This window comes from Anomaloglossus baeobatrachus, chromosome 5 (assembly GCF_048569485.1).
Source record: "Anomaloglossus baeobatrachus isolate aAnoBae1 chromosome 5, aAnoBae1.hap1, whole genome shotgun sequence".
NCBI classification, from domain to species: domain Eukaryota; kingdom Metazoa; phylum Chordata; class Amphibia; order Anura; family Aromobatidae; genus Anomaloglossus; species Anomaloglossus baeobatrachus.
In genome coordinates this window covers 450,547,803-450,682,713 of record NC_134357.1, presented here as the reverse complement: position 1 = coordinate 450,682,713, position 134,911 = coordinate 450,547,803, and the positions used below count along the sequence as shown (strand labels likewise).

General features: G+C 49.2%; 3 protein-coding genes and 1 long non-coding RNA gene across 9 annotated transcripts; 2 read left to right on the top strand and 2 right to left on the bottom strand.

Annotated features, from left to right (window-relative positions):
* The first annotated feature begins 12,725 nt into the window (after window positions 1-12,725).
* On the top strand, window positions 12,726-15,951 carry COX4I2 (cytochrome c oxidase subunit 4I2). Its single transcript, XM_075350540.1, has 5 exons — window positions 12,726-12,834; window positions 13,568-13,664; window positions 15,030-15,188; window positions 15,515-15,646; window positions 15,721-15,951. The coding sequence occupies exons 2-5, from the start codon at window positions 13,568-13,570 to the stop codon at window positions 15,855-15,857; spliced, it is 525 nt and encodes a 174-aa protein (XP_075206655.1). The 5' UTR covers window positions 12,726-12,834; the 3' UTR covers window positions 15,858-15,951.
* Window positions 15,952-33,454: 17,503 nt separating this feature from the next.
* Window positions 33,455-42,047, bottom strand: BCL2L1 (BCL2 like 1). 2 transcript variants are annotated; one of them, XM_075350538.1, is made up of 3 exons: window positions 41,896-42,047; window positions 36,922-37,605; window positions 33,455-33,837 (listed from the first exon to the last, which is right to left on the bottom strand). In XM_075350538.1, exons 2-3 carry the CDS (start codon window positions 37,426-37,428, stop codon window positions 33,700-33,702), a joined length of 645 nt encoding a protein of 214 aa, XP_075206653.1. In that variant the 5' UTR covers window positions 37,429-37,605; window positions 41,896-42,047; the 3' UTR covers window positions 33,455-33,699. The 2 variants fall into 2 exon arrangements, with proteins under 2 accessions (XP_075206653.1, XP_075206654.1); XM_075350539.1 differs by lacking the exon at window positions 41,896-42,047 and adding an exon at window positions 41,768-41,889.
* On the top strand, window positions 40,959-126,101 carry TPX2 (TPX2 microtubule nucleation factor). Of its 5 annotated transcripts, none has more exons than XM_075350535.1 (17): window positions 40,959-41,017; window positions 89,515-89,672; window positions 96,450-96,536; window positions 97,807-97,879; window positions 110,667-110,783; window positions 110,866-110,976; window positions 111,172-111,305; window positions 111,425-111,582; window positions 112,038-112,215; window positions 112,292-112,430; window positions 122,229-122,445; window positions 122,536-122,634; window positions 124,031-124,204; window positions 124,294-124,440; window positions 124,688-124,799; window positions 125,240-125,427; window positions 125,725-126,101. In XM_075350535.1, the coding sequence occupies exons 2-17, from the start codon at window positions 89,567-89,569 to the stop codon at window positions 125,833-125,835; spliced, it is 2,151 nt and encodes a 716-aa protein (XP_075206650.1). In that variant the 5' UTR covers window positions 40,959-41,017; window positions 89,515-89,566; the 3' UTR covers window positions 125,836-126,101. The 5 variants fall into 5 exon arrangements, with proteins under 5 accessions (XP_075206650.1, XP_075206649.1, XP_075206651.1 ...); XM_075350534.1 differs by lacking the exon at window positions 40,959-41,017 and adding an exon at window positions 47,200-47,290; XM_075350536.1 differs by lacking the exon at window positions 40,959-41,017 and adding an exon at window positions 78,957-79,035 and having other exon boundaries at window positions 125,261-125,427.
* Window positions 69,920-78,717, bottom strand: LOC142310303 (uncharacterized). Its single transcript, XR_012754121.1, has 3 exons — window positions 78,569-78,717; window positions 72,514-72,569; window positions 69,920-71,718 (listed from the first exon to the last, which is right to left on the bottom strand). It is a non-coding gene; the product is annotated as an uncharacterized LOC142310303 (long non-coding RNA).
* Window positions 126,102-134,911: the final 8,810 nt, after the last annotated feature.

Sequence of the window (134,911 nt, the reverse complement as noted above, 5' to 3'; positions counted from 1 at the left end):
AAAGTCCTCGGTAAACCAAACGGCTGGATGGACGGGTCCCGCAGCCGGCTGCAGTGTCTCTCCCCGGACAGGTGATGGCGGCTGTCTTTCCCTGCACCTTTGTGTACTTGTTTGATTACGGTGGATCCCCAACGGTAGTCGTCTCCCCGGTGTATGGATGCCGGAGGAGCCCGTTTGCCTGCAGGCGCTGGCCCTTGGGTCTCTAGCCTTAGGTGGTAGCTGTATACCCTCACGGTGTGGGCGGTTGCCTTCTAACGGGTCTTTGGCTGTTAAGAAACCCCTGGGGTTCCTGTCACACTCGGATTTGACTGTTGATGGCGACTCCAAGCCTAGCCGGGGTCCGATGGCCCTGCCTGTGTGTGCTGGCTTCTCTTCGCTCCCCGGTCGGTACCGGCGGGCCAACGCCCGACCCCGGTCCTACGGTTCCGCATTGATTCACCACTCCTGCAGACGGCCACCACCGTCTGCCAACCTTGTCAGTGCCTGGGCCACAAACTCAGACACTCTCCACTTCACTCCTCTCACTTCAACCTCCTGAACTTCACTGTCACTTTTCCCGCCTCCAGGCCTGTGAACTCCTCGGTGGGTGGGGCCAACTGCTTGGCTCCGCCCTACCTGGTGTGGACATCAGACCCTGGAGGGAGGCAACAAGGATTTTTGTTTAGCTAATGTTACTGTCTAGTGGGGGTGGGGGTGTATGTGTGTTACCTGTGATGAACTGGCTAGTCCAGGGCGCCACATTTACATCTATGAACTGTCTGTGCATCCAGGATATATGCCTACCAGGAGCCCATACATTCTGACGTCCTCGGTAAACCCTTAACGACAAGGCCAGTTTTAGGGTCTGTGTGCACTAGGAAAATTTGTTTCTTAAGCAAAATACGCACCCTCTGACAGAATTCCGCACCTGCGGCAAAAAAAACGCACCAAAACCGCACCCAAAATCCGCATGCGGTTTTAGTATAGATTTTCCGCAGTAGTGTCCCTGCGGTTTTTAACCATTTATCAATGGCAAAACTGCAGGTGCATGCGGAAAAGTGACATGCTACTACTTTTTGTTGCAGAAATTCTGCAGCAAAACCTGTAGGGAAAAAAAAGTGTGAGCACAGCATTTTGGATTTCCCATAGACTTTGCTGGGGAAGGCTTGCGTGAACCTTATGAACAAAAACCGCACCTTTTCTGCAGCAAAAACCACGGCAAATCTGCGGCAAACGCAGTGTGCGCACAAGACCTTAGCATTTTTTTTTTCTTCCCATAACTTTTTTTTTATTTTTCTTTCCACATAGACCTATGAGAGCTTGATTTTTGGGGGAATGAGTTGTACTATTGAATGACACCATTCATTTTACTATTTAGTGTACTGGAAGACGAGGATGTGGAAAAATTGTGAAAAAAAACCCCAAACATGATTCTGAATTTTTTTTTTTTGGGGGGGGGGATGAATTGTTTTTACGGTGTACATTTTGTGAAAAATATAAATATTCTGCTCATCAATATGACTATGGCAATACCAAACTTCCTAATTATTTTATTTTTTTCATCACTAAATAATGAAAAAGCTGAACTTTGAAGAAAAAAAAAAAATGGGGGGGTTGGAGGTTTGTGTCATATTTTTGGTAGATGTAGCGGTGTGATGGCTTTTATGCTTCTTTAATTATTTTTCATATTTTTTTAAACAATTATTTTTATTTATTTTTTTTACTGCTCTAATAGTCCCCTTAGAGACTATAATCTGATCACATATGCTATATACAGCAGTGTCACAGTATGTACCACATCACTGCTGCATATAATGAATATCAGTCTCCTTTGGCGCCTGGCCAAAGTCAGGTTTCAAAGGAGTGCTGCTATAACAGGTACGGAAGTCTTCAGCAGACCTCCGGTTGTCAAAAGAATCCATCCACAACCCGCTATGACATAACAGGAGCGCCAATGTCTGCTTGAAATGGCGCAACCGCATGTTAAATGCCATTGTCAGAGTTTGACAGCGGGATTTAAAAGGGCTTTCCCATGACAAAGTGAATTTCAATCTTGATTTTAATTAATAGATTAAATAATAATAATAATAATAATAAAAAATGTATTAAATTACCGTATACAATTGGATGTCTTTAAGAAAAAAATGTTCCTGTGCTGAGATCTAATATATGTGCCCCTGCTATGTACTGTGTAATGGCCGTGTCTGACCATACCACATCTCCTAGGCAGGGGAGGAAGTAAGCGTATAAAGACATTACAACACGGGATCTCATCTGAATCTTTCTTTGAGGTAAAACATTTCCCTGCCTGTTTTAAAAATATTTAACCTCATAGAATAATATACAATCCCATGTTGTGCTATCTGTATAGTATTTTTTTACTTCCTCCCCTGCCCAGGAGATGTGGGATGATCAGACCATGTCCCTGTACAGTCAGACCCGGCCATTATACAGTACATAGCAGGGGCACATATATAAGATTACCTCAGCACAGGAACTTTTTTTTTTTTTTTTTAATGCATCCAATTGTATAAATTAACAATTTATTATTATTATTTATTATTATTATTTATTATTACTAATAATATCTATTGATTAAAATCAACCTTAAAATGACCATTGTTTGTGGGAAAACCCCTGACCATCTCCCGGTCAGCCCTTCCAATGGTGACATCATGGTCATTATGATGTACTCTGTGGGACTTCAGGACCTTTGGTGACATCACGGTCACATGACTGATCACATAATGATGATGTCACCAAAGTTCCTCAAGCAGTCTCCACATTGGGGGCTACATTGATTATTCTGTTATCAGTGTAGCTCCTGCTCCAGATGCTGGGGGGGCCTCCAAGTGCCAATGGCCAGTCCAAGCATTGAGATGCGATCCTCTGACAAGTCATCCTGCCGTGTAAGGCTGTGTCCGCACTTTGCGTTTTCACCTGCTTTTCACCTGCTTTTCTGCAGCGTTTTCATGCCAAAATACATGCGTTTTGATTTTCCTGCAAAGTCTATGGGAAATGGGGATTTCTTGTGCGCACTTTACTGTTCAAAACGCTGCGTTTAATTTGCATAATTTTGGGCAAAAACCATGCGTTCAAAGAAGCAGCATGTCAATTGTTTTTGCCATTTGGGCTGCGTTTTGCTAACATTGAAGTCAATGAGAAGTTGTAAAAAGCAAGAAACAACAAAATTCCAGCGTTTTACCTTCTTTTTAGGTGCAGAAAACGTGCGTTTTGGACTATATAAACGCATGCGTTTCTGACATAAAAATAATGGAATGATATGTCCCTTTACACACACACATAGTTCGACAAATTAACGAAAAATAATAATTTATTGGAATTATAGCGATAAATAGTATAAAACCGCTATAACTATATTAAATATAACTATTTTCGTTATGATTTAAAGGGAACCAAACATCAGGATTTTCATGTATAAGGTGCAGCCAGTGCAGTACTGGCACTATCAGGCACAGGCTGTACATACCATTAGTGATACAAGTAAAATATATCTTTGTACCGTGTGGAGCACAGCTGATCTTACCCTGATTAGCTGCAGCAGACGTCTCCTACGATATCGTCTGCTGCAGCTGATCGGTAAGATCAGCTGTTTTCCAGTCCTGTTGTGACCGTGCGCGCTCCCGCAGTCACAACAGATCTGAAGAAGCGAGGGCGCATGCGCCACCCTCTCATGCACCATAATACTGTGGGCTTCAGAATCAGAAACACGGCGCCAGAGATGAGCGCTGTGCACAGGCGCTAAATCAGACGCTGTGTAAATGAAGATTAGAAATTTACATACGGCCAGAGGGAGGGAGGACCGGGGGGCGGTGGGTTACACGTGCATAACCCGCCTGGACATTAGCAGAGAGGTGCACACGTCAATCAAAAAGTGCATGAATTTTCAAACTTTATAAAGTTGAATTTCACAGCCTAAACACCCGAGCTGCCCACTAATGGTATGTACAGCCTGTGCCTGATAGTGCCAGTACTGCACTGGCTGCACCTTATATAGGAAAATGCTGATGTTTGGTTCCTTTTAAAAAATTATATTTTTTTCATTTTTTCCCCTTTTTTCATAGTGTTTGTATGTCAAAACTTTATTTAGTAGTGTCTTTGTAATCAAAACGCATCTGACTTTAAGCAATTGAAACGCAGGTATAAAGAGCTAAAAACGCGGCTAAAACGCACGCGTATTTACCGTGAATTTGTGGTCAAAGTCAACTTTGGCAAAAGCAATTTCTGTCAGAGGATGCGTTTAGAACTGCAACTACGACGACGCAAAGTGCGGACACAGCCTAACCCTGGCCTTAGGCCCATTTAAATATCTGGGTTTTTTTTCCCACACACAGTACTCACACCTCCAATAGTGGATAGGGTCACTCCAGACCGAGTGGTCTCGGCAAAATAGCAGAGATGTCCAATTTTGATAGGCGTGTTGGATCAAAATCGGCAATGCAAGCCCATGTGTCCTTGAAAAAACAAAACAAAACCCCGTACATGTCATCCAAGTGCGGTCTGATTTTTCATAGACTGTTAGATGGGAAAATAGACTTTTTTTTTTTTTTTATTTAGGACAAAAGCTGATGACACTGCCACCAAACTTTCACATTTGGATGAAATTCTGACAGAAAAAAATCAGTCTGTTTTTGTTGCGTGAAACAAAAACGTATGTTTGAATGAGGCCATGTATAGATTTGTGAATATGGTTGTGGCAAAATAATTAGTAGAAGTAATATGAACACTATAATTCTTTTTTTTTTTTTGTTTTCATTCTTTGCATTTTTTATATATATATTTTTGGGGTTTATTCGGTTTTCTATTTAATTCCTTTATGCCTCATGGTTCATACAAATGGTAAATCGCTTTAGAAATTATTGTAACTTTAGAAGTTTTCTAGTATTCCGCATGTGAACGTGACGAGTATTTTTGCATTGTTCCTTGTATCCACAGATTTATGGATTTATGGTAACAGGTTTTATCTTTTGCTATTGTTGGGCTTTAAAAGAGTGTACACATAGCATCATTTATATGCCAGCGCCGCCAAGTTTTCCCAGGCATTGCAACCTCAGGCTTTGAAATATAGAGAAAGATGCTAAGAATGAGCATCCCACACTATTATTATTATCATTATTATTATTATTATTATTATTATTATTTATTTTTTTTCAGCGTTTCCAAACCCAGATGATATGAAAACAGGTTACATAAGACAGAACATGTTCACAGCAAAGTTGTTTTGATACTGTTGTGCTTTATGTGCTTTCAGGGCTTTTTTTCCACGTGCGCATAGCTTCTGATGCGAGAGAATTGGAAGCGATATGCTAATGACCCTCTGCTGCGGGTATCAGCCGAGAGTCATGCAACTGTGATGCGATCTTGCAATCGTATCACAACCATGGAGAAAGGGTTTACGCTGCGCATTAGCCAATTTGGCTGATGCGCGGCGTTAACCCCTTCTCTACTCCATTTTGTATGTTCATCCACGTGGGGCTGCAGCAGACGCCATTATCTCATGCGTATTAGTGGTTGTGACTTTCACAATTGATTCAGGTGAGTGTATATTCCTGATATACTACTGTACCGCCCCGCGGGCTCGGCTGCGACCGCCGAGCCGCTCGGATCCGTGCTCGAACTGCGGGTGGTGGCTCGGGCCTCTCACTGACCCGGGGGTCACGTCGCTCTGCAAGGGGGTTGGCGCTACACGTGGGGATGTGAGTGTTTGGTTTGGGATGATAGTTCGTGACGCCACCCACGGGTTGTGGTGATTATGGACACCACCACTGCAGTGAATGTATGGGGCTCCCGGGAGCGATGTAATGGCGCAGCTAGGTGTTGACCCCTCCGTGGGCAGGGGGTGTTGGTCCCGGGGCCCGGTAGGCGAGGGCCGGGGTGCAGGGTGAAGTGTTGCGGTGCGGTGCCTGATGGCACTGGTGTACTCACTCTGACACAAGACACTGGAGTCTCTGGTAAACCAAACGGAGTGATGAACGGGGCCCACAGCCGGCTGCAGCTTTTTCCAGACTAGGTTGATGATTTCCGCCTTTGTCCTGCACCTTTTGTGTGTAAAATGTTTTGACTCCTATGCCTCGACACCGATAGTCCGCTCCCCGACTTGTGTATGCCGGAGGAGCCCATTTGCCCGCAGACGCTGGCCCTTTGGGTCTCTATGCCTTGGCGGTGGCTTTACCCTGTATGGTTGGACTGTTGTCTTCTAAAGGGACTTGTGTGGGGTAGGTCCTTAAGTCCAGCCCGCAATCAGTTGATTCGACTCGGCCCTGTCGGTTCAGTGCTTTGTACGAGGTCTGAGTATCCTGCCTGGTGCTCCGGTATCCAGTTAGCTCCCCGGTTCGGTACCGGCGGGCCACTACCCTGTCCCGGTCCCTTACGGTTCCACCGGTCGTATTCCCGGGCTCTTGCAGGCGGCCACCACCGTCTGCCTCCTTGCCAATGGTGTCTGGGCTCCGACAGCCACCGGGTAGTCTCTTATCAGGGCACGGACACAGGACTGCCCATGACCTTGACTGCTCTCGACTTGCACTTGAACTAGTGTGTGTCAGACAAACTGTTTTCCCGCCTCCAGGCATGTCAACTCCTCGGTGGGCGGAGCCAACCGTCTGGCTCCGTCCCCCTGGTGTGGACATCAAACCTGGAGGGTGGTGACAAGGTTTTTAGGTTGACTGGTGTTACCTAATCGCGAGGGGGGGGGTGTGTTTGTGTGTTTTTCTATGACTACCTGGGACGACCTGGATAGTTCAGGGCGTCACACTACACTTGTCCATCTGGTATTACACTATCAGCGCTCCTTATTTTTAGATTTACTCGGAGAAGATGGAGGGAGCACTTTCTCCACATCTCCTCCGCTGTATGTCTCTGCGTATATCGCACTGCAGTCTCATAACATGCAACTGCAGTGCGATGTTTCACACGCTCCCATAGGCTTGTATGGGGGTGCGTGAGCCAAACTCACTGCAAAACGCAGCATGCTGCGATTGCACCAAGAGCTTGATTCGTGTCAAGAAATAAAAGGAAAGAGGGCACTGCCTCGTTGATTAACACTGGTTAGAGTGCAATCCGATGTTTTATCAGATTGCACTTGTACATGAAAATCGCAAGTGGAAACGAGCCTTTAGGCAGATTCTAGTCCAAATAAAAGACATCATGTGCACATAACATAAAGGTATGTTCACACTGAGGCTGTTGTTTTTTTACTTTTTAACAGAATTTCTCTAAATTCTTTAAAAAAAAAAAAAAAAGAAAAAAGAAACTTGTGTGGCGCCCTGGACAAGCCAGGACGTCACAGGTACTGCAACAACACACTCCAGACCCCGGTTAGGCTCACCAGTCACACACAAATCCTTGTTGCCTCCCTCCAGGGGCTGATGTCCACATCAGGTGGGGTGGAGCCAGGCTGTTGGCCCCACCCACTGAGGAGTTCACAGTCCTGGAGGCGGGAAAGGAAGTCAGATGAGTTAGGGAGAGTGAAGGAGCAGGAGTGAAGTGGCAAGTGAGGAGCAGTCTGACCGTGTCCGGGTACGTGGCCCGGGCACATACAGCAAGGTTGGCAGACGGTGGTGGCCGTCTGCAGGAGAGGCCGATTGACGCGGAACCGTAGGACCGGGGTCGGGCGGTGGCCCGCCGGTACCGAACCGGGGAGCGAAGAGAAGCCAGCACCATTCGGCAGGGCCTACGGACCCCGACCAGGCTTGGAGTCTCCGTTAAAGCGGTCAAATCCGTTAGCGACGGGAACCTCCGGGGTTTCCCAGCAGCAAAGACCCGATTGAAGGCAACCGTCCGAACCGTGAAGGGAAATACAGTCACCGCAAAGGCTACAATTCCCAGGGCCAGAGCCTGCGGGCAAAAGGAGCTCCTCCGGTGCCTATCAAAGCTGGGGAGCGGGTTACCGGTGGGAAGCCATTGGGGCCGAAAACACACTACAGGTGCAGGGAAAGGCAGTCACTGCCAACCTACCGGGAGTGACCACTGCGGCCGGCTGCGGGACCCGTCCATCCAGCCATTTGTTTCACCAGAGACTCCGTGTACGTTACTGGCTGAGTGAGTACCACCGTGCCGTCGGGCACCGCGCTGCCCCCACGACCCTGCACCTCACCAAACCCTGCCATCCACATTCCAGTCACCTCACCGGGCCCCGGGACCACCCAAAACCCCCTACCCACAGAGGGGAGAGAAACATCTCGGCTGCTCCCTGTCATCGCTCCCGGGATCCCCGTCCAGAGCAGCGGTGGTGTCCCAACCTCACCACAAACCGTGGGTGGCGTCACGAACCGACTTCCCCAACCCCAAAAACTATCCCCTTTCACTCACTGGTGAGGAGTGCCGCTCGAGTCCCCGGATCCGGCCCACCGCTCGAGCCACCGAGCAGCGAGCAGCAGGCTGCAGCAAGCGCCGGACACGAGCGCCAGCGAGAGCGCAGCAGCGACTGCTCCCTCCCCGCCCGCGACAACTTGGCGTCACGAACAGGATCTTACCGTTCTACCGCCTGGTAGAAGTGCGCCTTGTGTCCCGCCGGAGGTGTCCGGCTGAAAAATCTCAGAATCCGCGATCTTGGGCGCGAAAAGTTCCCCGCTCGAGCGTCTTCCCGAGCAGTGGAGGCGCGAAAGCCGAAGCTCCGCCCCTGAAGAGGAGGTGCTGAGAAGAAACCAAGGGGGGCGGATGGCGTCCGGCCGCATGTAGACCGCGGCTATAAAAGCAGGGACGCCAGGACTCTGCGGCCATATTTGGGTTCCTGGAAAATACGGCTACCAACATGACCGCCCCATCCAGCTACGCGGAGACTACGGAGCCAGTGCCCGGAACAGCGGCATGGCTCCGGGCTCGAACAGCGGGGATCTGCTTGCGCTACCGGAATCAGATATGTCTTCTGATGGGACAGTGGACCTCGAGGTGGAAAAGGTAGCGGTGGTCGCCCGGGTGTACGGGATGAAGGCCATGATGGAGGAGCTGGTGAGTGACCCACGCCCCTGTGTCCCTGAGGGACCGGCCGCTGCGGCTGAGGGACCCGGTCTGCCCCTGGACCCCATACTGCCTCCGTCGTCCCTGCCCGCGTGCCCCGCCGCTGCTGGTCCGTCTGGCTTGCGCCCCCTCGTAGCGATAGCCGAAAGAGTGGCGAGCCCGGAGACTGCGGCAGCTGGCGGCAACCCGCCTGGCGCAAAAACGGATGATAGTGACTCCGGTCCTGACACGGATCTGTCTCGGAGGAAGAGGTAGTTGTTGGCTTGCACGCCATGGAGGCCACCTATATTCCAAGGAGCGGAAACAACGGATATCGGGCGGCCCTTCCCCGCCGCGCCTGTCATGCGCTGGAGGGATTGATAACCGTGTTTTTCCACCCGGAACCGGAGGAGGAGCAAGAGAGCGAGCAGTGAGTCAGCGGTCCCCCGCTGTGCAAGTTGTCCCCATTGGGACCACCAGTACCGTTAAATGAATGAGTAAATGAATGAATGAATCAACTGAAGTTCACCTGATTAGCAACCGTGATTGAACCGGCCGTTGCCGGCAAGTTGTCCCTGAAGGGACCCTTTGCACCACTGGCGTAAGGAACTACTTACGGACATGCCCGAGAACTTGCAGGGCAACCACAAACTTGTGGCATGTAAATAATTCCTGGCCTTTATTCCGTGGCTGCCTCCAGAGAGGCTGTTTTGGAGGATGGGCCTGGAGGAAAGGGATGGCCCAGGCCCGCCACTACCGTAACCGGTGGCGATCCTCTGGGGGTCAGGGGTCCCCCATGGACGTGGGTCCCCTGAAAGAGACCGTACCCGCTCGGGCAGCCTGGTGATGGACTGGGGTCAAGGGGTGCTGCCCACTTCTTAGGGGCAGCATCAGGGCCAGGTTGTTTGGGTGGGAGAGAGCGGAAGCCGTATGTTTTGATAAAAATGACTACCGTTAGCAACGTTTAAGAATCGTGCCTCCCGTAAGGGAAGATTGATAAAAATGCTTATGTTTTACCTGTTTCTACATCTTTTTACAGTTACAAAATAAAACCGGTGATGGACGGGCAGCCCGCGGACGGTCTGCATTTAACCAAGGGGGAATGTGGCGCCCTGGACAAGCCAGGACGTCACAGGTACTGCAACAACACACCCCACACCCCGGTTAGGCACACCAGTCACACACCAATCCTTGTTGCCTCCCTCCAGGGGCTGATGTCCACACCAGGTGGGGTGGAGCCAGGCGGTTGGCCCCACCCACTGAGGAGTTCACAGTCCTGGAGGCGGGAAAGGAAGTCAGATGAGTTAGGGAGAGTGAAGGAGCAGGAGTGAAGTGGCAAGTGAGGAGCAGTCTGACCGTGTCCGGGTACGTGGCCCGGGCACATGCAGCAAGGTTGGCAGACGGTGGTGGCCGTCTGCAGGAGAGGCCGATTGACGCGGAACCGTAGGACCGGGTGGCCCGCCGGTACCGAACCGGGAAGCGAAGAGAAGCCAGCACCATTCGGCAGGGCCTACGGACCCCAACCAGGCTTTGGGTCACCATTAAAGCGGTCAAATCCGTTAGCGACGGAACCTCCGGGGTTTCCCAGCAGCAAAGACCCAATTTGAAGGCAACCGCTCAAACCGTGAAGGGAAATACAGTCACCGCCAAGGCTACAATTCCCAGGGCCAGAGCCTGCGGACAAAAGGAGCACCTCCGGCGCCTATCAAAGCTGGGGAGCGGGTTACCGGTGGGAAGCCATCGGGGCCGAAAACACACTACAGGTGCAGGGAAAGGCAGTCACCGCCAACCTACCGGGAGTGACCACTGCAGCCGGCTGTGGGACCCATCCATCCAGCCGTTTGTTTCACCAGAGACTCCGTGTACGTTACTGGCTGAGTGAGTACCACTGTGCCGTCGGGCACCGCGCTCCCCCCGCGACCCTGCACCTCACCAAACTTTACCATCCACATTCCAGTCACCTCACCGGGCCCCGGGACCACTCAAAACCCCCTACCCACGGAGGGGAGAGAAACATCTCGGCTGCTCCGTCATCGCTCCCGGGATCCCCGTCCAGAGCAGCGGTGGTGTCCCAACCTCACCACAAACCGTGGGTGGCGTCACGAACCGACTTCCCCAACCCCAAAAACTATCCCCTTTCACTCACGGGCGAGGAGCGCCGCTCGAGTCCCCGGATCCGGCCCACCGCTCGAGCCACCGAGCAGCAAGCAGCAGGCTGCAGCAGCGCCGGACCCGAGCACCAGCGAGAGCGCAGCAGCGACTGCTCCCTCCCCGCCCGCGACACTTTCAACTCCTCAAAAACTTGGAGTTTACACTCAGTGGCTATGTGCACGCGGAAACAGCGTTTCGGGGTTTAAAGAATATTCACCCAGTGTTTGCTTCACAAATTTATAAAATAAAAACAAAAAACAGCCCACAAGTGTGTCTGTATATATAATGTATACATAATCTTGTGGTTCTAATATTAACTCTTTTGCTCCAAATGAATCAAAATGGCGCACACAGTTCATGAAATTTGCGCATAACCCTATCATGGTCTTTTTTTTCTTTTTGTATTGAACTGTTTTTGCTACCTTTTTTAGTTGGAAAAGTAGCATGTTTCAATACATCAAAATAGTTGTCGTACCTAAATTCAGTCCCAGGGTGACTAGAGCAGGATTGCTTCAAATGTTGTGACTTTAAAAAAAAAAAGAGTCAAACTTGCCAAATATGTGTAAAGCATCCTAGAAAAGACAGATTTAAAAAAATAAATAAAATAACTAAACCACAAAGGACAGCTTGAAGAAAGGATTCAATTTCTGGTATGTATGTATGTATGTGTATGTATATATATATATATATATATATATATATATATATATATATATATATATATATATATATATATATATATATATATATATATATATATATATATATATATATATATATATATATATATATATATATATATATATATATATATATATATATATATATATATATATATATATATATATATATATATATATATATATATATATATACACACACACACATACATACATCTCTTTTGTATTAATAAATCTTGAAAGTTGAAGTTTGACACCTTAAGGCCACGTGCACATGTTGAGTATTTTGTGAGGGTTTTTTTTTTACCTCCATATTTGTAGCCAAACCAGCAGTGGGTGATAAATACAGAAGTGGCGCTCATATTTCTATTATACTCATCTAAAATGGTGACTATATACTTGGTGTGCACATAAACTTAATTTCCATTGTATAGGCTAGATCGTACTTTGTAGGATACTGTAGAATTATAGGTACGTATGCGTTGTCCTTATGTTCTGACATTAAAGGGGATTTTTTTTTTTTTATGGGTCTTGTGTTCCACTTTTGGTACTACTAACTTTGAGGATGCTTTGTAGAGATGGGACGTTACACATTCACACCAATCTTCTGTAAAGGGGCAGAATCGGATCTGTCCCCTTCCTAGGACCCTTATATTATAGGGTCAGCTGTTATGGCACATAGGAACTTGCTGATCCATTACACTGGTAAAAATAAACTGGTGACAGGGCCTCTTTAAAAACCCTTATATAAAGGCCAGAGGAGGAAACAGACGGGGGAAGGGGGTTAACAGTAGGGTCTTTCATGGCTGGTGGTAAAATGAAAGGCGGAAGGACTTAAAATGAGAGGAGGAGATGAGAAGGTGGTGACAATGAGTACCCCTCCTTTTCTGATTTCTTGCCACAATCTGGTGGGGAGGGGCGGTGGATTAAGGCGTCCTTTGCTCTTTTTCCCAGAATGCACTGCTCCTGGCTTTTTCTCAAAATCTTTGTTTGGCTGTAATCCCAGACCTTGTCCCTCAGTCTCCCTCCATATTACAGAGTCTGCAGCTCGGTTCCTTTTCCCGTCACTGTGAGTACTGCAAAGGCCTGTGCTGCCATCTCCCAAAATGTGGGTGCTGCTTGTATATAGGGGGAGGGGGATAGAGATTTCAGTGTTATAGATTAAAGACTGGCTGCTGATGCCAGGGCAGTGAGGACATGGAGGCCCTGGCAGTTTAACAGCTATGCCAGTGCATGCAGTAACTTCTCACATTGTCGTCCCCCCAGGACCCCCAAATCCCTCTCAAATCTTGCGAAGTTGTAGATTGTATCAAAAAGCTGACAATCTTATTGTATCCACACACACAGACTCAGATGAGAAGTTTTGACCTTTGTCAGTTCACAGAGGTCAGAAGAATGCTCAACACAGGTGCCAGGGTGATCCCCACAGCAACAGTCGTTCCCCCCCACCCCACCCCAACGCAGAGGACACGTCCCTCGTTCCCCCAACGCAGAGGACACGTCCCTCGTTCCCCCAACGCAGAGGACACGTCCCTCGTTCCCCCAACGCAGAGGACACGTCCCTCGTTCCCCCAACGCAGAGGACACGTCCCTCGTTCCCCCAACGCAGAGGACACGTCCCTCGTTCCCCCAACGCAGAGGACACGTCCCTCGTTCCCCCAACGCAGAGGACACGTCCCTCGTTCCCCCAACGCAGAGGACACGGAGAGGGTTCCCCCAACGCAGAGGACACGGAGAGGGTTGGATGCCTAGAATGCATATATAATGGTGCAGGTACTGATGTTTGGTCATTTTCATTACAGATGTTATCGGTTCTGGCACAGAGGTCGCCACTTTTGGCTAAAATGAGGGTACTTGGAGCTCTCAGCGTGAGGGCGGCTCATGGCCATGGGGGCAGCGGTAAGTTCTGGGCATTAAATTATAAGACAGTGGTGAAGATGACCTGAAAAGCAAAGTAACAGGCCGTTAGTGGAGGCTCAGAACGAGCCACATATTAGTCCAGCTCCTCAAGGAGGGAATGTTTGTGAATGAGGCACGTAAGTCATATCCGGGGTGTAAGAACTGCTTGAATTGAGAGATTTTATTAATGTAGCTAGAAATGAAGCAGGCGACTCCTGTGGTTCCCATTGAATCGGGCACCGTTACAAAAATCTGTTAGAGATGGTATTAAAAAAAAAAAAAAAAAAAAAAGATTACAAATGTGAGGTGCCTGTAAACAGGTTATTATGCATAAGTGAGGCATGAGGTGATCCCATGTAATGCATGAATTGTATTAAGACTGAGGGGAGGATTTGTGAAGGGCCCAGAATGAGGCACCTGTAATGGGTTACCCAAATGAAAAGCGCAAAGAACGAGGCGCAAATCACCAATACCAAGTGTCGCCAACAACGGCCATGAGCTAGTGTGTGGGCCTCAGATCCTAAACCTTGAGATGAAGGCATGTAAAGGATTGTCAGGAGCGTCTTTACCAATGACTGCAGTTCCTCCATCAAAACCCCCTAAAAACACTGCAGACAAAGAATCGTGGGTTGACGATACCCAGATGGGGAAATCCTAGATCAATATTATATCTTTATAAGTAAACTTGAACAAGGTCACAGACTTCCCAGAGAGAAAACAGAAAGCGCTCGACATTTATAAGAAAATACCTATACTATAATACTGCCCTCTCTGTACAAGAATATAACTACTATAATACTGCTCACTAGGTACAAGAATATAACTACTATAATACTGCTCACTAGGTACAAGAATATAACGAACTACTATGATACTGCCTCCTATGTACAAGAGTATAACTACTATAATACTGTCCTCTCTGTACAAGAATATAACTACTATAATACTGCCCCTATGTACAAGAATATAACTACTATAATACTGCTCCTATTTACAAGAATATAACTACTATAATACTGCCCCATATGTACAGGAATATAACTACTATAATACTGCCCCTATGTACAAGAATATAACTACTATAATACTGCCCCTATGTACAAGAATAGAACTACTATAATACTGCCCCTATGTACAAGAATATACCTACCATAATACTGTTCCCTATGTACAACAATATACCTACCATAATACTGCTGTTATGTGCAAGAATATAACTACTAGAATATTGCTCTTATATACAAGAATAAAACGAATATACTGGCATCTATGAATAATAACTATTATAATACTGCCCCTATAAATGTACAAATATTGATGCAATTGTGTAATTAGTCTAATTGTGTTATTTCTTTCTATCCTTAGATGCAGTACCATATTACACAAAGCCGGCATATTTTGACCACCGAACTTTACCATTGCCTGATATTCCCTTCCAAGATAGTCTTAGCTCACAGGAGAAGGCCCTTCAGGAAAAGGAGAGAGGACCTTGGAAGCAGCTGAGTCTAGAAGACAAGATATCACGTAATGTACAGTGTGTACAGGATCAGGCGTCTACTGGTCTCCATTACTGGGTCTCTTGATTTGACTAGTATGGCCCAGTAATGGGAATCTCTGGGTGGAGATGTGGTTTACGCGATCTGTAGCTTTATAAATGGGCAGGGGTCCAGGCTCAGATATGCTGATTTGCTTCTATGGTATGAAGAGTTAACTGGTTGAATCTCCTTTTACCCGAAGATAAAAGATAATCGAGGTTTCTTTCGGCTTTCTATGATGGATACCTATTGGTGTGAAGTTCATCCTTACTGGGTGCATGTTTTAACCCTTTTCTTTCTTAATACCCCATGCAGTTTACCGCATCAAGTTTAACCTGACTTACGCGGAGTTGAATAAACCATCCAACGAGTGGAAAACGGTATTTGGTGCCATCTTCTTCTTCTTCGGAATAACAGGACTCATAGTGTGGTGGCAGAGATACCATGGTGAGGATAAGGGAGACTGGGCTTTGTAGGACCTGTTTGGAGTGGGACTGACACCATGTTTTCTGTCCGTGTAGTGTTCCCCCCTCTCCCACACACCCTGCAGGAGGACTGGATAGCCATGCAGATACGCAGAATGCTGGACATGCGCGTGGGGCCTATCGAAGGCTTCTCCTCCAAATGGGACTATGATAAGAACGACTGGAAGAAATAAGACAAGATCAGAGCACAAACCCTCAGTATACAACTAACTGCAGCGTGTCCATGTACTAGTTCACCCACAGTCTGCAAATAAACTCTGTCAATAACCGGGTGTGCATGTGCCTTCTGTCACTCCGTCCTATCCGGGTCAGATTCTATTCCACACTGACTCACAGCTGATAAACTACAACCAGCCCATGGCTGCTTGCCTTGAGTGCCATCAAGACAGTATACTTCAGAGTTGTATTTACTATTTTGCTGGTAGTCACTGTATACACATTTTTTTTTTTTTTATATATATATACATGTCTATTTGTACTGATCCTGAGTTATTTCCTGTATTATACTCCAGAGCTGCACTCACTATTCTGCTGCTGTAGTCACTGTGTACAGACATTACATATCCTGTACTGATCCTCAGTTGCATCTTGTATTATAATCCAGAGCTGCACTCACTATTCTGCTGGTGGAGTCACTGTGTACATACATTACATTACTTATCCTGTACTGATTCTGAGTTACATCCTCTATTATACTCCAGAGCTGCACTCACTATTCTGCAGGTGGAGTCACTGTGTACATACATTACATTACTATCCTGTACTGATCCTGAGTTACATTCTCTATTATACTCCAGAACTGCACTCACTATTCTGCTGGTGGAGTCACTGTGTACATACATTACGTGTATGCTACTAATCCCGGATTACAGCCTGTATTGTACTCCAGAGCTGCACTCACCATTCTGCTGGGGGAACCACTATGTCCATACAATACATTAGAAACAATTAAACAGCAGTTTAACAGGGTTTTCCGGGGAACATAAATCCTGGAATGTCCAAGTCTGCAAATAAATATAATGATACTCGCCAATTTCCACAGACCCTATTCTGCTGCTCACCCAGTACCCACTAGTCTGTTCCTCATGCTTTTGTCATTTACACGTTGGTAATGGCCGCTTAGCCAAAAACTGGCTGAGGTCAAATAGCCAGAGCAAGTTCTTTGCAAACATATAAAAAGGACTGCTGTCAGATTTCAGCTCTGAAGTTTACAGAAGAGCAACTGCAACTCTGGAGGGTCACACTATGTGCGCGCTCACACGAGCCGTATAGCTCACATGAGTATCGGATCGCATCACCCGATGCGGCTGGCTTCTCTCCTGACAGCAGTGGGTTGGCTGCATGTATTTCTATGCAGCTGATACGCTCCTTTCTAGAGTGTGCGGCCGTGCCGGGTGATGCCGATGTGAGACTCATGCGAGTCATACGCGTCGTGTGAGTGCACCCCATAACTGATGATCAGTACTTAAGAAAGGAGGACATTCACTTTAGTAGGGGTTGTCAATATGGTCAACTAATAATTTTATTTATTTTTTCTTATTGGAAGACTCCTCAATTGTGAAACCTCAATCACCTGTTATCTTCCGTGGATATAGCCGAGCGATCATTATCTCATTCACAGTGGAATTTCATGGATCCCAATGAAACATCCTGTACACTAAACATATAGACACCCCCATTTCTATTACCACTATAGGTCCTACCATCATTCTAGAGCAGGGGTGGGCAATTAATTTTCCCATGGGGCCGCATGAGAAATTGGGATTGGTTTAGAGGGCCGGACTAATATAATTACCTCAGTTCTACCCAATATACTACATTACTACACCCCCTCCATATACTACACCTGTCATAAACTACATCACTACACCCCTATATACTACACCTGTATTATACTACACCTGTAATATAGTACACCCCCATATAGTACACCTGTAATATACTACACCTCCATATAGGACACCTGTAATATGCTACATCACTACATCCCTATATACTACACCTGTAATATACTACACCCCCATATAGTACACCTGTAATATACTACACCTCCATATAGCACACCTGTAATATACTACACCTCCATATAGTACACCTGTAATATACTACACCTCCATATAGTACACCTGTAATATGCTACATCACTACATCTCTATATACTACACCTGTAATTTACTACACCCCATATACTACACCTGTAATATAGTACACCCCCATATAGTATACCTGTAATATACTACAACTCCATATAGCACACCTGTAATATACTACACCTCCATATAGTAAACCTGTAATATACTACACCTCCATATAGTAAACCTGTAATATACTACACCTCCATATAGTAAACCTGTAATATACTACACCTCCATATAGTACACCTGTAATATACTACACCTCCATATAGCACACCTGTAATATACTACACCTCCATATAGTAAACCTGTAATATACTACACCTCCATATAGTAAACCTGTAATATACTACACCTCCATATAGTACACCTGTAATATACTACACCTCCATATAGCACACCTGTAATATACTACACCACCATATAGTACACCTGTAATATACTACACCTCCATATAGCACACCTGTAATATACTACACCACCATATAGTACACCTGTAATATACTACACCACCATATAGTACACCTGTAATATACTACACCTCCATATAGTACACCTGTAATATACTACATCACTATACCCCCATATACTACACCACTATATACACCTCCATATAGTACACCTGTAATATATTACACCTCCATATAGCACACCTGTAATATACTACACCACCATATAGTACACCTGTAATATACTACACCTCCATATAGTACACCTGTAATATACTACATCACTATACCCCCATATACTACACCACTATATACAACACCTCCATATAGCACACCTGTAATATACTACATCACTATACCACAAATACTACACCACTATATAAACCGCCATATAGTACACCTGTAATATACTACACCTCCATATAGCACACCTGTGAAATAGTATACCTCCATATAGTACACCTTTAATATACTACACCTCCATATAGCACACCTGTAATATACTACACCTCCATATAGTACACCTGTAATATACTACACCTCCATATAGCACACCTGTAATATACTACACCTCCATATAGTACACCTGTAATATACTACTCCCCCATATATCACACACCCTGCTCCCCCATATCACACACACTACACCCCCATATGTCACATACCCTGCTCTCCATACAGCCTGCACCCCCATATCACACACACTACACCCCCATATCTCACAAACCCTGCTCCCCATACAGCCTGCATCCCCCAGATCACACACTACACCCCGATATGCCACACACCATGCCCACACATCTCACCCTGCCTGTACCCCAACTTACCCCTCTCAAACACTCTGCACCCATTCACATCCTTCTGTCAGTCTGCAGCCCTCATATGTCACTCACCCTGTAGCCCCCTTCCCCCTCTCATATCCCCTCTTTTCTTTTTACCAGTCATCATGTGTCCAAATCTCTTTTAGGATTCAGCATCTCTTGCTTTCTGCCCGGCGTCCTGTGTCTCCTCCCACACAGTCACATGGGCGTGACGTCATCGCAGGTCCTGCAGGATGGATTATTCCGTCTTCTGTGCAGGTCTCTCCTGCTCTGCTGCAGCTCAGACATGGCTGGTGGCCTCTCCAGGTCAGGGGCCCCTCTACTGACACTGGGCTCCCCTGACTCACAGGCCGGCCCCCTGACGGTCGCATTGTCGGCCACTACACTGCGGCACTTATTAATAGGGGCCCGGCAGCCGGCTCTGCAGAGCGGCTCCCCGGGCCCCTATAACCCTGCTGGCCCGATCGCAGTGGCGACCTCTGCGACCGCGGTCGTTACGCCCCTGACCCCATGTACTACACCACTATATACTACACCACCATATATACAACACCATATACTACACCTGTAAAACTACACCACTACACCCCCAGTATTAGTCACCAGTCCCGCCCTCCCCCATTGTCCCCTCCTCAGCTTATTAGTCACTACTTACCTATCCCTTGTTATCGTCCCCGTCCTCAGGCACCCTCCGTACAGGCCCCCCGCTGAGCTGCTCCTCTTATACGGGCCCTGGCTGTGCTGATGCTGTTCTGCGAGGGGCCCCCGCCGCTGCTTCTCTCTGTGAAGGCCCCCACTGTGCTGCTCCTTCTGCCGGGTGGGAACTTTTGAAATGACACACGCAGCGCAGTACTGATAACATCAGAGCGCGCGCGTGTGTCACTGACAAAGTGCCGGCAGGGAACAGAGCAGAGACTCCTGCGTTCCGCTGCCTGCACTTACTGTGCGGATCTGCAGGATTTCTCCCTGAAAGACAGGCGGGCCGGTCACAGAGAGTAGGCGGGTCGGATGTGGCCCGCGGGCCGCCCCTTGCCCAGGTCTGTTCTAGAGTAACCCTTTAATTTACCTCTTGCTGTGCCCTACAGCTTACCACCACACCCACAGCTTGTGATCTATTCTGGAGACAAATTGTATAATGCAATTTTCTAAAACTAGTGATGGGCGAACCTGGTCTGTAAAAGTCTGGATCTGCGTGGGCTCAAACTTGAGCGCCGGCCTGGGGTTCTCAGATCTGGCAAGTTGGGTAATTAATAAAATAAAGGAAGTAAGGGAAAAGCAGGAGCGTTATACTTACCAGTGTCCCGCACGGCTGTTTCCCCCACTCACTAGCACTCCCAGCTTCTCCGACTGCTTGAAATCAGACGCACCCCCACCCTGTGTTACAGAGTGTCTGACTGCAACCAATGACAGACGCTATGTGTGTCCCTATAGTGTAAAAATAAATTAAAAAATTGTCATAGGGTCCCTCATATTAGGATACCCAGCACATGTAAAGCATATGGCTAAAGGCTGCATCCCCCAGCTGTGCGCTTATCTTGGCTGTGTATCAACATAAGCAGAACCACAACGCCTTTTTTTTCTTCTTCTTAAATTATGTAAATCTAAAAAATCTGCATGCAGTCCCCCTGTTTTGCCAAATTTTTTAACACTAAGGTTCAGATATGACTTTAAAGAAGGCAATTAAGTAATTTATTATAAAGGTTAATATGAAATACAAACTTAAAGGAAAAGTATGATATTGCGTGCATCTTTCTATATTCCACATACAATTAAGTACAGTTAAATACTTACATCACCAAGGCGCTTTTGAACATCATCCGCCTGGAACATTAGTCAGAGAAGCATGACAGAGGACTCCTGGGACTCCTAACACTGACCGGATGTCTCACGGTGCAGGTACATGAGCTTCAGTCTTTGCTATATTTCATCTGATCTTAAATGGAGGCTTGTACAAATATTACAAGCCTTAAGGCCCAGTCACACACAACGACTTACCAGCGATCCCGACAACGATACGTCCTGATAAGGATCGCTGGTAAGTCGCTGGTGAGATGTCACACAGACCTTACCAACGAAGCAGTAACGATCAGCGACCTGTATAAAGATCTCGGCGTGCGTTGGGACAGTGTTAGGAGGTCGTTGGTAGGCGTCAAACATAGTGATGCGTCCTGCCCAGCAGGACATCGCCCTTGAAAAAAATGGCCCGGACCATTCGGCAAAGACTAGCGATAAAACAGCAGGGGCCTAATCGCTGGTAGGTGTCACACATAACGAGATCGCTGGTGAGATAGTTGCTGCGTCACAGAGACTGCGACTCAGCAGCAATCTCGTTGTGTGTGACGGGGCCTTTAACGTCAGTGTGTTGTATGTCTCAGTGACCCATGTCATCTGGTGGCCGGCCTTTGAACCAAGATAAGTTTGACATACACATCACAATCTCAGACAATGGGGCAATAAACCCACACAATTCAAATCTCCCTAAAGTACATTTCAGATATTTGAGCTAAGTAACTCACAAAGTTTCTGTTACAATGCATATATTGTCTGTGTATATAAGGGTACCGTCACACTTTAGCGACGCTCCAGCGATCCCACCAGCGATATGACCTGGCCAGGATTGCTGTTGCTTCGCTACATGGTCGCTGGTGAGCTGTCAATCAGGCAGATCTCACCAGTGACCAGCCCCCAGACAGCAGCGACGCGTGGAAGCGACGCTGCACTTGGTAACTAAGGTAAATATCGGGTAACCAAGTGCTTGGTTACCCGATATTTACCTTTGTTACCAGCACACACCGCTTAGCGCTGGCTCCCTGCACTCCTAGCCAGAGTATACATCAGGTTAATAAGCAAACCGCTGTGCTTATTTACCCGATCTGTACTCCAACTACGTGTGCTGGGAGCAAGGAGCCGGCACTGGCAGCGTGAGAGCGGCGGACGCTAGTAACCAAGGTAAATATCGGGTAACCAAGAAAGGGCTTCCCTTGGTTACCCGATATTTACCTTGGTTACAGCTTACCGCAGGCTGCCAGACGCCGGCTCCCTGCTCCATGCACATTCAGATCGTTGCTCTCTCGCTGTCACACACAGCGATGTGTGCTTCACAGCGGGAGTGCAACGTCAAAAAAATGAACCAGCACTGTGTGTAACGAGCAGTGATCTCACAGCAGGGGCCAGATCGCTGCTCAGTGTCACACAGAGCGAGATCGCTAATGAGGTCACTGCTGCTTCACAAAAACCGTGACTAAGCAGCTATCTCGCTATGTGAGAAGTACCCCTAAGGCCTAAAACACTTCCGCAAAAAAAACGTACGTGTCTTACGTTTTCGGGTCCGTGTTCCGTTTTTTTGGGGCATTTCTCTGGTACGTATGGCATCCGTGTGATGGCATATGCGAGCCGTGTGCACGTGTAAAATGTCCGTGTTTGTGTGTAAAATGCCCGTGTATGTGTACGTGAAATGTCCATGTGGAATGTCCGTTTGTGTGTTGCACAATGTCGTTGATACATGTTGGCTGACAGCAGACAGAGTTGCGCGATGAGAATGAACTCGGGTGAACTTCACCCAACTTCATTGTCATGCTGCGGCTCTGTCTGTGTGCCGCGTACTGATTAGCGGTTACCCGTGAAGGATTCACCAGTGACTGCTAATCCCCCGAGTGACTGAAGTGAGCAGCCCTCTCTCCTACTCACCGATCCCCGATTACCAGCGCGGCGAGGAACAGCTGTGCAGAGAATACGCGGCAACAATTACTTTGAATATGCCGGGCGCTCATTAATCAATCTCGTATTCCCTGCTTTCCCCGCCCACCGGCGCCTATGATTGGTTGCAGTCAGACACGCCCCCCACGCTGAGTGACAGCTGTCTCCCTGCACCCAATCACAGCAGCCGGTGGGCGTGTCTATACTGTGCAGTAAAATAAATAAATAATTAAAAAAACTGGCGTGCGGTCCCCCCAATTTTAATACCAACCAGATAAAGCCATACGGCTGAAGGCTGGTATTCTCAGGATGGGGAGCCCCACGTTATGGGGAGCCCCCCAGCCTAACAATATCAGTCAGCAGCCGCCCAGAATTGCCGCATACATTATATGCGACAGTTCTGGGACTGTACCCGGTTCTTCCCGATTTGCCCTGGTGCGTTGGCAAATCGGGGTAATAAGGAGTTATTGGCAGCCCATAGCTGCCAATAAGTCCTAAATTAATCATGTCAGGCGTCTCCCCGAGATACCTTCCATTATTAATCTGTAAATTACAGTAAATAAACACACACCCGAAAAATCCTTTATTAGAAAAAAAAACACTAACAAATTGCCTTGTTCACCAATTTTATAAACCCGAAAAAGCCCTCCATGTCCGGCGTAATCCAGGATGGTCCAGCGTCGCTTCCAGCTCTGCTGCATGAAGGTGACCGGAGCTGCAGAAGACACCGCCGCTCCTGTCAGCTCCACGCAGCTAATGAAGGGAATAGCGCGATCAGCTGAGCTGTCACTGAGGTTACTCGCGGCCAACGCTGAATACAGCTGATCGCGCTATTCCCTTCATTAGCTGCGTGGAGCTAACAGTGACACACTGACGGACCAGCAGGGACACAGGCGCGGGAGCGCCCAGACCACATTGCTTAAAGCGATTTTCTGATAAAGACCTCCCAGGTCGAAACGTCATTGTCGCTTATCCTCTTGCCTTCTACTGTCCCCCATCTTTATTTCTCGAATAAATCTCACTTACTGCATGAAAAATTATTGGAGAGTGCGGTGAACTTTATTATGCAACCAATCACAGGCGTCTGTGGGTGGGGAAAGCAGGGAATACGAGATTGATTAATGAGCGGCCGGCATATTCAAAGTAATTGTTGCCGCGTATTCTCTGCACAGCTGTTCCTCGCCGCGCTGGTGATCGTGGAGCGGTATGAGCCGGGGGAAGAAAAAAAACGAGCACCAATGTAAGTATGACTGAGAACAGCAGAAAAAAAGGTAAGTATACTGAATTTAATTTAAAAAATAAATAAATAAATAAATAAGATCGCTAGTGTAAAAACACACACACACACACACGAAACGTGCTGAACACGGACATACTCCGTGTGCGGTCCGTGCAGGCACAGACCCATAGACTAAAGCGGGTCCGTGCCTGCGTGCTGCCGGCCAAAAACGGACATGTCGTCCGTGTAGAAAAGCGCACACACGTACTTACCACAAGGTCACACGTTCCGTGTGATTTTACGTGTGTGTGCCATCTACCATTGAATAATATGGGTCTCCGTGTGTACGTGTCTCCGGTACGTGAAAAGACGTACCAAACACGTACAAAAAAAACGGATTTGTGTTGCGGGTCTAAAGCAAACACACAAGGATGCACAAGGTTTTTTGTAACAATGAGCGATTGTCTCTCTAAATCAACAATATGCTTTTAACTTAAAGGGAACCTGTCATCAGAAATTTGGCTTTCAACCTAAATGTTTCCCCCTCTGCAGCTCCTGGGCGGCATTCTAGTAAGGTTTCTATACTTTTTGTGCCCCCTTTTAAACCAAAATAAATACTTTATAAAGTTGTACCTTTTGGTATGAAAATCTTGTAAATTCTCCATGGGGGCGTGCCGTCTGGTGTCTGTTGCTGTCCCTTACGCCGTCCCCCCACGCTCCAAATCATCCCTCAGGACGCCGCCCACTGCGCCCGAGGTCCCGTGCACGCCAGGACACCTGGTGACGTGGTCGCAGGCACGAGAGTATGGGCGGCGCTGTGATTGCATCGCAAGTGCCCGCCCATACTCTCGTGGCCGCGCTCTCCCCTCTGTACGTAGTTCAGATCCTCTCCGCTTCTCCTGTGTTGGCCTGCTCCGCTCCTCCCATCTATTTCCTGCTGCAGGGTACGATGGGAAGGAGGTGACGTCTGGTCATTTGGCCGGCGCAGAACGCTGGAGGAAGAGGGGAAAGTGCGGTCTCGAGGTTATGGGCGGCACTTGCTGATGACACAGCACTGCTCATAACCTCGTGCCTGCGCAAAATGTCACCAGCGGTCACACGTGCACGCAGTGTACAGTCCCGCTACAGTCGCACAGCGCATGCGCAGGACCTCAGGCGCCCAGGGGTGGCGTCCTGAGGTTTGAAATTCAGCGTTCGGGGGAGCCGTAAATCGGCAGGAGGACAGTAACGGACAACGGGCAGCCCGCCCCCATGGATAATTTACGAACTTTACATACGAAAAGGTACAACTTTATAAAGTGTTTATTTTGGTATAAAAGGGGCCAGAAAAACTAGAGGAACCTTGCTAGAATGCAGCCCAGGAGCTGCAGAAGGGGAAACTTTTAGGTTTAAAGCAAAATTTCTGATGACAGGTTCCCTTTAACATAATGTATGGACTCAAAATAGCCATTTTTATATTTGCAATACACCCCCCCCTTCCCCCCCAAATTTGATACACAGCCATGATAAAGCAGACAGCTGGGGGTTAGTATTCTCAGGCTCAGGAGCACCCATGGGTATTGGGCCCTTTGCGGTTTTCTGCCAGCAGATGCAGGTCTGTGATCGCACCTGATGTGAGGTCACTGAGGTCAATGACATCACTTAAGGTTAGTTTACCTGCGGTCAAAGGTGGAGGATTGTGGGAACCTCCAACTATGACTTCAAATAAACTGAGTGACATCACCACTCATGCCTGCAGCTTTGGCTGGTTTCAGATGTCCGAGTTTAAACAGGTACAAGTCAAATGCATGGTTATGGTCACACGTGTGACACTTGTGTTTGCATACGTGTGGCACGTACCGGAGAAATAAGATTTTCTATATTCACCTGTATCCAGCGCTGTTTTCTTCGGCTCTGCTGTCTCCTGCTTCTGACTGCCACTCATTATATTCATTGATTATTCACTGCACTGAGGAGCTGAAAACCAGAGCATCGCGGGGACAGCACCCTGGAAGACAGCATCGCGGGGATAGGTGAGTCAAAGCAGTGTGTGCGCAGTGACGTTCAGGAGGTCATTGGAGTTCCCAATGAACTCTGATTACATCCTGATGATACCCCTGCGACACCCGCACTATGGCGGGTGTCAGGACGGTGACTTCACGGGTTCATCAGAATTCATTGGGAACTCTGATGACCTCCTGGACACTACACTGCACACACACTGCTTGCTTGCTTAATACTCACCTGTCACCGGCGATGCTGTCCTCTGGGATGCTGTCCCTGGCACTGTCCCTGCGATGCTCCGGCTTCCAGGTCTTCACTGTACACACACACTGCTGGATACTCACCTGTCCTCGGTGATGCTCTGGCTTTCAGCTCCTCAGTGCAGTGAATAATCAATGAATATAATGACCGGGGGTCAGATGTGGGAGGCAGCAGAGCCGAAAAAACTGGATACAGGTAAATATAGAAAATCTTTTTATTTAAAAGACCCGTGTTTTCTACGGTACGTGTCACACGGATCACACCAGTGTGCGATCCGTGTGACACCCGTGCTGCTGGAGAAAAAAATGGACATGTCTCCGTGTGTGCGTGCGGGGCCACGAGGGGGGTCACACGATCCATGTGAAAACACGGACGTGTGTGTAACTTTATAGAATAACATGGGTATGTGTGGCATCCGTGTTAAAAACGTATGTCACACGTATCTGAAACACTGATGTCTGAAACTGGCCTCAGTGTTTGCCTGAGGCCACAGTGTGAGGTCATGTTCTGCATCCGCGTGCTCTGCCTTTAGGTATGTATGTACACCGTGTGCAGAATTATTAGGCAAGTTTTATTTTAAAGGATTTTTTTTCATTATTGATCAACAACTATGTTCTCAATCAACCCAAAAGACTCAAATATCAAAGCTTAATATTTTTGGAAGTTGGAGTGTTGTTTTTTTTTTAGATTTGGCTCTTAGGAGGATATCTGTTTGTGCAGGTAACTATTACTGTGCAGAATTATTAGGCAACTTAATAAAAACCAAATATATTTCCATCTCACTTGTTTATTTTCACCAGGTAAACCAATATAACTGCACAAAATTTAGAAATAAACATTTCTGACATGCAAAAACAAAACCCCCAAAAAAGTGTCTAATATAGCCACCTTTCTTTATGATGACACTCAGCAGCTTGCTATCCATAGATTCTGTCAGTTGCTTGATCTGTTTACGATCAAAATTGCGTACAGCAGCCACCACAGCCTCCAGACACTGTTCCGAGAGGTGTACTGTTTAACCTCCCTGTAGATCTCACATTTTATGAGGGACCACAGGTTCTCTATGGGGTTCAGATCAGGTGAACAGGGGGCCATGTCATTATTTTTTCATCTTTTAGACCTTTACTGGCCAGCCACGCTGTGGAGTAGTTGGATGCATGTGATGGAACATTGTACTGCATGAAAATCATGTTTTTCTTGAATGATACCGATTTCTTCCTGTACTACTGCTTGAAGAAGTTGTCTTCCAGAAACCGATAGTAGGCCTGGGAGTTGAGCTTCACTCCATCCTCAACCCGAAAAGGTCCTGCAAGTTCATCTTTGATGATACCAGCCCATACCAGTACCCCACCTCCACCTTGCTGGCGTCTGAGTCGCAGTGGGTCTCTCTGCCCTTTATTGATCCAGCCTTTGGCCCATCCATTTGGCCCATCAAGAGTCACTCATTTTATCAGTCCATAAAACCTTTGAAAAATCAGTCCTAAGATATTTCTTGGCCCAGTCTTGACGTTTTATCTTATGTTTCCTGTTCAAAGGTGGTTGTTTTTCAGCCTTCCTTATCTTTGCCATCTCCCTGAGTATGGCACACATTGCACATTTGAAACTCCAGTAACGTTGCAGCTCTGAAATATGGCCAAACTGGTGGCAAATGGCAGCTTCACGGTTGATTTTCCTCAATTCATGGGGTTATTTTGCGCCATTTTTACCCAACACGCTTCTTGCGACCCTGTTGGCTATTTGCCATGAAACGCTTGATTGTTCGGTGATCACGCTTCAAAAGTTTGGCAATTTCAAGACTGCTGCATCGCTCTGCAAGACATTTTACATTTTTGGACTTTTCAGAGCCTGTTAAATCTCTCTTCTGACCCATTTTGCCAAAGGAAAGGAAGTTGCCTAATAATTAATCACACCTTATATAGGGTGTTTATGTCATTACACCACACCCCTCCTCATTACAGAGATGCACATCACCTGATTTACTTAATTGGTACTTGGCTCAAGCCTATACAGCTTGGAGTAGGACGTGTATAAAAAGTATCATGTGATCAAAATACTCATTTGCCTAATAATTCTGCACACAGTGTATGTATGTAGCAGAGGTGCAATCATTGTGGAACCTCATATGGAGCACAGCTGAACTGGGTGTTTTCAGGGAGAAAGTTTTTTTTTTTGGCATTTTATTTCAAATAAAGGATTATTATTTTATTTCTTTTCACTTACAGATTAGTAATGGGGAGGAGTCTCATAGACATCTACTATTACTAATTTGGGGCTTAGTGACAGCTGTGAGATGTCATTACCCCTTATCTCGACTGCCACCGCACCAGGGCAATCGGGATGATCTCGGTAAAGTTTCGGGATTCTCTCATGTAATGGATGCAACAATGCTTTGCAGCTGCATGCTGCTATTTGTAGGCTGGGGGGGGGGGGGGGTGTCAAAATTGGGGTAAGGGGGGGGGGGAATGGACCGCACGTTTTGTTTTTTTTATTGTGAACAAAAACAAAAAAATCTGCATGCTATCCCTCTTATTTTAATACACAGACAAGACAAGTGCAGGGCTGGGGGCTGCAGCAGTCTGCTTTATCTGTGCAGAGTATCATATGGGAGGACCCTATGCCTATTTATTTATTTTTACACTATAGAGACACACTCAGCATCTGTCATTGGTTGCAGTCAGACACACTGTCACACAGGGTGGGGGTGCATGCGCCTCTAACTGCAACCAATCAGATGCCGGGATTGCTGGTGGGTGAGGGAAGCAGTGCATATGCATGAAGAATAATGAGCGGCCCCGGAAGTAGCGTTACAGCCACATAGGAGACTCGGTAAGTATAACGCGTCTGCTCTAATCCACATATTCCTTCTACCACCATTTTAAAGCCCCGGGTTCTGATCCACATAGACTTATATGGAGACTGGCATCTGGGCAGATATGCGGGATCAATTACAGGCTGGAACTGAGTTTTGTTTCTTTTAAACCCGGTTGGACCTGTTGATCCCGAGTATCTGCGGGTTCGCCCATCACGAAAAGATGTTATTTGTGAAAATAAACAAAATGATCTAATAAAGCATAAATCTGGCATGACAGTAAGGACTCGGACAATAACTATACTAGAAAATAATAAAAAAAAAAAAATGTAGAAATTAAATAAAAAGTCAGACAGAAGTAATCTATTACAGAAAATGTATTTATTAATTTTTACAATGGAATCTAGTTTGTGAAAATATCCTTATTCATTTTATTCCAGTAGTGTCGTGTGAGCTGAATCACTAGCAGTAATAGGTGATCATTATGTGCAGACCAACCATCCCCCCGCACACACACGTAGCTGCAGAACTTGCAGCCACCACTAGAGGGAGCCTCCTGCTCACTGGTCATACACAGAACTCATAAAGGCACAGTATGCAGAAGGCTCCCCCTGCTGGCGCCGTAGGAAGCCAGAATGTTATCAATAACCTCTGTGCAGGGAATTTGGAGCTTTAATCCCTATAAAAACATATCGAGAAATGAATGTGCAGAAATGATTATACCTTATGACAAAAGGTGGATAGTCACTTAAAGCATGATTTTTGGCCTTGGATCTTAGGTCCTCTCTCATTATAGGGGTAATCCGGACTTATTTTTCTTGCTATGGGGCCTTACAGGGAGGAGAACTGCAGACAGGAGGGTCCCTTGGCTGCTTTAAGAAAGCAGAATTAGCAGAATTAATCACTGATACTACAACTGAATATATTATTGTGTATATATTATTTTCTGCATAACAGTCACACTTACATGGTTATACAATTTATTGTCTCCTGCAGTCGGGGTCTGCAGCTCTCACCACCAATACCCACATTTTTACAATTGTCTCCAACCTATTGCAAAACTACAACTCCCAGCATGTTCTGAGAGCCGCAGGATATATCTTCTTTGCGCTGTACTCACATTAGGCTCCATGTAGGGGTGATAAATGTACTTATAGACCCCCCACTAGCATATCAAATACCACTGCTATTACGTGTAAAATCCAAATTTATGATCCAATACCTTAAGATCCTGGTAAGAGATCGAATGTGGTGATCTGAGAGGTGATGGTAACCCCTTTTAGTGCAATATCATCCCAACAACACTCCTTATTATACCTGGATCTAATTACTTCACATTCCAGGGAAGGATGAGACCCCCAAACAGTTTTGCTCTCCCAGTTGCTAATATCTCCAAAGGCACTGCAGTGAGGGCACTGCCTTATAAGAAAGGATGATGGGGCCAGCCCGAGATGACCCTCACGATCCTGTGTCTGATGAGGGTTCTAACCCCCACAGTATGTACAGCCTCAAACTCCTAAGAATATACTGTATTTTTCATTTATAAGACACACCCCAAATTTAGAGAGAAGAAAAATAAAAAAATGGGGTCCGTCTTCTAATCCGGTGATGTCTTACTGGGTGGGGGGGGGGGGGGGGGCGGCAACGGTGGTGGAGCAGGGAGCGGGTGTCGGGTCACAGGAGGCAGGGGCGGTCGTGGAGCAGGGGCAGTTTGGCAGTGGTGGTGGTCACAGAAGCCAGGGGCGGTCGTGGAGCAGGGCGGTGCGGTGGGTGTCCCAGATGCTTGGCAGTAGTGTGAGGCAGAGAAAACATCCAGGAACTGTCAGCAGTTCTGGCTTCAAAAGATATGGTGCCCGGAGTCGGGACACAGAAGGCACGGGCGGTCGTGGAGCAGGGCGGTGCGGCAGTGGAGCGAGTCGTGGAGCAGGGCGGTGCGGCAGAGGAGCGGGACACAGGAGGCAGGGGTGGTCGTGGAGCAGGGCGGTGCAGCAGCTATGTTGGAGCGGAGGAGGGGGGGGGGGGGGGTGTCACAGGAGGCAGCGGCGGTTGTGGAACAGGGCTGTGCGGCGGGTGTCCCAGATGACTGGCGGTAGTGTGAGGCAGAGAAAACATCCAAGAACTGTCAGCGGTGCCGGCTTCAAAGATATGGTGCCCGGAATCGGGACACAGGAGGCAGGGGCGGTTGTGGAGCAGGGCGGTGCGGCAGTGGAGTGAGTCGTGGAGCAGGGCAGTGAGGCAGCAGAGCGGGACACAGGGGCGGTCGTGGAGCAGGGCGGTGCAGCAGCTGTGCTGGTGCGGGACACAGGAGGCAGGGGCGGTCGTGGAGCAGGGTGGTGTAGCAGCTGTGTTGAAGCGGGGGAAGGGTGGGTGTCATAGGAGGCAGCGGCGCTTGTGGAGCAGGGCAGTGCGGCAGGTGTCCCAGATGCTTGGCGGTAGTGTGAGGCAGAGAAAACATCCAGGAACTGTCAGCGGTGCCAGCTTCAAAGATATGGTGCGCGGAGTCGGAACGTGTGCAGAGTGAGTTATCAGCTGAATGACAAGCTGAGATGTCATCTGCGCACGCGCCACCTCTGGGCACCACTTTCCTTAAAGGGAACCTGTCAGCAGAAATGTCCCCTAAAACCTAACAGATTCCCCCTCTGCAGCTCCTGGGCTGCATTCTAGAAAGGTCCCTGTTATGATTGTGCCCACTTTCTGACCGAAAAAAAGTGTTTATAAAGTTGTACCTTTTTGGCTTCTGATTCTGTAAATCTGTCACGGGGGCGGGCTGCCTGATGGCCGTTATTCTGCCCCCTGGTCCTGTATGCCGCCCCCATCGCTGATTTCAATACTTCTGGACGCCGCCCACTGCTCCAGCCATCCCCGCGCATGCCCAGTGCCCATCTCTCGGGGATGAGCACTGTGCCCAGCGTCACCGCTGGTGACGTGCACGCAGGGTTAAGATTATGGGCGGTGCTGTGATGTTTATTCCTAAGCAACCGCCCATAATCGCGGGACCGCGCTTTCCCCCTCGGCCTGCTTCTGCTTCCTGCCTCGGGGCAAGATGGGAAGGAGGCGAAGTGAGGTCAGCAGCAGCGCGCTTGCGCAGAAAGAAGCAGACCGAGGGGGAAAGCGCGGTCCCGCGATTATGGGCGGTTGCTTAGGAATAAACATCACAGCACCGCCCATAATCTTAACCCTGCGTGCACGTCACCAGCGGTGACGCTGGGCACAGTGCTCATCCCCGAGAGATGGGCACTGGGCATGCGCGGGGATGGCTGGAGCAGTGGGCGGCGTCCAGAAGTATTGAAATCAGCGATGGGGGCGGCATACAGGACCAGGGGGCAGAATAACGGCCATCAGGCTGCCCGCCCCCGTGACAGATTTACAGAATCAGAAGCCAAAAAGGTACAACTTTATAAACACTTTTTTTCGGTCAGAAAGTGGGCACAATCATAACAGGGACCTTTATAGAATGCAGCCCAGGAGCTGCAGAGGGGGAATCTGTTAGGTTTTAGGGGACATTTCTGCTGACAGGTTCCCTTTAAGTCAGCTACTAGGACATCAATGGGCCGGAGGCGGCACGTGTGCAGATAAAATTATGAGCAGAGAGTGCCATTAATTTAAGTCCGCACCGCCGACGTCTTCAGGATGGTCCCTTCCTCACTGTCCGCTGCACAGAGCAGCACCTCTCTCGCACAGCCCCAGCAGCACACAGTCTGCAGCATCCCCCCTGCCTCCTATCACTATTGTCCACCACCCCCAATAAGCTACATTCAGATAGCAAATTTTTGGAGGAAAAGTGTGTGTCAATCCGAAAAATACGGTACTAATAGTTTGTCATTGGGTTCTATACCCCAAGGAGGATCAGGATGATCCTCCCGGACTGTAACAAGTGTAATGGGGGTGACCACTCAGAAATCCCCTTCTTTTAGATACATCCTAGAGTGGGATAGTCCCACTACCTGAAAACCCTTTTGTCATAAAGGACAATAAAGACCATGTAACATATGGTATCCCAATTTATTTTATGAAGAGAATACACTACTCCAACAGATTTCTGCAGAAATATCAGATGATCATTAGGGATTTCAGCAGTCAAAACCCCTTGCCATTAACTGGGTATCTGGCACTTAATACAAAGGACATCCCCTGTAATAGAGGGAGACACTGAGTCCTCTAGGGTGGGAGCAGCTCTCAAGCTAAAAGTGGACACATCCCTTCTGAAAGCTCCACATGATGTGGATAAGGTAGAAGCCCCCTTTAAAACCACAGTAAGGACCTTGTTATCACTTTTGTACTGGGATGGGGTATGTGACCCCCTGGGACTCGTGACTGAATTATGGATCAATCACACAGTAATGTCACAAATATCCAGGACAAGGACGAGGAAATGCAGCGACTTCCAGCACAACGGGTAAAGGAAAAACCTATTTATTCAGATACAGATCTGATCCACAAAACAGAGACTTAAAACAAGCTAACAAAGGGTTAAAAAAAAGGTTTGGAGTCGGCCCGCAGGGAATCCCAGGTATTTTTATTAGCTATTTTTTGCATCCTGGATGATGAAGGGGATAAGACATTCTTTGTCTGCATCAAGAGTGAAACCTTCTCCTCCCTTCCCTCCACCTTTCCGATTTATCTGGGTCCGGCGGGCGGAGGTCTATCTGCGGACCATGTAGGAAGCCAACAGGACGACTCCAGCCAGCGTCACTCCAGTGAGCAGCCACTTCCCGAAGCGTTCCTGGCTCTTTCTGGATTTGGCTGCGGCGTCGCTCCCATAAAGGCTGACAAATGCTTCCTGCGGGGAAGGAAAAGGAGGTTAATAAAACAGGAACGTCCAACACGGACATCAGAGGGACACAAGAGAAACCCATAAATCAGAACACTTCTGGATTATTCTGGATTACTGCTATACATGTGACCACCACCATGAAATTGTTCATTGACGGTCATCAACCTGCTTCTCCCCAGACCAAGTCAGCACAGTTACCCCCATCCTTCTCTTGTATTGATCTACCCACGTGAGCGAGCATCCATATTGCTTGCAGGTAAATCTCAGGCGTGGCCGTGGCCACCTCAAGGAACAAGCCCAGATCATGATGTTAAGAGGACAGGAGATGATTTCGTCACAAGCCACATAGTTTCTGGCCTTCTCTCCCTGTACAGGAATGTCTCGGGCATCAGCGAGATGTTTACATGCGGCCACAGAAGAATGAACTGTGATCTGCGGAGCAGCGGCTAAGTCCAGGCATGAATCCCAGATCTGTTCTCAGGAGTGTCCCCGGTAGGAGGTGAGGAGAACACAATGACATTCTTCACATTGCTCACCGACTAGTCATCATCATCAGTGAACTCAACCCTAGTAACAAGCCTGTAGCAAAGGTGAGCACCGACCCCGATGAGCTCACAGATGGGTGCACCTTTATGACTTTTAACATTATTTTACCTGTTGAGCAACTCTGCAAACAATTCACTTGTTTTGTTACAATGGGTCTTAATTGAGATGAGCAAAGTGAGTCACGATGCCCTGATCTGGGGTCCAGTCCAGTCCTCTCTGGCGTCCTGAGCACCTTGTGCACTTACAGTGCTCCAGTAAATCATGATGTCTTGGGTCTAGAGGGCCAGTGGGGCACAGAATTGCAGATTGGCTGCCATGGAGGAGCAGCCTGGCTCCAGACAAGGGCAGCGCGAATCGATTGCTCATCTGAGCGTGCAGAGTTTCACACCCCACTCATCAGATATTGATGGTTTATACCAAACACAGGTCATCAATAAAGAGTATTGGCTAACCTCTTTAAGCTGGCCATCTAATGTATATATAAGTCAACATCTGTCTCCAGTCTGAGCATGCATGTGCATAGGGGCATATCGAGATAGGTAGCCATCAGCCAGAGGAGCTGACACTTGTCCAATATGTGCCACCTGTGATCTGTTGAAGTGAAAATGTAGAAAAGTGAACTTCACTTTTCACACAGTCATACCTAAAGTACGTTTATGGGTACCTTCTTGACGTCAGTGTAGTGGTCTTCACACTACAGATATAGGATCCAGGAGGTCGGTCTCCCATGGCGTCAGGGGTCGTCTCCCATGGCGTCAGGGGTCGTCTCCCATGGCGTCAGGGGTCGTCTCCCATGGCGTCAGGGGTCGTCTCCCATGGCGTCACTACACTTAGGGAAGGTCTACATGGTGACATCCGCATGGCCTGTATATGAAGCTCCTGCACTGGTGGCTCAATGCCAAATGTCAGTACAAAATAGATTTTTCCTAGATTATCAGATGAGCAAATGCTGGGTAATACCAGGTTTGCACAGTGGTGCATATTTATGTATGTCCCCAATACATTTGGTTTTAGCTGGTGAGGAAAGATGGTGCATGGGATGGGGAGTTGTACTGAGGTTGCAATAGAGCATGTCACCGCAGACGGGGCTCAATGCTATACGGTATAAAGGATCCACAGGCTGCGGCGGGGAAGCACTGTTTAGAGCAGTAACAGGAACATACGTAGTGAATAGGACATCTGGAATTCCCCTCTTCCATCAAAATTTCCCCAAAAGGAATGAGGAACATGAATGAATTAAGTCGCTGGCACTGCTGTCAGTGAGTAGGGACTCTCCGCATTATGTCCTCTGCAGGCGGACTTTCTAAGTCAATACTCTGCAATGTATAAAGCCGCGGTAAGGAGAAGTCCCCTTGTCAGGTAACACTCGCTGAGCGGGACACCTAGGACTGATGAAGAGACCGTATGATTAAAAAAGGAGCTATAACTGTACAAAAGGGCACAATCCTGGAGACTTAGATAGGTGACAATCAATATGTGCAAATGTTGGGCGCCAACGATTTACCAAATCATTAAGCACCCATGCATTTCAAGGGAGGTGGAGGCTTGCATCAAAATGAAGGAAGAGGAAGAAATTATGAAGATCTGTTCAAATTAATTAAATGTCAATTTTTTTCACCCTCTATTAAAGGGAACCTGTCAGGTGCAATCTGCACCCAGGACCACGAGCAGTTCTGGGTGTATATTGCTATTCCCTACCTAACCGTCCCTGTATACACTAGCATAGATAAAGAGATCTTTAGAAAAGTATTTCTAAAGATCCTTTATGATATGCTAATGAGGCCAGCAACTAGTCGTAAGGACGTTAGTTCCTGTGCTCATTCTGCCCTCTTAGCATGGTAGCACACCCACAAGTGTATTCTAATATGCTATTCAATGCCCAGGATCATCATCAGCAGTGACACGAGTACCTGTGTCCGTTGCACTGCCTCAGACGCCGGGCATAGGGTCAGTGCGCATTGATCAGAAGTAACCGCACTTCCTGTCATGCGCACTACACCAGTTTGAAGGCGGGACGCGTACACCCGGCTTCATATTGCGCATGACCGGAAGTCTGGAGATCATGCACACTGAGATAAAATCCAGCGTCGGATGTGATGGGAGCAGAGAGGTGAGCACAACCATCCTCTGATGCTGTGCATTCATTAGCATGTTTGCACGCCCACAGGCATGTGCTTACAAGCTAAGGGGGCCGACTAGCCAAGGGAACTAACGTTCTTGAGACTAGTCGCTGGCCTCATTAACATATAATGAAGGATCTTTAGAAATACTTTTTCTAAAGATCTTTATCTATACTAGTGTATACAGGGACAGTTGGGCAGGGATTAGCAATATACACCTAGAACTGTTCGTGGTTCTGGGTGAATATTGGACCTGACAGGTTCCCTTTAACCATATTTATCCTTGGCCCATCCATACCCCATACCCACTTATTACCACTGCTAACCCACCCTAAACTGCTCAACCACTAGTCATACCTAGTGAAGCTCTGCTCACTCAGTCCTGTAACCCAAAGCCCACCCACCCCACATTCCCACTGCTCACCCAGCCTCCATTTCTTTGTATCCATGGTCCTAGAGCTGCATCCAGAAAGGTGGCCATCCATTCAATAATCCTAGGTATCAGACCTTCCATTTCCTTGTTTACACTTTCAAAGCACAGCGCCCCCCCAAAAGAGAAAAAAGCTACAATGCGTCCCCAGTTTATGCCGTCTCTGAACAGCTCGTGCACCACCTGCTCGAAGCTCTGATACGCAGTGTCCTGGGTGATGTGCAGCTGGCAGCTCAGGTCGCTGAATGCCCTGCGATACCTCAGCTCAAACTCATCCGAGGCATCCAGCAGCGTCTGCAGCACATCCTCAACCACGGTGCTCGGCAGGGCTGCAGCAGCTTGGGCACCGGCCTGGCCAGTGGGTGAGGACCCATTCCACAGTATTGCAGGCTCGGCATCACTGCAGCAGCTGAGGTTAAAGCCTTTCTGGGAAAGTTTTTTGCATATAAAGTTATGTACAAGATTCTTATTGCCTCCGTCCATCTTCAGGAGTGAGAACATATCATGTCCTGGGATAAAGAGGCCGCCGGTCAACACAGCACCACATGGAAGCAGAGACGGGCGTGAGGAGGAAGGAGACCTGGATCTAGAGTGGCCAGAGAAAGGACATGATGGTCACTTGGGCGTGATGGAAAGAAACCCGAATGGACTGGTGGCCGATGGGAAAATGGAGATCATCTGCAAAAGAAGGAAAAGAGTCAAAAACACGAATCTTGGCACAACAACCAACAGCTCACACAAAAAGCAGGGACCAATCAGCATCTCCGGTCTATACCAAAACTGATCTGATGTGACACTTTCTACCCATCAGACATGAGGATATAGCACATCTCCTATAATACTGCCCCTATGTTCAAAAATATAACTACTATAATACTGCTCCCCTATGTACAAGAATATAACTACTATAATACTGCTCCCCTATGTACAAGAATATAACTACTATAATACTGCCTCCTATATACAAGAGTATAACTACTATAATACTGCCCCTATGTACAAGAATATAACTACTATAATACTGCCCCCTATGTACAAAAATATAACTACTATAATACTGCTCCCTATGTACAAGAATATAACTACTATAATACTGCCTCCTATGTACAAGAATATAACTACTATAATACTGCCCCTATGTACAAGAATATAACTACTATAATACTGCTCCCTATGTACAAGAATATAACTACTATAATACTGCCCCTATGTACAAGAATATAACTACTATAATACTGCCCCCTATGTACAAAAATATAACTACTATAATACTGCCCCCTATGTACAATATAACTACTATAATACTGCTCCCCTATGTACAAGAATATAACTACTATAATACTGCTCCCCTATGTACAAGAATACAACTACTATAATACTGCCTCCTATATACAAGAGTATAACTACTATAATACTGCCCCTATGTACAAGAATATAACTACTATAATACTGCCTCCTATATACAAGAGTATAACTACTATAATACTGCCCCTATGTACAAGAATATAAGTACTATAATACTGCCCCCTATGTACAAAAATATAACTACTATAATACTGCTCCCTATGTACAAGAATATAACTACTATAATACTGCCTCCTATGTACAAGAATATAACTACTATAATACTGCCCCTATGTACAAGAATATAACTACTATAATACTGCTCCCTATGTACAAGAATATAACTACTATAATACTGCCCCTATGTACAAGAATATAACTACTATAATACTGCCCCCTATGTACAAAAATATAACTACTATAATACTGCCCCCTATGTACAAGAATATAACTACTATAATACTGCTCCCCTATGTACAAGAATATAACTACTATAATACTGCTCCCCTATGTACAAGAATATAACTACTATAATACTGCTCCCCTATGTACAAGAATATAACTACTATAATACTGCTCCCCTATGTACAAGAATATAACTACTATAATACTGCTCCCCTATGTAAAAGAATATAACTACTATAATACTGCTTACTATGTACAAGAATATAACTACTACAATACTGCTCCCCTATGTACAAGAATATAACTACTATAATACTGCTCCCCTATGTACAAGAATATAACTACTATAATACTGCCCCCTATATACAAGAGTATAACTACTATAATACTGCTCCCCTATGTACAAGAATATAACTACTATAATACTGCCTCCTATATACAAGAGAATAACTACTATAATACTGCCCCCTATGTACAAGAATATAACTACTATAATACTGCCCCTATGTACAAGAATATAAGTACTATAATACTGCCCCCTATGTACAAAAATATAACTACTATAATACTGCTCCCTATGTACAAGAATATAACTACTATAATAGTGCCTCCTATGTACAGGAATATAACTACTATAATACTGCTCCCTATGTACAAGAATATAACTACTATAATACTGCTCCCTATGTACAAGAATATAACTACTATAATACTGCCTCCTATGTACAAGAATATAACTACTATAATACTGCTCCCTATGTACAAGAATACAACTACTATAATACTGCTCCCCTATGTGCAAGAATATAACTACTATAATACTGCTCCCCTATGTACAAGAATATAACTACTATAATACTGCTTACTATGTACAAGAATATAACTACTATAATACTGCCCCCTATGTACAAGAATATAACTACTATAATACTGCCCCTATGTACAAGAATATAACTACTACAATACTGCTCCCCTATGTACAAGAATATAACTACTATAATACTGCTCCCCTATGTACAAGAATATAACTACTATAATACTGCTCCCCTATGTACAATAATATAACTACTATAATACTGCCCCCTATGTACAAGAATATAACTACTACAATACTGCTCCCCTATATACAAGAGTATAACTACTATAATACTGCTCCCCTATGTACAAGAATATAACTACTATAATACTGCCTCCTATATACAAGAGTATAACTACTATAATACTGCCCCTATGTACAAGAATATAACTACTATAATACTGCCCCCTATGTACAAGAATATAACTACTATAATACTGCCCCCTATGTACAAGAATATAACTACTATAATACTGCCCCTATGTACAAGAATATAAGTACTATAATACTGCCCCCTATGTACAAAAATATAACTACTATAATACTGCTCCCTATGTACAAGAATATAACTACTATAATACTGCCTCCTATGTACAGGAATATAACTACTATAATACTGCTCCCTATGTACAAGAATATAACTACTATAATACTGCTCCCTATGTACAAGAATATAACTACTATAATACTGCCTCCTATGTACAAGAATATAACTACTATAATACTGCTCCCTATGTACAAGAATATAATTACTATAAAACTACTATGTACAAGATTACAACTACTATAATTTCCAAATCTGAAAAAAAAAACTAAATGACAATCTCCCTCCATTACTTCTCTACTGAAGGTCACAGGTTAGGACACAATGATGCCAGTGATCAGTGCTGGGTGGTCTGAGAAATAGTCAGGCAATGGGCGTATCAGTAGGAGGGTGCTGAGTATATTTACGCCTCATTTAAAGGGAACCTGTCACCAGTTTTTGTGTGAACAAATACCACCACTTTCATTAGCGCTTGTGCTGCATTCCAAAAACCTGTATATTATCTCCTGACTGCCCTTGTATACCCTGAAAAATTTCTTCTGAATTGCTCCCTCGCCGTATGTAAATCCAGACGGTCCGGTCCGATGGGCATCATTGTTGCCACGACTCTCTCTGCCGCTAATCACCATCCTTCGGCTCTGAGTGATGTGGATGATGGGTGCTGAGTCATCCACATGGCCCTATGAAATCTCGTGCCTGCGCAGGAGCCTTGTCAGCGTGTGCACTTTGCTCTGCGCTGCTGCATGCACAGTGATGTTTTTTGCGCTGTCCGCAGCAGGCGCGAGATTTTGTACGCCCATTTGGATGACTCGGCACACATCATCCGCATCAATCAGTGACGGACAGAGATTAGCAGGAGAGGAGGGACAGACGCCGCAGTCAGGACGCCCCCACGGAGCGGACCACCTGGATTTACATACAGTGGGGGAGAAATTCAGGAGGTATTTATGAGGGCATACAGGGCAGTCAGGAGATCATTTACAGGCGCTGATGGGGGAGGCGGCGGTATTTATTCACACACTAAAATATTGGTGACAGGTTCCCTTTAAAAGGTACATTTTTCTGTAAAACTGGAGGGTTATTTTAGGACAAATTCCAGGAGAGTGATTCAGAGAGCGGACATCCTGTGATGATGGAAATACTGCAATACAGTGAGCGGGGCTGTAATAACAGTATTACACACCGGCAGAGCACATGATCAGGGGCTCCAGGTAGACATCAGTGGAGGACAGGAGCCACACATTGTCCAACCTCTACCACAAGCACCCATGAGTCAGCGCTGAAGTACAGGGCGCAGGAGGGGTCAGCAGGCATGCTGGGACTTATAGCTCCACACCTGCCAGCAGCTGATCTCAAGGAAGACCCCCCAAAGCATGGAAGGGGACTCCTGAACCCAATGGGGGCACTGGACACTTGGCTAATGAGGTAATGAAATATGGCCAGGGGGCTCTACCTTACCCCATAGACTACTATGGGACATTTAAAGGGGAACACTCCCTCCAGAGAAGAGTCTGCATCCTCTGGAATGAATGGCAGGGGATTATTTTGCAAGGTTTTCTGGGAATTTACACCAAGGATCCCCTGAGATAAATGCAGATTAAGGGGGTCATTCCCAATGGGGGCCCCACAATATGGGCTAGTCCACACCGGACGATACCATGCACTCCACAGGTAGGAAGGTTGGTACATACCGCACACAGCACAGCCTGGTGTAAGGCAGCGAACAGGAATAAACAGCTATAAATCTCTGACAGGACACACACCCATTCTAGATATGTACACGCCCCGGACACAGCGGAGGAGGGCCCCGGATACTCACACAGCAGGGGCCCCGCCGGGCTCTCCGTCTGCCACTCCGGGGACACCCAGCTCTCACCGTCCCCCTCAGCCCCCAGAGACGCTCCTGTCCACAGAAGCTCCGCCCCTTCCCCTAGTGACCGTGTACAGCCAATCAGGAGGCGCGGCTGTGAGAGGACCGTTGTCCTGGCAGCGCCCGAGAGCTATGTGCATGCGCAGTGTTAACGGACTACGTTTCCCGACATGCATTGCTTTCTGCGTGTAAGCATGATAATAAAAGGACTGCGTCATGCTTAGCGGCGGCCATTTTATCGTAGTCCGATATGAGTTACATTTCTTTTATTTAGCTGAAAGGACAGTTCCTTGAAACTACTGGTGATAGCCACAGATATATGAGACAATGCTGAGGATGTACAATAAAATTAAATTTTGAGGCCATGTGTAGCACCGCACAAATAGTTATACCTGACCTCTGACCAGAGCTCTAAAGAAATATATCAACTTTTACGGAACAAAAAAGAGGGCCAAAATATGTGGCAAATATTGACCACACCACACCCATATGTCTTTTCATTCTACCCTGACAGGAGGAGTTGTCAGAGGGGCGGTGGCAGTGAGGGACATTCAGCAGTCGCCGGAGACTAAAGGGAGTAGACCCAAATCCAGGACTGTCCCGCTGTATCTTGGACGGTTGGGACTAGAGATTGATTCACGGGCCTCCGGTGCAGTGTCCTGGTCAGTGGTCCCCGGCGGCTGGACGGAAACCGCGAAACTCTGACCTCCCGTCGTCCCCCCGCAATGTCATCTGTTCGTCCCACTCATCTATAGTTGGGACCTGGGGATTTATTTTTTCTTCATTCATTCATAGTCGCAGCAGCCAGTACGTTCTCATCTTTATGTAGCGGCACTATATGAGATGTTGCTTTTTTGTGACTGTAAGGCCATGGTCACACGTTGCATAAATCCTGTATTTTATGTCTTCTGCAGATGTCCACACCAAACTATGTAACTTCTGCAGATGTCCACACCAAACTATGTAACTTCTGCAGATGTCCACACCAAACTATGTAACTTCTGCAGATGTCCACACCAAACTATGTAACTTCTGCAGATGTCCACACCAAACTATGTAACTTCTGCAGATGTCCACACCAAACTATATACCAACCTCCTCTTGCATTTTGCTGCATTTTTTTTACCTTTACCCCATTATTTGATACGTTTTTGTTGCAGATGTGAAGCAGCGTTTTTCATGTGGTTTTTATAGTACAAAACAGCTTTGATTCTGCACATAAATGTTAACTTTGAGAGTCATCAGTGGTTGATACCTTTTGATGGCTGACTGAAAAGGTGGTCCAAGCTGTCAAGATTACTCAGGTTTCTTCATCAGGCTCAGTAGAGCACAAAACTGCGCAAATAGAACCACAATTGTGACACAAGCAGTTCTCTTTACCCCTGGGCTATGACGAAGAAAGTGTCCTAGAACAAAGTAAAGGCCGCCTCAGGGTGTTAGTGGCGTCTTGAAGAGGACAGGAGTAAAGAAGAAAGATGGTAACACACAGTGTGGTCTGGCCTTTGTGCTTGATTAAAGGATTTGGTCTGGGGTCTGTATTTATTTCGGGGTCCTGATCTGCGGTTTGTACTTGTTTTGAGCTCTGGTATCTGGTCTGAGGTCTGAATTTGTGTAGAGGTCTGGGGTCTGTATTTGTTTAGAGGTCTGGGGTCTGTATTTGTTTAAGGGTCTGGATTTCTTTAGTGGTCTGGGGTCTGGATTTCTTTAGGGGTCTGGATATCTTTAGGGGTCTGGCTTGGGGCCTGTTTTGTTTAGAGGTCTAGACTGGCTTGTCTTTGTTTAGGGGTCTGGTATTGGGGTCTCTTTTTGTTTACGAGTCAGTTTTGGGGTCAATATTTGTTTAGGTATCTGGTACATTATCTGAATTTGATTCTTTTTACGGGTGTGGTGTCTATCTTTGTAAGGGGTCTGGTCTGGCATCTGAATTTATTTAGGGGTCGGGTCAGGTATTTTTGTGCAGTACTATACGTGACCAAAAATAAAATTTTATTGTAAATTCCCAGCAACATTGCGTCATGTATATTTGTGACCATAGTTCCCAACTGTCCCGTATTCAGCGAGATTGTCCCTATTTGAGGGCACTGTCCTGACCCCTTTAGGGTTTTATTCCGACTTCCACTCATTCTCTCTGTGTGATGTCTTCTCAGCATCTTCATAGCTCTGTAGCTCCTCTTCCTCGAAGGCAGAGCCGGCATCTCTGCTTTGCACATATATTGATTAAAGGGATCCTATCAGGTAAAATAAACGCTATTAATCTTCTACCCGGCAGCCTCTGGCTTTCAGTCATCAAGGTGGCATCAGTGCGGTTTCCGTCAGCGCTCAGTACATAGTGAGCAGCGGGTGTAACCCTAACTCCAGCATTAGAGCCGGCTGTCAGTCAGTGCCAGGAGCCGCGGTTACAGCTGTTGCTCACTATGTACTGAGTGCTGACGGCAACCGTGCTGGTGCCACCCTGATGACTGAAAGCCGAAAGCTGCCAGGAAGGATATAGTTAATATCCTCCCGGCAGTGGGACTCTCTGTGCTGTCACCAGGCAGCTTCAGAATGCTATTAACCCATGGATTAACCCCACATCTGCACGATAATAGCGTTTTTTTACCTAACAGTTTCACTTTAAATAAACAAAGCTTTTTTCTTGTGATCTGGTTTCCCAGGAATCGAACCCAAGGCTGACACTGACTATAATGGGAGGATTTTTTTATACTTGAAGCTGCATTGCTGCCTCTGAACCCACAGATTATACCAATACATCTGTATATATTAATGCATTTCTATCTATTTGTATTCCAGTGGTAAACTATAACTCAGATTATTTTCTTTTTATATGGATTATCATCCTACAGGACCCATTGCCTTCTCCCTAAGCCTCCTGATGAACATTTGATGTGAAAGGAGAAATGCGTTACGGGACAGGAGTTGGGGCCCATTTACGTACTTGAAGAATAAGATTCAAAAATTACCTCCACCTGGTGATTTAACCAGCATTGACATTTTTCTAAAGTTGGTAAAGGAAGATATACAACGTGTTAAAGGTGGCATTACAGTGGATAACCTATCTGAGGGGGAAAGATCAGCTCTACAGACTCTTAAGGCTGCTTTACAAACAACGATATCGCTAGCGGTCTCGTTAGCGATGTGACACGCCCAGATTGTTGTTACGATTTGCCGAGATCGCCCATAGGATGTTTTGTAGCGGTCACACGTATACATCTCACAAACGACGCTACATCGTTCAGCGATATATTGTTTGACCAAGGCGGTTGTGTGGATGTTGTTCGTCGTTGGCAGGGTGTCAAACGTAGCAATATGTCTGCTGTGTTCCAAACGATCAACAATATTTTGAAACTGAACGACGTGTGAACAATCAACGATTTTCACCCTATTTGCGATCGTTCGGAGTCACACGTAGGTGTCACACGCAGCAACGTTGCTAACGACAGAAGTGCGTCACGAAAACCGTGACCCCGACGACATATCGTCAGATAAATCGTAGCGTGTAAAGCGGCCTTTACAACCAACCAAAATATAATCATAAACCCTCGGACAAGGGGGGGCAACCTGGTAGTCCTAGACCATGAAACATACAGAAATATGTGTTATTTCTTACTTAACGATCTGGGTACTTATGGGATTTTGAAAACAGACTCCACTGACATTTTTGTGGCGGAACTAAATGACATCTTGGCCAAAGCTTTGGAAAAACACCTTATCTCCAAAAGCGAATATGAATTTATGGCACCCATGAGACCTATGGTGGCAACTTTCTATATGCTCCCCAAGATTCATAAGGGTTACCCACCCCTACGGGGACGCACCATAGTTTATGGGGTAGGTTCCATTACACAAAATGTCAAGGTCTACATTGATAAAATCAATTTCAATCCTTTTGTTTTGACTCTTCCCTCATACATCCGCGATACGGCGGACCTATTGCTTAAGATCAAAGGGTTGACACTTGACAAGGGCATGTTCCTTGCATCCATCGACATGGAGGCTTTATACAGTTTGATACCCCATCAAAAAGGTATGGAAGCTGTACAGCATTTTTTGCGTTCACGGGCAGTACATTTCCAGCCCCATAACAAGTTTATATTGGACCTCCTAAATTTTGTCCTTGCACACAACTTCTTTGTTTTTGATGGTAAGTACTTTCACCAGCTCAGGGGCACTGCAATGGGGAGTTCTTGTGCCCCGTCATATGCTAATTTGTTCCTGGGCTGGTGGGAGGAAAGTACCATCTTCGCCAATGACTCCCCGTGGGGTTTCTCGTTGATCCACTTTTGAGGGAGATACATCGACAATATTTTTTTCTTTGTCGCTCTATTGGGAGACCCAGACAATTGGGTGTATAGGCTATGCCTCCGGAGGCAGCACAAAGTATTACACTCAAAAGTGTTAAGCCCCTCCCCTTCTGCCTATACACCCCCCGTGCTCCCACGGGCTCCTCAGTTTTTATGCTTTGTGCGAAGGAGGCAGACATGCACAGCACAGCTCCACAGATTGGTCAGCAGCAGCTGCTGACCATGTCGGATGGAAGAAAAGTGGGCCCATATAGGGCCCCCAGCATGCTCCCTTCTCACCCCACTCTTGTCGGCGGTGTTGTTAAGGTTGAGGTATCCATTGCGGGTACGGAGGCTGGAGCCCACATGCTGCTTTCCTTCCCCATCCCCCTCAGGGCTCTGGGTGAAGTGGGATCCTATCGGTCTCCAGGCACTGAGACCGTGCTTCATCCACAACTCCTGTGGAGACTGCTGGATAGGAGCCGGGTTCCGTTCAGGGACATGGCCCTGCATCTTGAAGGTACTCTGTATCCCTGTAGGGATCGTGCACGGCAACACCTCAGCTTTGCTGGGTGTGCTAGTGCACCGGGGACCGCGGCGCTGACCGGGTCTATATGTGCCATTACACACTCAGCGTCGCTGAGTGTGTTTATATGTAGGGGCTACCGCGCTAACCGCCGCTGCCATGTGAAACTGCGGCGCGGCTGGGACTTGTAGTTCGCCGGGGACTTCGGCGTCGGCCGCGCTTTTACAGCGGCGACGCTTATACTCGAGTCCCCGGCTTTCTTGCGGCCTAGCTTCCTTTTTCCCGCCCTCAGCCCTGACAGGCAGGGGAAGGGCGGGACGCTGCACGGAAGAGAGGACAAACGAGCAGCATGAGGGCTGGAGCATGCTTTGCATACTCCACTCCCCTCACTGTGCACTGTGTGAGACGCCCACGGCTCCCTCCTCTCGTCAGGACGCCGCAGCCATTCCTGTCAGCTCCTCCGACGCTGCAGAGAGGGATTAACCCTGGGAGACCCAGACACGGTCTCTGGTGGTCTCACAACCGCTTTAGGCGGCTGGTAAGCAGCACCTGTGGTATTAGCCCCATGGTGCTGTAGTGTATTGATACATTCTGTGTTATTACTATATACTTTACACTGTATGAGCACAGTTCATTATGGCTATTTACCCTTTTGTGTTAATCAGGGAAAACAATAGCATGGCGCCCACAAAGACAGGGGTGCCAAAAAACAGGATTATTATGCTGCCTGCGCCGCTTGTACGACCCAGCTGCCGGCAGGTCCCATTGACCCTCATTGTGTGCAATGTGTGGCCCCTGTGACTCTCTTCTTCAGCCAGAGCATCTGCTAAGAGGGGCCCAGGGGGAGACACCTGTTGACACGGTCCTTAGTGACGGGGATGGAGTTTGCAAACTCTCTGAGACTATGGCTGAGATACTAGAAGCCTTGCAGTCCAGGCCGGTATCTCAGCAAAGGGACTCTGTTGAATCTTTGTTCCCTGGCCCCCCTCAATCGGACCAACAATGTCCTCCCGGGATACATTCCAGGCTGAGGGTTCTGACTTAGACCCCAGCCCCAGACCGACTAAGCGGGCTCGCTTAGAATTTCCCTCGACATAATGTTGTTTAGGGTCTCAGCGGGGGGAATCTCCGGTTGATGATGCGGAGACAGCTGATCAGGATTCTGATCCTGAGGGCGCTCTCAATCGTAATACTCCAGACGGGGACGCCATAGTGAACGATCTCATTGCGTCCATCAATCAAATGCTGGATATTTCTCCCTCAGCTCCTCCGGCGGAGGAGTCAGATTATCAGCAGGAGTAATTCCGCTTCAGGTTCCCCAAGCGTACACCGAGTATGTTTCTAGACCATTCTGATTCCAGAGAGGCAGTCCAGAATCACCATGCTTGTCCGGATAAGCGTTTTTTCTTAGCGCCTTAAGGATACACGTCTTTTTCCACCTGACGTGCTTAAAGGTTGGACTCAGTGTCTCAGAGTGGACCCTCCAATCTCACAGACTGGCGGCTAGATCATTACTTGCAGTGGAAGATGGAGCCTCGCTCAAAGATGCCACTGACGGGCAGATGGAGCTCTGGTTGAAATCCATCTATGAAGCTATCGGAGCTTCTTTTGTCCCAGCATTCGCAGCCGTATGGGCGCTACAAGCTATCTCAGCAGGTCAAGCGCAAATTGAAGCAGCCACATGCACGGCCGCGCCACAAGTGGCATCCATTACCTCCCAAACCTCGGCAACGCTATTAGTGCTGTCCTGGACTCTACGAGCTGTACGGCGGTTGCGGCCGCCAATTCGGTGGTACTCCGCAGGGCCTTATGGCTACGGGAATGGAAGGCAGATTCTGCTTCCAAAAAAGCGCCTAACCAGTTTGCCAATTTGTGGCGACAGGTTGTTTGGCGAGCGCCTGGATGAAGTCATCAAACAATCCAAGGGAAAGGATACATCCTTACCCCAGTCCCAACCAAACATATCCCAACAGAGGAGAGGGCAGTCGAGGTTTCGCTCCTCTCGGGGCGCGGGCAGGTCCCAATTCTCCTCGTCTACAAGGTCTCAGAAAGACAAAGGAGCTCTGATGCATGGCGGTCTAAGTCACGTCCTAAACAGACCACCGGGGGCGCCGCTAACAAAGCGGCTCCCTCATGACTTTCGGCCTCCGCTAGTAGCATCCTCGGTCGGTGGCAGGCTCTCCCGCTTTTGCGACACCGGGCTGCCACAAATTAAAGACCGCTGGGTGAGAGTTATCCTGTCTCACGGTTACGAGATAGAGTTTACCTCTCGTTCCCCGACTCGATTCTTCAGGTCATCCCCGCCTCCCGAGCGAGCCGAGGCTCCTCTGCAGGCGCGGCGCACTCTGACGGCTGAAGGAGTGGTGATCCCTGTTCCTCTTCAGCAACAGAGCCACGGTTTTTACTCCAACTTGTTGGTGGTCTCAAAGAAGGACGGGTCTTTCCGCCCGGTCCTGGACCTGAAACTGCTCAACAGATGGGTAAAAACCAGGCGGTCCCGGATGGAATCCCTCCGCTCCGTCATCGCCTCAATGTCCCAAGGAGATTTCCTTGCATCAATCGATATCAAAAATACTTATCCCCATGTACCGATTGCTCCAGAGCACCAGCGCTTCTTGCGCTTCGCCATAGGACACGAATACCTGCAATTCGTGGCACTGCCGTTCGGCCTGGCAACAGCCCCACGGGTTTTTACCAAGGTTATGGCTACTGTAGTAGCGCTTCTTCACTCCCTGGGTCACTCGGTGATCCAGTATTTGGACGATCTGCTGATCAAGGCACCCTCTATAGAGGCATGCCAACGCAGCCTTGACGCTACCCTGGAGACTCTCCAGGGTTTCGGGTCATCAATTTTCCAAAGTCAAATCTGACACCGGCCCAATCGCTGACATATCTTGGCACGAAGTTTCATACTCTCAGCGATAGTGAAGCTTCCGCTGATCAAACAGCAGTCACTACGGAAAGGGGTACAATCTCTCCTTCAAGGCCAGTCACACCCCGTGAGGCGCCTCACGCACTTCCTGGGGAAGATGGTGACAGCAATGGAGGCAGTCCCTTTCGCGCAATTTCACCTGCGTCCCCTTCAATGGGACATCCTATGCAAATGGGACAGGAAGCCGACGTCCCTCGTCAGGACCGTCTCCCTCTCTCAGACGACCAAAGCTTCCCTTCGGTGGTGGCTTATTCCCACTTCATTAGCGAAGGGGAAATCTTTCCTACCCCCATCCTGGGAAGTAGTCACGACGGACGCGAGTCTGTCAGGGTGGGGAGCGGTTTTTCTCCACCACAGGGCTTAGGGTACGTGGACCCAGCAAGAGTCCTCGCTTCAGATCAATGTTCTGGAAATACGGGCAGGGTATCTTGCCCTGAAAGCTTTCCAGCAGTGGCTGGAAGGCAAGCAGATCAGAATTCAGTCAGACAATTCCACAGTGGTGGCATACATCAACCACCAAGGCGGCACACGCAGTCGGCAAGCCTCCCAGGAAGTCCGGCGGATTTTGATGTGGGTGGAAGCCACGGCCTCCACCATCTCTGCAGTTCACATTCCAGGCGTGGAAAACTGGGAAGCGGATTATCTCAGTCGCCAGGGCATGGACACAGGGGAATGGTCCCTTCACCCGGGCGTGTTTCAGGAGATCTGTTGCCGCTGGGGGGTGCCGGACGTCGACTTCATGGCGTCCCGGCACAACAACAAGGTACCGACGTTCATGGCACGGTCTCAAGATCCCAGAGCTCTGGCAGCAGACGCCTTAGTTCAGGATTGGTCGCAGTTTCAGCTCCCTTATGTGTTCCTCCGCTGGCACTGTTGCCCAGTGTGTTACGCAAGATCAGGGCCGACTGCCGCCGCGTCATCCTCGTCGCTCCAGACTGGCCGAGGAGGTCGTGGTACCCGGATCTGTGGCATCTCACGGTCGGCCAACCGTGGGCACTACCAGACCGACCAGACTTGTTATCTCAAGGGCCGTTTTTTCCATCTCAATTCTGTGGCCCTCAACCTGACTGTGTGGCCATTGAGTCCTGGATCCTAGCGTCTTCAGGATTATCTCAAGACGTCATTGCCACTATGAGACAGGCTAGGAAACCAACGTCCGCCAAGATCTACCACAGGACGTGGAAAATTTTCCTGTCGTGGTGCTCTGCTCAGGGTTCTTCTCCCTGGCACTTTGCCTTGCCCATTTTTTCTGTCCTTCCTTCAATCTGGACTGGAAAAGGGTTTGTCGCTCAACTCCCTTAAGGGACAAGTCTCAGCGCTCTCTGTGTTTTTTCCAGAAGCGCCTAGCCAGACTTCCACAGGTACGCACGTTCCTGCAGGGGGTTTGTCACATCGTTCCTTATTACAAGCTGACGTTAGAACCCTGGATTCTGAACAGGGTGCTGCTGGTTCTTTAGAAATCACCATTCGAGACAATGAGAGATATTTCTCTCTCTCACGCCTTTCGCAGAAAGGGTTTTTTCTAGTAGCAGTCACTTCACTTCGGAGAGTGTCCGAGCTAGCAGCGCTGTCATGCAGAGCCCCTTTCCTGGTTGTTCACCAGGACAAGGTGGTTCTGCGTCCGGTTCCGGACTTTCTCTCTAAGGTGGTATCCCCCTTTCATCTCAATCAGGATATCTCCTTACCTTCTTTTTGTCCTCATCCAGTTCACCAATGTGAAAAGGATTTGCACTTGTTAGATCTGGTGAGAGCACTCAGACTCTACATTTCTCGTACGGCGCCCCTGCGCCGCTCGGATGCACTCTTTGTCCTTGTCGCTGGCCAGCGTAAAGGGTCACAGGCTTCCAAATCAACCCTGGCTCGGTGGATCAAGGAGCCAATTCTCGAAGTCCACCGTTCGGCTGGGCTTCCGGTTCCCTCAGGGCTGAAGGCCCATTCTACCAGAGCCGTGGGTGCGTCCTGGGCTTTGAGACACCAGGATGCGGCTCAGCAGGTGTGTCAGGCGGCTACCTGGTCGAGCCTGCACACTTTCACGAAACACTATCAGTTGCATACCTATGCTTCGGCGGATGCCAGCCTAGGTAGACGAGTCCTTCAGGCGGCAATTGCGCACCTGTAGGAAGAGGCCGTTTTACGGCTCTCTTACGAGGTATTATTTTACCCACCCAGGGATTGCTTTTGGACATCCCAATTGTCTGGGTCTCCCAATAGAGCGACAAAGAAGAAGGGAATTTTGTTTACTTACCGTAAATTCCTTTTCTTCTAGCTCTAATTGGGAGACCCAGCACCCGCCCCTGTTTTTTTGTGTACACATGTCGTTCATGTTGAATGGTTTCAGTTCTCCGATATTCCTTCGGATCGATGTTACTTTAAACCAGTTTATAATTCTTTTTCCTCCTTCTTGCTTTTGCACCAAAACTGAGGAGCCCGTGGGAGCACGGGGGGTGTATAGGCAGAAGGGGAGGGGCTTAACACTTTTGAGTGTAATACTTTGTGCTGCCTCCGGAGGCATAGCCTATACACCCAATTGTCTGGGTCTCCCAATTAGAGCTAGAAGAAAAGGAATTTACGGTAAGTAAACAAAATTCCCTTCATTATTTGGTCGGGGAATAGGGAGGAATTCAAGGAGTTTGTGAGTTGTACCAATTCCAATCATCTGGGTCTTTCCTTTACCAGTGAGATACATAAGAATACTCTTTCATTTTTGGACATCTTTTCAATTGATGATTCTGGTCACCTTTCTTCCAAAACGTACAGGAAACCAACCTCTACTAATAGCCTCCTGAGGTGGGATACTTTACATCCTTCCCTCCTCAGGAGAGGCATACCCAAAGGACAATATTTACGCATAAGGCGTCACTGTTCTCGCGAACAAGACTTTTTTGTCCAAGCAAGGGATCTTAGGATTAGGTTCCGTCAGAGAGGATACCCGGGGTTGGTACTGCGCAGTGCCTTCAATAATACTTGGCACGCACTAGAGATTCCCTGTTACAATCTAAACCTGGAAACCACTATAGATATTCAAAAGGTGATATTACTAACAAAACCTGTTTTTTGGTCAGGTTTACAATCTAAACGAAAGGGGACCAATTAGGGTCATTGGTACCTTTGACTCAAAATCAGATCAGGTGCATAGCATCTTGCACAAACATTGGGGTATTCTCCTTGCGGATCCGGATCTTCAAGATGTCCTCACCACTCGCCCCTCTATTACTTATAGGAGGGGAGGCTCTCTGGGCGACCAACTCGTGCATAGTCACAAGACCTGTTCCAACAGGCACCTGGTTGGACAGGAAACCCTTTGGTTGTTATCATTGTGGTAGCAGTAAATATTGCAGTTGGATCACGGTGACAAAATCCTTATCCAGTGCTAGCACTGGTAGGTGTTTTGATATTAGGGATTTTGCCAAGTGCAAGAGTAATGGGGTTGTGTACATGCCGACATGCAGGTGTTCCCTTAACTATATGGGGAAAACAACCAGAGAGTTAAGGAGACGAGTTGGTGAGCATGTTGGCGATATTAGGCAAAAAAGAGATACACCTTTAGCCAGGCACATGTGGGAGAGCCATGGGGGTAATGAAAAATCCATTTCCTTTGTTGTTTTGGAGGTTGTTCGCCCCAATATTAGAGGGGGTGACATTGACAGGAGAAAACTACAAAAGGAATGTTAATGGATTTTTCGCTTAAAGTCCCAGACGCCACTTGGTCTCAATGAGAGGCTTTCCAACTGCCCTTTCTTGTAGCAATAGGATGTTTAGGAGCACCCTCTTTGATCTCTTTGTTTAACTTTTTCTGACTCAGTTTCTTCCACTTTTGTCTGTTGTTTAGTTTGGGTGCACTTAAATACAACAGTTTAAATTCCTCCAATATCGACCCGAAAATTTGGGGTCACGGATATATGACTCTGGAATTCTCCAGTGGGTCATGCGCCTTTATACCACAGTTTTTATCATGGCTTCATTGGGAAGTTTCATGGTCTTTATTGCTTAAAAACTCTCGCTGATGTATTAATAACTATGAAGAGTGCAGTTTTGAACTTTCCTTTTATGTCAGCCCTTGTTCCCCTTTTTTTGGAACAACTTGCATTGTCTATTTTGACAATTGTGGGGTAATATTTGTGTATTTTACCATATAGCATGGGAGGGTTCTTCCCTCTTTTTGTATATCTTTTAGTCTCCCCCCACTGCTTATTTGTTGCCGGTATCATATGTCCTGGTTTTACGCAAGCACTTTGGCATTTGTGTCTGGGCATTAGCATTTATTTTTATGCAGGCACGCATGCGCATATTTATCCGGGTTGTGCCAGTGAGGTTTTGACTAACATGAGTGCGGAGGTATCGTGGTTATTGCAGCTGCGCATGCGCGGTGATCTGCATCTGCGCACACGCGCTTTTTTATAATAGGCTGCTGTTTATCTGCCAGCCGCTTCAACAGTGCATCTCTATTTCGTCCGGCGCATGCGCTTGAACGGCCGCACTCAAGCTGTGATGTGTGGCGCGTGCGCGATAGAAACTTCTTCGCGCACACACACATCACAGAATCCCTCATCACTTTCCTCTCCATTTGACATACGCATAGAACTGCTGCTCACATTATGACCGCACATGCGCGGTAGCGATTATTCTCACGCATGCGCACTTTTGATATATGTCACTTTCGGTTTACTCTTGTGTTTGTTCTAGCCAGGCATGCGAGATTAACGGCCCCGTTACACGCAACGATATCGCCGGGGTCACGGATTCCGTGACGTACATCCGGCATCGTTAGCGACGTTGTTGCATGTGACAGCAAAGAACGAGCGTTAACGATGGAAAATACTCACCTTATCGTCCATCGTTGACACGGCGCTCCTTTACCAAAAATCGTTGATTGTTGAGCACACAGGTTGTTCGTCGCTCCCGAGGCAGCACACATCGCTCTGTGTGACACCTCGGGAGCGACGAAGTACAGCTTACCTGCGGCAGCCGGCAATACGGAAAGAGGTAGGCGGGATGTTACGTCCCGCTCAACTCCGCCCCTCCGCTTCTATTGGGCGGCCGCTTAGTGACGCCACTGTGAAGCCGCACGAACCTCCCCCTTAGCAAGGAGGCGGTTTGCTGGTAACAGCGACGTCGCTAGGCAGGTAAGTCCGTGTGACGGCTCCTAACGATATTGTGCGCCACGGGCAGCTTTTTGCCCATGACGCACAAACGACGGGGGCTGGTGCTTTCACCAGCGATATCGCTGCGTGTAACACCCCCTTTAGCCCTGGGGGCACTGTAGCCCCTGGCTCTCATAGGCTGACTGGCTCTGACCACTTCTTGGCACCATGATATAAATACTCCCTTGATTCATAAGAACGCTACTCACAGCCATTGATTATCATCCTACAGGACTCGTTGGCTTCTCCCTAAGCCTCCTGATGAACCTTTGATGGGACAGGAGAAATGCATTAAGGCCAGGTTGGGTTGGAGATCTGCATTTACAGGGAAGTGAACAATCTTTTTCCCAACATTATCTCATGTTTTTACCTTTCGCCATGAATATTGTGACTTTGAAAATTTGTTATTCAATTGTGCATTAGTTTCTGGAGTAATGGTATAAAAGTAGTAGCACCTTTTGTTTTCCTGCTGGCTGGAAGTGTTTTGATGATCATGACATACCTTTCCTGTGCATCAGCTTCATGAATCATCTAACACACTATTAAGGCTGCTTTACATGCAACGACATCGCTAACGAGATGTCATTGGGGTCACGGAATTCGTGACGCACATCCGGCCTCGTTAGTGACGTTGTTGCGTGTGAAACGCACGAACGACCGTTAACGATCAAAATTAATTACCTAATCGTTGATTGTTGACGCGTCGTTCCTTTCCCGATTATCGTTGCTGTTGCAGGATGCAGGTTGTTCGTCGTTCCTGCGGCAGCACACATCGCTACGTTTGACACCGCAGGAACGAGAAACATCACCTTACCAGCGGCCGCCCGCAATGAGGAAGGAAGAAGGTGGGCGGGATGTTCGGCCCGCTCATGTCCGCCCCTCCGCTGCTATTGGGCGGCCGCTTAGTGACGCCGCTGTGATGCCGAACGAACCGCCCCCTTAGAAAGGAGACGGTTCGCCGGCCACAGCGACGTCGCTAGGCAGGTAAGTATGTGCGACGGGGACTAACGATATTGTGCGCCACGGGCAGCGATTTGCCCATGACGCACAAACGACAAGGGCGGGTATGCTCGCTAGCGATATCGCTGCGTGTAAAGTGGCCTTTACTCTATATACTATGAGAGCATTTCAACTGACTGTGCAGGATCATATCATATTGTTTTTGCTCCATTTTTATAAACTACTAGCTGTAGTACACGGGCGTTGCCCGGGATAGTAACTGTCTCTCTCCCAGTCTCTGTCTGTCTCTCTGTCTGTCTCTTTCCTTGTCTGTCTGTGTCTATGTCTCTGTCTGTCTTTGTTTCAGTCTATCTGTCTGTATCTATGAGTCTCTCTGTCTGTCTGTCTGTCTCTCTCTTTCCCGGTCTGTCTCTTTTCCGGTCTGTCTCGTTCCAGGTTTGTCTCTTTCCCTGTCTGTCTCTGTCTGTCTCTCTCTTTATCCGTCTCCCCACCGACATCTTATTACCTGACACATAAGCTTCTTATACTAACAATGTACTTTGTTCCTAAAGCAACCAATCACACCTCCTATTAATAACCTGTAGTTCCAGGCTCCATTCACTTTAATGGAGACATGTTTTTTGGAGAGTAACTGTAAAGCGCGGGGTTAAATTTTCCTGTCAAAACATAGTCTACGACGTTCCCTGGGTCACATGAGGCGTTTGTGCAAAATTTTGTGATTGTAAATGCGACGGTGCGGATTCCTTTAGCGGACATACACACATACACTCAGCTTTATATATTAGATAAATATATTTCTTGTTGGCAGTGTTTGTCTTATCAGCTGGGTCAGGATTGGCGGGTGTATACAAGGGGCGATCTCTGTATTTGTGATCTAACCCCTTTTATATATCAATTTGTTTACACTTTTTGGACATCCTTTTGAGTCAATTGGTGGTGTCCAGTTTTCCCTTATCAGGATTGTCCCCTATATTTAGGGACAAGGAAAGGGATAGTCAACGTGGAATGGGGGCGCCCGAAAACTTAAGGCATCATACCCTCTGTTGTTACGTAGGGATGTACTTTTCATCAAGAGCATGTTAGGCCCTCCCCTCCACACGTCTCCATTTTCCTTTGTATTTATCCTGACCCTTCATGATTTTTTATGTAATTTTGTGTTTGATTGGGTGTATTTTTTAACCATAATTAATAAAGTATCATATTTTAATTGGGGATTTGAGGTCATGTTAGTCCTCCTTTTTATAAAATTACTAAAATACAAGGAATAACAAAAATGGCTTTTTTTAATGCACTTTTATATTTCTTTTTAAGCAATAAACATCAAAAATTAACAACATAGAAATAATTGGTGTGCCTGTAATCGTAACAACCCAAACAACACAGCGATCAGATTATTTGCAGTGATTGTTAAATGGCGTACAAACATGGTGTGACCGATTATTTTCTGTATTAAACCCATTACAAAGGTAATAAAACTGCAATGTCATTATATATCGCAGAACATACTCCAGTTTTTTCCTATAAAAAAGTTCCACTTGTGTTCTGGTGGTGGAAAGGGGGGAATTACCGTATTTTTCGGATTATAAGACACACTTTTCCTCCCAAAAATTTGGAGGAAAATGAGGGGTGCGTCTTAAAATCCAAATGTAGTTTACGGGGGGGGGCTGTGCACCGACCGGGTGCATTCGGGCGGCTGGGTGCCTGTGGCTGCGTGCGGGCGGCCGGGTGCCTGTTGGTGCCACCTGCCTCTCTGTCCTGCAGGCCGGCTGCCTTTCTGTGCGGGCGGCCTGCTGGCTGCCACTCTGTGCGTGCAGGCGAGTGGCTGTGCGGCAGGTGTCCCAGTGTGTCTGCGGTCCCAGTTTCAAATGATGGCGCCGGGAGTCAGCGCGTGCGCAGATGGAGCTTTTGGATGAGAGCTCCATTTGCGTACGCAGCGCTCCGGGAGTCAGCGTGTGCGCAGATGGAGTCCTTGGATGAGAGCTCCATCTGCGCAGGCGCCATCAATTGAACCGGGACAGCGGACAGACTGGGACACTCACTGGCCTGCTCCACCACTGACCCGCCGCCGCTCCTGCCACTACTGGCCCGTCGCTGCTGACGCCTCTGGCCCATTGCCGCTGTTGCCACTACTGACCTGCCGCTGCTGACGCCACTGACCCACCACGGCTGCCACCACGGACCCGCCGCGGCTGCCAGCACAACCTCTGCCTCCTATGACCCCACTTCACCACCACTGCTGCCCCTCTCCAGTAAGACAACACCGGAGTATAAGCACGACCCAATTTTTATTTTTTTTAAAGTTTTTTTTATCTCTAAATTTGGGGTGCGTCTTATAATCCAGTGCGTCTTATAAAATGAAAAATACGGTACTTTCTTTCTGATTTTGCATGTGATTTATACAGGACCATATATATAAATTTGTAAGACTAAAGGCCCCGTTACACGCAACAACGGATCTAACGATATACCGCCAGGAAGGGCCGTATTTGCCATTAGGCACTTGAGGGCACGTGCCTAGGGCGGCGCCTTCCAGGGGGGCGGCGCCCAAACCAAAATTTAAAAAAAAAAAAATAAAAATTTTTTTTTAAATCTTCCTCCCTCCTCCAAACTCTTTATTAAATCCGGCGCCTTTTTGGAGGAGGGAGTGGGCGCCGCAGTCATTTATAGTCGCATCCATAACACGCGACTATAAATTAAACTGTGAGCGTGCCGGCACTTACTTCCGGGGTCAGAGGAGCTGTAAATCAGCTCCCCGCCCCGACGTGCTGCCGTGCGCTCACTGTGCAGAGGTCACAGGAGCGTGAGGCAGCGCCGCGCAGAGGAGGACGGGAAATGGAGCCGCCGCCGAGGAAGATGAGATGATGATCCTGCCACCACCACCGCGGAGAACGGGAGGTGCAGCCGCCGGAGATGCCGCCTGGAGCAGGTAAGTGCTTTACAGCCGAAGACAGCGCCGAACAAGCAACCCGGGGGGGGGAGGGGGGATGCCGGAGGATGTGGGGGCGCAACATGGAGGATGGGGAGATGGAACATGATATGGTGGCGCAACATGGAGGATGGGGGGATGGAACATGATATGGTGGCGCAACATGGAGGATGGGGGGGATGAAGCATGATGTGGGGGCGCAACATGGAGGATGGGGGGATGCAGCATGATGTGGGGGTGCAACATGGAGGATGGGGGGGATGCAGCATGATGTGGGGGCGCAACATGGAGGCTGGGGGGGATGCCTCATGATGTGGGGGCGCAACATGGAGGATGGGGGGGGATGAAGCATGATGTGGGGGCGCAACATGGAGGATGGGGGGGATGAAGCATGATGTGGGGGCGCAACATGGAGGATGGGGGGGATGAAGCATGATGTGGGGGCGCAACATGGAGGATGGGGGGGATGAAGCATGATGTGGGGGCGCAACATGGAGGATGGGGGGGATGAAGCATGATGTGGGGGCGCAACATGGAGGATGGGGGGGATGAAGCATGATGTGGGGGCGCAACATGGAGGATGGGGGGATGAAGCATGATGTGGGGGCGCAACATGGAGGATGGGGGGGATGAAGCATGATGTGGGGGCGCAACATGGAGGATGGGGGGGGATGCAGCATGATGTGGGGGCGCAACATGGAGGATGGGGGGGGATGCAGCATGATGTGGGGGTGCAACATGGAGAATGGGGGGATGCAGCATGATGTGGGGGCGCAACATGGAGGCTGGGGGGGGGATGCCGCATGATGTGGGGTCGCAACATGGAGGATGTGGGGGCGCAACATGGAGGATGGGGGGATGGAACATGATATGGGGGCGCAACATGGAGGATGGGGGGATGCAGCATGATGTGGGGGTGCAACATGGAGGATGGGGGGGATGAAGCATGATGTGGGGGCACAACATGGAGGATGGGGGGGATGAAGCATGATGTGGGGGTGCAACATGGAGGATGGGGGGCTGGAACATGATATGGGGGCGCATCATGGAGGATGGGGGGATGGAACATGATATGGGGGCGCAACATGGAGGATAGGGGGATGGAACATGATATGGGGGCGCAACATGGAGGATGGGGGGATGGAACATGATATGGGGGCACAACATGGAGGATGGGGGGATGGAACATGATATGGGGGCACAACATGGAGGATGGGGGGATGGAACATGATATGGGGGCGCAACATGGAGGATGGGGGGATGGAACATGATATGGGGGCGCAACATGGAGGATGGGGGGATGAAGCATGATGTGGGGGCGCAACATGGAGGATGGGGGGGATGAAGCATGATGTGGGGGCGCAACATGGAGGATGGGGGGGGGATGCAGCATGATGTGGGGGCGCAACATGGAGGATGGGGGGGGATGCAGCATGATGTGGGGGTGCAACATGGAGGATGGGGGGATGCAGCATGATGTGGGGGCGCAACATGGAGGCTGGGGGGGGATGCCGCATGATGTGGGGGCGCAACATGGAGGATGTGGGGGCGCAACATGGAGGATGGGGGGATGGAACATGATATGGGGGTGCAACATGGAGGATGGGGGGGGATGCAGCATGATGTGGGGGTGCAACATGGAGGATGGGGGGGATGAAGCATGATGTGGGGGCACAACATGGAGGATGGGGGGGATGAAGCATGATGTGGAGGTGCAACATGGAGGATGGGGGGCTGGAACATGATATGGGGGCGCATCATGGAGGATGGGGGGATGGAACATGATATGGGGGCGCAACATGGAGGATGGGGGGATGGAACATGATATGGGGGCGCAACATGGAGGATGGGGGGATGGAACATGATATGGGGGCACAACATGGAGGATAGGGGGATGGAACATGATATGGGGGCACAACATGGAGGATGGGGGGATGGAACATGATATGGGGGCGCAACATGGAGGATGGGGGGATGGAACATGATATGGGGGCGCAACATGGAGGATGGGGGGGGATGCAGCATGATGTGGGGGTGCAACATGGAGGATGGGGGGGATGCAGCATGATGTGGGGGTGCAACATGGAGGATGGGGGGGATGCAGCATGATGTGGGGGCGCAACATGGAGGCTGGTGGGGGATGCCGCATGATGTGGGGGCGCAACATGGAGGATGTGGGGGCGCAACATGGAGGATGGGGGGATGGAACATGATATGGGGGCGCAACATGGAGGATGGGGGGGGATGCAGCATGATGTGGGGGCGCAACATGGAGGATGGGGGGATGCAGCATGATGTGGGGGCGCAACATGGAGGATGGGGGGGATGAAGCATGATGTGGGGGCGCAACATGGAGGATGGGGGGATGAAGCATGATGTGGGGGCGCAACATGGAGGATGGGGGGATGAAGCATGATGTGGGGGCGCAACATGGAGGATGGGGGGATGAAGCATGATGTGGGGGCGCAACATGGAGGATGGGGGGATGAAGCATGATGTGGGGGCGCAACATGGAGGATGGGGGGGATGAAGCATGATGTGGGGGCGCAACATGGAGGATGGGGGGGATGAAGCATGATGTGGGGGCACAACATGGAGGATGGGGGGGATGAAGCATGATGTGGGGGCGCAACATGGAGGATGGGGGGGATGAAGCATGATGTGGGGGCGCAACATGGAGGATGGGGGGGATGAAGCATGATGTGGGGGCGCAACATGGAGGATGGGGGAGATGAAGCATGATGTGGGGGCGCAACATGGAGGATGGGGGGATGAAGCATGATGTGGGGGCGCAACATGGAGGATGGGGGGGATGAAGCATGATGTGGGGGCACAACATGGAGGATGGGGGATGGAACATGATATGGGGGCACAACATGGAGGATGGGGGGATGGAACATGATATGGGGGCGCAACATGGAGGATGGGGGGATGGAACATGATATGGGGGCGCAACATGGAGGATGGGGGGATGAAGCATGATGTGGGGGCGCAACATGGAGGATGGGGGGGATGAAGCATGATGTGGGGGCGCAACATGGAGGATGGGGGGGATGCAGCATGATGTGGGGGCGCAACATGGAGGATGGGGGGATGCAGCATGATGTGGGGGTGCAACATGGAGGATGGGGGGATGCAGCATGATGTGGGGGCGCAACATGGAGGCTGGGGGGGGGATGCCGCATGATGTGGGGGCGCAACATGGAGGATGTGGGGGCGCAACATGGAGGATGGGGGGATGGAACATGATATGGGGGCGCAACATGGAGGATGGGGGGGGATGCAGCATGATGTGGGGGTGCAACATGGAGGATGGGGGGGATGAAGCATGATGTGGGGGCACAACATGGAGGATGGGGGGGATGAAGCATGATGTGGGGGTGCAACATGGAGGATGGGGGGCTGGAACATGATATGGGGGCGCATCATGGAGGATGGGGGGATGGAACATGATATGGGGGCGCAACATGGAGGATGGGGGGATGGAACATGATATGGGGGCGCAACATGGAGGATGGGGGGATGGAACATGATATGGGGGCACAACATGGAGGATGGGGGGATGGAACATGATATGTGGACACAACATGGAGGATGGGGGGATGGAACATGATATGGGGGCGCAACATGGAGGATGGGGGGATGGAACATGATATGGGGGCGCAACATGGAGGATGGGGGGGATGCAGCATGATGTGGGGGTGCAACATGGAGGATGGGGGGATGCAGCATGATGTGGGGGTGCAACATGGAGGATGGGGGGATGCAGCATGATGTGGGGGCGCAACATGGAGGCTGGTGGGGGATGCCGCATGATGTGGGGGCGCAACATGGAGGATGTGGGGGCGCAACATGGAGGATGGGGGGATGGAACATGATATGGGGGCGCAACATGGAGGATGGGGGGGATGCAGCATGATGTGGGGGTGCAACATGGAGGATGGGGGGATGCAGCATGATGTGGGGGCGCAACATGGAGGATGGGGGGGATGAAGCATGATGTGGGGGCGCAACATGGAGGATGGGGGGATGAAGCATGATGTGGGGGCGCAACATGGAGGATGGGGGGATGAAGCATGATGTGGGGGCGCAACATGGAGGATGGGGGGATGAAGCATGATGTGGGGGCGCAACATGGAGGATGGGGGGATGAAGCATGATGTGGGGGCGCAACATGGAGGATGGGGGGGATGAAGCATGATGTGGGGGCGCAACATGGAGGATGGGGGGGATGAAGCATGATGTGGGGGCACAACATGGAGGATGGGGGGATGAAGCATGATGTGGGGGCGCAACATGGAGGATGGGGGGGATGAAGCATGATGTGGGGGCGCAACATGGAGGATGGGGGGGATGAAGCATGATGTGGGGGCGCAACATGGAGGATGGGGGGGATGAAGCATGATGTGGGGGCGCAACATGGAGGATGGGGGGGATGAAGCATGATGTGGGGGCGCAACATGGAGGATGGGGGGGATGAAGCATGATGTGGGGGCGCAACATGGAGGATGGGGGGGATGAAGCATGATGTGGGGGCGCAACATGGAGGATGGGGGGGATGAAGCATGATGTGGGGGTGCAACATGGAGGATGGGGGGGGATGAAGCATGATGTGGGGGCGCAACATGGAGGATGGGGGGGATGAAGCATGATGTGGGGGCGCAACATGGAGGATGGGGGGGATGAAGCATGATGTGGGGGCGCAACATGGAGGATGTGGGGGCGCAGCATGGGGGATGGAGCAGAATGGGAAAATGGGGGGGGGAGGGAAAATGAGGGAGGGTGGTGGACAGTATAGCGAATGGGAGTTACAGTATGGAGAACGAGAGGCATGGTATGGTGAATGGGGTAGCACGGGGGGAGGCATGGTATGGAGAATGGGGTAGCACGGGGGGAGGCATGGTATGGAGAATGGGGTAGCACGGGGGGAGGCATGGTATGGTGAATGGGGTAGCACGGGGGGAGGCATGGTATGGAGAATGGGGTAGCACGGGGGGAGGCATGGTATGGTGAATGGGGTAGCACGGGGGGAGGCATGGTATGGTGAATGGGGTAGCACGGGGGGAGGCATGGTATGGTGAATGGGGTAGCACGGGGGGAGGCATGGTATGGAGAATGGGGTAGCACGGGGGGAGGCATGGTATGGTGAATGGGGTAGCACGGGGGGAGGCATGGTATGGTGAATGGGGTAGCACGGGGGGAGGCATGGTATGGTGAATGGGGTAGCACGGGGGGAGGCATGGTATGGAGAATGGGGTAGCACGGGGGGAGGCATGGTATGGAGAATGGGAAAGCATGGGGGGTACTCTGTATGGAAGGGGAACCATGGTGGGCTTGGTATGGAGGGGGCTTGATATGGAGAAGGGGCAGCATGGGGAGCGCTCAGTTAGGAGCCTGGGAGGGCTCGGTATACAGAATGCGAAGCATAAAGGCTACTTTACACACTGCGATATCGGTCCCGATATCGCTAGTGTGCGTACCCGCCCCCATCTGTTGCGCGACACGGGCATATCGCTGCCCGTGGCGCACAACATCGCCCAGAGCCGTCACACATACTTACCTGTCCGGCGACGTCGCTGTGACCGGCGAACCGCCTCCTTTCTAAGGGGGCGGTCCGTGCGGCGTCACAGCGACGTCACTGAACCGCCGCCCAATCGCAGCGGAGGAGCGGAGATGAGCGGGACGTAACATCCCGCCCACCTCCTTCCTTCCGCATAGCGGCCGGGAGGCAGGTAGGGAGACGTTCCTCGCTCCTGCGGCGTCACACGCAGCGATGTGTGATGCCGCAGGAACGAGGAACAACCTCGTTACTGCTGAAGTAACGATAATTGGGAATGGACCCCCGTGTCGCCGATTAGCGATTTTTCACTGTTTTGCAACGATGCAAAATCGCTAATCGATGTCACACGCAACGGCATCGCTAATGCGGCCGGATGTGCGTCACGAATTTCGTGACCCCAACGACTCCGCATTAGCGATGTCGTAGCGTGTAAAGCCCGCTTAAGGCTCATTATAGAGTGGGGACATCATGAGGGGGACAGTGAAGTGGGGGCTGCATGGAGAGGTGGGGACAGTGGAGGTCATAGTTCATAAGTGAGGAAGGTCTGGAGGGTATAATTCAGTGGTGAGGACAGTGGGGGGTTTTCATTTGAGGGGGCAGTGTAGTGGAAATGTTATAGGAGAGAATGTGGAGGCTGTATACTATAAGTGAGACGGTGTGGGGTCATTCTTTGTACTGTGAGCTCAGTGATGGGCAGTTATTTATTCTTGGGCACAGCCTTGGGCTTACTTATGGTAGTTACTCTTTAGTGAGAATTATGAGTCTGTCACCAGGTTTTTGCCACCTAATTTGAGAGCAGCATAATGTAGGGGCAGAGATCCTGATTCCAGTGTTGTCACTTACTGGGCTGCTTAGTGTAGTTTTGATAACATCACTGTTTAATCAGCAGTAGTTATCATTACAGGACTACTTGGTGTGCTGCAGGTAGTCCAGCATATTCATCAGCTCTGTATAACTGCGAGATCTGCAGCAGAGAAAACGACAGCAAACAGCTCAGTAAGTGACACATCGCTGGAATCAGGGGCTCTGTCTCTACATTATGCTGCTCTCAGATGGGGGAGCAAAACCTGGTGACAGATTCCCTATACGGGCACCATTGCAGTATGTGCTGCGGCAGACCAAACAAGAGGGGAGTCTTGGGAGACGCAGGACAATGTGTTGCTAAGAGCGATGACATTTTACTTTTACTCCCAAAATGCCAATTAATCTGCAGACACATTTATACAGGGGACGTCGCTCTGGCATATACAGTTTTAACTTAATATTTCATTATATATATGCAGACTGTTCTGTCCCCCCTGGTGCGGCCGATGTCTTGGTGCAGATGTGCACTGTCCTATTTGCATATTAAAGACAGTCCCTCGCCCTTAGGTGAGAGTCAGTGCTGTCTAAAATCACTTAGCATTTCTGCACGTGTCCTGACACTGGAGGAGCAGAGTAGCACTCCAAGTGTCCGCGTGGGTGCGCCTGCAATGTGACTGCAGTGTCCGCGTGGGTGCGCCTGCAATGTGACTGCAGTGTCCGCGTGGGTGCGCATGCAATGTGACTGCAGTGTCCGCATGCAATGTGACTGCAGTGTCCGCATGCAATGTGACTGCAGTGTCCGCGTGGGTGCGCCTGCAATGTGACTGCAGTGTCCGCGTGGGTGCGCCTGCAGTGTGACTGCAGTGTCCACGTGTGTGTGCATGCAATGTGACTGCAGGCACGTTCTGACACCTGGTTGCTGCCTGTATTTGACTGCCGATTCAATGAGGAAGGTTGTTGAAGTGAGCAGACAGCACATCACAGCGCCGTGTCCCCCTCCTCACTGTGCTCCTCCTGTGTTGGATGCACACATGCACTGACGCTTGGCGTGTGCCGCTGTGCTCCTCCTGTGTTGGATGCACACATGCACTGACGCTTGGCGTGTGCCGCTGTGCTCCTCCTGTGTTGGATGCACACATGCACTGACGCTTGGCGTGTGCCTCTGTGCTCCTCCTGTGTTGGATGCACACATGCACTGACGCTTGGAGTGTGCCGCTGTGCTCCTCCTGTGTTGTGTGCACACCCGCACTGACGCTTGGAGTGTGCCGCAGTGTTGGGTGCGGTGCAGACAGGAGATCTGGTGTTACGGTGCTCACTCCCACCAATGGATCACTATTAATCAAGACACAGGCCTGGCTAGTATTTTCCTATATTAGGTGGTAATGGTGCACCCAGGCTTAGGCCGCGCAGAAATGTCCTCATTTTCATATCAAATGTGGCTTTTTCAGTGAACATTAAAGGGAACCTGTTACACCCTTTTTCAATTTTAAACTGCCCCCAATGTCTTGTTAGTGACGCAATGTAAGTGATGCACATTTTCTGACTAACAAGACAATGGAGCAGTTTAATATTAAAGGTTGTGACCAGTTCCTTTTAAGCTGAACTCTATATGGGTGGGATTATTTCTCCACAGATCATGTCCCCCATATAAATATTTCCGCAGTCTAGGTGTCATTTTGGGGTGACAGATTCCCTTTCAGTCAGCTTAAAAATCATCTCACCTGACGAATGAAAGTTTTTTGCTCGTGCATCGGGTGATGGACACTGTTTAGACAAATCAGTTTCCCATCTTTGGCTGCAGTGTGAATGCTGCTTTAAAGGGGTTTGCTCACATTGGGAACTTGCCCCCTATCCTTGGGATGGGGAATAACTTTCCAATCGCTGGGGGTCCGACTACCGTGGCCCCGAGTGTTTCCCAGAACCAGAACATGCAGACAGAATGGATTCCGGGAGTAAAATTTCATAGTCCTGTCTCCTGAGCTGTGCACTTAAGAGGTCTTTTGAGCAATTGGTGGGGGTCTCAAGTCCCACCCCATGATGCCCCTTCTCCCTACTGAGCCCACCTCTGCCCTACTAATCTCCTCAGAATTAATGGACCTAAACCTATAAGATCTCGTCCAAAAGTTAAGTCTACTGCCTGGGACTAATCAGCATTGTGGTTCTTATATGGTCCACAGTCTAATGATGGCTATTAACAACTACCAGCATCTCCTTACCATTGTTAAGGACATACTGAGAGTTGTACGTTAATGCAATACATAGATGTATATGGGTCTAGCCTGACACTGCACTTGATTGCTGTGTGAAGTTGGCAATGTATTCATGTACTGATGGTGGTTTTGGCGATGTATTGTCTTCAGGGTGGGTTTGGTGATGTGTTATTGTATTTAGGGTGGTTTTGGTGATATTACTGTATTGACAGTAGTTCTGTTGATGTATTACTGTACTAACTGTGGTTTTGGTTACGTATTCTTGTATTTAGTGTGGTTTTAGTTATGTATTACTGTACTGATGGTGGTTCTGGTGATAGTCATGTGGCTGTTGTAATCTTTACCTTATCAGTCTTGATCCTAAAACATAGGGTCAGCGTGCTGGACTAAAATACAGCTATCTGCATGTCTGTCAGCCGAATAAGTAATAGACTAAAGCCCCCATACACTATAGTCTGATTTTTAGGCACGCAGCTATCTTGCTCGGTTCTCCCATATACAGGAGCACTCATTCTGCCAATTGTTTCTGTGTTCTTTATTAGAGCCGCTGCTGGACATCTCCGACAGCAGCTTATCAGTTAGCGGATAATAGGATCTACACTCCGTAAGGGGTGCTTCACACACAGCGAGCTCGCTGCCGAGATCGCTGCTGAGTCACGCTTTTTGTGACGCAGCAGTGACCTCATTAGCGACCTCGCTGTGTGTGACACTGAGCAGCGATCTGGCCCCTGCTGCGAGATCGCTGCTCGTTACACACAGCCCTGGTTCGTTTTCTTCAAAGGCGCTCTCCCACTGTGACACACAGATCGCTGTGTGTGACAGCGAGAGAGCGACAAATGAAGCGAGCAGGGAGCAGGAGCCGGCGTCTGGCAGCTGCGGTAAGCTGTAACCAAGATAAACATCGGGTAACCAAGGTGGTTACCCGATATTTACCTTCGTTACCAGCCTCCGCAGCTCTCACGCTGCCTGTGCTGCCGGCTCCGGCTCTCTGCACATGTAGCTGCTGTACACATCGGGTTAATTAACCCGATGTGTACTGTAGCTAGGAGAGCAAGGAGCCAGCGCTAAGCGGTGTGCGCTGGTACTTATTGTAAACATCGGGTAACCATACCCGATGTTTACCTTAGTTACCAGTGTCTGCAGCTTCCAGACGCCGGCTCCGTGCAAGCGCAGCGTTGCTTGCACGTCGCTGCTGGCTGGGGGCTGGTCACTGGTCGCTGGTGAGATCTGCTGTTTGACAGCTCACCAGCGACCAGGTAGCGATGCAGCAGTGATCCTGACCAGGTCAGATCGCTGGTTGGATCGCTGCTGCATCGCTAAAGTGTGAAGGCACCTTAATCGGACATGCTGGATCCTTATTCCCCTGACAATCAGAATTGAGAGCCCCTGTTCACATTGGGCTATCAGCAGAACCTGTCGATATTGGCGGGTTTAGACAACTTTAGGTTAATGTGTATGGAGGTCTTAACTACTATCTGAAGGCTCTGGGCTCTATCAGGGAATGTGCACACGTCTTGTAGATGTCTGTGAACCCCCGGAATTATTCAGACAGAATACACTTCAGGACAGTCATCATTTTATCCCGAAGCAAATATTTTTTTTTTTTTGCTGTGGCTTCTTGGTTGTTTTTTCCAACATCTTTTAGCTACTGGATTTTACTTATTTTTTAAATGAACTAGTAAGCGGCATCCAAGCAGAAGCCGCCATATAATGGACCGGTCACAACTAGTAAGCGGCATCCAAGCAGCAGGCGCCATATAATGCACCGGTCACAACTAGTAACCAGCATCCAAGCAGCAGCCGCCATATAATGCACCGGTCACAACTAGTAACCAGCATCCAAGCAGCAGGCGCCATATAATGGCCGGTCACAACTAGTAAGCGGCATCCAAGCAGCAGCCGCCATATAATGGCCGGTCACAACTAGTAACCAGCATCCAAGCAGCAGGCGCCATATAATGGCCGGTCACAACTAGTAAGCGGCATCCAAGCAGCAGGCGCCATATAATGGCCGGTCACAACTAGTAACCAGCATCCAAGCAGCAGGCGCCATATAATGGCCGGTCACAACTAGTAACCAGCATCCAAGCAGCAGGCGCCATATAATGGCCGGTCACAACTAGTAACCAGCATCCAAGCAGCAGGCGCCATATAATGGCCGGTCACAACTAGTAAGCGGCATCCAAGCAGCAGGCGCCATATAATGGCCGGTCACAACTAGTAACCAGCATCCAAGCAGCAGGCGCCATATAATGGACCGGTCACTGCCGCCAGACGCTTCATGTCTGAGGAAACCTGCCGCGCTTAAAAAAAACTCCAAAGACTGAACATATGGACAGCAAGTCGTTTTACATTGCAGTGTATGAGTTAATTTCTTTAATATTTAGAGTTTGGGTTTTTTGGGCGGGTTATAGGGCGGATCTGTCTGAAAAAAAAAAAAAAGCTGTGTGCACATACCCGTAATCTGACTGATCAGAAGGGGGCGCCACCACTGACAGTGCCTAGGGCAGCAAAACCCCCAAATACGGCCCTGCCGCCAGGGTCATGGATTCCGTATTAAGGGGAAGAAAAAGACATTGCATATGGACGCACAACCCGTAATAGAAAATAGAAAAAACCTTTATTTATAGTACAGTTTATACAATTTAAAAACAATTAAAACATGGACAAAAACAGGGTCTTGTACCCACAAACAGTACAATAAACATGAGGCAATAATGATAATAATGCCCTGCCACAGACAAAAGAAAAATGCGGAGAAATGTACACCTGCAAAATAGTATAAATAATCTAAGGATATGTCATACAATGTACATATATGAAGACAGTGGATCATCTAAAGGACAATAAGCAAGGTGTGATAGAAAAGCGATCACTCTATATAAGCTGGAAAGAGCTGGTGCACCCCAAAAATACACAGTAAAGGCCCATATAAAGTCATAATAGCAACAGAGTCTAGCAAAAAACTCACATGTAAAACAAGGTTCAATATAGTCCAGAATATAAACCTATTCCCAACAGGGGGAAATTTGGACACACAAGAACCCAGAACACGGCACTCAGCAATAAAGCAACCAATACCCACCCAGTGTGGTAACAGGGGGGATAGGAAGTAAGGAGCAACAGCTGGGTAAGGTGGAACAGAGCATCCGCACTGTGGCAGGGACAAACGGTGGGTACACAGACCACACAGGGTCATGGATTCCGTGACGCACATCCGGCATCGTTAGCGACGTTGTTGCGTGTGGCAGCAAGGAACGGCCGTTAACGATGGAAAACACTTACCTTATCGTCTATCGTTGACACTTTGTTCCTTTTTAAAAAATCGTTGATTGTTAAGCACGCAGGTTGTCCGTCGTTCCCGAGGCAGCACACATCGCTACGTGTGACACCTCGGGAACGACGAACTGCAGCTTACCTGCGGCCGCCGGCAATGCGGAAGGAAGAAGGTGGGCGGGATGTTCCGGCCGCTCATCTCCGCCCCTCCGCTTCTATTGGACGGCCGCTTAGTGACGCCGCTGTGACGCCGCACGAACCACCCCCTTAGAAAAGAGGCGGTTCGCCGGCAACAGCGACGTCGCTAGGCAGGTAAGTACGTGTGACGGCTCCAAACGATTTTATGTGCCATGGGCAGCGACTTGCCTGTGACGCACAAACGTCGGGGGCGGGTGCTTTCACCAGCGATACTGCTGTGTGTATAACCCCCTTTAGGCCGTATACACATGAAGCATAACTGTTGCGTTTTTGTTTACTGCTTTTTTCTGCACCTTTTCTGCAGATGTCTGCACCACATGACGTAATAACTATCTTCTCTAATTATAGTAGGTTTACTTCATTTTTTTTTTTCAAATTTAAGTGTTTTATTGGTTTTCATGAAAAACATAACAGGTCGTACAATTACATTTTGCATAACAAACTGTGAATATTGGGACCATGAGGTCCAACAAGAGAAAGAAAGAAAAGGGGAGAGAGGGAGCCAGAAGGTATCTCACTAATATGTCGTTATGACAGTTATCCAGTACACCACACATAAAAAATCCTCGCGCAAGGACCCCCCCTTCCCCCCTCTTTTCCCCCTCACAAAGGAAACTTACCACAAAAGAAAACTCCTAATATAGAAAGTCAAAGACTGAAAGGAAGAGGGAAGGAAGAGCAGCGAAGAGGGTACCTCGGGGCCACCACATACCCGCCATGTTCATGTAAGGAGACAAAGAGTCTTAATCAAAAGTGGGGTTGTCATGTCATGGGTTCGAGCTAGACCATGCCAAATAAGACTCCCAGTGAAACCATTTTGTGATCACAGATTCCGCATCCTCCCGCGATTGGGCCAGTACCCTCTCCATCCGATATATTGCATTCACCTCGTCAATCCACTCTTCCAAGGTTGGAGAGTCCGCCGTCTTCCAGTGGCGAGGTACAACAGTCTTGGCGGCCTGCAAAAGGTGTCGCAAAACAGATTTTTTTGTAAGCTGTCGGGGACATGGGTAACATATAGAGCAGGACCGCCTCAGGGCGTCTAGGCACAACCATTCCTGAAACCTCTCTGACCACCTCTAGCACCCCCTCCCAAAAGGTCCTCAAGGCTGTGCACGACCACCATATATGCGTCATGGCCCCCTGACTCCCACACCTCCAACAATTATCCGGGATCTCAGGCCACAACCGATGTAGGAGGGAAGGGACCCTATACCATCGTGATATGACTTTATAACTAGTCTCCAGGGGTTTATGTGACAAATGGAAGCAACGCTCCCATTGTTCTCTAGAGAACGTTTGGTTGAGTTCCCCCTCCCATGCTCCGCAAAAGGGGGGAGAGCGTCCAAGCCTCTGGAAACCAGCAATTTGTATATAACTGAAATATTGTGATTTGGGGCAGTCTTTGTAGTACACATGGCTTCATAAGAGGATGGAGAGAATAAGAGCTCATGTGCCTGTGTAAGCGATGCAATAAAGTGCTGGAGTTGAGCATATTCAAAATTATGGCGTAATTTTTTGGGTTTCTCCCCCAGGATTACAGAAAGTAGGTGGATCTGTCCCTGTGGGGCAACATGGATAAGGCGAAGAGGTGTCCTTTTAGAACCTTCCAAAAAAAAGGTAGCGGAAGCACCCGGAGGGAAGTCCGGACTATCAGTCATTACTTCATTTTTATTATGCTTTTCCCCCCTTGATGCATTTTTGGTGCAGATGTGAAAAAGTGTTTTCAATGTTTTTTTATTAGTACAAAATACCTTGGATTCTGTGGAGTGTTTATTTCATGTGGTTTTTTCAAGCTCCAGGTAGAAGCCTATAGAGACAAAAAAAAGCACAAAAACCGCAAAGTTAAGCAGGGTCTTCAGACAGAGGTGTATCTAGGCTTTCCAGCACCTGGGGCAAGAATTCAGTTTGGCGCCCCCCAAGCAATTTGGGTGGTCGTCATGTGACTACACACAGTCAAGTGATGATGAGCTTCTCTTAATAATTCTCTCAATGTTCACTGAGAAATGTATGAAAAGCCAGTTGTCACATGCAAGTATGTAAATCACATATGAGTGGAGTGGCCAAGAGATGACTGCTGGAACCAGCGAGCAGAGATGAATCCTGAATCATCCCTTACTGTCTCCTCACTACCTCCTGTGTGTCCATATACTTTTCGCCTCACTCCCCATCCTGCCCACTTGCTCCTGATACCATGTCACTCTTTATTCTGTGTCCTCAAAATTTCTTTCCCGTTTGCTCCCCATACTATGTCCACATACATTCCCTCAATCGCTCCACATACTATGTCTGTGTACACTCCCCCCTCTCCCTTGCTCCCTATAGTATGTCTGTATATATTCCTCCCTTACCCTCGCTCCCTATACTATGTCTGCATACATTCCCCCCTCACCCTCGCTCCCTAAACTATGTCTGTATACATTCCCCCCTCACCCTCTCTCCCTATACTATGTCTGTATACATTCCCCCCTCACCCTCTCTCCCTAAACTATGTCTGTATACACTCCCCCCTCTCCCTTGCTCCCTATACTATGTCTGTATATATTCCCCCCTCACCCTCTATACTATGTCTGTATACATTCCCCCCTCACCCTCGCTCCCTATACTATGTCTGTATATATTTCCCCCTCCCCCTCTCTCCCTATACTATGTCTGTATACATTACCCCCCTCACCATCGCTCCCTATACTATGTCTGTATACATTCCCCCCTCACCCTCACTCCCTATACTATGTCTGTACATATTCCCCCCTCCCCCTATACTATGTCTGTATATATTCCCCCCTCCCCTCTCTCCCTATACTGTCTGTATACATTCCCCCCTCACTCTCACTCCCTATACTATGTTTTTATACATTCCTCCCTCACCCTTGCTCCCTATACTATGTCTGTATACATTCCCCTTCACCTCCTATACTAAGTCTGTATACATTCCCCCCTCACCGTCGCTCCCTATACTATGTCTTTATACTATATCTGTATATACTATGTCTGTATACATTCCCCCCTCACCCTCGCTCCCTAAACTATGTCTGTATACACTCCCCCCTCTCCCTTGCTCCCTATACTATGTCTGTATATATTCCCCCCTCACCCTCTATACTATGTCTGTATACATTTCCCCCTCCCCCTCTCTCCCTATACTATGTCTGTATACATTACCCCCCTCACCATCGCTCCCTATACTATGTCTGTATACATTCCCCCCTCACCCTCACTCCCTATACTATGTCTGTACATATTCCCCCCTCCCCCTATACTATGTCTGTATATATTCCCCCCTCCCCTCTCTCCCTATACTGTCTGTATACATTCCCCCCTCACTCTCACTCCCTATACTATGTTTTTATACATTCCTCCCTCACCCTTGCTCCCTATACTATGTCTGTATACATTCCCCTTCACCTCCTATACTAAGTCTGTATACATTCCCCCCTCACCGTCGCTCCCTATACTATGTCTTTATACTATATCTGTATATATTCCCCCCTCACCCCCTATACTATGTTTGTATACATTCCCGCCTCAACCGCATTCAATATACGATGTCTGTATACATTCCCCCCTCACTCCTTATACTATGTCTGTATACATGACCCCTCACCCCCTATACTAAGTCTGTATACATTCCCCCCTCGCTCCCTATACTATGTCTGTATGCATCACCCCTCACCCTCGCTCCCTATACTGTTTGTATACATCACCCCTCACTCCCTATACTATGTCTGTATACATCACCCCTCACCCTCACTCCCTAAACTATGTCTCTTTACATCACCCCTTACCCTCACTCCCTATACTATGTCTGTATACATTACCCCTCACCCTCACTCCCTATACTATGTCTCTTTACATCACCCCTCACCCTCACTCCCTATACTATGTCTGTATACATCACCCCTCATCCTCACTTCCTATACTATGTCTGTATACATTTCCCCCTCACCCTCTCTCCCTATACTATGTCTGTATACATCACTGCTCACCCTCACTCATTGTCCCTGGATGTGAATTATGTTCAAAGGATGTGATAGTGAAGACAGCACAATCCCCGGGAGAGGCAGTGCTGACACTGCTGGAACGGCAGTAGCATTGGAGACAGTATAGTTGTTGCTACTTTACAAGTGGAAAACATAGGGATTGAGAACAGGTTGTCTGAGTAGAAGACAATTCCTTTAAACCCCAAGTGGTCCAGACAGTTTGGATACACTCTCTGTCGCTGCTCTCAGGGAGGACACATTGTGAGAGCTCTGGAAGTAACATTACTGAGCATATAGATAAGTCAGGAAAAGTGAAAGAGGACGGCAGATGTAGCGGATCGGCTGAGTCACTTATCTGTCCTCCGTACGCAGCACAGCAACCACACCCGGCTCTCATCGTAATTTCTCCTAAGAATATATTCTAAAGTGCCTGCAGGCAAATGGCAGCGCTTAACCCTGAAAAAAACCTGCTGTATTCTTGCAGCTTGGTTCTATTGGCAAAGACCCCCTTTACTTAGCCAGGTTTTAATAAATTGTATAAGGGATTTTTAAACAAAAAATCCACAAAGAACCAGCGCTAAATGGGTTTTTTTATAATTTTATTAAAGAAAATATTGCTATCCTTGTTCCAAGGCAGGGTATTTAATAGTACACAATACACTAAAAAATTTTTTTCTTAGAACCACATATATCAGAAAAAACACAAATTAAATAAGTCAGAATTGAAAATACAAATAAAAATAAAAATAATTATAAAAAAAAAAAAAAAAAAAAAAATATTAATAGTAAAAATATGATACAGATAAATCAAAAACCACACACGGGGTTTTGGTATAAACCCGTTTCCTCAGAGGTGATCCGATATTCACAATAATTAATTTCTAACTCAGCTGTCGTAATGCCCCGGCCGGTGGCATATACTTGATTTAGTAAAGTATTGTGACTGATAGCATATAGGTGTACCACACCACCTCTGACTAATTTGTAAGCCTATTTTGCATACATCAAGCTTTGCACAAAATGTTGTAGGAATCAGAACCTTCAATCCCCAATGTGATATCAGTGGGATTTGCCAGCAGATTTTGATCTGTAGTAATATAAACCTGATTCCTCCGTTAAACAAACTGAAGTTGTTGTCAATGCAGGATTAACTTGTTAAATTTTCCAAGCACCTACTTGGAAGCATGTGGTCGTGAACAATACAGGTTGTGGAGGAGATGTCAGGTTACCACAACCCCTTTAGTTAGAGTCTCTAGACCACTTTACGGTGCCACAACTAAGCGATCCTGTACTGTCCCAGTTACCCAGCAGCTAGGTACAGCCGCTGGAAGCACCGATTATTTGCTGCAAATATAATATATGATCAGCGGTTTTACTCAACCTCTCCAGCGGGCAGTCCGATCTGTGTCCAGTGTGAGCTGATTGTGTCCACACACCGAAGGAGTTTACTTGGCAAGCTGTCACTACACAGGTAAAGCAGGCAGTGCAAGATTCCAATCCAGTCCACTTCCAATGTGAACAATGAGTAGCCGTAGAGGGCACCACTGGAGGATGGTTGCAAGCAGGAGTAATGTAATTCAATATGCGCATAAATAGCGCTCTAGGCAATAGCCCAGTCATCCTTGAGGAAGGGGGCCGGTGCACGCCCCCGAAACGCGCGTCGGATTAAGACTCTGCTTTTGCCTACTCCACCTGTGTGGTGATACTCTGTCAAACAACCTCTCCCTTGTGCAGCACTAGTCAGCCTCTAAAGGACACGGTCCGGACTGTCTGCTGAAAAGGTTGAGAAGTTACCGCTGTTACTCCTGCTTGCAACCATCCTCCACTGGAGAGGTTGAGTAAAACCGCTGATCATATATTATATTTGCAGCAAATAATCGGTGCTTCCAGCGGCTGTACCTAGCTGCTGGGTAACTGGGACAGTACAGGATCGCTTAGTTGTGGCACCGTAAAGTGGTCTAGAGACTCTAACTAAAGGGGTTGTGGTAACCTGACATCTCCTCCACAACCTGTATTGTTCACGACCACATGCTTCCAAGTAGGTGCTTGGAAAATTTAACAAGTTAATCCTGCATTGACAACAACTTCAGTTTGTTTAACGGAGGAATCAGGTTTATATTACTACAGATCAAAATCTGCTGGCAAATCCCACTGATATCACATTGGGGATTGAAGGTTCTGATTCCTACAACATTTTGTGCAAAGCTTGATGTATGCAAAATAGGCTTGCAAATTAGTCAGAGGTGGTGTGGTACACCTATATGCTATCAGTCACAATACTTTACTAAATCAAGTATATGCCACCGGCCGGGGCATTACGACAGCTGAGTTAGAAATTAATTATTGTGAATATCGGATCACCTCTGAGGAAACGGGTTTATACCAAAACCCCGTGTGTGGTTTTTGATTTATCTGTATCATATTTTTACTATTAATATTTTTTTTTTTTTTTTTATAATTAGTTTTATTTTTATTTTTATTTGTATTTTCAATTCTGACTTATTTAATTTGTGTTTTTTCTGATATATGTGGTTCTAAGAAAAATTTTTTTTAGTGTATTGTGTACTATTAAATACCCTGCCTTGGAACAAGGATAGCAATATTTTCTTTAATAAAATTATAAAAAACCCATTTAGCGCTGGTTCTTTGTGGATTTTTTGTTTAAAAATCCCTTATACAATTTCTCCTAAGAATAGATTAAAAAAAAGGAAAAATATCAAAACTACAGATCTATGTGATCAGTCACGGATAATAATGATGAAAATTATTATACAAGAACAAGAAGTAAGAAATGATGCGGTGTAATATACCGCTCACTGTGCCGGGTATATACTGACTGGTAGGTGTCTGCAGGACTCTGTATACACAGCACAGACTGACAGGTGTAACAACCAATCAAAAGTCAGTTTTTATATAGTAACCTGCACTAGATAAATAAAACATGAAATCTGATTGGTTTCAAGGCGCAAACTGTGCATACACCGTCTCGCCACCCCTCTGTGCATGCAGCACCTTATAATGGATCTCACCAAATAACTGTATCCATGACTGGCGTTATACAGAGAGCAGCGTAGACGGGCACCGCTTATCTCCTCCTGCACAAGTCAGAAACAGATCACTTTTGCATAAAGATCATTCTCCTGGGTCAAGTGCAAAAGATGAATTATACAACCTTGTGTCTCAGCTGCTGCCAAACCTCATTATGCACACCACAGCTGCTGCAGAACCTCATTATGCACACCACAGCTGCTGCAGAACCTCATTATGCACACCACAGCTGCTGCAGAACCTCATTATGCACACCACAGCTGCTGCAGAACCTCATTATGCACACCACAGCTGCTGCAGAACCTCATTATGCACACCACAGCTGCTGCAGAACCTCATTATGCACACCACAGCTGCTGCAGAACCTCATTATGCACACCACAGCTGCTGCAGAACCTCATTATGCACACCACAGCTGCTGCAGAACCTCATTATGCACACCACAGCTGCTGCAGAACCTCATTATGCACACCACAGCTGCTGCAGTACCACATAGTACATCTGATGCTGCAGAACCTTATGGTACACACTCCAGCTGCTGCAGAACCTCATAGTACACACCACGTAAAGGCAGACATTGGGAAGATTTTCCTTAGGGCTTGTTCACACATTGCATTTTGTTCTACGCAGTTTTCATGGGTAAATATGCACTGCCCCTTACATTACCAGCAATTCCTGAAGGCTCGTGCACACGCTGCTGCATTTTATGCTGCGTTTTTTTCTGCCGACAATGGTTTTTGGTGCACAAAATATGCCGCAAATACTCAGCGCTTACACATACCTCTTTAGTCTTTTTGCTCTTTATATAGAGGTTCTGCAGCAGCTGAAGTGTTTTGTAACACCTTTGTGTTTGTATCCTGTATACTGATTGATTGCTCTGTGTCCTGTATACATGATGCGTATTATATTCTACAACACTACGTCCCGTCCAAAATCACGCGGGTTGTACTAAAATAACACTGGGCGAGAGTCTGAACACGACACAAAGCGCATTGTGGGACGTGTAGTTTCTTCCTGGGTCTCAGTAGCTACTGTAAATTTACAAATATACTACATTTCCCAGAGTTCCACATCATCGCGACTCCCCAGTTGATGATCCAATCAGAAAAGGCTCCGGCGTTGGCCGCTCTGATTGGTCAGTTTGGAATGTGCCAGTAGTTTCAAATTGATAACGTGCGAGCTCGTAACCGGAGCGGCAGCGGCTGGGGCGTTGTGGAGCGCAAGAGACCGGGGAAGCGGCCGGAGCCGGTGAGTAACGGCCTGTATCGGTAATGGGGGTAATCCGAGACCTGGCAGGGAGGACGAGCCTTTGTGTTACAGACTCGGCGGGTGAAGGGGCGCAGGCTGCGACGTTATGGGAGAGGGGGAAATGGAGGCAGGGAGCTGTGCGTTATATTGGGGCGAGGGTGTGAACTCGGGGTCTCTGCAGGAATATTGGGCTTGTGTAGGGCCATCATTCCTCAGGCCCTGGTGGGTAGAGGGGTAATCTGGAGCTGGGCGGAGGGGACTGGGGTTCGCCATTGGGGCCGGCTCAGGTCTGTGTGGGCCCAGTAGGGCAGCGCCTTCACTTTTGGTTGTTCTCTCCTCCCAAACACTCTTATTTTTGCCCATAAAGTTGTATTGTTGCGCTTTTTATTTTATTTTTTTTGCTTTATAGAAAGGGTAAGTGCAAAAAAACTTTTTTTTTTCTCTGCCAATTACTATTTTTGTTTCTTTTTTTGGTTGTGGATTCACAGTATCCGAAAATATTTTGATGTTTTATTGTTGAGAATATATAGTTTGTCAGTGAGCTCTGCAGGGGACAGTCCGTGTACAGCGAGCGGAGCGGCTCTGCAGGGGACAGTCCGTGTACAGCGAGCGGAGCGGCTCTGCAGGGGACAGTCCGTGTACAGCGAGCGGAGCGGCTCTGCAGGGGACAGTCCGTGTACAGCGAGCGGAGCGGCTCTGCAGGGGACAGTCCGTGTACAGCGAGCGGAGCGGCTCTGCAGGGGGCAGTCCGTGTACAGCGAGCGGAGCGGCTCTGCAGGGGACAGTCCGTGTTCAGCGAGCGGAGCGGCTCTGCAGGGGACAGTCCGTATACAGCGAGCGGAGCGGCTCTGCAGGGGACAGTCCGTGTACAGCGAGCGGAGCGGCTCTGCAGGGGACAGTCCGTGTACAGGGAGCGGAGCGGCTCTGCAGGGGACAGTCCGTGTACAGGGAGCGGAGGGGCTCTGCAGGGGACAGTCCGTGTACAGGGAGCGGAGGGGCTCTGCAGGGGACAGTCCGTGTACAGGGAGCGGAGGGGCTCTGCAGGGGACAGTCCGTGTACAGGGAGCGGAGGGGCTCTGCAGGGGACAGTCCGTGTACAGGGAGCGGAGGGGCTCTGCAGGGGACAGTCCGTGTACAGGGAGCGGAGGGGCTCTGCAGGGGACAGTCCGTGTACAGGGAGCGGAGGGGCTCTGCAGGGGACAGTCCGTGTACAGGGAGCGGAGGGGCTCTGCAGGGGACAGTCCGTGTACAGGGAGCGGAGGGGCTCTGCAGGGGACAGTCCGTGTACAGGGAGCGGAGGGGCTCTGCAGGGGACAGTCCGTGTACAGGGAGCGGAGGGGCTCTGCAGGGGACAGTCCGTGTACAGGGAGCGGAGGGGCTCTGCAGGGGACAGTCCGTGTACAGGGAGCGGAGCGGCTCTGCAGGGGACAGTCCGTGTACAGGGAGCGGAGCGGCTCTGCAGGGGACAGTCCGTGTACAGGGAGCGGAGCGGCTCTGCAGGGGACAGTCCGTGTACAGGGAGCGGAGCGGCTCTGCAGGGGACAGTCCGTGTACAGGGAGCGGAGCGGCTCTGCAGGGGACAGTCCGTGTACAGGGAGCGGAGGGGCTCCGCTCACTCATTGGCTGCTGTGCTAAGTGATGCCAGAGACCTGGAGTGGTGGCGATTCTCTAAAGGACCTGGGGAAAGTGCATACAGGGAAAAGTTTTAAATATTTAATTTTTTTTTTTTTCCTCAAACTACCACCAGGGAAAATATTGTGCAAGTAGTGGACAACCTCTATAACTTACAGATCTAATATGAAGCAGGTTAGGCATGGGGTCCTCGTAGCGCAGCGTAACTGCATGCGTCCTGCGTCCCCTGCACAGTCTATGGAGATTGTGTAGGGGCCGTGCGCACGTGGCGTCTTAGAGAGCAGCGCTTCGGCTGCTGCCCGACGCGCTGCGTTCAAGAAGTGACATGTCACTTCTTCCGTGCGCTTTGCTGGCAGCTCCTGCTCTGCCTATGGCAGGAGCTGCAGGCAGAGCGCATGGAATCGGCTTTTTTTTTTTCTCTATGGACATTTTCTGCAGCGATTTGAAGCGCACTTGTGCTCTTCAGATCGCTGCAGAAATTTCTGCAGGGCTAGTACGCAACGTGCGCACATAGCCCAAGTCTCGCGGTGACGCCGGCTTTTTACTGGCCGGCTTATCAGCTGATGCGGTCAGGAGACTGCATCACTGATTACCGGCAGCTCCTGCAGCGATCAGACGGGAGTCAGCACGGACGTGTAGTGTGTTGTTTTTTTTTTTTTTTTTGCACTGATGCATCAGCTGATTGTATAAACTGTTTTTATACAATCAGCTGATGTGATTCACATCCTTGAACCTGACACATCATCTGATCGCTTTGCCTTCCAGCAAACCGATCAGATGATATTGGATCCGGATTGGACGGCACGGGACCCTTGACCCAGTGTTGCGGAGGAGGAGGGTTCTTTATTTTAATAAAGATTGAGTCACTAATTGTGTTTTATTTCTAATAAAAATGTTTTTTTTCTAATAAAAATATTTGTTTTTTTTTTTTTTTTTTTATCTGTAGAAATTCATGGTGGTCATGTCTAATATTGGCGTGGCAGCTGGAAGAGTTGGCGCTTCTATGAAAGTGCCATTTTCTGGGGTGGCTGCGGACTGCAATTCATAGCAGGGGTGCCCAGAAAGTTTGGGCACCCTGCACTGCGGATTCCAATCCCCAGCTGCCTAGTTGTACCTGGCTGGACTCAAAAATTGGGCGAAGCCATGTTTCTTTTTTTTTTTTTTTAATAATTATTTCATGAAATAATTGAAAAAAAAAAAAATGGCTTCCCTATATTTTTGGTTCCCAGCTGGGTACGAATAGGCAGCTGGGGGTTTGGGGGCAGCCCGTACCTGCTTGCTGTACCTGGCTAGCATACAAAAATATGGCGAAGCCCACATCATATTTTTGGGGGGCAAAAAACTCCTGCATACAGTCCTGGATGGAGGATGCTGAGCCTTGTAGTTCTGCAGCTGCTGTCTGCTCTCCTGCATACACTAGTGGAGAATGAAGAAGGAAATTACATCAGACTTTTTTTTTTTTAACAATCTTTAATGGGATTGTTCACTAATAAAAAAAAACCGCAGTGAGCAAAAACGCAGCAAAAAACGCGGTAACGCATGCGTTTTTGCTGCGTTTTTTGGAGCGGGTGCATTTTTGCTTTAAAAACGCCTAGTACGCACATAGCCTTAAGGACTTGTGTGTACTGCGCTTACCCTGTTTTTTGGGTGCAGTTTTGAGCCCAAAACTGCATCCATTTCCTTTCCCAGCAAAGTCTGAGATTTATTTTTTGCTGTCTGCATGTTGCAACTTTTTATTTTTTGGCTGCATCTTTGTGCTGACCAGTGTCTTCCAGTCAATAGATTTGACTTAAAAAAAAAACAAAAAAAAATCACTGGGCAAAAACGCTGTAAAACGCGGAAAGAAATGCATGCCAAGGGAGAGGTTGTTTTTTTGTTTTTTGGGGTTTTTTTTGGGACCAAAAACGTACATCTTTGTGGCCACCACCCATAGCCTAAATGCCACTGCTGTGATGTACTGCAATGTGTAAGATTCTAAAGCGTGCCAATCGCCAGTTTTCTTCAGCGCTCTATTGGGAGACCCAGACGATTGGGGTATAGCTACTGCCCTCTGGAGGCCACACAAAGCACTACATTAAAAGTGCTAGGCCCCTCCCCCTCTGGCTATACCCCCCCCGTGGTATCACGGGTTCTCCAGTTTTAGCTTTGTGTGCGAAGGAGGTCAGACATTCCATGCATAGCTCCACAGATTTTAGTCAGCAGTAGCTGCTGACGGTTTCGGATGGAAGAAAAGAGGACACATATAGTGTCCCCAGCATGCTCCCTTCTCACCCCTGGATGGTGTTGTAAGGTTGAGGTACCTATTGCTGGTACAGGGCTGGAGCCTGACATGCTGTTTTCCTTCCACATCCCCTGGTAGGGCTCTGTGGAAGTGGGATCCTGCCGGCCTCTCAGCTCTGATGCCGGGCTCCATCCACAGACCCATTAGAACCTGATGGATTCGGAGCAGGAGTACGATCAGGGACAGGGCCCTGCATCTTACAGGTACTCTGTGTCCCCGGCAGGCACAGACACACTCCGGGCTGGCTGGGTGTTGTAGTGCGCCGGGGACCGCAATGTTGGAGTTAGTGTCCCTACAGATTACTGGGGGATGTTTTGTGTATGGGAACGCAGCGCCGACCCCCTCTGGACCGGGCGGCGCTGCTGTGACTTGTGGTGCGCCGGGGATCCGCCGTCCGCGCTTTTACGGCGGCGGCGGTTATAACTTTAGTCCCCGGCTTTTTGGGCCTAGGACGCCGGCAGCTCCGTTTCGTTCCCGCCCCCACCCTGTCATTCAGGGTAGGGGAGAGACGCTGTTCGCAAGCAGCGACGAGGGCTGGAGCCTGATTTACATGCTCCAGCCCTCACACTATGCACAGAGGGAAGCAGGCTTCCCGCTCTTGGCCAGGAACGCCCAGGGCCCGCCCCCCTTCCTCTCTCGAGACGCCGGCAGCCATTACATGCATGCCTGGCTGGAGGAAGGACGCAAGGCTCTGGGAGACCTGGACTAGGGGCTATCTGGCGACCACACACCCGCTTTTTAAGCGGGCGGTAAGCGTTTTTTCTGTGCTGGTCCCTCTAGTGCCTCACTGTGTATCAGTGTACTGGATACAGTTATATAAATATTGTATTTCTTGCACTGTGAGGTGCGCTTCTGGCTGCATATCCCAGATCGCTCTGTGGAAGCAGCAACATGTCATCCTCAAAACGCAAGGCAGCCAAGGCAAAAAGGGCTGTGTATACTGCGTGTGCTGCATGTGGGGCTAATCTACCAGCAGGCTCTGATGACCCCCATTGTGTGCAATGCTCCGACCCGGTGCTGCTTCGCCAGCCGGAGTCAGGAGAGGTAGCGACCCAGGCTGAGACGCTTGTAAGTTCTGCCCCGGTGACAGGGACGGACTTTGCAGTTTTTGCAGATAATATGTCTGTATCTATGGCAAAAATCCTTGAGACCTTGCAATCTATGCATGGGGCTCAGTCTCTGGGCACGGCGAGGCCTCTGTCCTCAGGTCCCCCTTACTTGGAATGTATCCAGCCCATAGGGGGGTCCCCGGCTTCACAGGCCGAGGATTATGACTCAGATGATGGCCCCAGCCACCCTAAGCGAGCTCGCTGGGAAAGACCCTCGACGTCTTCACACTGCTCAGGGTCTCAGCGCAATCAGTCTCCCTGTGATGTGTCTGATGAGAGTGATCAGGAATCCACTACTGGAACCCCTCTCAACCTGGATACCCCGGATGGGGACGCCATGGTAGACGACCTTATCTCAGCCATCAATAGGCTGTTGGATATTTCTCCCCCAGCCCCTTCAGCAGAAGAGGCGGCTGCGGAGCAGGAAAAGTTTCGTTTCCTTTATCCCAAGCGTAAATTGAGTGCTTTGTTAGATCACTCTGACTTCAGAGAATCAATCCAGAAGCACGACGCTCACCCGGAAAGGCGTTTCTCTAAACGATCTAAAGAGACGCGTTTCCCTTTCCCCCCTGAGGTGGTCAAGCGCTGGACACAGTGTCCAAAGGTGGACCCCCCGATTTCCAAACTTGCAGCTAGATCCATAGTTGCAGTGGAGGATGGCGCTTCACTTAAAGATGCCAATGACAGACAGATGGACCTTTGGTTAAAATCTGTCTATGAAGCTATAGGCGCGTCGTTTGCTCCGGCATTCGCAGCCGTCTGGGCACTCCAGGCTATTTCAGCTGGCTTAGCAAAAGTGGATGCTATCATGCATCCAGCAGTGCCGCAAGTGGCGCACCTTACCACGCAGATGTCGGCGTTTGCGTCTTACGCTATCAATGCGGTCCTAGAATCTACCAGTCGCACCTCAATGGCGTCCGCCAATTCGGTAGTTTTGCGCAGAGCCTTGTGGTTAAAGGACTGGAAAGCGGATGCTGGTTCCAAAAAATGTTTAACCAGTTTGCCTTTGTCTAGAGAGAGACTGTTTGGCGAGCCATTGGCTGACATCATTAAGCAGTCCAAGGGTAAAGACTCCTCTTTACCACAACCCAGAACACCCAAACCTCAGCAGAAAAAGTGGCAGCAGAGGTTTCAGTCCTTTCGAGGTTCGGGCAAGACACCATTTACCTCGTCCAAAGGGACTCAGAGGACGCAAAGAAACTCAGATTCGTGGCGGACTCACACACGCCCCAAGAAAGCAAACGGAGGTACCGCTTCCAAAGCGGCTACCTCATGACTTCCAGCCCCCCCCCTCCGCATCGCCGGTCGGGGGCAGGCTCTCCCGCTTTTCCGGCATTTGGATGTCACAGGTCAAAGACCGGTGGGTGACGGACATTTTGTCTCGCGGGTACAGAATCGAGTTCAATTCTCGTCCTCCAGCTCGGTTCTTCAGAACCTCCCCACGGCCAGACAGAGCAGATGCTCTGCTGCAGGCGGTGGACTCCCTAAAAGCGGAAGGAGTGGTTATCCCAGTCCCTCCTCAGGAACAAGGGCAAGGGTTTTACTCCAATCTCTTTGTGGTTCCAAAAAAGGACGGCTCGTTCCGTCCTGTTCTGGACCTAAAACGGCTCAACAAGCATGTGCACGCCAGGAGGTTCCGGATGGAAACCCTCCGCTCTGTCATTGCCTCAATGTCCAGAGGAGACTTCCTTGCCTCAATAGACATCAGAGATGCTTATCTCCACGTGCCAATTGCTACAGAACATCAACGTTTTCTACGTTTTGTGATAGGAGACGACCATTTTCAGTTCGTAGCTCTTCCATTTGGTCTGGCGACAGCCCCACGGGTCTTCACCAAGGTCATGGCGGCGGTGGTAGCAGTCTTGCACTCTCAGGGACACTCGGTGATCCCTTACCTAGACGATTTATTGGTCAAAGCTCCCTCTCAGGAGGCATGCCAACTCAGCCTGAATGCTACGCTGGAGACTCTACAGTCTTTCGGATGGATCATCAACTTTCCAAAGTCGATCCTATCACCGACTCAGTCACTAACGTATCTTGGCATGGAGTTTCATACTCTAGCAGCGATAGTGAAGCTTCCGCTGGACAAGCAGCGGTCACTACAGACAGGGGTGCAATCTCTCCTGCAGGGCCAGTTGCATCCCTTGCGGCGCCTCATGCATTTCCTAGGGAAGATGGTGGCAGCCATGGAAGCAGTTCCCTTTGCGCAGTTTCACCTGCGCCCACTTCAATGGGACATTCTCCGCCAATGGGACGGGAAGTCAACGTCCCTGGACAGGAAAGTCTCGCTTTCCCAGACGGCCAAAGACTCTCTACAATGGTGGCTCCTTCCCGCATCATTGTCTCAGGGAAGATCCTTCCTGCCCCCATCCTGGGCAGTAGTCACGACAGATGCGAGTCTGTCAGGGTGGGGAGCAGTATTTCTCCACCACAGGGCTCAGGGGACGTGGACTCCGCAGGAGTCCACCCTTCAGATCAATGTTCTGGAGATCAGAGCAGTGTATCTTGCTCTACTGGCCTTCCAACAGTGGCTGGAAGGAAAGCAGATCCGAATCCAATCGGACAACTCCACAGCGGTGGCATACATCAACCACCAAGGAGGGACGCGCAGTCGGCAAGCATTCCAAGAAGTCCGGCGCATTCTAATATGGGTGGAGGACAGAGCATCCACCATATCCGCGGTTCACATCCCAGGCGTAGAAAACTGGGAAGCAGACTTCCTCAGTCGCCAGGGCATGGACGCAGGGGAATGGTCCCTTCACCCGGACGTGTTTCAGGAAATCTGTCGCCGCTGGGGAGTGCCGGACGTCGACCTAATGGCGTCCCGGCACAACAACAAGGTCCCGGCATTCATGGCGAGGTCGCGCGATCAAAGAGCTCTGGCGGCAGACGCCTTGGTTCAAGATTGGTCGCAGTTTCAGCTCCCATACGTGTTTCCACCTCTGGCGCTCTTGCCCAGAGTGCTACGCAAGATCAGATCCGAGTGCAGCCGCGTCATACTCGTCGCTCCAGACTGGCCGAGGAGGTCGTGGTATCCGGATCTGTGGCATCTCACGATCGGTCGACCGTGGTCACTGCCAGACCGACCAGACTTACTGTCCCAAGGGCCGTTTTTCCATCAGAATTCTGCGGCCCTGAACCTGACTGTGTGGCCATTGAGTCCTGGATCCTAGCATCTGCTGGATTATCTCAGGGAGTCATTGCCACAATGAGACAAGCTAGAAAGTCAAATTCGGCTAAGATCTACCACAGAACGTGGAAGATTTTCTTGTCCTGGTGCTCTGCTCAGGGAGTGTCTCCCTGGCCATTTGCATTGCCCAAGTTTCTTTCCTTCCTGCAATCGGGGTTCGAAAAGGGCTTGTCGCTCAGCTCCCTTAAAGGGCAAGTTTCGGCACTATCCGTGTTTTTTCAGAAGCGTCTAGCACGTCTTCCTAAGGTGCGCACGTTCCTGCAGGGGGTCTGTCATATTGTGCCCCCGTACAAGCGACCGTTAGATCCATGGGATCTGAACAGGGTACTAGTTGCTCTCCAGAAGCCGCCCTTCGAGCCTCTGAAGGAAGTTTCCTTTTCTCGGCTGTCGCAGAAAGTGGCGTTTCTTGTTGCAATCACATCGCTTCGGCGAGTGTCTGAGCTGGCAGCTCTGTCATCTAAGGCTCCCTTCCTGGTGTTCCACCAGGACAAGGTTGTGCTGCGCCCCATTCCGGAGTTTCTCCCTAAGGTCGTATCCTCTTTTCATCTTAATCAGGATATTTCCTTGCCTTCTTTTTGCCCTCATCCGGTTCACCGGTATGAAAAGGCCTTACGTTTGCTAGATCTGGTGAGAGCACTCAGAATCTACATTTCCCGCACGGCGCCCATACGCCGTGCCGATGCACTTTTCGTCCTTGTCGCTGGTCCGCGCAAGGGGTTGCAGGCTTCTAAAGCCACCCTGGCTCGATGGATCAAAGAACCAATTCTAGAGGCCTACCGTTCTGCGGGGCTTCCGGTTCCTTCAGGGCTAAAAGCCCACTCCACCAGAGCCGTGGGTGCGTCCTGGGCATTACGTCACCAGGCTTCGGCTCAACAGGTGTGCCAGGCAGCTACCTGGTCCAGTCTGCACACTTTCACCAAGCATTATCAGGTGCATACCTATGCTTCGGCGGATGCCAGCTTAGGTAGAAGAGTCCTGCAGGCGGCAGTGACACCCCCGTAGGGGAGGGCTGTTTTGCAGCTCTAACATGAGGTATTTATTTACCCACCCAGGGACAGCTTTTGGACGTCCCAATCGTCTGGGTCTCCCAATAGAGCGCTGAAGAAGAAGGGAATTTTGTTACTTACCGTAAATTCCTTTTCTTCTAGCTCTTATTGGGAGACCCAGCACCCGCCCTGTTGTCCTTCGGGATGTTTTTTTGTTGTTTGCGGGTACACATGTTGTTCATGTTGAACGGTTTTTCAGTTCTCCGATGTTATTCGGAGTTAATTTGTTTAAACCAGTTATTGGCTTCCTCCTTCTTGCTTTGGCACTAAAACTGGAGAACCCGTGATACCACGGGGGGGTATAGCCAGAGGGGGAGGGGCCTAGCACTTTTAATGTAGTGCTTTGTGTGGCCTCCAGAGGGCAGTAGCTATACCCCAATCGTCTGGGTCTCCCAATAAGAGCTAGAAGAAAAGGAATTTACGGTAAGTAACAAAATTCCCTTCTTTTCCTAATCCCCTGCCTGCTGATTCTATTATAGAAGCGTTTTACTAAGTGACTAAAAGGACCTGTGCTGAGGTCATACCCATGTGACCAGAAGGGGCGGGCCTCGGCCAACAGAAAAATAATGTTGCTTCCTGTTATTAGCTATGTTGGTAGAGGCCCTGCCCCTTCTGGTCACATGGGTATGATATCAGCACAGGTCCTTCTAGTCACTTAGTAAAACCATTCTATAATAGAATTAGCATAAATAACTAAAAGGACAGACAGGTAGGAGGCGAGAATCACTAAGAATACCCACCCCTGCTATTATCTCTGGCAGTTGCTGTCAATCAAAAAGCTGCTCATTTTACAAACATTACTTGCTTGTGTTTTAAAATCTACACATCCTACCTGACAAGTAAAGGTATGTATAGAATCAGCATGATAGTGCCAGTATAGCCCTGGCTTTAGGTTATATAGGAAAATCCTGGTGATTGGTTCCCTTTAAACCTGGGTCCACAAGGTGCTTGTGCTGGACTTATTCACCATCTAAATGTTGGGGGGGGGGCTGTGCATAGGGAACTAGAGCTGTGGACCAGTTTTATGTTGGGGGGGGGGTACTTCACAGGTTGGGACAGAGTGGGGCTCAGTGGGGGATTGAGGGGCTGTTATCGGGAGTGACTGGCTGGAGGAGTTTCTGCTTTGGGAAGTATCAAGATGCCATTGAATTGGTCTATGTCTGTCACTTTGTATAGGGTTTTAGTGCTGAATTGTAACTTTTTCCCTTCTTTACTATTCAGAGTAATACAGCTCTACTGGTTCCAAGAAGACGTATCCGGGGAGGAGCAGGTCATGTCGAGCCTACAGGAAAACTACTCTTATGACGCTCCTTCCACATATATCAACTTTGATTCAATTCACGATTATGATCAGAATGAGAATGCAGACTCCTGGTTTGGTGAGTGTCCTTTTTTTTTTTTTTGTAATGTAACTTGTACTACCATGGTCTTAGAGAAAATACAATATACTTTATTTCTTTGTCGCTCCATTGGGAGACCCAGACAACTGTTTTTAATTGGGTGTATAGCTTCTGCCTCCGGAGGCCACACAAAGTATTACACTTAAAAGTGTAAAGCCCCTCCCCTTCTGCCTATACACCCCCCCCCGTGCATCACGGGCTCCTCAGTTTTTATGCTTTGTGCGAAGGAGGCACACATGCACGCATAGCTCCACAATTTAGTCAGCAGCAGCTGCTGACTATATCGGATGGAAGAAGAGGGCCCATAACGGGGCCCCCAGCATGCTCCCTTCTCACCCCACTCTGGTCGGCGGTGCTGTTAAGGTTGAGGTACCCATTGTGGGTACATAGGCAGGAGCCACATGCTGTTTTCCTTCCCCATCCCTTAAGGGCTCTGGGTGAAGTGGGATCCTAATCGGTCTCCAGGCACTGGGACCGTGCTCCCTCCGCAGCCCCTGGGGAATCTGCTGGACAGGAGCCGGGTATCGTCAGGGACAAGGCCCTGCTACTGTGAGGTACTCTGTGTCCCCTTGGGGACGGCGCATGGAGCGCTTGTGTCATACACGCTGCAGCACTGCTGGGTGTGTTAGTGCGCCGGGACTACCGCGCTGACCGCGCTTGTTTGCCGGCCGCGCTTATAACTTTAGTCCCCAGCTTCTGCGGCCTAGTACCGCATACTCCCGCCCCCGGGCCTGCCAGTCAGGGGAAGGGCGGGACGCTGCACTGGACGTCAGAGCTGAGGGCTGGAGCATACTTTGTATCCTCCGCCCCCCTCACTGAGCACCGTGGGGCACCAGATTCCCGCACTTTCTAGGGCACGCCCACGGCCCCCTCCTCCTCACAGAACGCCGGCAGCCATTCCTGTCAGCACTTCTGAAGCTGGAGAGGAGAGACAACACGGCTCTGGGAGGCCCAGGCAGGGAATCTGGTGGTCACACAACCGCTTTGGGCGGTCGGTAAGCAGCACCTGTTTCTAGGTGCTGGCCCCCTGGGTGCCGAAGTGTGTGTGTGTGTATGTATGTATGTATGTATGTATGTATGTATGTATGTATATATATATATATATATATATATATATATATATATGCTATACATTTACTCTGTACGGTCGCACTGTTGGTTTTTGGCTATATACCCTCCCGGATTGTACTCAGAGGAGACAACAGCATGTCGTCCGCAAAAAGCAAGGGTGCCAAAGCACAGGCTTACTTTGCAACCTGTACCTCATGTGCGGCTATGCTACCGGCAGGTTCCACCTACCCTCATTGTGTACAATGCTCGGCCCCTGGGGTACTTACTCAGCCGGAGCCTCTGCCACTGGTGGCCCAAGTGGAACCACCTGCTACCACTGTCCAGGTGACTGGGACGGAGTTTGCAGTATTCGCTGACAAACTTTCTGAGAGTATGGATAAATGGTCTGCTAAGATACTAGAAGCCTTGCAGTCCAGGCCGGTAACACAGGCCCCGGGCACTGTTGAATCATTGACCCCAGGCCCCCCTCTGTTGGAGCAGCAAAGTGCTCCTGGGGTGACTCATAGGTCCCAAGGTGAGGTCTCTGACACGGACCGCAGTCCCAGACCGCCTAAGCGGGCTCGCTGGGAGCTTCCCTCGACTTCATCACACTGCTCAGGGTCTCAGCAGGAGGACTCTCTAGAGGATGAAGCGGAGGTGGCAGATCAGGATTCTGATCCTGAGGCCGCTCTCAACCTAGATACACCTGAAGGAGACTCCATAGTGAATGACCTTATAGCGTCCACCAATCAGGTGTTGGATCTTTCTCCCCCCAGCTCCTCCAATTGAGGAGTCAGCTTCTCAGCAGGAGAAATTCCGTTTTAGGTTTCCCAAGCGTACAATGAGTACGTTTCTGGATCACTCCGACTTCAGAGAGGCAGTCCAGAAACACCGAGCTTGTCCAGATAAGCGCTTTTCTAAGTGCCTTAAGGACACACGTTATCCCTTCCCACCTGACGTTGTCAAGGGTTGGGCTCAGTGTCCCAAGGTGGATCCTCCAGACTGGCGGCTAGATCCATAGTTGCAGTGGAAGATGGGGCTTCACTCAAAGATGCCACTGACAGGCAGATGGAGCTCTGGTTGAAATCCATCTATGAAGCTATCGGCGCGTCCTTTGCTCCGGCATTCGCAGCTGTATGGGCACTCCAAGCTATCTCAGCTTGTCACTCGCCGATTAATGCAGTCACACGTGCCTCTACTCCGCAGGTGGTGTCCTTAACCTCTCAGGCGTCGGCGTTTGCGTCCTACGCCATTAATGCTGTCCTGGACTCTGCGAGCCGTACGGCGGTAGCATCCGCCAATTCGGTGGCAGTCCGCAGGGCCATGTGGCTACGAGAATGGAAGGCAGACTCTGCTTCCAAAAAGTTCTTAACCGGTTTGCCATTTTCTGGCGACCGCCTGTTTGGTGAGCGATTGGATGAAATCATTAAACAATCCAAGGGAAAGGACTCATCCTTACCCCAGTCCAAACCAAACAGACCTCAACAACGGAAGGTACAATCGAGGTTTCGGTCCTTTCGGCCCACGGGCAGGTCTCAATTCTCCTCGTCCAACAGGCCACAGAAGGGTCAGACGAACTCCGATTCATGGCGGTCTAAGTCACGTCCTAAAAAGACCGCCGGAGGAACCGCTCCCAAAGCGGCCTCCTCATGACTTTCGGCCTCTTCAAACCGCATCCTCGGTCGGTGGCAGGCTCTCCCGCTTTTGCGACGCCTGGCTGCCACAGGTACAAGACCGTTGGGTGAGAGACATTCTGTCTCACGGTTACAGGATAGAGTTCAGCTCTCGTCCCCTGACTCGATTCTTCAGAACATCTCCGCCCCCCGAGCGAGCCGATGCTCTTCTTCAGGCGGTGTGCACTCTGAAGGCAGAAGGAGTGGTGATCCCTGTTCCTTTTCAGCAACAGGGTCACGGTTTTTACTCCAACTTGTTTGTGGTGCCAAAAAAGGACGGATCTTTCCGTCCTGTTCTGGACCTAAAACTGCTCAACAAACACGTAAAAACCAGGCGGTTCCGGATGGAATCCCTCCGCTCCGTCATCGCCTCAATGTCCCAAGGAGATTTCCTAGCATCAATCGACATCAAAGATGCTTATCTCCACGTACCGATTGCACCAGAGCATCAGCGTTTCCTGCGTTTCGCCATAGGAGACGAACACCTTCAGTTCGTGGCACTGCCTTTCGGCCTGGCGACAGCCCCACGGGTCTTCACCAAGGTCATGGCAACAGTGGTAGCAGTCCTACACTCTCAGGGACACTCGGTGATCCCTTACTTAGACGATCTGCTTGTCAAGGCACCCTCTCGAGTGGCATGCCAACACAGCCTGAACATTGCTCTGGAGACACTCCAGAGATTCGGGTGGATCATCAATTTTTCCCAAAGTCAAATCTGACACCGGCCCAATCACTGACATATCTTGGCATGGAGTTTCATACTCTCTCAGCGATAGTGAAGCTTCTGCTGGACAAACAGCGTTGACTACAGACAGGGGTGCAATCTCTCCTTCAAGGCCAGTCACACCCCTTGAGGCGCCTCATGCACTTCCTAGGGAAGATGGTGGCAGCAATGGAGGCAGTTCCTTTTGCGCAGTTTCATCTGCGTCCACTTCAATGGGACATTCTCCGCAAATGGGACAGGAAGTCGACGTCCCTCGACAGGAACGTCTCCCTTTCTCATGCAGCCAAAGCCTCTCTTCGGTGGTGGCTTCTTCCCACTTCATTGTCGAAGGGGAAATCCTTCCTACCCCCATCCTGGGCGGTGGTCACGACGGACGCGAGTCTGTCAGGGTGGGGAGCGGTCTTTCTCCACCACAGGGCTCAGGGTACCTGGACTCAGCCAGAGTCCTCCCTTCAGATCAATGTTCTGGAGATAAGGGCAGTGTATCTTGCCCTAAAGGCGTTCCAGCCGTGGCTGGAAGGCAAGCAGATCCGAATTCAGTCGGACAACTCCACCGCGGTGGCATACATCAACCACCAAGGCGGAACACGCAGTCGGCAAGCCTTCCAGGAAGTCCGGCGGATTCTGCTGTGGGTGGAAGCCACAGCCTCCACCATATCCGCAGTTCACATCCCGGGCGTAGAAAACTGGGAAGCAGACTTTCTCAGTCGCCAGGGCATGGACGCAGGGGAATGGTCCCTTCACCCGGACGTGTTTCAGGAGATCTGTTGCCGCTGGGGGATGCCGGACGTCGACCTAATGGCGTCCCGGCACAACAACAAGGTCCCGGCATTCATGGCACGGTCTCAAGATCACAGAGCTCTGGCGGCAGATGCATTAGTTCAGGATTGGTCGCAGTTTCAACTGCCTTATGTGTTTCCTCCTCTGGCACTGTTACCCAGAGTGTTACGCAAGATCAGGTCCGAATGCCGCCGCGCCATCCTCGTCGCTCCAGACTGGCCGAGGAGGTCGTGGTACCCGGATCTGTGGCATCTCACAGTGGGCCAACCGTGGGCACTACCAGACCGACCAGACTTGCTGTCTCAAGGGCCGTTTTTCCATCTGAATTCTGCGGCCCTCAACCTGACTGTGTGGCCATTGAGTCCTGGATCCTAGCGTCTTCAGGGTTATCTCAAGAGGTCATTGCCACTATGAGACAGGCCAGGAAACCAACGTCCGCCAAGATCTACCACAGGACGTGGAGGATATTCTTATCCTGGTGCTCTGATCAGGGTTTTACTCCCTGGCCATTTGCCTTGCCCACTTTTCTTTCCTTCCTTCAATCCGGATTGGAAAAGGGTTTGTCGCTCTGCTCCCTTAAGGGACAAGTCTCAGCGCTCTCTGTGTTTTTTCAGAAGCGCCTAGCCAGACTTCCACAGGTACGCACGTTCCTGCAGGGGGTTTGTCACATAGTCCCTCCTTACAAGCGTCCGTTAGAACCCTGGGATCTGAACAGGGTGCTGATGGCTCTTCAGAAACCACCTTTCGAGCCAATGAAGGATATTTCTCTTTCACGCCTTTCGCAGAAAGTGGTCTTCCTAGTAGCAGTCACATCACTTCGGAGAGTGTCTGAGCTAGCAGCGCTGTCATGCAAAGCTCCTTTCCTGGTGTTTCACCAGGACAAGGTGGTTCTGCGTCCGGTTCTGGAATTTCTCCCTAAGGTGGTATCCCCCTTTCATCTCAATCAGGATATCTCTTTACCTTCTTTTTGTCCTCATCCAGTTCACCAATGTGAAAAGGATTTGCACTTGTTAGATCTGGTGAGAGCACTCAGACTCTACATTTCTCGTACGGCGCCTCTGCGCCGCTCGGATGCACTCTTTGTCCTTGTCGCTGGCCAGCGTAAAGGGTCACAGGCTTCCAAATCAACCCTGGCTCGGTGGATCAAGGAACCAATTCTCGAAGCCTACCGTTCTTCTGGGCTTCCGGTTCCCTCAGGGCTGAAGGCCCATTCTACCAGCGCCGTGGGTGCGTCCTGGGCTTTGCGGCACCAGGCTACGGCTTAGCAGGTGTGTCAGGCGGCTACCTGGTCGAGCCTGCACACTTTCACGAAACACTATCAGGTGCATACCTTTGCTTCGGGAGATGCCAGCCTAGGTAGGCGAGTCCTTCAGGCGGCGGTTGCCCACCTGTAGGAAGGGGCCGTTTTACGGCTCTATTACGAGGTATTATTTTACCCACCCAGGGACTGCTTTTGGACGTCCCAATTGTCTGGGTCTCCCAATGGAGCGACAAAGAAGGGAATTTTGTTTACTTACCGTAAATTCCTTTTCTTCTAGCTCCTATTGGGAGACCCAGCACCCGCCCCTGTTCCCTTCGGGCTGTTGTTCTTTGTGTACACATGTTGTTCATGTTGAATGGTTTTCAGTTTTCCGAACTTCCTTCGGATTGAATTTACTTTAGACCAATTTATAGTTTCCTCCTTCCTGCTTTTGCACCAAAACTGAGGAGCCCGTGATGCACGGGGGGGTGTATAGGCAGAAGGGGAGGGGCTTTACACTTTTAAGTGTAATACTTTGTGTGGCCTCCGGAGGCAGAAGGTATACACCCAATTAAAAACAATTGTCTGGGTCTCCCAATTGGAGCTAGAAGAAAAGGAATTTACGGTAAGTAAACAAAATTCCCTTTTTCATTTTATAAGATGCACCCCAAATCTAGGGGGAGGGGGGGGGGGTCCGTCTTATGATCTGTGCCTCTCCTGAGGATTGGCTGGAGCGGGGTCACAGGAGGCAGGGGCGGTGCAGTGGGTGTCACATATCCTCACTGTGAGACAAGAGGAACATCCAGAAACTGCTGGCGGTGTGGACTTCCAAAAAATGGCCCCCTGAGTCGGCACCTGCGCAGGTTGAGCTATCGGCTCAATGACAATCCGAGATCTCATCTGCGCATGCGCCACCTCCGCTGCTGGGGGATCAATGTGCTGACTCCAAGAGTCATTATTTGAAGCCTGCACGGCCGACATTTCAGGATGGCGACCCCTGCCTCAGCCCATGGCACATCCCGCAGCATCACCCCTGCCTCCCATAAGCCTTCTCCAGCACCCCTCCCCCCTGGTAAGCTACATTTGGTTTATAAGACGCACCTCTCGTTTTCCTCCCAAATTTTGGAGAGGAAAAGTGCGTCTTATAATCCGAAAAATACTGTACTTACCTGCCAAAACCTCTCCCTCTGAATTCCAGCCTGCACCCTGGTTCGGTACATGACTGTAAAGGCTTTCCCCAGTTTTAATAAGGCTGAACTGCCTAACTGCAAACTTTTATTGTGCTGCAGATCAAGTGACTGACGGTGAGAATGTGCCTCCAGCATCAGATCAGAATACAGAGGGTTCTACCCTCGGCGACACAACAGCACAAGCGGGTAATAATGGGAAGGGTCTGCATTTTTCTGCATAATACAGATAGTGTAGCTATTCACATAAAGAATTGTCACTGTATGTATTTTAGGTTATTCATTCTGTACTGATCCCTGGTCCCATCCTGTTATACTGCAGAGCTGCACTCACTATTCTGCTGGTGGAGTCACTGTGTACATGCATTACTTATCCTGTATCAAGTAAAATATATCTTTGTACCGAGTTAGCCAGTAGAGATAAAAAAATTGTTTAAAAGAACAGAGTCCTCAGTGGTTGATACCTTTTTAATGGCTAACTGAAAAGATGGTAATAATTGCAAGCTTTCAAGACTACTCAGGTCTCTCCATCAGGCATGGTATAACACAAAATCTGAAGAGTCACATATTTATACACAACAGGACTTAGAATAGTGTAGTAATAGTAGTGCAGTATTTTTTTTTTTTTTTTTTCTGCACTATTCTAAGTCCTGTTGTGTATAAATGTGTCGCTTCAGATTTTGTGTTATACCATGCCTGATGAAGAGACCTGAGTAGTCTCGAAAGCTTGCAATTATTACCATCTTTTCAGTTAGCCATTAAAAGGTTTCAACCACTGAGGACTCTGTTCTTTTAAACAAATTTTTTTTTATCCTGTATCAGAACTCCAGAGCTGCACTCGCTATTCTGCTGCAGATTTTATTCTTACAGTAGTTGGTGTCCATATGAAGGGCAGCACGGTGGCTCAGTGGTTAGCACTGCAGTCTTGCAGCGCTGGGGTCCTGGGTTCAAGTCCCACCAAGGAAACCATCTGCAAGGAGTTTGTATGTTCTCCCCGTGTTTACGTGGGTTTCCTCCCACACTCCAAAGACATACTGATAGGGAATTTAGATTGACAATACTGTCCCCATTGGGGCTCACAATTTATGTAAAGCGCTGTGGAATTAATAGCGCTATATAAGTGAATAAATATATAGAAATATATGAATGAATAGTTGGCCAATGCAGGATCTGCTGCTTATTGCAGTTTTGTCTTCTATTTAATGGGATACCCAAAATTTGGGGACTCTTCAATAGGTGATATGGGGATAAGGTACCATATGAGGGGTTGCTTTGCGATTTTTGGTTACTGTAGATGGCCTTCGAGATCACAGGTGAAGTTAGATAGTCCCTACTAAGAGATCGCTGCAGGGCGGCATACAATTACCCTTAAGGCATATTGAAGTGTTTGCCAGCCAGATTCTTATTCCATTTGTACTTAATGTGCCATTATCATTTTTTTTTTTTTTTTTTTTTGTAGGTGGGAGTGCAGTCAGGAGCAGTTATCCAAGAGCCAAAATACAGCAGGCGACTCCACAAACCCAGACCAGAAGGTAATGACTGGAGAAATGTCCAGTGTGCTTTTGTTTGCTCGATTGGCACAGTGACATGTCATGTACAAGATAATTCCACTGTAAATGGGTCGTCAACTAAAACATTGTTGATTTATCCTCAAACGGCATCTGCCATCAGATTTCTCACCTAATCTGAGAGCAGCATAATGTAAAGACAGATCCGGATTCCAGCGATGTGTCACTTACCTATCTTGTTGCTATGGTTTATCAGCAGGAAATTATCACTAGAGGACTAGTAAACTTGCTTCCATGCAGTTCTCCTTATTCCTGAGCTCTGTATAGCCCCACTCCATCACTTATTGACAGCTTTCTGTGTACACTTCATAGGCAGAAAGCTGCCAATCAGTGGTGTGGGCGGGTTATACAGACTTCAGCATTCAAAGAACTGGTAAATCTGCAGTAGCTACAACAAATTAATTTTCTCAAAACTGCAGCAAGCATCCAAGTGAGTGACCTATCACTGGAATCAGGGTCTCTACATTATGGTGGTGACATTCCTTTTCAGGCCCCCCATTCACATCAGGCGATCGTCGCCTGATATTGGCTGGTTCGGCTAACAGTCCCTGTATTGGGGCCCCTAAATTTTTCTCGCCGCTATGATAGAGGTGAGGGTTTGATGTGGATAAAACTGGCAGGTTACAGGTGAGTGTCATGTGCGGCTTGTATTGAGGTCTATGGCAATTGTTTCCGACAAGCACCAGAAACTCCAACACATTTGGAAACCTTTGCAAGTCTCAGTCGCAACACCACAGAAAATACTAAAGGCCAATGCTGCACTATCACGTGACACATGACGCCGTGTATCTATAGCCTATAAGATAGCTGCTGCTACCAGAGATGTCTGGCAGCGGCTCTTGTAGAGAACAGTCAGGCGAGAGAGTTCAGTTGTACCTTTTTGTTTGTTATCCTATAAGTGGTTAATATCTGCACCCTGCAATGCCCAGCACCCCCACCAGTAGGCTGTGACCAGCTTTCGGCAGTGGCTTGGTGCAAGAAGTGTATAGAGCCATAACCGCACAGCTCTGTACATTGGCGAATGACCGCTCCCACCATGCAGAGCCGTACAATTTCCGGACACCTGCAGGGTTCTGGTCTCAAATGTGGGAATTTCCAGTCTTTAAACGAATAAAACTGAATATATACAAATCAATTATACTGATTGGGTCAGCAAATTTTTGCCTTTTAATCTGAGAGCAGCATGATGTAGAGGCTGCAATTCCAGGGTTGTCACTTCCTAGTCTGCTTTATGCAGTTTCCAAAAAATCAGTGATTTATTAGCAGACGATTATCACTAGTGGACTAGTTGTATCGTGCCATGTAGTCTTCCTATGTCTAACCCCGGCCCCAACACTGACTGTGCATAGGCAGAAAGCTGCTAATGTGCACAGAAATCTGCTAATCCATGTAGAGTGGGGTTACACAGGGCTCAGGATTCGGAGAACTGGTAGATCTGCCGCAGAGAAGTGATTTCTTTACAGCAAGCAGCCCAGTAATTGACAGACCGCTAGAATTGGGGGTTTCTGTCCCTAAATCATGCTGATCTCAGGTTACATAGTGAAAAGCTGCGATGTTTTAATTTAACCTCTTCATGATATGCGGGAAGTGCATTCCTGCAAACTGCTGTACATGTATGGTGCTGCACAGTCCTGATATAGAACACACTAGGCACTAGGTTTCTATATGACAAGGACACTATTTGAAGGAATCCAAACACTGTTGCAGTATGATAGCACAGTTTCCTCCCTGAGACAATCCCAAGTTTGTCTATATAAAATTCTGCCAGTAGTTGACCACTACAGCAGAAAACCTGCTGAGGCGTACACCCCCAAAGGGCCATCTGTATAGATGGAGCTAATTTCAAAGGGAGGCTAACATTCCAACAATACTGGCCGATTAAAACGGAAGGTACTGAAATAAACTATACAAGAGAACCACATGGTACAACCTCAGATTTGGGGTTTATGAAGGGAATGGGACCTGGATTGCGCCCTACCCCCTCCACCTGAATGTCTGCTTCTCCAGACGGTAAGTGAGAAATGGTGTGGGATTTGGTGCACCTACTGCTGAATCAAGGTTATCCCCTCTACATGGAGAACTTCTACTCCACACTCATTAGGACCTACTGCCAGAGGTACAGTTGTATGTGGCCTCTAAGCCACAAAGTGGGTAACTGCTCAGTAAGCATGAGCCCAGTGTAGCAACAACATGTTGGTGGTCAAGTATAAGGATGTCCTTATCTTGACCACCATACACTCTGACCACAGCTTCCCTAACTGTCAAAGGTACCACAACAGAAGTCCCAAAGCCAGATATGTCTATGGGGGAGGGAGGGGTGTATATGTCTCAGATAAGGTAATGAAATCATACAGTGCCATGCGAAAAGCAAAAGTATGGTACAAAAAGCTGTGCACATTGTACAGAAGGCAGGGTACATTGCTTTTGTGCTGCTTCGATGTGCAAGGCACTACAGGAGCTAGTTATGAGGGCCCTACTGTTTGGCAGTCAGGAAGGTGAGTGTCCCAGTACTTCTCATGGTGCCCATATTGTACCAGGGTACCATTTTCCTGGTGACATTCCTGAAACTTCATGGAAGGAAGAACACAGAAAAGGTGCTTTAATGGTGTGCTCACGTTAGTGTATGTATGTGTGTATATAGCTACATCTCTCCCAGACTGTCAGTCTGAAAAGTTGGCGGGTGTCACATGAGTGTAAATTTTATTTATTTTTTGCCAAGGGAGAAAAAAAAACCCTGCACACTCATGACATACTGATGCTAGGCGAAAAATATATATTCCAGTGTGAGCACACCCTACATCTAAAGCCTCAGCCCCTGGTCGTATACTCACATTTTGGTGTCTTCCCTTTTTTTTTTTTTTTTTTTTTGTCACTCCAGTCCCACTGTTACTTGCCTGAAGTTAAATATTACATCTTAAGCTATCAATGTATCTGAGAGCCAGAACAAGGCTCTCATATATTTGGATTGAGATGTGACATCCATCTTCTCCATGAAATACGAGCTGCCAACAGCTAGCAATCTGGAGAAGACCGACTGATGAAAGATGAATACACCTGCGGGTGAGTATTAGACCAGGGGCTGGGAGTTAGACTTAAAGCACCACTCCAGTGGTAAACAAAACTCTACTCGAGTGGTGCTTTCAAAGTGTACCACATGTCAGTGAATTGATAACATTTGCTTTCATCCTGTTAACGCCCTTTTATTGTCTGATATATTCCTCACAACTTACACATACCACCACCTTATAAATTAATACACCAAGAAAATCAATTTATAATTATGACCCTAGATAAATTCCTTGAAGGGTGTAGCTTCCAAAATGGGGTCACTTGTGGGGGAGCTCTAATATTTAGGCACACAAGGAGCTCTGCAAATGCGACACAGCTTCCGCTAATCCATTGCATCAAAGTCTGCTTTCCAAAACGGCGCTCCGTGTTTCGGAGCTTGACAGTGCGTCCAAACAGTAGTTTCCCTCCCCATGTAGCGTACCTGTATTCAGGAGAAATTGCACACTAAACTTTGGGGGGCCATTTTCACATGCTACCCTTGTAAAGATGAGAAATCGGGGGCTAAAGCACTTTTTTACAACTCCGATATATAAGGCTGTGAAGCATCTGTGGTTCAAGGTGTTCACCAAATATCTAAATAAATTCCTTGAGGGGGTGTAGATTCCAAATTGGGGTGCTTGTGAGGGGTTTCCGCTTTTTAGGCATATCTGCAGCTCTGCAAACACAACATGAAATGTGCGGTCTGTTCCAGCCAATTTTGCACTCCAAAGGTTACAAGGGAACCTGCCAGCAGATTTGTCCCTTATGAGCTGCGCCCATCACCACTAACCCCTTAGTTACAGCATTCTAGAATACCATATACAAGTGCCCAGGCCGATCTGTGTAACTTGCCTGTGGGGTGGCTGGGTCTGATGGGTGTTGCTAGTCTCGGTCCCGCGCCTCTCATCTTCCTTCCATCGCTGTCCTCCTTCCCTGCGCCATGTGGATGACATGTCCTACAACATCCAAACACCTTCATTGCGCCCCTGCTGAGGGCAGATCAAAGTATTATAGTGCACATGCGGCCTTTGCCCTTTCCTCGCGCCTGCACTTTACAGTACTTTGCGCTGCCCTCAGCAGGGCAGATCAAAGTGCACATGTGCAGAAGCACAATGGCGGCTTCAGTGTGGATAACGTAGGATGCGTCATCCACCTGGAGCAGGGAAGAAGGACGGCAATGGAAGATGGGCGTCGCTGGTCTTGGTCCGGCTCCTCCTATGGAACCTGACCACCCTGCAGGGTGTGTATAATAATGTTTTTTACATTCTACAGATCGGCCTGGGCACTTATATACAGCATTCTAAAATACTCTGGTTTCCTCCCACACTCCAAACACATACTGATAGGGTCCCAGTGGGGACAGTGTCATTATATGTAAAGCGCTGTGGAATTAATAGCGCTATATAAATGAATAAATATTATACTGTACATAAGGGCTCACTGGTGCTGACCGCAACTTATAAGGGAAAAAGCTGTTGATAGATCAACCTTAAATGGCGCTCCTTCCCTTCCGAGCCCTGCCGTGCTCCCAAACACACATGTCGGTGTATGCAGGAGAAATTGCATAACAAATGGTACGGTGAATTTTTCTCCTTTTTTACTCTTGTTAAAAAAAACATTTTATGTCTAAAACATTTTTGTGAGAAAATTTAAAATATATAATATAATATATTATATTCCCCAGGGTTCAGTTGCCACAAATATACCTGTACCTGGGGCAGGGAAGGATCTCCACATCGGGTAATCCCACATACATTTCCACTCCAGGCCTGTAGGGGGAGCTCTACAAGCGGAGTTCAGGTGAGGTCCCCTTTAAAATCCAGGTTTGGAGGCGGAGTCAGAGACAGTTGACAGTTGGAGAAAAGAAGGGAATTTTGTTTACTTACCGTAAATTCCTTTTCTTCTAGCTCTAATTGGGAGACCCAGACAATTGGGTGTATAGGCTATGCCTCCGGAGGCCGCACAAAGTATTACACTAAAAGTGTTAAGCCCCTCCCCTTCTGCCTATACACCCCCCGTGCTCCCACGGGCTCCTCAGTTTTGGTGCAAAAGCAAGAAGGAGGAAAAAGAATTATAAACTGGTTTAAAGTAACTTCAATCCGAAGGAATATCGGAGAACTGAAACCATTCAACATGAACAACATGTGTACACAAAAAAACAGGGGCGGGTGCTGGGTCTCCCAATTAGAGCTAGAAGAAAAGGAATTTACGGTAAGTAAACAAAATTCCCTTCTTCTTTGTCGCTCTATTGGGAGACCCAGACAATTGGGACGTCCAAAAGCAGTCCCTGGGTGGGTAAAATAATACCTCGTAAGAGAGCCGAAAAACGGCCTCTTCCTACAGGTGGGCAACTGCCGCCTGAAGGACTCGTCTACCTAGGCTGGCATCCGCCGAAGCATAGGTGTGCACCTGATAGTGTTTCGTGAAAGTGTGCAGGCTCGACCAGGTAGCCGCCTGACACACCTGCTGAGCCGTAGCCTGTTGCCTCAAAGCCCAGGACGCGCCCACGGCTCTGGTAGAATGGGCCTTCAGCCCTGAGGGAACCGGAAGCCCAGCCGAACGGTAAGCTTCGATAATTGGCTCCTTTATCCACCGAGCCAGGGTTGATTTGGAAGCCTGTGACCCTTTACGCTGGCCAGCGACAAAGACAAAGAGTGCATCCGAGCGGCGCAGGGGCGCCGTACGAGAAATGTAGAGTCTGAGTGCTCTCACCAGATCTAACAAGTGCAAATCCTTTTCACATTGGTGAACTGGATGAGGACAAAAAGAAGGTAAGGAGATGTCCTGATTGAGATGAAAGGGGGATACCACCTTAGGGAGAAATTCCGGAACCGGACGCAGAACCACCTTGTCCTGGTGAAACACCAGGAAGGGAGCTTTGCATGACAGTGCAGCTAGCTCAGACACTCTGCGAAGTGAAGTGACTGCTACTAGAAAAACCACTTTCTGCGAAAGGCGTGAGAGAAATATCCCTCATTGGCTCGAATGGTGGTTTCTGAAGAACCATCAGCACCCTGTTCAGATCCCAGGGTTCTAACGGCCGCTTGTAAGGAGGGATGATGTGACAAACCCCCTGCAGGAACGTGCGTACCTGTGGAAGTCTGGCTAGGCGCTTCTGGAAAAACACAGAGAGCGCTGAGACTTGTCCCTTAAGGGAGCCGAGCGACAAACCCTTTTCCAGTCCAGATTGAAGGAAGGACAGAAAAGTGGGCAAGGCAAAAGGCCAGGGAGAAATACCCTGAGCAGAGCACCACGACAGGAAAATTTTCCACGTCCTGTGGTAGATCTTGGCGGACGTTGGTTTCCTAGCTTGTCTCATAGTGGCAATGACGTCTTGAGATAACCCTGAGGACGCTAGGATCCAGGACTCAATGGCCACACAGTCAGGTTGAGGGCCGCAGAATTCAGATGGAAAACGGCCCTTGAGATAGCAAGTCTGGTCGGTCTGGTAGTGCCCACGGTTGGCCGACCGTGAGATGCCACAGATCCGGGTACCACGACCGCCTCGGCCAGTCTGGAGCGACGAGGATGATGCGGCGGCAGTCGGCCCTGATCTTGCGTAACACTCTGGGCAACAGTGCCAGCGGAGGAAACACATAAGGGAGCTGAAACTGCGACCAATCCTGAACTAAGGCGTCTGCCGCCAGAGCTCTGGGATCTTGAGACCGTGCCATGAACGTCGGTACCTTGTTGTTGTGCCGGGACGCCATGAGGTCGACGTCCGGCACCCCCCAGCGGCAACAGATCTCCTGAAACACGTCTGGGTGAAGGGACCATTCCCCTGCGTCCATGCCCTGGCGACTGAGATAATCTGCTTCCCAGTTTTCCACGCCTGGAATGTGAACTGCAGAGATGGTGGAGGCCGTGGCTTCCACCCACATCAAAATCCGCCGGACTTCCTGGAAGGCTTGCCGACTGCGTGTGCCGCCTTGGTGGTTGATGTATGCCACCGCTGTGGAATTGTCCGACTGAATTCTGATCTGCTTGCCTTCCAGCCACTGCTGGAACGCTTTCAGGGCAAGATACACTGCCCGTATTTCCAGAACATTGATCTGAAGCGAGGACTCTTGCTGGGTCCACGTACCCTGAGCCCTGTGGTGGAGAAAAACCGCTCCCCACCCTGACAGACTCGCGTCCGTCGTGATCACCTCCCAGGATGGGGGTAGGAAGGATTTCCCTTTCGATAATGAAGTGGGAAGAAGCCACCACCGAAGGGAAGCTTTGGTCGCCTGAGAGAGGGAGACGTTCCTGTCGAGGGACGTCGGCTTCCTGTCCCATTTGCGTAGGATGTCCCATTGAAGAGGACGCAGGTGAAACTGCGCGAAAGGAACTGCCTCCATTGCTGCCACCATCTTCCCCAGGAAGTGCATGAGGCGCCTCAAGGTGTGTGACCGACCTTGAAGGAGAGATTGTACCCCTGTCTGTAGTGACCGCTGCTTGACCAGCGGAAGCTTCACTATCGCTGAGAGGGTATGAAACTCCATGCCAAGATATGTCAGCGATTGGGCCGGTGTCAGATTTGACTTTGGAAAATTGATGATCCACCCGAAACTCTGGAGAGTCTCCAGAGTAGCGTCGAGGCTGTGTTGGCATGCCTCTAGAGAGGGTGCCTTGATCAACAGATCGTCCAAGTAAGGGATCACCGAGTGACCCTGAGAGTGGAGGACCGCTACTACAGTAGCCATAACCTTGGTGAAAACCCGTGGGGCTGTTGCCAGGCCGAACGGCAGTGCCACGAACTGCAGGTGTTCGTTTCCTATGGCGAAGCGCAAGAAGCGCTGGTGCTCTGGAGCAATCGGTACGTGGAGATAAGCATCTTTGATATCGATCGATGCAAGGAAATCTCCCTGGGACATTGAGGCGATGACGGAGCGGAGGGATTCCATCCGGAACCGCCTGGTCTTTACGTGTTTGTTGAGAAGTTTCAGGTCCAGGACAGGTCGGAAAGACCCGTCCTTCTTTGGGACCACAAACAAGTTGGAGTAAAAACCGTGGCCCTGTTGCTGAAGAGGAACAGGGACCACCACTCCTTCTGCCTTCAGAGTGCCCAGCGCCTGCAGAAGAGCATCGGCTCGCTCGGGAGGCGGGGATGACCTGAAGAATCGAGTCGGGGGACGAGAGGTGAACTCTATCTTGTAACCGTGAGACAGAATGTCTCTCACCCAACGGTCTTTTACCCGTGGCAGCCAGGTGTCGCAAAAGCGGGAGAGCCTGCCACCGACCGAGGATGCGGAGTGAGGATGCCGAAAGTCATGAGGAAGCCGCTTTGGTAGCGGCACCTCCGGTGGTCTTTTTAGGACGTGACTTAGACCGCCATGCATCAGAGTTCCTTTGATCTTTCTGAGGCCTTTTGGACGAGGAGAATTGGGACCTGCCCGCGCCCCGAAAGGACCGAAACCTCGACTGCCCCTTCCTCTGTTGGGGTATGTTCGGTTTGGGCTGGGGTAAGGATGTATCCTTTACCTTGGATTGTTTGATGATTTCATCCAAACGCTCGCCAAACAATCGGTCGCCAGAAATTGGCAAACTGGTTAAGCGCTTTTTGGAAACAGAATCTGCCTTCCATTCCCGTAGCCACAAGGCCCTGCGGAGTACCACCGAATTGGCGGCTGCAACCGCCGTACGGATCGCAGAGTCCAGGACAGCATTAATAGCGTAAGACGCAAATGCCGAGGTCTGGGTGGTAATGGATGCCACCTGTGGCGCGGACGTGCGTGTGGCTGCGTCGATTTGCGCTTGACCTGCTGAGATAGCTTGTAGCGCCCATACGGCTGCGAATGCTGGGGCAAAAGAAGCGCCGATAGCTTCATAGATGGATTTCAACCAGAGCTCCATCTGCCTGTCAGTGGCATCTTTGAGTGAAGCCCCATCTTCCACTGCAAGTATGGATCTAGCTGCCAGTCTGGAGATTGGAGGATCCACTTTGGGACACTGAGCCCAACTTTTGACCACGTCAGGGGGAAAGGGATAACGTGTATCCTTAAGGCGCTTAGAAAAACGCTTATCTGGACAATCATGGTGATTCTGGACTGCCTCTCTGAAATCAGAGTGGTCCAGAAACATACTCGGTGTACGCTTGGGAAACCTGAAACGGAATTTCTCCTGCTGGGAAGCTGACTCCTCCACCGGAGGAGCTGAGGGAGAAATATCCAACATACGATTGATGGACGCAATAAGGTCGTTCACTATGGCGTCCCCCGTCCGGAGTATCAAGATTGAGAGCGGCCTCAGGATCAGAATCCTGATCAGCTGTCTCCGCATCATCAACCAGAGCTTCCCCCCTCTTAGACCCTGCACAATATGAAGATGTCGAGGGAAAATCTAAGCGAGCTCGCTTAGTCGGTCTGGGGCTGGGGTCTGTGTCAGAACCCTCAGCTTGGGATCCATGAGATACCCCGGGAGGACATTGTTGGTCCAGCTGAGGTGGGCCAGGGGACAAAGATTCAACAGAGTCCCTGTGCTGAGATACCGGCCTGGACTGCAAGGCTTCTAGTATCTTAGCCATAGTCTCAGAGTTTTGCAAACTCCGTCCCTGTCACCTGAACAGTGTTAGCAGGTGGCTCCCCCTGGGCCCCCCTTAGCAGAGGCTCTGGCTGAGCAAGTGCCACAGGGGCCGAACAGTGCACACAATGAGGGTCAGTGGAACCTGTCGGTAGCGGGGTCGTACATGCGGCGCAGGCAACATAATAAGCCTGTGTTTTGGCACCCCTGCCTTTCGTGGGCGCCATGCTATTATCTTCCCTGAGCAACACAATAGGGTATATAGCCAGAAATCAACTGTGCACTATACAGTGTAAAATAAACATATAATGTTACACTACTGCACAATGGGGCTAGCACCACAGGTGCTGCTTACCACCCGCTTAAAGCGGTTGTGAGGCCACCAGAGTCCCTGCCTGGGTCTCCCAGACTTTGTCCCCCTCTGCAGTGTCCGAGGAGCTGACAGGAATGCGTCCTGAGGAGAGGAGGGAGCCGTGGGCGTGATCCAGAAAGAGCGGGAACTGGTGCCTGCACTGTGCACAGTGAGGGGAGTGGAGTATGCAAAGCATGCTCCAGCCCTCAGTGCTGCTCGTTCTGAGCAGCGTCCCGCCCTTCCCCTGCCTGTCAGGGCTGGGGGTGGGAGGAAAGGAACTAGGCCGCAAAAAGCCGGGGACTCTAGTAATAAACGCGGCCGGCGTGGAAGTCCCCGGCGCACTACAAGTCCCAGCCGCGCCGCAGTGATTCCATGGCAGCGGCGGTCAGTGCGGCAGTCCCTATACATAAACACACTCAGCAACGCTGAGTGTGTAATGGCACATAATAACCCGGTCAGCGCCGCGGTCCCCGGTGCACTAGCACACCCAGCAAAGCTGGAGTGTTGCTGTGCGCTGTCCCCACAGGGATACAGAGTACCTCCAAGTAGCAGGGCCATGTCCCTGAACGATACCCGGCTCCTATACAGCAGGCTCCTCAGGAGTTGTGGATGAAGCACGGTCTCAGTGCCTGGAGACCGATAGGATCCCACTTTCACCAGAGCCCTGAGGGGGATGGGGGAAGGAAAACAGCATGTGGGCTCCAGCCTCCGTACCCGCAATGGATACCTCAACCTTACAACACCGCCGACAAGAGTGGGGTGAGAAGGGAGCATGCTGGGGGCCCTATATGGGCCCACTTTTCTTCCATCCGACATGGTCAGCAGCTGCTGCTGACCAATCTGTGGAGCTGTGCGTGCGTGTCTGACCTCCTTCGCACAAAGCAAAAAAACTGAGGAGCCCGTGGGAGCACGGGGGGTGTATAGGCAGAAGGGGAGGGGCTTAACACTTTTGAGTGTAATACTTTGTGCGGCCTCCGGAGGCATAGCCTATACACCCAATTGTCTGGGTCTCCCAATAGAGCGACAAAGAAGGAGACTGTGCGAGCAGAGAGTGATGGAAGACCTCAAAATGGAGAGGGCTGTGCTTAGCCCATACTGTGTGACCGCCTGAGGGATCAAAAGTGAGGCAAAAGAGGAGTGACCGGGGAGGTGGAGCCAGATCGGTTCATCCCCAAGGAACAGCGCTAATTACCAGACACCGGCGTTCGAGTTTGTGAGGGATCTAATCTACCCAGCAATAAAGACCGGGGACCAGGGAGACTCCAGATCTCCTGGCTGCAGCAGCACCTGAAGGCAAGGCCGCTACACAGAGCTTGGGGACCGCAGTGAGTACAGCAGTGCTCCTTAGTGAAGCTCCCGCCGCCTGCCATACAGGTGAAGAGGGAGAAAGGGACAAGGTATAGCTACAGGCAGCCTAGTACGAAGGAGAGACACAGCGCAGCAGGGAGGCCTCACAACTGACCTGGTGCAGAGATCCTGAACTGTTCCCAGATAACCCAAAAACTGTAACATCAGAAACTGAACCCATTTTTAATAACACCTGCAAGTAAAACCTGGTCAGAGTTAATGAATTGGTGTGACGCACTTTATTTCTTCATCTGAGGAGCCATAGGCTGCTGCACTAAAGTGACAGTTGAAAAGGCTGTGAAGAAAAACCGCCATATCTGTGAACTACTAAAACTGCCCTGGGGATCCTGCTTCACCTACGGGAAGCATAAACAACTGGCTGCTTAACAATCACGCCAGAGGTCTGACCTGCAGCCCCAGTAACCATACAGGAACCGTAGGTGGCGTCACGAAATATTTTTTTTTTTATTTTTTTTTTAATTTTTATTATTTACTGACTTTCAGCGACCACCAGGGCCATGGAACCGGGCACTGGCCCCCGTGACATAATCCCATTAACCAACACCCGGAACGGAGTACCCCACGGCCCTGGGGCGGGTCATATATATTTATTTATTTATTTTTTTTTTTCCCAAATTGCTTTAATTCCTGTTACGCACCTGAAAGATTTATAAGCTTCTTGAAAGTGGTTTTGAGCCGTTTGAGAGGTGCAGTTTTTAATAAGGTGTCATTTTTGGGTATTTTATTTCACTTTGTCCTCTTAACGTCATTTCAAATGTGATGTGGTCCCTGGAATAAACTTTTTTTTTTTTTTCTTTTCCTTAAATTAGAAGGGTTAATAATAAAATAAAAAAAAAAATCAGCAAGTTCTAACTTCCTAATCTTGTTGATGTAAAGTAGATCTTTGGCAAATGTGTTTATCAATTGCGTGATAACGATCTGGTTTAGTGCTTTTAAGGGCATAAAACTTCAAAGTTTGAAAAGAGAGAAAAAAAATTCGAATTATTATTATGGTCATCAAAGTTTTGATATTTTCATAAATGCAGATCATATCGACTTACATTTACTGCTAACGTGAAGTACAATGTCATGAAAAGTCTTAATTACTGGGATATGTCAAAAGGTGACACTTGTCAGATTTGAAATAATTTGGCCTGGTCAGAAAGGTGAAAATGGGCTCTGGGGGTGAAGGAGTTAAAAAGCTTCAGCACTGCCCAATCTTTGTTTCAGCACCTCTGCTTGTACTCCGCAAATGTAACACTTCAGTTTATATACAGACCTAACCCTTTCATTGTCAGGTATGTCTAGTGTTCATCTTAGATGTAAATCGTCGCCCCTATTTCATAAGGTTCCTGTTTACTGTAGGGCAAGGGTAAGCTCAGATTGTTAGGTAACTGCAGAACTTTTTATTCTGCTGTACTTTGTGCGATCTGTCTGTAATATCTGTATGACTTATTTATGTGAAAACTCTGGAATGATGCTTGACGTGAAGTTTTTCCTAAGGTCGTCGAAACGCCTATCTGCACAACAGAGGAGCAAGCAAATGGCAAAGATCAGGGCTGAAAGGAAAAAGGTCATCCCTAAACAGGAGGAGCACCCGCCCTATAAACGACAGCGATTGTAAGTGTCTAGCCCCCATCAAAAATTTAGGACCACGTAAAAATTCTCTGCAGGCCTCGAACGTGTGTGATCTTTTTTCCAGGAATACTACCAAATGCAAATCTGCAGACACCACCATCAACAAAGGGTTGTCCACTAGTGCGTCTGAGACATCGTCCAAGCGGGTGCTGCCAATAACCCCCACAGTTCTCAAGTATGTCCATAGCAGTCTCTTGATTGATGGGTCTAAATAGGATGTGAACCAGCTGACCTATGGGGATTAGAAGGGTGGGGTGCCCAATAATGAGCCCTTCAAGACTTTACCTTTTAAATTTGGGCTAGTTATGTTAACCATGTAGTCTGGAGTAGGACGTTGCGACATTTTCAACCTGCGGTCTCATCTTTCTAGGAGGAGGCATCTGCCCTTAAGAGTAAAGAATTCAGAAGAACAAGAACTGGAAAAGGTGCAGAAGCTTCAGCAGGAGCTTGCAGAGCGACTTAAGAAAAATGAGGAGTCCCTGAAGGCTGCGTTGGCAGGAGCAGGTGTGGGACTACTTGATGTAGTACGATGATGCTCCTCTCATCCATGTGTAGCCCACTCTTGGAGCACTGGTAGAGGTAGAAATAATTATTGTATTAAAGTTTGTGACTTGCTCCTATAGGTCAGCCTTTGAAGAAGGCGTCTGTCCAGGCCACCAAGCCTGTAGACATTCACTTCCACACTGATGACCGTATGAAACGACATCAAGAAGAAACAAGTGGGGAGCAGTACAAACAAGTGGACTTCACGTCCGAGCTCCGCAAACACCCCCCTTCTCCAGTAAGTACTCACAGAAAATACTGGGTATGAGATGGTTTTTATGAACACAATAGCATTGGTCCTGGCCTGCATGGGGGGGGAAAAACCAGTGAAAGCAAACTGGCTTTATCAGAGCATTCACATTAAAGGGACTGACTCCTCTGGAGATCCTCACCAAATTCCCTAAATATAGTAATACATTTCTGTAATAACCACTCAATGGGAATCGATGGCTGTCTGCAACTCAGATGCTAGGAAAGCAAAGTGCCTCCTTCTGGGACTTTTCTCTGTGAGGGTTGGCTGCAGGATCGTTAGTAAAAGGGCACTTTTGTTGATGTCTTTCATTTTTTAATGTCCCTAACCTACTGACCCCCACAGATATCTTCTAAAAAAGAAAAACTATCATGAACAAAAACTCCAGATATCCACCATGACTTGGCGTTAACTGGAACAATATCTGTTCTTCTTCTTTTCAGGCCCATATACCAAAAGGTGGTCGCACCATTCCCAAACCTTTCAACCTATCTCAGGGTAACAAAAGGAAACACGAGGAGACCACTTTGGAATATGTTTCTACAGCTGAGCAAGTCTTGGCTTTCTCCAAAAAGACACCTCAACGCTTCCACTTACGCAGCCGGCAGAAGGAGATTGAAGGTGGGTGGACTACCAAATGGGCAAGCTGTTTTGAATAAAAGTTTGTGGCTTCTGTTTGATGGTAATATTGTTACAGGTCCCTCGCCTGTGAAAAATGTGAAATTAAAGCTTACAGATCCGAAGACTCCTTTATTAACGACCAAGCAGCGGCATAGACCAGTTACTTGCAAGAGTTCTGCAGAATTGGAAGCGGAGGAGTTGGCAAAACTGCAGCAGTGAGTAGTCTGGTGGATAACGTGCTTCCCACTTCAACCTCCATATTTTTTTTTTTTTTTACTATTTATAGTCTGCCTTCTCCAATATTTGTATATAGCCATAATAACGCAAGGAGATGGTTAAAGGGTTTGTGTAAATTTTGAAAGTTACTCCAAATCCTATGCATTGGAAATAGCTTCCTGATGGCTAAGGATCTGAATGTTTTTGGGAGTGCTGGGGCTAACAGCAATGTGCTGAATGGAGCAAGCACTGGGAGTCAGACACCCAGTGATCTTTTAATTTATTTCTTATTCCTTATCCTCATGCTGCGTTAACTTTCAAACTTGATACAAACTAAGCGTGTTGAACCATAAATGCAAAATAATACTTATGCACAGGACCTCCCAGCAATGCCAAGAATGAGGCTTTGTAATGTATTAAGGCGCAACTGTAGCGGGGGGTGGTTTTTGTAGCGCTGGAGTGCTGCTTTTAATCTGAGATCCCTGCCCCTAGTAATATAGTTATTCTCCCGTGTCTTCACCTTTGACTGATGCCGCTCCAGTCTCACTGCGTCATGTTGTGACCACAACTTCTGACTGAAGACCGAAGTTACTTCACAAGCTCTCAATGCAAGTCTATAGGAACCAGAACGAACCTCTCATAGATTTGTATTGCATTGTAAGCTCCGGGCTACTCCATGAACCGCTGGGGCAGCTGGCAGGTCACAAACTGCAGAAGACCGACCGGAGCGGCGGGGATAGAATATGAAGTCGCCAGTAGGCGAGTATGAGTAGGGCCAGAACCTATATTTCTTTGTCGCTCCATTGGGAGACCCAGACAATTGGGTGTATAGGCTATGCCTCCGGAGGCCGCACAAAGTATTACACTAAAAGTGTAAAGCCCCTCCCCTTCTGCCTATACACCCCCCGTGCTCCCACGGGCTCCTCAGTTTTTTGCTTTGTGTGAAGGAGGTCAGACACACACGCACAGCTCCACAGATTGGTCAGCAGCAGCTGCTGACTATATCGGATGGAAGAAAAGTGGGCCCATATAGGGCCCCCAGCATGCTCCCTTCTCACCCCACTCTTGTCGGCGGTGTAGTTAAGGTTGAGGTATCCATTGCGGGTACGGAGGCTGGAGCCCACATGCTGCTTTCCTTCCCCATCCCCCTCAGGGCTCTGGTGAAGTGGGATCCTATCGGTCTCCAGGCACTGAGACCGTGCTTCATCCACAACTCCTGAGGAGCCTGCTGGATAGGAGCCGGGTATCTTTCAGGGACATGGCCCTGCTACTTGGAGGTACTCTGTGTCCCCGTGGGGACCGCGCACAGCAACACTCCAGCATTGCTGGGTGTGCTAGTGCACCGGGGACCGCGGCGCTGACCGGGTTAATATGTGCCATTACACACTCAGCGCTGCTGAGTGTGTTTATGTATAGGGACTGCCGCACTAACCGCCGCTGCCAGGGAAACACTGCGGCGCGGCTGGGACTTGTAGTGCGCCGGGGACTTTCGCGCCGGCCGCGCTTTTACGGCGGCCGCGTTTATTACTAGAGTCCCCGGCTTTTTGCGGCCTAGTTTCCTTTCCTCCCGCCCACAGCCCTGACAGGCAGGGGAAGGGCGGGACGCTGCACAGAACGAGCAGCACTGAGGGCTGGAGCATGCTTTGCATACTCCACTCCCCTCACTGTGCACAGTGCAGGCACCAGCTCCCGCACTTTCTGAGCCACGCCCACGGCTCCCACCTCTCCTCAGGACGCCGGCAGCCATTCCTGTCAGCTCCTTGGACGCTACAGAGGGGGACAAAGTCTGGGAGACTCAGGCAGGGACTCTGGTGGCCTCACAACCGCTTTAAGCGGGTGGTAAGCAGCACCTGTAGTGCTAGCCCCATTGTGCAGTAGTGTAACATTATATGTTTATGGTATACATATGGTGCACAGTTGATTTCTGGCTATATACCCTATTGTGTTACTCAGGGAAGATAATAGCATGGCGCCCACGAAAGGCAGGGGTGCCAAAACACAGGCTTATTATGCTGCCTGCGCCGCATGTATGACCCCGCTACCGGCAGGTTCCACTGACCCTCATTGTGAGCACTGTTCGGCCCCTGTGGCACTTACTCAGCTAGAGCCTCTGCTAAGGGGGGCCCAGGGGGAGCCACCTGCTGACACTGTTCAGGTGACGGGAACATAGTTTGCAAAACTCTGAGACTATGGCTAAGATACTAGAAGCCTTGCAGTCCAGGCCGGTATCTCAGCACAGGGACTCTGTTGAATCTTTGTCCCCTGGCCCACCTCAGTTGGACCAACAATGTCCTCCTGGGGTGTCTCATGGATCCCAGGCTGAGGGTTCTGACACAGACCCCGGCCCCAGACCAACTAAGCGAGCTCGCTTGACAATTCCCTTGACATCCTCATATTGTTCAGGGTCTCAGCGGGGGGAATCTCTAGTTGATGATGCGGACACAGCTGATCAGGATTCTGATCCTGAGGCCGCTCTCAATCTTGATACTCCGGACGGGGACGCCATAGTGAACGACCTTATTGCGTCCATCAATCGTATGTTGGATATTTCTCCCTCAGCTCCTCCGGTGGAGGAGTCAGCTTCACAGCAGGAGAAATTCCATTTCAGGTTTCCCAAGCGTACACCGAGTATGTTTCTGGACCACTCTGATTTCAGAGAGGCAGTCCAGAATCACCATGCTTGTCCAGATAAGCGTTTTTCTAAGCGCCTTAAGGATACACGTTATCCCTTTCCCCCTGACGTGGTCAAAAGTTGGGCTCAGTGTCCCAAAGTGGATCCTCCAATCTCCAGACTGGCAGCTAGATCCATACTTGCAGTGGAAGACGGGGCTTCACTCAAAGATGCCACTGACAGGCAGATGGAGCTCTGGTTGAAATCCATCTATGAAGCTATCGGCGCTTCTTTTGCCCCAGCATTCGCAGCCGTATGGGCGCTGCAAGCTATCTCAGCAGGTCAAGCGCAAATCGACGCAGCCACACGCACGTCCGCGCCACAGGTGGCGTCCATAACCACACAGACTTCGGCATTTGCGTCTTACGCTATTAATGCTGTTCTGGACTCTGCGAGCCGTACGGCGGTTGCAGCCGCCAATTCGGTGGTACTCCGCAGAGCCTTGTGGCTACGGGAATGGAAGGCAGATTCTGTTTCCAAAAAGCGCTTAACCAGTTTGCCAATTTCTGCCAACCGATTGTTTGGCGAGCGTTTGGATGAAATCATCAAACAATCCAAGGGAAAGGATACATCCTTACCCCAGCCCAAACCGAAAATACCCCAACAGAGGAGGGGGCAGTCGAGTTTTCGGTCCTTTCGGGGCGCGGGCAGGTCCCAATTCTCCTCGTCCACAAGGCCTCAGAAAGATCAAAGGAACTCTGATGCATGGCGGTCTAAGTCACGTCCTAAAAAGGCCACCGGAGGTGCCGCTACCAAAGCGGCTTCCTCATGACTTTCGGCCTCCCCACTCCGCATCTTCGGTCGGTGGCAGGCTCTCCCGCTTTTGCGACACCTGGCTGCCACGGGTAAAAGACCGGTGGGTGAGAGACATTCTGTCTCACGGTTACAAGATAGAGTTCACCTCTCGTCCCCCGACTCGATTCTTCAGGTCATCCCCGCCTCCCGAGCGAGCCGAGGCTCTTCTGCAGGCGCTGGGCACTCTGAAGGCAGAAGGAGTGGTGGTCCCTGTTCCTCTTCAGCAACAGGGTCACGGTTTTTACTCCAACCTGTTTGTGGTCCCAAAGAAGGACAGGTCTTTCCGTCCTGTCCTGGACCTGAAACTGCTCAACAAACATGTAAAGACCAGGCGGTTCCGGATGGAATCCCTCCGCTCCGTCATCGCCTCAATGTCCCAAGGAGATTTCCTTGCATCGATCGATATCAAAGATGCTTATCTCCACGTACCGATTGCTCCAGAGCACCAGCGCTTCTTGCGCTTCGCCATAGGAGACGAACACCTGCAGTTCGTGGCACTGCCGTTCGGCCTGGCAACAGCCCCACGGGTTTTCACCAAGGTTATGGCTACTGTAGTAGCGGTCCTCCACTCTCAGGGTCACTTGGTGATCCCTTACTTGGACGATCTGCTGATCAAGGCACCCTCTCAAGAGGCATGCCAACACAGCCTCGACGCTACTCTGGAGACTCTCCAGAGTTTCGGGTGGATCATCAATTTTCCAAAGTCAAATCTGACACCGGCCCAATCGCGGACATATCTTGGCATGGAGTTTCATACCCTCTCAGCGATAGTGAAGCTTCCGCTGGTCAAGCAGCGTTCACTACAGAAAGGGGTGCAATCTCTCCTTCAAGGTCAGGCACACCCCTTGAGGCGCCTCATGCACTTCCTGGGGAAGATGGTGGCAGCAATGGAGGCAGTCCCTTTCGCGCAGTTTCACCTGCGTCCTCTTCAATGGGACATCCTACGCAAATGGGACAGGAAACCGACGTCCCTCGAAAGGAACGTCTCCCTCTCGCAGGCGACCAAAGCTTCCCTTCGGTGGTGGCTTCTTCCCACTTCATTATCGAAGGGGAAATCCTTCCTACCCCCATCCTGGGCGGTGGTCACGACGTACGCGAGTCTGTCAGGGTGGGGAGCGGTTTTTCTCCACCACAGGGCTCAGGGTACGTGGACCCAGCAAGAGTCCTCACTTCAGATCAATGTTCTGGAAATACGGGCAGTGTATCTTGCCCTGAAAGCGTTCCAGCAGTGGCTGGAAGGCAAGCAGATCCGAATTCAGTCGGACAATTCCACAGCGGTGGCATACATCAACCACCAAGGCGGCACACGCAGTCGGCAAGCCTTCCAGGAAGTCCGGCGGATTTTGATGTGGGTGGAAGCCACGGCCTCCACCATCTCTGCAGTTCACATCCCAGGCGTGGAAAACTGGGAAGCAGATTATCTCAGTCGCCAGGGCATGGATGCAGGGGAATGGTCCCTTCACCCGGACGTGTTTCAGGAGATCTGTTGCCGCTGGGGGGTGCCGGACGTCGACCTCATGGCGTCCCGGCACAACAACAAGGTACCGACGTTCATGGCACGGTCTCAAGATCCCAGAGCTATGGCGGCAGACGCCTTAGTTCAGGATTGGTCGCAGTTTCAGCTCCCTTATGTGTTTCCTCCGCTGGCACTGTTGCCCAGAGTGTTACGCAAGATCAGGGCCGACTGCCGCCGCGTCATCCTCGTCGCTCCAGACTGGCCGAGGAGGTCGTGGTACCCGGATCTGTGGCATCTCGCGGTCGGCCAACCGTGGGCACTACCAGACCGACCAGACTTGCTGTCTCAAGGGCCGTTTTTCCATCTGAATTCTGCGGCCCTCAACCTGACTGTGTGGCCATTGAGTCCTGGATCCTAGCGTCTTCAGGATTATCTCAAGAGGTCATTGCCACTATGAGACAGGCTAGGAAACAAACGTCCGCCAAGATCTACCACAGGACGTGGAAAATTTTCCTGTCGTGGTGCTCTGCTCAGGGTTTTTCTCCCTGGCCTTTTGCCTTGCCCACTTTTCTGTCCTTCCTTCAATCTGGACTGGAAAAGGGTTTGTCGCTCGGCTCCCTTAAGGGACAAGTCTCAGCGCTCTCTGTGTTTTTCCAGAAGCACCTAGCCAGACTTCCACAGGTACGCACGTTCCTGCAGGGAGTTTGTCACATCGTTCCTCCTTACAAGCGGCCGTTAGAACCCTGGGATCTGAACAGGGTGCTGATGGTTCTTCAGAAACCACCATTCGAGCTAATGAGGGATATTTCTCTCTCACGCCTTTCGCAGAAAGTGGTTTTCCTAGTAGCAGTCACTTCTCTTCGGAGAGTGTCTGAGCTAGCAGCGTTGTCGTGCAAAGCCCCTTTCCTGGTGTTTCACCAGGACAAGGTGGTTCTGCGTCCGGTTCCGGAATTTCTCCCTAAGGTGGTATCCCCCTTTCATCTCAATCAGGATATCTCCTTACCCTCTTTTTGTCCTCATCCAGTTCACCAATGTGAAAAGGATTTGCACTTGTTAGATCTGGTGAGAGCACTCAGACTCTACATTTCTCGTACGGCGCCCCTGCGCCGCTCGGATGCACTCTTTGTCCTTGTCGCTGGCCAGCGTAAAGGGTCACAGGCTTCCAAATCAACCCTGGCTCGGTGGATCAAGGAGCCAATTCTCGAAGCTTACCGTTCTGCTGGGCTTCCGGTTCCCTCAGGGCTGAAGGCCCATTCTACCAGAGCCGTGGGCGCGTCCTGGGCTTTGAGGCACCAGGCTACGGCTCAGCAGGTGTGTCAGGCGGCTACCTGGTCGAGCCTGCACACTTTCACGAAACACTATCGGGTGCATACCTATGCTTCGGCGGATGCCAGCCTAGGTAGACGAGTCCTTCAGGCGGCGGTTGCCCACCTGTAGGAAGGGGCAGTTTTACGGCTCTATTACGAGGTATTATTTTACCCACCCAGGGACTGCTTTTGGACGTCCCAATTGTCTCGGTCTCCCAATGGAGCGACAAAGAAGAAGGGAATTTTGTTTACTTACCGTAAATTCCTTTTCTTCTAGCTCCAATTGGGAGACCCAGCACCCGCCCCTGTTTTTTTGTGTACACATGTTGTTCATGTTGAATGGTTTCAGCTCTCCGATATTCCTTCGGATTGAATTTACTTTAAACCAGTTGATAATTTTTTCCTCCTTGCTTTTGCACCAAAACTGAGGAGCCCGTGGGAGCACGGGGGGTGTATAGGCAGAAGGGGAGGGGCTTTACACTTTTAGTGTAATACTTTGTGCGGCCTCCGGAGGCATAGCCTATACACCCAATTGTCTGGGTCTCCCAATTGGAGCTAGAAGAAAAGGAATTTACGGTAAGTAAACAAAATTCCCTTCTTCATCGTTCCTTATGGGAGACCCAGACCATGGGTGTATAGCTTCTGCCTCCGGAGGACACACAAAGTACTACACTAAAAAGTGTAGCTCCTCCCTCCTAGCATATACACCCCCTGGATGACCAAATCTAGCCAGTTCAATGCTTTGTGTTCAGGAGGCACACATCCACATTCATGCAACCCGACCCAAGAACTCACGTACCTGGGGATGCAATTCGAGACTCTGCCGGCACTTGTCAAGCTGCCCTTAGTCAAACAGCAGTCCCTCCATCTGGCGGTGCGCTCTCTGTTGAGGCCCCGCCGTCATTCCATCAGGCACCTCATGCAGGTGCTGGGTCAGATGGTGGCGTCAATGGAAGCGGTTTCCTTTGCCCAGTTCCATCTGCGTCCTCTGCAGCTGGACATTCTCCGCTGTTGGGACAAGCTGCCTTCTTCCTTGCACAGGTTGGTGGCTCTGTCGCCACAGACCAGGAGCTCTCTTCAGTGGTGGCTTCGGCCCCTCTCTCTGTCTCAGGGACGCTCCTTTCTGGCCCCGTCCTGGGTGATCCTCACCACGGATGCCAGTCTAACTGGCTGGGGAGTAGTATTTCTCCACCACCGAGCACAGGGCACTTGGACTCCGTCCGAATCAGTCCTCTCGATCAATGTGCTGGAAATCAGAGCTGTGCTCTTAGCTCTCGTAGCCTTTCACAATCTGTTGGCGGGCAAGCACATTCGAGTCCAGTCAGACAACGCGACAGCAGTTGCCTACATCAATCACCAGGGCAGGACTCGCAGCCGCCTGGCAATGTTGGAGGTTCAACGCATCCTGCAGTGGACGGAGGACTCCAGGTCCACCATATCCGCAGTCCACATCCCAGGCGTAGAAAACTGGGAGGCAGATTATCTCAGCCGTCAAACCGTGGACAACGGCGAGTGGGCTCTGCATCCGGCAGTGTTCCGGTCGATCTGCCGCAAGTGGGGAACTCCGGAAGTTGATCTAATGGCATCCCGGCACAACAACAAGGTCCCGGTTTACGTGGCTCGCTCCCACGATCCTCAGGCCTTTGCAGCGGACGCGCTGGTTCAAGATTGGTCCCAGTTCCGTCTGTCTTACGTGTTTCCCCCTCTAGTTCTCTTGCCCAGAGTCCTGCGCAAGATCAGAATGGAGGGCCGTCGGGTCATCCTCATTGCTCCGGACTGGCCCAGGCGAGCTTGGTACCCAGACCTGCTCCATCTGTCCGTAGAGGTGCCGTGGCATCTCCCGGACCGTCCAGACCTTCTCTCACAAGGTCCGTTTTTCCGCCAGAATTCTGCGGCTCTCAGATTGACGGCGTAGCTCTTGAGTCCTAGATCCTGACGGCTTCCGGCATTCCTCCCGAAGTAATCTCCACTATGACTCAGGCTCAGAAGTCTTCCTCAGCAAAAATTTACCACAGGACTTGGAGAATTTTCCTGTCCTGGTGTCGTTCTTCCGGCCACGCCCCTTGGCCTTTTGCCCTGCCGACCCTTCTGTCCTTCCTACAGTCTGGTCTGCGGCTAGGACTATCCCTCAATTCTCTCAAGGGACAGGTCTCGGCCCTGTCAAGGTTGTTCCAGCGGCGTATCGCCCGGCTGGCTCGGGTGCGCACCTTCATGCAGGGCGCATCTCACATCATTCCGCCTTACCGGCGACCTCTGGATCCCTGGGACCTTAATCTGGTCCTCACGGCCTTGCAGAAACCCCCTTTTGAGCCACTTAGGGAGGTTTCTTTGTCTCTTCTTTCACAGAAAGTGGTCTTTCTAGTGGCCATAACTTCCCTCAGAGTCTCTGATTTGGCTGCGCTCTCCTCTGAGTCACCTTTTTTGTTTTTTCACCAAGATAAGGTGGTTCTTCGTCCGTCTCCGGACTTTCTTCCGAAGGTGGTATCTCCTTTCCACCTTAACCAGGATATTTCCCTGCCTTCCTTTTGTCCGGCTCCTGTTCATCGCTTTGAAAAGACGTTGCATACTCTGGATCTGGTGCGGGCGCTCCGGATCTGTGTCTCGCACCGCTGCTCTTAGGCAGTGCACCTCTCTTTGTGCTGACCACTGGTCAGCGTAAGGGCCTCTCGGCTTCTAAGCCGACCCTGGCTCTCTGGATTAGGTTGGCCATTTCCAATGCCTACCAGTGTTCTCAAGTGTCTTCCCCGCCGGGGATCAAGGCACACTCGACCAGAGCTGTCGGTGCCTCTTGGGCTTTCAGGCACCAGGCTACGGCTCAGCAGGTCTGTCAGGCTGCCACTTGGTCCAGTCTGCATACCTTTTCGAAGCACTACCAAGTGCATGCTCATACTTCGGCAGATGCGAGCTTGGGCAGACGCATCCTTCAGGCGGCGGTTGCCCACTTGTGAAGTTAGGTTTCGCCTACTTCTCAGTTTTCTGTTTATTCCCACCCATGGACTGCTTTGGAACGTCCCATGGTCTGGGTCTCCCATAAGGAACGATGAAGAAAAAGAGAATTTTGTTTACTTACCGTAAATTCTTTTTCTTATAGTTCCGACATGGGAGACCCAGCACCCTCCCTGTTGCCTGTTGGCAGTTTTCTTGTTCCGTGTGTTTTCACCGGCTGTTGTTGTAGTCAGAGGTTCCGGTTGTTCCGGGTTTTGCTCTGTCTCTACTTGTGGGTGGATGTCCTCCTTCAGCTTTTGCACTAAACTGGCTAGATTTGGTCATCCAGGGGGTGTATATGCTAGGAGGGAGGAGCTACACTTTTTAGTGTAGTACTTTGTGTGTCCCCTGGAGGCAGAAGCTATACACCCATGGTCTGGGTCTCCCATGTCGGAACTATAAAAGAATTTACGGTAAGTAAACAAAATTCTCTTTTTTTGATTGATGTCATGAGTCGGGGGGCCCCCCAAAGTTAAATATTGGCCTGACCCATTGATATGACATCAATATTTTGAAAATGTAAAACGGTTTTACAGATTTCAGTTTGTAGAATGCCGCCAAATATTTTTTTTGTTTTAAATAGATATAAGTTTAAAGCTCAGGAGCTCAATATAAAAATCTTGGAAGGTGGCCCTCTCCTTCCAAAGAAGCCCCCTGTCAAAGAACCCACCAAAGCCATAGGCTTCAATCTGGAAATTGAGAAGCGACTTCAGCAGCGGGAGAAGAAGGATGTCGAGGGAGAGGAGACCTTCACCTTCCATTCCAAACCTTGTCCTAGCAAGATCCTAGCAGACATAGTGGTCAGTAGTCTTCAGCCGCCAGGCTTTGCTAAATCCTTTTCTAACTTTTTTCACTTATAATAAAACAATTTCTTATTTTTTTTTTTTTAGGGAGTTCCTGATAAAAAGTTACTGCCATCAACTGTGCCGCAATCTCCAGCTTTTGCACTTAAAAATAGAGTGCGTGTACAAACCTGGGAGGAGATGAAGGCAAGTTATCACTTGTGTATCCAGTAAGCCATTTATTGGTAGAGATCATGTGGATGCATCTTCTTTCCCATCAATTTGTATATTGTAATGTCCTTAAACAGTGAGGCCTTACAAGCCTAGTATTGAAGCAAGTGATGCCCGCTCACAGGTTGGTGCCCAACAACTACTAGAAATAAAAATTCCAAATTTAACATATGGAAACACTCCAAGACATTGAATGCAAAAAATAATTGACCCATTTGGATAAAGGACTTTTTTCAGCATGGGTCATTAAATGTCTCCTACCTTTTTTTTTGCAGTCTCAATTGTAGAATCATAGAATATTAGAATTGGAATGGACCTCCTGGGTCATCTAGTCCAACCCCCTGCTCAAAGCAGGATTCACTAAATCATCCCAGACAGATGTCCGTCCAACCTCTTTAAAAAAAAAAAAACCTTCCATTGAAGGAGAACTCGCAACCTCTCGTGGCAGCCTGTTCCACTCATTGATCACCCTCACTGTCAAAAAGGTTTTTTTTTTTCCTAATATCTAATCTGTGTCTCCTCCCCATCAGTTTCATCCCATTGCTTCTAGTCTTTCCTTGTGAAAATGAGAATAAAACTGATCCCTCTGCAGTGTGACAGCCCTTAAGATATTTGTAGACAGCTATTAAGTCTCCTCTGTCTTCTCTTTTGCAAGCTAAAGAATCCTAAATCCTGTAACCGTTCCTCGTAGGATATAGTTTGCAGTCCAGTCACCGTTCTGGTCACTCTTCTCTGAACTTGCTCCAGTTTGATGATATTATTTTTTTTTTTTTTTTTTAAAAAAAATGGGGTGCCCAGAACTGGACACAGTATTTTAGATGAGGGACAGAAAGAAAGATTGGTATCCGCTCACCTGTAGCCAAAGGAAGGGTCACCGTATCCAGGACTCGGGCAAGGGAAAAGGTATACTGGCAATAAAGATTGTAGACAGAGGGTAATCCAGCAACAAAGTCCAAGGGATATTAAAATCCAAAAATTTTCTCTCGGAGACTGACTAAGAGCCATTGGGTTCGAAATGCATCCTCTGACAGTTGTTTATACCCTGTTTGGACCTTTTTTTTTTTTTTATATGGATTTTAATTTGATTTAATAACATTTTTGGATTTTAATATCCCTTGAACTTTGTTGCTGGATTACCCTCTGTCTTTTCTAGCTGAGGTCTGACCAAAGAGGGGGATAATGACTTCACGTGATCTAGACTGTATGCTTCTGTTAATACATCCTAGAATGGTGTTGCTTTTTTTTTTTTTTTTTTTTTTTTTTTTTGCTGCTGCGTCACACTGTTGACTCATGTTCAGTCTGTGATCTATTAGTATACCTAAGTCTTTTTCACACATGCTTTTGGAATAATCAAACATGTTGCCATTTGTAGGATGAACCTCCACCTATCATAAAAGCCAACCCAATGCCCCATTATGGGGTTCCCTTCAAGCCTAAGTTGGTAGAGCAGAAACAAGTGGAAGTTTGCCCTTTCTCATTCAATGAACGTGACCAGCAAAAGATGGAAGTAAAAGAGAAGAAACTAGACCAGCTCAGGCATCCCGATGTAAGTGTCCGGGCCTTATGGGAGATCGTTGCTCCATGATCTATGACCTGAAATGGTCCTAAGCCCTTTTTGTCTTTTAATCTGCCAAGGTTCCAAAATTCAAGGCTCAGCCGCTTCCTCAATTTGACCACATCACTCTTCCTGAGAAGAAGGTGAAGGAGTCTACAAACCAAGAACCCTTTAATTTGCAGATAGATAAACGGGGGGAGCAGAAGCTGCAGCGGTGGAAGCAGCAGGTGAGGATAACCTCAGTAAAGGTGCAGTCACATTTACAAGTGCCTCGCATGGCCGCGCACACTCCTGACACAAGAGGATCAGTTGCATGTATCTCTCTGCAGCTGAGAAGCTCCTATCCGGAGAGTGTCAGGCCATGCCGGGTGATGCGATGCGAGACTCGCTCACTTCTCAAGTGACTGCATCCCAATCCATAGATTTGTGAAGAATTCAGTTTGGGGTTTACAGAACGTTCTCTCCCGTTTCCAGATTAAAGAAGAACAGAAGCAGCAAAAGGAAATGACAACTTTTAAGGCACGGCCCAATACTGTGACTAATCAGGAGCCATTTGTGCCCAAGAAAGAAAGCCGGATATTGTCAGGTATGGCCTACTGCACAACCCCTTGTCATATGTATGTTATCAAATGGGTGACTCTTAACTATAAACCAGAGTGGGGAGCAACTTGTGGATAATGGTCATCCATTTAAGTGGGTGTCGCATAAAATTACCTGCAGTGACTACTTCATCCGGCCGGTATGACAGGTCCATTTAGATAAGGGGTTGTTCAGATCTGGGTGTGCATACTTTTGTTTCTTGAAGACTCATCTATTGATGAGACTTGTGAAATAAAGCGAGGAAAAAAATGTGGGGGGGTGAAGCGTTTAATGTCCTGATGGGCATCTTATCCACAGTTACACCCCAGCTCTTGGTCCTATCACTGGGCACTACTGGCAGGCTATGCTTTGGACTGACCCTCCAGCTGTTTCTCCCTACACTCTTCTCCTTTTTGCACCAATTCTCTCATTTGTTTCCAAACTTAGAGAGCCTTTCTGGTTCCTTAGTTCATGAAAACTTTGAGCTGGCAACAGAGAGACGTGCTAGGGAACGGCAGGAATTTGAAAAGCGTTTAGCAGACATGGTGGCTCAGAAAAGCATCATTGAAGAGGAGGAACGTAGGCAGCAAGAAGAGCAGGAAAAGGAAGAGCTCAACCGGCTAAGACATGAATTGGTATGTGACCTCCGGGATCAGCCCTGCAAAAAAGTGGCCTTGGCAGGGATATCACTGGCAGTTGTTTACTTGCTATGATTCTGATGTCACAGTAAACATTTGTCTGCTGCAGGCAATCTCTGGTCTGATACTGCTGCAGGCAATCCTTAGCTTCCATGTAACATGTCTAATTGATGTCAATGGTCCTACTTCTGCCAATAGAGGGGACAAACTGCATACCTACCGAAACTTGGGGGCACACTCAACCCACTATCAGGATGTAACTTTTGTTTGTTTTTTTGTTTTTTTTACATTCAGGTTCACAAAGCTCAACCAATCAAAAAATTCAAGCAGTTTGATATCAAAGCGAGTGACGTTACCCTGACTGTGCCCAACGCTCCGAAGTTCTCAGACCGGTTTAATATCTAGCTGCTGGAGTGATGTTTGCACATGGAGTGATGTGTAGCTCACATTTTTAAGTATTTTGGATTCATAATGCCAGATTATCCAATAGTAAAAAGACTGGGGGCAGAAGAAAAAAAAAATCTTATGTACTATATATGGGAAATGTGCTTGAGGGTGATGTAAAGTCTTTGTAAATACTTTTTATTTTGTTTTTTTTTTTCCGGTTTTAATACTACTTTTGGATTAGTGTACAACATAATTTTTGTAATAAACATCATCCTGTCACTGTACATGCAGTTTTAATCACCATTAACCAAAGCTTTGTCAGCATTGTCCTTGGCTCCAATAGTCACATAAGGCAGGGGGTTGAAAACATGGCTGCTTCCTCCCTGGGCCAGCGCCATTCTTACTGTTTCTGATATTACATACTAGGCAGACGTTCATTTGGGACAGATCTTCATTCAGGTCTGGAATCCACTGATTTGCTGTCGGTCTGATCTTTTGTGGTCTTTTAGGGATGTAGTTTATCATGGAGATATGTTGGGGTCACCTGTTCCCTCTGAGGCTGCTCTCTGCACCAATTACATATCTGCTCTGTTTTTAGCCCTTTTGTGGGGGGGAAAAAAAAGGGATATAAATATATGGATTATTCATAAAGCAGAAATTTACTTCACTAGAAAGGTTTTGAAAGCGCTGGGGGTATAAAGTAACAACTTCCAACATGTTCTGACAGCCCTAGATGTGCCGAGCCTGCACTTCTCACAGCAGGAGGGTATACAGCTCGATGTAAGCAGTGATTTCCGACAATCCTACCGGCCCCTCACTACCAGCGGTGTATAAGATTCTCTTTACTAATATAGTCTCTCAGTACAATAGGTGACAGCTGATTTGGGCAAGTTCAGGTGCTAGCTGTTCTCTCAGACAGACATGTTTATCTCTACAACCGCTGCTATGTTTCGGCAAAACATGGTGTGCTCATGACCCATTCCAAGCCTTCGCCATACTTTCTTCTCACCATTCTGGTACAGGTGTGGATCTTGGTTTCCTCTGTCCACAGAACTGGTCGGCTTCTATAGATTCAAAACATAGAAAGGATTCTGTGATCTTCCATGGACATCCAGGTCTTTTTGAGTTCCCAAGCTCTCCAATTTGCTTTCTGTTTCTCTATTGCTTCCTTCTTTTCGATGCCTATCCTCAGGGATTCTCAGTCCCAGTCTCTGTTTTTTGTCCTTCACTTTGCATGTGCTTCTTGTCACAAGAGGTTTCCCTCTAATTAGACCTTGTACCTCTGCTCAAACTGTAGCATTTGTCCATCCCTCAAAAGAAGTTAAGTGACCTCCTCGGATTTTTGCCAAGCATTAAAAATTCAACTGAATTTTCTCAAGGTAAATGGAACATCCAGACTTTTTTTTTAATTTTTTTTTTTTTCTGTCTAAAGATGTAAATGTATATACCAGTAAACGTCGTGTGTGTTCGTTCCCAGTCTCCTGACTCTACCAGCACTATCCTACCTCTCTCCGATGGGGGGTCTCGCTCAAGGATCCCTCAGACAGGTACACCGAAACTTTAGCAAAGTCAACCTTTGAGACCCACTGCCTATCATTTGCCTTTTTAGAAGGGTTTCCATATTGGTTTTAGCCTGTGCTAAGCTACTACGCTAGGGTATCCTGTCTGCTTCTCCCAACTCGAAATGGCTATCCAGATTGCCCAAGCAGGCCACTCCTCAGCCCTTGCGGACAGCAATATTGTCATGATCTGCAGAGTATTATTATTAAAGACATTGAACGTGGACTGCATCCAAGAAGTTCCTAATCAGTCTCCTTTCTTTGTCGCTCCTAATTGGGAGACCCAGACAATTGGGTGTATAGCTACTGCCTCCGGAGGCCACACAAAGTACTACACTTAAAAGTGTAAGGCCCCTCCCCTTCTGGCTATACACCCCCCCCGTGGGATCACGGGCTCCTCAGTTTTATGCTTTGTGCGAAGGAGGCCAGACATCCACGCATAGCTCCACTGTTTAGTCAGCAGCAGCTGCTGACTATGTCGGATGGAAGAAAAGAGGGCCCATACGAGGGCCCCCAGCATGCTCCCTTCTCACCCCACTTTCGGTCGGCGGTGTTTGTTAAGGTTGAGGTACCCATTGCGGGTACGGAGGCTGGAGCCCACATGCTGATTCCTTCCCCATCCCCATTAGGGCTCTGGGTGAAGTGGGACTTTACCGGTCTCCGGGCACTGAGGCCGTGCTCCATCCACAGCCCCTGGAGGATCTGCTGGATATGGAGTGGAGTTTCCTCAGGGACAGGACCCTGCTCCATCAAGGTACTCCGTGTCCCCGTGCTTATCGCACGCACACTGCAGCATTGCTGGGTGTGTTAGTGCGCCAGGGTAAACAGCGCTGCTGCGCTTGTGCCGTTACTCACTACAGCTCTGCTGAGTGAGGTGACTTAGTACGATCGGCCGATCCGGCCGCGGGGGTCAGTTTTTACTGCGTCGCGGCTGGGATTTGTGGTGCGCCGGGGACTTCCGCGCTGGCCGTGCATATATGACGGCCGCGCTAGATTACTACAGTCCCCGGCTTTTGCGGCCTAGTTCGTATCGTTCCCGCCCCCAGACCTGCCAGTCAGGAGGAGGGCGGGACGCTGTACAGACCAGCAGCGCTAAAGCTGGTGTCACACATAACGACGACAACGACGTCGCTGCTACGTCACCATTTTCTGTGACGTTGCAGCGACGTCCCGTCGCTGTCGCTGTGTGTGACATCCAGCAACGACCTGGCCCCTGCTGTGAGGTCGCCGGTCGTTGCTGAATGTCCAGCTTCATTTTTTGGTCGTCACTCTCCCGCTGTGACACACACATCGCTGTGTGTGACAGCGAGAGAGCGACGAAATGAAGCGATCAGGAGCCGGCACTGGCAGCTGCGGTAAGCTGTAACCAGCGTAAACATCGGGTAACCAAGGGAAGACCTTTCCCTGGTTACCCGATGTTTACGCTGGTTACCAGCCTCCGCTCTTGCTGCCCGTGCCGGCTCCTGCACTGTGACATGTGGCTGCAGTACGCATCGGGTAATTAACCCGATGTATACTGTAGCAAGGAGCCAGCGCTAAGCAGTGCGCGCGGCTCCCTGCTCTCTGCACTGACATGTAGCTGCAGCACACATCGGGTTAATTAACCCGATGTGTGCTGCAGGAGAGCAAGGAGCCAGCGCTAAGCGCGGCTCCCTGCTCTCTGAACATGTAGCACAGCGACCTTATGATCGCTGCTTCTGCTGTGTTTGACAGCTAAGCAGCGATCATAACAGCGACTTACAAGGTCGCTGTTACGTCACCGAAAATGGTGACGTAACAGCGACGTCGTTGTCGCTGTCGTTTAGTGTGACACCAGCTTAAGAGCTGGAGTCTGTTTTACATACTCCAGCCCTCACACTAGGCACAGTGGGACGCAGTTTCCCGCACTTTTGTTTGTGACGCCCACGGTCCGCCCCTCTTCACAGGACGCCGGCAGCCATTCCTGCCTGCACGCTGAGCTGCAGAGGGGAGACGGGGAGACTCAGACAAGGGATTCTACGACCTCACACCCGCTTTTCAGCGGGCGGTAAGCAGCCCTCAAGGGCTCTCCCCCACTTGTGCCATAGTGTACTTTGTATTTTGTGCTGGCAATACTTTGCACTGTACAGTCGCTGGTGATTTTCTGCTATATACCCTCCTTAGATTTCTCAAGGAGACAACAGCATGTCGTCCGCAAAAAGCAAAAGTGCCAAGGCACGGACTTTATATGCTGCTTGTACCGCATGTGGGGCTACTCTACCGGCAGGTTCCACTGACCCCCATTGTGTGCAGTGCTCGGCCCCTGTGGCAATTGCTCAGCCGGGGCCGCTGCTAGAGGTGACCCAGGGAGAACCACCTGTGAATGCTGTCCAGGTGACAGGGACGGAGTTTGCAGCTTTCTTTTTCGCTCCTAATTGGGAGACCCAGACAATTGGGTGTATAGCTATTGCCTCCGGAGGCCACACAAAGTATTACACTTAAAAGTGTAAGGCCCCTCCCCTTCTGGCTATACACCCCCAGTGGGATCACTGGCTCACCAGTTTTGTGCTTTGTGCGAAGGAGGCAACACATCCACGCATAGCTCCACTGTTTAGTCAGCAGCAGCTGCTGACTATGTCGGATGGAAGAAAAGAGGGCCCATACAGGGCTCCCAGCATGCTCCCTTCTCACCCCACTTCATGTCGGAGGTGTTTGTTAAGGTTGAGGTACCCATTGCGGGTACGGAGGCTGGAGCCCACATGCTGCTTCCTTCCCCATCCCTTTTTACAGGGCTCTGGGTGAAGTGGGATTCTATCGGTCTCCAGGCACTGAGACCGTGCTCCATCCACAGCCCCTGGTATCTGCTGGACATGGAGCGGAGTATCTTCAGGGACATGGCCCTGCTACATGGAGGTACTCTGTGTCCCTGTGGGGACCGCGCAGACACACGGCAGCACTGCTGGGTGTGTTAGTGCGCCAGGGACAGCGGCGCTGTCCGCACTAGTGCCATCGCACACCACAGCGTTGCTGGGTGTGTTAGTGTATTGGGTGACTACTGCGCTAACCGCCGCTGCCACTTTTATTTAAGGCGCCGCTGGGATTTGTGGTGCGCCGGGGACTTCTGCGCCGGCCAGCACTGATATGCCGGCCGCGCTTATTAACTCGAGTCCCCGGCTTCTGGGCCTAGTCTCCCTTCGTTACCGCCCACAGGCCTGACAGTCAGGGTAGGGGCGTGACGCTGCATAGCACAGCAGCGCTGAGAGCTGGAGTATGTTTTGCATACTCCACCCCTCTCACTGTGTGCACTGTGAAACCGGATTCCCGCACTTTCTCAGGCACGCCCACGGCTTCCTTCTCTACAAGGACGCCGGCAGCCATTAGTGTCAGTTTCTGTACGATACAGAGACAAGTGTGGAAGACCCTGGCATTCTGATAGTCACACAATCGCTGCAACAGGCGTTAAGCAGCACCTGTGGTGCTAACCCCACTAGTGCAGAAGTGCACTTATAGATATGCTTGTACTATATACATTGCACTGTTTGGTCGCACGTTGTATATACCCTCCTGGATTGTGCGGAGGAGTTATCAGCATATTCTCTGTGTAAAACAAAGGTGCAGAACCACATGTTTTTCTATGCAGCCGGTACAGCATGTACGGCTATACGGCCGGCAGGTTACATAGACCCCCATTATGTCTAACTCAGCCGGAGTCTCTGCTAATGGCCAGAGGATGAGGACGGTGTCTGCAGTATTTACTGACAGTTTTTTCTGAGACTATGGCTATGATACTAGAAGCCTAGCAGTCCGGACATGTCTCTCACAACATGGGCACTGTTGAATCATTGATCCATGGCCCCCCTCAGTGTGAACAACTAACAGCTCCGGGAATGTCACACGCATCCCAGAGTCACGGCTCTGCACAGACGTCAGTCCCAGACAGCCTAAGCGGGCTCACTATGAGCGGCCCTCGGTTTCATCAGGGTCCTAGCAGAAGGACTCTCTGTGTAATGAGGCGGAAGTAGCGGCTCAGGATTCTGATCCTGAGACCGCTCTCAATCTGGATACACCTAATGGTGACGCCATAGTGAATAATCTTATAGCGTCCATCAATAGAATGTTGGTTATTTCTCACCCAGCTCCTCCAGTGGAGGAGTCAGCTTCACGTATTTTTCTGGACCACTCTGCCTTCAGAGAGGCAGTCCAGGAACACCACACTTATCCAGATATGCGCTTCTCCAAACGGCTTAGGATACACGTTATCCCTGCCCCCTGACGTGGTCAAGGACTGGACCCAGTGTCCCAAGCGGCATCCTCCAATCTCCAGGCTTGTAGCTAGATCCATAGTTGCAGTGGGAGATGGAGCTGCACTTAAAGATGCCACTGACAGACAGATGGATCTCTGGTCTAAATCCATCTATGAGACTGTCGGCGCACCGTTGGCCCCAGCATTCTCACCCTTGGGGCACTCCAAGCTATTTCAGCTTGTCTTACACAGATTGACACGGTTACACGTACATCTGTGCCGCAGGTGGCATCCTTAACCTCTCAAATGTCTGCATTTGTTTCTTACGCGATTCAGGTTGCCCTAGACTCTGCGAACCGTACGGCAGTAGCCTACGCTGCTCCATGTTTTTAAGCAGAGCCTGGTCTGCTCGTTAAGTGAATGGAAGGCAGATTCTGCTTCCAAAAAAGGTTGCTTAACCAGTTGCCTTTTTCTGCTGACCGACTGTTTGGTGAGCGTTTGGATGTAACCATTAAACAGTCCAGGGGTAAGGATTCATCCTTTCCTCAGCCCGGACACAACAAACCCCAACAGAGCAGGAGGCAGTCGTGGTTTCGGTCTTTTCGAGGCTCGGGCAGGTCCCATTTTTCCTCGTCCAATGTGGACTCAAAAGGATCAGAGGAGCTCAGATTCTTGGCGGGCTCAGTCACGCCCAAAAAAGAGACAGTCTGAAAACCCGCTTCCAAGGCGGCTTCCTCATGACTTGCGGCCTCCTCTCTCCGCATCCTCGGTCGGTAGCAGGCTCACCCGCCTTGGCGATATTTAGCTGCCATAGGTCAATGACCGTTGGGTGTGAGACATTCTGTCTCACGGGTACAGGATAGAGCTCACTTCTCGTCCTCCAACTCGATTCTTCAGAACTTCACCTCCCGGCCGAGCCGCTGCTCTTCTGCAAACAGGGTGCACTCTATAGGCAGAAAGAGTGATGACCCCCGTTCCTCTTCAGGAACAAGGTCACGGTTTTTACCCCAAATTATTTGCGGTGCCTCTAAGAACGGGCCGTTCCGTCCCGTTCTGGATCTAAAACTGCTCAGCAAGCTCGTGGACACCAGGCGGTTCCGGATGGAATCCCTCCGCCATGTCATCGCCTCAATGTCCCAAGGAGATTTCCTAGCATCATTAGGCATCAAGGATGCTTATCCACACGTGCCGATTGATCCAGAGCACTAGCGTTTCTACGCTTCGTTATAGCAGACGAACACCTTCTGTTCGTAGCTCTACCTTCCGGCTAGCGACAGTCCCACTGGTCTTCGCCAAGGTCAGGGCAGCAGTAGTCACAGTCCTGCACTCTCAGGGTCACTCTGTGATCCCATATTTAGACGATCTACTTGTCAAGGCACTCTCTTAGGAAACATGCCGACACTGCCCGAACGTTGCGCTGGAGACTCTCTAGAGTTTTGGGTGGATCATCAACTTTTTGAAGTCAGATCCGACCCCGACCCTATCGCTAACATATCTAGGCATGGAGTTTCATACTCTCTCAGCGATAGTGAAGCTTCCGCTAGACAAACAGCATTCACTACGGGCTGCAATCTCTTCTTTAAGAACCAGTCGCACACATTGAGACGCCTCATGCACTTCCTACGTAAGATGGTAGCAATGGAGGCAGTTCTTTTCGCGCAGTTTCATCTGCGTTCACTACAATGTGATATTCTCCGCCAATGGGACGGGGAGTCGACCTCCCTCAACAGAGTCGTCTTTCTTTCTCAGGCGGCCAAGGAATCTCTACGGTGGTGGCTTCTTCCCACCTCATGGTCAAAAAGAAGGTCCTTCCTATCCCCATCCTGGGCGATAGTTACGACAGACGCGAGTCTATCAGGGTGGGGAGCAGTTTTTCTCCACCACAGCGCTCAGGGTACGTGGACTCAGCAAGAGTCCACCCTTCAGATCAATGTTCTTGAACACAGAGCAGTGTATCTTGCCCTACAAACCTTCCAACAGCAGCTGGACAGCAAGCAAATCCGACTTCAGTCGGACAACTCCACAGCGGTGGCATACATCAACCACCAAGGAAGAACGCGCAACCGGCAAGCCTTCCAGGAAGTCCGGCAGGTTCTGATGTGGGTGGAAGACACGGCATCCACCATATCCACAGTTCACATCCCAGGCGTGGAAAACTAGGAAGCTGACTTCCTAAGTCGCCGGGGTGTGGCCGAAATGGTATGGTCTCTTCACCCGGACGGGTTTCAGGAGATCTGGCGCCGCTGACAGAGGCCGGACGTCGATCTAATGGCGTCACGGCACAACAACAATGTGCCAGCTTCATGGCACGGTTTCACAATCATCGAGCTCTGGCGGCAGACGCCTTAGTTCAGCATTGGTCGCAGTTCCAGCTACCTTATGTGCCACCTCTGGCATTGTTGCCCAGAGTGCTGCGCTAGATCAGGACCGACTGCGGCCGCGCCATCCTCGTCGCTACAGATTGGCCGAGGATGTTGTGGTTCCCGGTTCTGTGGTGCCTCACGGTAGGCTAACCGGGGGCACTACCAGACCAATCAGACTGGCTGTCTCAAGGGCCATTCTTCCATTTGAATTCTACGGCCCTCAACCTGATGGTGTGGCATTGAGTCCTGGAACCTAGTGTCGTCAGGATTACCTCAGGACGTGGTTGCCACCATGAGACAGGCTAGCATACCAACGTCCGCCAAGATTGACCACAGGACGTGGAAGATATTCTTATCTCGGTGCTCGGCGCAGGGTGTTTCTCCCTGGCCGGTTGCATCGTCTATGTTTCCTTCCTTCCTGCAATCTAGGTTGGAAAAAGGGTTGTCGCTCAGTTCCCTTTAGGGACAAGTCTCAGCGCTATCTGTATTTTTTCAGAAACGACTTCCTCAGGTACGCACGTTCCTACGGGGAGTTTGTCGTCTCAGCACTCCGTACAAGCGGCCGTTAGAGCCCTGGGATCTGAACAAGGTTCTAATTGCTCTCCAGATGCCGCCTTTCGAGCCTTTGAAAGAGGTGTCCCTTCCCGCTTTTCTCGGGAAGTGGCCTTCTAGTAACGGTCTCGTCTCTTAGGAGAGTTTCCGAGCTAGCAACGCTCTCATACAAATCTCCCTTCCTGGTCCTTCACCAGGACAGGGTAGTTCTGCGTCCGATTCCGGAATTTCTCCCTAAGGTGGTATCCCACTTTCATATCAATCAGGATATCACCTCACCTTCTTTGTGTCCTCGTCCAGTCCATCAATTTCAGAAGGATTTGCATCTGTTGGTTCTGGTGAGAGCACTCAGGTTCTACTTCCCGCATGGCGCTCCTGCGCCACCCGGATGCACTCTTTGTCCTTGTCGCTGGTCGGCG

Excerpts from the sequence above, each read along its gene's own strand:
- COX4I2 (XM_075350540.1), top strand. The coding sequence starts at position 13,568 with ATGTTATCGGTTCTGGCACAGAGGTCGCCACTTTTGGCTAAAATGAGG. Across the intron at positions 15,189-15,514 it reads TCTAGAAGACAAGATATCAC|TTTACCGCATCAAGTTTAAC; the intron begins GTAATGTACAGT and ends TACCCCATGCAG. Across the intron at positions 15,647-15,720 it reads GTGGTGGCAGAGATACCATG|TGTTCCCCCCTCTCCCACAC; the intron begins GTGAGGATAAGG and ends CTGTCCGTGTAG.
- BCL2L1 (XM_075350538.1), bottom strand. The coding sequence starts at position 37,428 with ATGTTCTCACTCCTGAAGATGGACGGAGGCAATAAGAATCTTGTACAT. Across the intron at positions 33,838-36,921 it reads TACAAAGAAATGGAGGCTGG|GAAGCATTTGTCAGCCTTTA; the intron begins GTGAGCAGTGGG and ends CCTTCCCCGCAG.
- TPX2 (XM_075350535.1), top strand. The coding sequence starts at position 89,567 with ATGTCGAGCCTACAGGAAAACTACTCTTATGACGCTCCTTCCACATAT. Across the intron at positions 89,673-96,449 it reads GAATGCAGACTCCTGGTTTG|ATCAAGTGACTGACGGTGAG; the intron begins GTGAGTGTCCTT and ends ATTGTGCTGCAG. Across the intron at positions 97,880-110,666 it reads CCACAAACCCAGACCAGAAG|GTCGTCGAAACGCCTATCTG; the intron begins GTAATGACTGGA and ends GTTTTTCCTAAG.